At 55.7% G+C, this 128413-nt stretch overlaps 5 protein-coding genes across 9 annotated transcripts; 3 read left to right on the forward strand and 2 right to left on the reverse strand.

Moving 5' to 3' along the window:
• Positions 1 to 8878: 8878 nt before the first annotated feature.
• On the forward strand, positions 8879 to 33314 carry MYO1H (myosin IH). The gene is made up of 31 exons (XM_009932741.2): positions 8879 to 9031; positions 10093 to 10208; positions 11184 to 11382; positions 11908 to 11988; positions 12416 to 12595; positions 13678 to 13776; positions 14108 to 14221; positions 14534 to 14605; positions 15207 to 15326; positions 16417 to 16484; positions 16805 to 16910; positions 17285 to 17365; positions 18844 to 18935; positions 20351 to 20445; positions 20667 to 20713; positions 20945 to 21025; positions 21502 to 21607; positions 21882 to 21999; positions 22287 to 22400; positions 23381 to 23457; positions 23967 to 24035; positions 24700 to 24784; positions 25369 to 25528; positions 26237 to 26320; positions 26878 to 26971; positions 27730 to 27785; positions 28308 to 28443; positions 29537 to 29604; positions 29984 to 30081; positions 31076 to 31175; positions 32635 to 33314. Exons 1-31 carry the CDS (start codon positions 8906 to 8908, stop codon positions 32659 to 32661), a joined length of 3069 nt encoding a protein of 1022 aa, XP_009931043.2. The 5' UTR covers positions 8879 to 8905; the 3' UTR covers positions 32662 to 33314.
• A 429-nt stretch (positions 33315 to 33743) lies between these two features.
• Positions 33744 to 47890, reverse strand: KCTD10 (potassium channel tetramerization domain containing 10). Of its 2 annotated transcripts, none has more exons than XM_075434766.1 (7): positions 47811 to 47890; positions 46233 to 46446; positions 41057 to 41226; positions 40141 to 40227; positions 39396 to 39448; positions 38513 to 38708; positions 33744 to 37516 (listed from the first exon to the last, which is right to left on the reverse strand). In XM_075434766.1, exons 1-7 carry the CDS (start codon positions 47811 to 47813, stop codon positions 37298 to 37300), a joined length of 942 nt encoding a protein of 313 aa, XP_075290881.1. In that variant the 5' UTR covers positions 47814 to 47890; the 3' UTR covers positions 33744 to 37297. The 2 variants fall into 2 exon arrangements, with proteins under 2 accessions (XP_075290881.1, XP_075290880.1); XM_075434765.1 differs by having other exon boundaries at positions 40141 to 40230.
• A 219-nt stretch (positions 47891 to 48109) lies between these two features.
• On the forward strand, positions 48110 to 72210 carry UBE3B (ubiquitin protein ligase E3B). Of its 3 annotated transcripts, none has more exons than XM_075435016.1 (29): positions 48110 to 48210; positions 48497 to 48620; positions 48685 to 48788; positions 49326 to 49495; positions 49588 to 49708; positions 50975 to 51034; positions 51432 to 51536; positions 51639 to 51735; positions 52241 to 52326; positions 53022 to 53104; positions 54066 to 54171; positions 54862 to 54982; positions 55608 to 55785; positions 56166 to 56335; positions 57023 to 57190; positions 57999 to 58170; positions 58948 to 59066; positions 59732 to 59846; positions 60251 to 60350; positions 60935 to 61054; positions 61396 to 61572; positions 61665 to 61775; positions 62382 to 62519; positions 62929 to 62994; positions 65379 to 65437; positions 67290 to 67472; positions 67897 to 68008; positions 68352 to 68444; positions 68893 to 72210. In XM_075435016.1, exons 4-29 carry the CDS (start codon positions 49335 to 49337, stop codon positions 69082 to 69084), a joined length of 3213 nt encoding a protein of 1070 aa, XP_075291131.1. In that variant the 5' UTR covers positions 48110 to 48210; positions 48497 to 48620; positions 48685 to 48788; positions 49326 to 49334; the 3' UTR covers positions 69085 to 72210. The 3 variants fall into 3 exon arrangements, with proteins under 3 accessions (XP_075291131.1, XP_075291130.1, XP_075291132.1); XM_075435015.1 differs by having other exon boundaries at positions 48706 to 48788; XM_075435017.1 differs by lacking the exons at positions 65379 to 65437; positions 67290 to 67472; positions 67897 to 68008; positions 68352 to 68444; positions 68893 to 72210 and adding an exon at positions 64639 to 65371 and having other exon boundaries at positions 48706 to 48788.
• Positions 72211 to 77511: 5301 nt separating this feature from the next.
• Positions 77512 to 83546, reverse strand: MMAB (metabolism of cobalamin associated B). Its single transcript, XM_075435038.1, has 9 exons — positions 83374 to 83546; positions 83233 to 83294; positions 83058 to 83151; positions 82864 to 82921; positions 81763 to 81835; positions 80585 to 80682; positions 80224 to 80288; positions 79176 to 79235; positions 77512 to 78786 (listed from the first exon to the last, which is right to left on the reverse strand). Exons 1-9 carry the CDS (start codon positions 83460 to 83462, stop codon positions 78675 to 78677), a joined length of 711 nt encoding a protein of 236 aa, XP_075291153.1. The 5' UTR covers positions 83463 to 83546; the 3' UTR covers positions 77512 to 78674.
• A 152-nt stretch (positions 83547 to 83698) lies between these two features.
• On the forward strand, positions 83699 to 96118 carry MVK (mevalonate kinase). 2 transcript variants are annotated; one of them, XM_075435034.1, is made up of 10 exons: positions 83699 to 83830; positions 83908 to 84055; positions 85302 to 85449; positions 86708 to 86863; positions 89563 to 89666; positions 90612 to 90657; positions 91431 to 91521; positions 91949 to 92065; positions 94591 to 94744; positions 95408 to 96118. In XM_075435034.1, exons 1-10 carry the CDS (start codon positions 83753 to 83755, stop codon positions 95557 to 95559), a joined length of 1194 nt encoding a protein of 397 aa, XP_075291149.1. In that variant the 5' UTR covers positions 83699 to 83752; the 3' UTR covers positions 95560 to 96118. The 2 variants fall into 2 exon arrangements, with proteins under 2 accessions (XP_075291149.1, XP_009931045.2); XM_009932743.2 differs by lacking the exons at positions 83699 to 83830; positions 83908 to 84055 and adding an exon at positions 84593 to 85154.
• Positions 96119 to 128413: the final 32295 nt, after the last annotated feature.

Consider the following 128413-nt stretch of genomic DNA (forward strand, 5'->3'; position numbering starts at 1 on the left):
GCAGGGGGGCTTTGACCGTTAACCGCACAATTTAGCCTGCCCGTTGTGTCCGGCAGCCCCCACCGCCTTGGAGTTTCTCGGATGAGAAAAGGCGGCCTCAGCCCCTTATAAATGGGCCAACTCTTCTCCTTTGTGTGCAGACTGCCCAGTGTGAAATCTGCAGTGACGTTAAATGTTTTCTAATGAATAATTACTGAAAGGAAATGTAGGAATATATGTGTAATGGATTGTAGCGCATTAAAATGTTTTATTTTGGGCACAAAAATGTTGTCCTTCACCAGCCCCGCGATTGTTTCAGGAAGCCTTTTGTGGGGGTTTGATTCTCAATGGATTATCTGTGAGCGCTCGCATTTCGAATAGAAATCAAAAGGGTCCTTTGGCAAACGAATGTTTTTCAAAATGGCAGCCATGAAGCCCATTTAGTATTTAAAGTTGGAGTTTTAAAGAAATGTTTGAACTCTGGAGATTTTCTCACTTTTTTTCTTTCTTTTGATTTATGAAAGTGAAGTGGTTCACCTCGACCTCTCCTCTATTGAGACAGACAGACAGTCACCCTTTAACAAGTCTATAGCAGACTGTGCCCTGGAGACAGACAAGAGGCCTTAAGAACTGTTGGCATTTCCCTAGGCTGTTGATTAACCTTAAAACCCTCTTATTCTGTATTCTTTTGAAAAGAAATTAGGTTACAATGTGTAAATTTTTCTGCAGTATAATTGTATTTATGAATTCTGTTGCCTGGAAAAGTGCGTACAGGAGTACGCGATGGCCCCGGTTCCTCGTTGCAGACCCAAGGCGTTGCTTTTCCACGGTGCTGCCGCTGCATTTCCAAGCCCAGTCCATATCTAGCATTTCAGTTTCATTCTAAACGTGGAAGAGGTTTCCAGAGATATAGGGGCCAGTCTCACTGAAATGCCTAAAAATCATCTCATCTTTTTCTTGGCTTTGCTGTCATTGGATGGCAGATCTGGTCTGCTTTAATCTGATTTATGTGCCGCTCTACTTTACCTGAAAATTACCCTGAACAGATTAATTCTTACGAGCCATGCCGAAATTTCTGCAGCAGGAGGAGAGTATTTCCCTGTCGCCCTGGGCTTGCCGTTATTCTTGGGCCAGGACGTACCACTCCAAGTCCTGTTGCTGAGCATACAGCAATGCCAGCTGTCACCAACCCCGAGTTCTCTTTGGGGATGAAGGGATGGGATCCCAGCCCCTCCTGGAGCAGATACTGTGCAGGCAGCTGCCTGTAGCCCCTTCCAGCAGCCCTACAGCACGCTGTAATCTTCACCTTGAGGTTGCTGCCAGCGTTGAAGGACGAGACATGATTGCTGGGACCCGTCCTTGCTCTCTTGCTGACCTTGCCAAGCAGGCCCTTGCAGAACATCTTTCTTCACCGCTTTTTATGGTCAAGCACTGTCCTTTTGGCCAACTTCTCTTGAGAGCCTTAGGAGGAAGACGGTGGAGCAGAGCCCAAGGGGTTTCTTTGTTATAATCCTCACAGTGCTGCCGTTCGGTTTTCAGGACTCTTAATGAGCGAATTCCTGTTGCGCAGAAGGGGTGCAGGACTGGGTCACGGAGCGCTGCTTCTCGGGGTAAACAAGCATTTCCAAAACAGAGCTCTGGGGTTTCTAAAGGATTCTGCTTTAGCAGCGTTGCTCCAAGCTCATCTGTCCTGAGCAAACCTGAGAGTCTTGTGTCTATTTTAAATCGCATTTCTAATCTAAAGATGGCTCCAGAAATGTCTGCTCACTGCACCACATCCCTGTGGCATGAGTTTTATCTGCTTACATCTCAGGGGTGTAACAACAGGAGAAGAGGCAAAAAGGTTGTAAATGTTTGCTGTCACAGCAGATTTCCCAAGTGCCAGCTGGAGATGAAGACGAATGGACAGACGGAACTGTGCTTTAGGATCGCTGTGTCCTGCGTTAGAGAAGGTTCTGAGTTTGAGGGGGGTGTGGGGGCGGGAAGGTTTTTTGCAGAGATCATAGCAAAAGTGTGGGCTTGCTGGTAAGAATTGTCTTTCCGTTACCAAAAACTGATTCCGTGGGGAAATGGACAGTTCCAAATAGGGGAAATGGACAGTTCCAAATAAACTGTTTATTTGCTTCGCCTTCAAACTCGGACTTCACTCTTTCAGTGAGATGTTAAAATCTCATCAAACAAGTGTTTCTTTCCACTTCTCTACGGAAATATAGATTATTGAGGGTTTTTTGTTTTAACCTTCAATGTTCTTGTTCAGTATTTATTAGCTGAGAAGTCAGCAGTGCCTTTGCCCAGCTCAGCCTCCCAGATTGTACCGTTTGCCCGTTTTCCTTGATGGCTCTCAGCCAGGAGGTAAGATGTCCAACTTCTTCATGCTGCAGTGAGACCAGGCAAAGCTATTTGGTGGCACAGAGAGGGTCATTCCACTTCTGTAGACCCTGATCTCGCTGTGAGTCCCCTTTAGGAGGACACCTTCGTTGGTCTGTGAGGTTGGACTTGGGTGTGAAGCTTCTTCAACGTGGAGCTCTGCAGGGTTGAGAGCAGCATCTGGAGGATGTCTGAACAGAACCGAGAGGTCACTCGCTGCTGCTGGTGGATCACCAGCTACCCAGGCAGAGGGGGTTTAATCTGCTGACAGTTGTTTGTGCAGAGAAGCAATCAGGGGAAATAAGTGGTGGTGGTGTTGTCTTTGACAGTTGGGCGGAGGGGGGAGAAAGAGCTGGCATCATGTGGGAGTTGGTGGCAGTTGCAGTCCAACCCGAGAAGTCAGTTTTGGGGGGAGAAACTTGTCTGCTGTATATCAAAAAAAAAGGGATAATCCGTGTGAAGGCCAATCTAGAGATGAAAATGGGTTTTGCAGTGACCTCTAGTGGGACGCCAAGCCGGGGGCTGCGGGTGGGAGCGAGGAGCTGGTGCGGGGTGAGGTGTTTGGTGCCTGGGTTCGCTCCGGTTACGCATCGGAAGGGTTCGAGTCCGTCGCTTCGCCTTCGCACTCGGACTTCGCTCTTTCAGTGAGATGTTAAAATCTCACCAAGCAGCGCTGCCAGCATAAACCTCGTCGCGGCTTGGGTGCTGCCAGCGTGTTAGATAACTCATTAAAGGAGGAGGACGTGAGCATCCCTGCCCGAGGACACATGATACTTGGTGTCAGGGGGCCTTCACTCCAGCCCTGTTAACTCTTTATGGAAGAAGGGCAGGTTGGAGCAGGAGCCGACGGGAGATGGCACGCTGCGGCTGGGGGGGTGCAGGTAACGGAGGGGGCATGTGTGAAATAAAAACACTTGGGAATTTGGAGGGTGGTGGTGAGGACATCCAGCATCACTGGCAGCTGGGGAGGGTTTGGAGGGGGCATGAGGATCCCCGAGAAGACTTTTCTGGTTTTATGGTGGGGATGGGTGGCCTGATGGGTGGCCCCAGTAAACCTGGAGTCTGGTGGCTTGCATGGTGTTTTGCTGTGGATAAATAAGGGTGCTTGCCCGGCCGGGTGGGTGAGAGGCTGCTGGGGAGACACTGAGTGAGACGGTGCCCACCTGAGGGTTCTGCCTCTGCTCTCTGTTTGCCTGCGTTGGGCTGGGTTTTCCTGGTGCTTCCAGCACAGCAGTGGCCCCATCACTGGTCCTCCTCTTCCCCTATGCATTAATCTCTCCTGTTCTATGGGGTTAAACCAAAGAAACAGCAACAATTCACTTGGGAGCCTGTTGAAAAATGAAGTTCTGAGCCTCTGGCAAAGATAAATAGTAATTTTGCAAAGTTTCTCTTTTAAAAAAACTGGTACAAACTTCGTGAAAGAAACTAGCCTGTTGCTTCTGCCCTGACTTCAGCCCTTTTTGAAGAGCTGCACAACTGATGAATTTGTGTTGCGGTCCGACATAGTCCCTTGCAGTTTCACTGTTGATAGGCAAATCCCTGTGGGAGAAGAAAATGCCCTCATGTCGCGAGGGAGAGGTGTTCTGATAGAGCTAGCATCTCAGTAGGCAGGGAAGAAATCTCCTGGCTCTTACGTGATGAGGAAAGGAAAATAATCCTTTAAAAGAGCAGTGTCTGCTGGGGTAATGTGCACTGATGAGCCTGGGGCGAGGGGGGGGGGATCTCTTACTGATGGTGATACCAGGTGAGCACAGAACTTCTGGGAAACTTCCAGAAACAGGTTGGGGGACAGGGCGGTAAATAGTTCTGTGATAATAAAATTCCCTGACCTCAGCAGCGGCAAAATACTGAGGAAAATCTGAGCAGAAAGCAGCCCAGAAAAGAGTTTGGGATTTTTGTCTAGCGAGGAGCAGTGTCGCTTACCAATTAGCATAGGAGTGAGAGAACTGGGTTAAGGAAACCCGATCGGGTCGATGGCCACTCTGGCTTCAGGCTCATTCTTTCATCCTCTCTTCCTGGCTTGGAGAGAACGTAGAGGTCTCTTGCCTAGCTTGTCCCGAGTGCTGTCGCAGAGGACGAACCCACCTCGCGTTGCTAATAGCCCTTCTCTGGTAAATGACAAACTCTAAGCCTGCCAGGCAGCCACCGTGCTGTCGCCAGCGTGGAGTGGAAAAAGCGACTGTCAACTGTTTGGGGGAAAAACAAGGGGAAATAGTTCAGGCCGATATGACCCGAGTTCTGTACCGCCTCGGGTCAATCTCAATTGAAAGTTTTCAGTTTAAATTCTTTGTTCAGCCTGGTGCAGGGTCTCTGTAGAGGAAGGTGGATTTCAGGGCATTATGATTTCGATTTATACTATGTGTATATTTTGAAAGTGAAGCTGTTGGCATATTCTCTTTGCTGCTTGTAATTCTGCCAAAAACCTGCTTCAGCCTGGGAGAAAAATCAGGTGATTTCTTACTCCGACTGTCAGAAGTAACTTGAAATAACTGGCAGCTGAAAGAAAACAACAGTTGAGGAAGACTGGAGGCTTCAGATGCCATAAGCCCTAAAAGAGGGGGTACGGGCTAGTCCGGACGAGAGTGCTCCTCCTGTACGGCGCGTTAATGTGTGGCAGTCTGATGCCGTGGGCATATGCTTGCGATCTGCTAAAAATGCCTAGATGGGTCTAATTCAGGCTGTGAGAGCTCTGCTGTGTCGATATTGGTCTGGTACCAGAGGCTGCTGGCTCTGCGTGGTTGCCACGTGTGCTGGGGTGGGTACCATGGTGGCTGGCTAGAGCCGTGCGCAGAGCAGAGGGTGTTATCGGGAGGTCGTGCTCCTGCAGCCGGGCCGAAGCCTCTGCGTTAAAAGTGGATTTGCAATTAAATTCGAAGATGTGTCTTACCTGGTAAGGCATGCTCAAGTTTAGGAACTCACTCATTAGACAACCCTGCCTTCATAGTTTCACAGAATCACAGAATAGTAGGGGTTGGAAGGGACCTCTGTGGGTCGTCTAGTCCAACCCCCTGCCCAAGCAGGGTCACCCAGAGCAGGCTGCACAGGACCTTGTCCAGGCGGGTCTGGAATATCTCCAGAGAAGGAGACTCCACAACCTCCCTGGGCAGCCTGGGCCAGGGCTCCGTCACCCTCAGAGGGAAGAAGTTCTTCCTCATGTTCAGACGGAACTTGCTGTGCCTCAGTTTGTGCCCGTTGCCCCTTGTCTTGTCACTGGGCACCACTGAAAAGAGCTTGGCCCCATCCTCCTGACACCCACCCTGCAGATATTTGTAAGCATTTATAAGGTCCCCTCTCAGCCTTCTCTTCTTCAGGCTGAACAAGCCCAGCTCCCTCAGCCTCTCCTCGTAGGGGAGATGTTCCAGTCCCCTCATCATCCTCGTAGCCCTCCGCTGGACTCTCTCCAGTAGCTCCTCATCTTTCTTGAACTGGGGAGCCCAGTTTGATTGCTTTTAATTCTCTGTCACTGCACACTGATTTATCGCAGCCTGAACGTGCTTGATTTGAGAGACGCACACCTTTACCGGTCTGTGGCGACGGTAAAGTCCTGCTGTTCTTGACCCGGAGCTGCCAACCAGCTGCTCTGTTCAGCCTGATCAATGCTCACACAGCCTGGGCAGGTCCAAGGAGGGCTGTGTGCCCTCCCGGCCCGGGTACGTCAGCCCCGCTGCCCTTCTAGCAGGACCAAGAATGTCAGAATGGTTGAGACAGAAGTTTCCCTGCTAATTGGTGAAGAAAGTAGTAAGAGACAGTAAATATCTGTCTCTCAGCTCTGGCATTTTGTTTATGAAATGTATGCTTGCATTTGCTAGATAAGTTGCTGCGAGGTTGATATTTTTATCTGTGGAGCAGATGAAGTGTTTTTAGAGAAAAAACACCTATCTTCTGGCAACAAAAAATCAGTGGACTGCACTGCCAAATAGTGCTGAATGCGACTTGGATGGGAGAGACAGCAAAAATGCTGACTCTGGTGGTTTGCTCTGTAGCTGCCCGTTCATCTCATTTGCCATCCAGGGAAGTTACAAGATTGCTAAAAAAGCTTGCAGAATAGATTTTGATTTGGCTGTTACCGTGGCGACGATGCTCAGCACAAAACCCGGTGTGACGGAATGGTTTGTCATCTGTACTGGTCCAGAACAGAGAGATGGAAATTATTACTCTTATCCCATTTGATACAAGCCATTCTGTCCAGTCTGCCAGTGACTTTGCAGAGCGACAATGATCTTTCTGGGAGATGCCACAGTGCCGGGGCGAGCAGCGGTGTGGGAACACCAGCCCTCGCACCTACTGAACGGGCTGCTTGGCTTAGAGGCAAGAGTTGAGAACGGAAGTGGGAATGGCCATGACTGGTGGTTTGAATCTCTCTTAAGTTCCTGAAATCTGTAGAATCAAATTCAACACTTATTAGGATAATGAATGGGAGATTTTTTTTTTTTAAACTCCTTTCTTTTGCCCCCATGTTCCTCCCTATACAAGCAGTGGGGTTTGTACAGGTATCGGTTTGAGAAGCTGAGTCATCCTTTATATCATCTTCCAAACCAATGGAACCTGAGCTAAGGACCAGCACAACAAACGGATACGATATGGCCTGTGTAGAGGAGGGGAAAAAGAGCTGTTGCTGTTAAAAGGAAAAAATGTGGGAATCTTTCTGGCAGAAGGAGGAAGGGATCACAGCTGCATTACGCCACGGCTCAGGAGAGCTGAGGAACGCTACCTGCTCCAGCCTGGAGCCGGTGACACAGTCAGCCGGTGGCAGCAGATGTGAAAGGCAAAAAAGTAATCACTCGTATGTGAGGTTAGTGCAGGTACGAGTTATTTGAACTATGGTAGGATTTAAATAATATGCTTTCAGAAGATCTTTCTCTCTGGAGTATTGAGTACTGCTACTGCTGAATATAAATCTCAAAGCTCTGGTCGCTCTTTCAGAGCGATAAACGGCTGAGCGTGACGAACAGGCTGTACGAAAGATGAGACGAGTGTCAAAAGTCCTGCTGAAGAGCGGACTCTTCCGAGCGTCCCTCGGTCGTGAAGAATACTGTGTGGTTTGGTCCTTTGCTCTCCATTTTAGCGTCCGAGGTGCTGTCGTCTCCCACCAGTGCTCGGCAGGCTCGTCCCAGAAGCCTGCCTCTCGAGTCAGGCTTCGCCAAGCTTAGTAGCAACATTTCACATTGTGCTTCTCCACAATCTGCAAAGCTTCTGCTTTAAAAAAACAAAGGGGAAAAAAAAAACAAGTGATGTGGCACTGCATAAACAGGCCATCACTGTCCTCTGAACGCTTGTTCAAGATCTTACACACAATCACACAATCTTCTTGAGCGGTGGAGCAGCAAAATGTAAAAAGCCCGTGTCACGGAGGGCGGCGTGAGGAGAGCGAAGGTGCCAGGCTGACGCGCGCGTCCCTGAGCCCGCAGAGCTGCTCCGGCGTTCAGCTGACGGCTGCTCAGCCCGTGGCCCTTCCCTGGTTTGCAAAGCCCGGGAACCCTAAAGGTAAGCCGCTCAAAGTGCATGAAATTCAGCTCTGGCATGAGGGAAGGATTTTACGGGTTAGGGTAGGAATTTTTCTCTGAACTGTGTAATCCTGGTTCTTTAAAAAACAAAGAAGCCCTGAAAGCACCGCTATGGCACACCTCTTACTACAGAGTAAAGAATCTACTGGTTGTCTGTTTGCTAGCATGAAGTTACAGGCTTGATTTAATGAAAAAAAAAAAAAAGCATATAATTTATTCTTATAGCCTGGGAAACAAGAGCTTTTTCCTCAGCAGTGAGTATTTTCAGTATAAGGTCAACTTCCACAATAGAGTGGGAAGCCGAGTGTGCAGAAGAATGACATTTTGTCAGCGCCGTCCTTCTGGCACCTTTCAGCCTCCGGAGGAAGAGGTGGGGGGGTGCTAGGAAAGGCTTGTCCGTCTCTCCCCACGCTGTGTGAGCAGCTTTAGCAGCGCGGTGGCCTCACCGCTGCCTGTGGAGACCTCTGCTGCCGAGCCCCGCGAGCCACCTGCGCTCCGCTCACGGGAGGACGAAGAGTCTGGTGCAGGCTACCGCTGTGGGATTAACCTTTTTTTTCCCTAAAGGTCAAGCCCAGCGCAGCCTTTCCTGGAGATTCTCCATTTTCGTAGTTCTGTCTGTATAAAGTGGTTGCTGGCGGCGTAGAAACCACCGTTACCTTCCAGCTTTGTGCTTGCAACTGCTTTGTCTGGACTGAGTTATGTGTAGCGTAACTGCGGCATCTTCGGAGCTAAGTTTGTCTCGAGCAGCTATCACGTTAGCGAGGGCTGCCTGGAGACCGTGGCCGTCCTCTCTGAGCATCGCAGCGGGTCTCAGACCTCTTGCCTGTGAAGCAGCTGGAGTGCAAGCACGGTATGAAATTGCCGTCTCTGGGCAAGGTGGTAACAGCAGCTTGGGGAATAATCTCTTGGCATTACCCGTGCAGCGTCGCTTTGGCCCTGGGGTGTGGGGAAGGACTTGGCTGACCCTAAGGGTCCCTCCCTGCTCCCTCCTAATTCCATATCGTACAACTTCTGCGTTGTAGAAGGAAGAAGTGGAAGACAACACTGATGCAAACATGGAAGGGGCTCTGATAGCCCGGGACAGAGTCGGGGTGCAGGACTTTGTGCTGCTGGACTCCCACACCAGTGAGACCGCTTTCCTCAGCAACCTTCGCAAGCGGTACCAAGAGAACCTCATCTATGTAAGTGCTGGTCCGGGGGGCTCACGCAGCCTGCGGCGGGTGAAATGTCGCTAGGTGTGGCCTTGCTGGTCAGGTTGGGGAAGCAGAGCTGTGTATATGCGCCTCTGTATCCAGCAGCAAACCTTGCCAGAGGTTGGTAGCACCCAGCAGAGCGATCACCCAGTAGCAGTTCATCTGCTTTAGCTAATGAAAATGGTAGTCTGGGCTTGCTCTAAGCTGCCTTACAAAGTTTCAAACAATATGCAGTAAATAGTAAGGGAATGGGGCAGTGAAGCTCTATCTTTGAAGGCAAGGCAGCGCTGGGCACGGTATCTGACTTGGCTGAGAAGCGTCGAGTGCTGCACAGCGCAAACTAAGGCGGCTTGACAGCCACGTCCGTAGTTCAGGAACCCCAGGGTCAGACACTGGCTTACAGCAGCAGCTAAGCACGTCCTCTGTCAAGTGAGGACTGGTATTGGTGTAACACTCATGCAAAGAACTGAAAAGAAGGTAGAACAGGGCATTCTGAGGGGCTAAAAATGTATACAAAGATGGGGAAATGTGATGTGTCCTGAAATATGTTCTTTGTTCATCTTTCACAGTTAAGAAAGCATTTTCTCTGTGGAACGGCTGCCTGTGGAGTAAACATCCTACTTTGCTTTCCTTAGTGAAGCAGAGCTGGGATAGTAAATGCATTGTTACGTTAACTTTAATCTAAACAGGAAAAAAATCCCATAAGCGTCATGAGATATCAAGACCTTGTATATAAAACACAAGGCTCTAAGCTTGCTTTTATTGTTCGACTCTGCCCTCATCTAGGCAGATTTTGGAAGAAGTTTGGTGTTGGCTTTGAAATAGTGAAGCCTGGGGAGGGTCGGGGTTGTGGTTTTCAGGGTTTTTTTGTCTGTTTAGTTTTGGTGGTGTGGCTTTCTTTTTCCTTTTCCTTCTCTCATAACAAGTTCTGTGCCATCCTTTTCAGCTGATCTTGCATAACGTCCCGATGTACTCGGCTCCTCTTTTGGGAGCCACCATTCCAATGATGGAAGAGGTTTCTGACCTGTGTGCCTTCTTTCTCCCTGCAGACATATATTGGCACTCTTCTGGTGTCTGTCAACCCTTACAAAGAGCTGGATATCTACACTGTGACACAGATGCAGCTTTATCGAGGGGTAAACTTCTTTGAACTGCCACCACATCTGTAAGTAGAACCTTTGGGATTTCACTTTATATTGATAAAATATATATTATATTGGGGGTTCTCTGTAACGCTGAGAGCTAGCGACAAGGATGGGTATCCACAGTCGCTAGGTCTGGTGAACGCTGATGTTCTTATCTTCCCGTAGGTGAGGAGGTGTTTGTCTTCTAGCTGACTGAGAACAAAAGGGGAGCAAAAAGATCGCAGATGTGGTGTTGGGGAAACCGTAGGGGAAGAGTTATCTTGAGGATAACTGTCCAGACTGGTGCTCGGTGTGTCCTCCTTGTTACCCGTGGTCTGCAGTCAGGCCACTGCCTGACTGTGTCCGTGTGCATCTCAACACCTTTTCCTTCCGTTGTCCAAAGCACTCCGTCGTCTTGCCTCGCCCTTGGAGGCCCCGCACCAGTGCAGGCAGCCGCAGGACCAGCACAGGGCTCGTGCACAGCCTGCGCTTGGACTTCCCGGGAGGGGAAGGAACCTGGGCTTCCCAACTCTGAGCTGGAATTTTTTTCATGGTCGGAAGTTGAGTGGTTTGCTGAATAGGTTTTTCTTTTTTCCTTCCTTAAGTGGCATATTAGTGAAAGCTCCACCACTGGTTATCTCTGTATCTGCCTCTGTCAGCAGCACTTGAGATCTTCCCTTTACTGGAAGCAAGATTGGCTCCTCTGCTTTGGAAGAGGGAGTCTCTGCTGCGTGTGAACTGTGTTCACCAGGAATACATGCAGCCTGTAAAAGTCCTACAGGAACAGTGCGGGGGGGAAAGAACAAGCCCTGTCTGTCTCTCAAATGCAGACAGGGTTTTTAGCATGACACCTCAAGTCAGACTCGCGTTTGGAGCTCTGCTTTCCCATCACGCCCAATACTTGTAATGTTATAGACGAGGAGCAAGTACTTCTGAAAAACCTTTGGTGCTCTGCCTCCCATTGCCATTTCTAACGGGTTCTTCTCCTCTGAATTCTTCTTGTGATCCCTGCTCAGATATGCCATAGCCGACAACGCCTACCGGGTGATGTGCAGCGAGTACAACAACCATTTCATCCTCATCTCCGGGGAGAGCGGGGCTGGGAAGACGGAAGCGTCCAAGAAGATCTTGCAGTATTACGCAGTAACCTGTCCAACGACGGAGCAGCTGCAGATCGTCCGTGATCGTCTGCTGCTTTCCAACCCTGTTCTGGAGGTAAAAGCTAAAGCAAGGTACAAAATGCAGAAGTGCTGGCATCGATGGCCTCTCTGCACAAGGCTGTCCTGCAAGCCCACCCGCCTGCACCCAGGAATGGCCTCCTGTTCTACGTGTGTTTGCGCCGGTGTAGCCAACACAAATAATAATGCACGTTCAGCCTCTTGGCAGCACAAGCGCTGAAAGAATGCTTGAGATTTAATTATCACCTAATGTTTAGAAATTTAAACTTAGGTTTTATAGTGGAGGATAGCTGAAACCTGGGAGTACAGGGAAACTGTACACCACACAACCGTTCCTCATAGCTCCAGTTACGGGTCCTGTAAGAAAGAGCTATAATCTGTTTAGCTGAATTCCACATTAAAGCTAGGGAAATACGTTAGTTTGTATTTCTTTAATCCCACTAAATTCAGTAGGAGGACTCAGCTGACGCAGCAAATCTTTGTTACTGGAAGTTTTGACCCATTGTGGGTGTCGGGTTCTCAGTAAGATGAGAAGTGACTTCATCTGTCTGTTTATCCGTAGGCTTTTGGAAACGCAAAAACTCTGCGTAATGACAACTCGAGTAGATTTGGGAAATACATGGATATCCAATTTGATTTTAAGGTGAGAACAAACTTAATGGACCGCTATTGAAATAAGCCGTATCAGTGAATATCCTGGACACTTACCAGGCAGCACAGAATTTATTAAGTCTTACGCTGCAGATTTCTGAGCCTTTTTTTACAGGCGTTGCATTTTCCAAGTAAAGTAACTAGTTCTACATCCTGAAAGCTTCCTATATTGCTGGCAATGCTGCCAGCGCTCGGTAGGAAGCTAACGTAGATGGTTGTAAAGCACGAGTTACACTAGGAGGACAGCAAACTCCCTAGGTACCGCTTGTTGGATTCTAACTCTTCAACACAAGATGGCAGATAGGTACCAGCAGAAGCGTGCTTCTCCTGATGCTGCTCCTCGTTCCTCGGGGCGGAGGAGCAGCCGTCGCAAGGACGCGATTGGCATCTGTTGGTGCCGATCCGCTTTGTTCTGCCAGGGAGCTCCAGTGGGAGGGCACATCCTCAGCTACCTGATCGAGAAATCCCGAGTTGTCCACCAAAACCACGGAGAGAGGAATTTCCATATTTTCTACCAGTTACTAGAGGGCGGAGACAAGGATCTGCTTTGCTGGCTTGGGCTGGAGCGCAACCCCCAGAAGTACGCGTATCTCATCCAGGTTGGTGAGAGCTCGTCCCTCTCTCTGTATCCCATGTCTCAAATTGTAGGGATTGCAAATGCAGCTTTCCTCACATACCAAGGGTGCTGCTGAGAGAACCTGCCACGTGTCACGGTACCGGCAGGATGGGTGCAAACAAATTGGCACTGAGGCAGTCGCATGTCGCTCTTCCCTGGGTGCTTTTGTAGCAGGAGCAGCTCTAGCTGTGAGGGCCTAAGGATGCGTGAGATCAGTGGCTGACAAGGGATAATATCTCTCGTTGGGTCAGCTGAGAATAGTTGTGGGGCACAAACAAGGTTTTGGGCAATGTGACCCTGTGGCAGCAAAGCCATCAGAGCTTTAAAAAAGTCACCTACACCATTAGTAAGCATGCTGGTGAAGTCCCCACGTGTGGCGGGTGCAGAATGGCTCCCTGCTGCCGTCCATACTGCTGCTGCGAGAATGTAAACGCTGCAAAGCAAATGTCACCAAACCAGGCGATGACCCTGGTCCCCCTCGTATGGCCAAGACACTTCTTGATTCATTGAGGAGAGTGGTCTGAGCTACTCAACAGCAGAGTATTATCTGTCTGTAAGCTATACGTTGTATGAAGGCATCTCTTCTAAGGCTCCCGTGTCAGAACCTGGAATGAAATGAAGTTCTTGGGATTTCTGGACCTCGTATTACAGAGGGCCATAGGTATAGGTATGCAATACACAGCTCACTTCGTGGCAGTGCTCTCAGCTTCCCTTCTTCTTTGGTAGTTCAGAATAATTAGGCAGAAGATACTATTGCTATAAAAATGGAAGATGGCTGTAAGGGTAAGCTCTTCACACGCCTTAGCCATTTTATGGTAATCACTATCCAAGCTCAGTGCTTCAAGTTATCTGAAGTTTTAAGGACAAGCTGAAAAATCTGGTCGAATGAGCTACTTCCAAGATTAGGAGTGAAGTAAACTTGCTAGCTAGCTGCAGGCTACATCTATGCAGGCTGAAGAAACTGGAAGTGAAAGCACTATGCCCAGCAGTGTGCTGTGCTTGTTGCTGACAGTAAAACTGCTTTGCCAATGAATTGTACTAATTCATCTTTCTTTTACCGTATAGGGTCGATGTGCCAAAGTGTTTTCTATTAATGACAAGAATGACTGGAAAATAGTCCGCAAAGCTTTTTCTATCATTGACTTTACTGAAAAAGATATAGAGGTATGCAGGGTAGAAGGGACGGAGGCCACCTAAGGGGGCTTAAGCAAGGAGTGGGCTACTGCCTTTCCTTAAAGGTGATGGAAGCAGTGCTGCTTGGGAGAGGCGTGATGGATGGGCAGGGTGTCATCTGGGGGGCACTGAGGGAGCGGGTGGGTGAAGAGCTCTGTCGCTTGGTGCAGCACGATGGCTTCGTGTGTCTCTGCAGCAGGCTGGCGGGCTCGCCTCCTGCAGCCGAGCCAATGCTCTGTCTGTTGGCGTGCGGAGGGAAGATTCGTAGCATCCCGTGGAGCTGCGGGAACCTGCTTTCTAACGGGATATCTCTCGCTCTTAGCATCTCTTTGGAATTGTTGCTAGCGTCCTGCACCTCGGGAACATTCAGTTTGAAGAAGACAGCAATGGCCACGCCATCATTCGCGATGGCACGCAGATCAAATGGATTTCGAAGGTATCTTTTTTCTGAGATAGCATCAGTATTACAAGTGCTATGGGGAAAGCCTTAACCTTGCCGTGTTTTTCTCTGAAGGACAAAATGTTCCCAAAAGCAGGATGATTGCTGTATAAATACCCATTTCTTGATAGAAACTGTCTTGAATTTTCTTTTCTCTGTAGCACGTCTCTCTTCCTTACTTATTGTTGTTCGAAGACGAGCGTGACTGGGAGTGGGCTGGGGGTTTGTGCCCTACCGATCACACGATGCTGCGTGCTCAACCGTCTCCTGCAGGCCAGGCTCTGAGCGCGAGTGTTTCTTTCCCCGCAGCTACTGGGTGCCCACTTGTCCATTCTGCAGGAAGCTCTCACCCATCGGAAGATCGAAGCCAGATCTGAAGAGGTACCATTGGGGATGGATGAGGAGCTCTGCTCTTAGCAGTGTTACTGTAAAACCTGGCCACTCTGGCTGTCTCTCTCCTCCTCCGTATCGCCTTCCTCTTCCAGCCTGAGGCATTAAACTAAAAAGTATTCCCAGTATCAGAGTTTTACTGCTGAACAAGGTAGTAACTGCTAAGAAAGGCAGGAGCAGGGGCTTGCAGGCAGCCCTGCGTTTGAGCCAGGCAATTTTCTGTTGTTCAGTCCCTGGAGGGCTTCCTGGGACACCAGCTACACAAACAGAGGAAAGCACTGGTAAAAACTGTTCTTTGAGCATTTTGTGGCAAGCTTAATAAAATAAAACGAAAAGGAAGTCAGAATACTTTCCCCACTTGTCAAAATTGGTGCTCTGCATGACGTAGTATCACGATTCTGCTGGCTTGTGGCCGTACACCAGGCTGAAGCGACGCTGATGGTAAATAAAGCTGTGGGCAGCTGCAGCTCAGATAGGCTGAGCTGTGGTATAAGACAATATGGCTGGTTCTCCAAGCCACAAGCATGAACTGGCTTTGCAGGAGTTTGCTGGGATCATCTGTGGTGTTTATCATCTCTTCATTTATTTTTAGGTCCTGAGCCCACTGAACGTGGATCTGGCGTTCTACGCTCGGGATGCAGTAGCAAAGGCGATTTACGGACGGACTTTCACTTGGCTAGTCAACAAAATTAACGGCTCCCTAGCCAACAAGGTTGGTTTCTTGTCTAGTGTCCTCCTAGGCACTGAGTGCTCTTCACGCGCTGAGCAGGGTTTCTCCAGTGAGGCCCCACAGCACTCGTCACCACAGATCTTGGCTGCTTGATACTGGGTATGGGGGCATCCCACAGCACTGAGCTGGAGAACTGTTTAGCTGGGTGTGGAAGGTAGTGTGCTAACGTAGTTTTAGCAGTTCATTACCTGGGGAGGAACAACCTCATGCACCAGTACAGGCTTGGGACGGACCTGCTGGAGTGCAGCTCTGCGGAGAGAGGGACCTGGGTGTCCTGGTGGACGACAGGTTAACCATGAGCCAGCAGTGTGCCCTGGCTGCCAAGAAAGCCAATGGGATCCTGGGGTGCATCAAGAAGAGTGTGGCCAGCAGGACAAGGGAGGTTCTCCTTCCCCTCTACACTGCCCTGGTGAGGCCTCATCTGGAGTACTGTGTCCAGTTCTGGGCTCCCCAGTTCAAGAAAGATGAGGAGCTACTGGAGAGAGTCCAGCGGAGGGCTACAAGGATGAGGAGGGGACTGGAACATCTCCCCTACAAGGAGAGGCTGAGGGAGCTGGGCTTGTTCAGCCTGAAGAAAAGGCTGCGAGGGGACCTAATAAATGCTTATAAACATCTGAAGGGTGGGTGTCAGGAGGATGGGGCCAAGCTCTTTTCAGTGATGCCCAGTGACAGGACAAGGGGCAATGGGCACAAACTGAGGCACAGGAAATTCCGTCTGAACATGAGGAAGAACTTCTTCCCTCTGAGGGTGACGGAGCCCTGGCCCAGGCTGCCCAGGGAGGCTGTGGAGTCTCCTTCTCTGGAGATATTCAAGACCTGCCTGGACAAGGTCCTGTGCAGCCTGCTCTGGGTGTCCCTGCTTCAGCAGGAGGGTTGGACTAGATGACCCACAGAGGTCCCTTCCAACCTCTGTGATTCTGTGATTACCCACTTTAAAGTGGCTACTCCGTTGACATGTGATACAAAGCTCTCCAAGAGAAAGCTTAAACTTGGGTGAAGGAAGCAACGTGGAACACGCAGGGAAGAAGCATCAGCTGAAGCAGCGAGTACAGAGCAACCGTGTCTTTAACAGGATTCGACTCGGAAAACGGTTATCGGCCTGCTGGATATCTACGGGTTTGAAGTGCTGGACACAAACAGGTATCAGCCGTTCCCGAGGCATGGGGTAAAATGGGGGGCATGTGCTGCAGACCTGTGTGGCTCCATGAGCGTACTCTTGTCCTGCAAGGCAAGCCACAGGTGACTGCAAAATCAGAGTGCACCGGGTCAACTGAACCCTCTGGTGAAAGCTCGGACTGCTCGCCCAGAGCTGAGCCGTTGGCACAACAGTGGGGGAGGAATGGATGGGTTCGATCTGTAGCGAAGTGGGTTGTCTGGCTTCAAAACAGTAGGTAGTGGTGGGAGAAGTAAAACTGTCCACGAAATAAAGAAAAACTAATGCTCATTTAACCCCTCTGAAGCTTTGAGCAGTTCTGCATTAATTACTGTAATGAGAAGCTTCAGCAGCTGTTGATTGAGATGACCTTGAAAGCAGAGCAGGAGGAATATGAACTGGAAGGAATAGAGGTAATTTGTTATTTCCCCCCTCCCTTTTTTCTTTGAACTGCCATTACACTGAATGCTTTTGATCGTCAGTGAAGATGGCATCCTGCTTTTTTCTTTTTATAGTTTGCATTGTTCATGTGGGAAGTACAAGACAGCCGTGGGTCTCATTCTGTAACACTTCTTGCAGTGTAATTTAGCCTAGATTTAATTTGCATCACCTAAGAAAGGAGTAGGACGTGCCCCAAAGGTCGGGTCAGCGGTGACTCTTTCCCCAGCAGCTCAGTCAGTCCCAATTCACTACACTGATCTTTTTAGTGGAATGGGAGCCTGGCTTCAAAAATCTTAAAAATTGCAAGGAAAAGATCTTTTCTTCCTTTTTTTTCTCTTATTTCCAGTGGGAACCAATTCCATATTTTAATAATAAGATCATCTGTGACCTGGTTGAGCAGAAGCATAAAGGAATCATCTCCATTCTGGTAAGAACAGAATTCCTCCTGCTTAAATTAAAATGCCTGCCTGTGCCCTACTGTAATGGTCCATAATTGTATTTTTTCCTCTAATTGTGTGATCTGTCTGCATTATTCAGAATGTAAACAAATAGACCCTGTAAACAAAGACCCAGAAGATTAAGGTAGAGGATCTGCTTGCTAGAGAGCTCTGGGTTTTAAAGGCAGCGTGCTGCTTCCACAGCAACTCTGGGCGCTTGAGAAGGCAGACCTAGGCCATGCTCTCCACATCCTGCCTGGAAACACTGAGACATGGGAGGTACCTGCAGCAACCTGGCTGACTGTAGTCAGCAACAGGGATGGGACCCAGGCTGCTTCTGGGTCCTGGTAGAGAGACTGCAGAACCCCAGGCGTGCTTCTCCATAGCCACCTGGAGCCGGGTGTCCAGGCTCCTGTAAAGACGAAAGAGGACAACTCGTCCCATCCATCTGCTGACGTGACTTGCAAGCCTCGATGCCGGATGCTTCAGAAGGGCTCAGCTAGGAGAGGCACCTGGGAGCTGCCTCCTTCCTCCCCAGCTGCAGATCTTCCTCTTGCTCCCTTGCCCTGCAGTTGTTACTGCTCCTAGAAACACTGATCTGAAGAAGATCCTCTTTGTGCCTTCACAGGGATACTGGGAGCGATGGGAGAGGCTGAAGGCAGCTCTCCTCAGAGCCTTTACCCAGAAGCTTGTTCCCCAACGCTGAGTAACGCTTTGTGCTTTGATAAATGTGCAGCTCCACAGGGAGGAGTCTGAACACACAAGCTAACTACTGCAACGATATTTTCTTGAACGCGAGCCCTAATTAGTAAAAAATCAAGTAATCTTCTTGTGGAGACTTGTAGCCAGACTGGAAGCTGAGTTGTCCCTTGCCACCACCTCTGACATGTCCACAAAGCTGGGAATTTCTGTCACCTCGGTACAGGAGGCCAACGATTGGTACATCGTAATCCAGAAAAGGTGCTGCTGGAGCTCAGCGTTAGCTTCGCGGTGCAATGGATTGCTCTTTCAGGCATGGCTTTTCCACACAGAGTACAACTGGGCGAGCAGGGGGAGTTGTGTTTCTCAGGTTAGAAAAAAGTATTCTGTAACCTTGTCTTCCCCCTCCAACTCTGCGATTCATCCAGGCCAAGAGTCCTTCCGGTCCTTCTGGATGCTGGTGTCTAACAATGTCATCTTTCTCGCTGGCTTTGCTGAAATGAACTACAAATAACAAAGGAGGAGGCAGGGCATTGCCAAATTTGGAAGAAAAAGCTGGATTTGACTTGACGTAATTTATCTTGACAGTTCTACTGAAAACAGAAAAACAAAGCTCTAAATTTAACTAGGAAATTGCTCGTATTAAGTAGAATTCCTCTCAAATTGTAACCAAACTCGTTGACTTTGCATAACAAAGTTTGCACTAAGTAGTAGTGAGGAGGGAGTAGCCTGTTCAGAGCAGCGTTTGATCCGGTGCCTGCTGTTCCAGGATGAAGAATGCTTACGACCTGGCGAAGCCACAGATTTGAGCTTCTTGGAAAAGCTGGAAGAGAAAGTAGGAGATCATGCCCACTTCGTGACGTATGCATTTACGCTCTGTATCCTACCGCAGAGGAAACTCTTCCCATCTCTTATCCATAACAGAATATCAGGGAGGGAACAATTTTGGCTTTGTAACAAAGAAAATCAAGCAGCCCATCCGCTGTCTAACGTTGTAATGAGCTGTGCTGGTAGAGTACGACCTGGGGTTCTGGGGAGGTGGTGGTGGGGTTCCTGTCTCTTTAGCAGTGTGATACTGCTCTTTAGTTTCACACCATGCTCAAATTGGGGACTGATCCTGTAAAGACTAGATGGCTTTGGCCCATGAGGGTTAGATAACCTTGGCTGTAGATGGCTTTGTCCCCCACTGACTCCAGGGAAAGCTGAAGGTATGATGACGAGGAGCCTAGTGCCCCACGCTGTGTGGGGTACATAAGCATTTTTAAAGGGCCCATCTCAATATGTGTGAGCTTTGGGTATGAAGAGAGAGGAATCACAACCCTGCTCAGATCTCCCAGATGAGTGGCATTCTGGTTAATGTTCAGCTTGTAGCATTTTCAGCTGTGGTTTTGGTGGCAGATGAAGGCATCGGTGCTGGGCTGTTCCGGCAGCTCCCAGCAGAAGCCTGGTGAAGGGCTTTGACAAGTCATCAATTCAGAGTCACGCTGCTGAATTGTCACTGTTTCTACGTATCTGAAGTTCATCACAGCCAAGTAGAAAATTTGTAGCCAACTTCCTTGTCACCACAATGTGCCTTCATACTGTTCTGCCTGATTAAAAGCTTTAAATAGCAGCGCTAGAGCTGCTTAAATGGGATCTGTACTTGGCGATGCTCTTGGAAGGGAACTTTGATGTACTAATGTGCTGTTGTGACACACGACTCTGCTGTCAGTGACTGCTTGCAAAGCTGAAACTCAAACTGTTAAGTTGCTCCTTTTTTTCTTTCTTTTTTTTTTTTTTGTTCCCCAGGAGTCCTTGCCTTCTAAAATTTTCCTGCTATTCTTGAAAATTTTGATTCCTCCTTTGTATTTGGGTTCTTGTTTTAGGGCAGAATAACTCAGACAATACTTCCCTCCCCCTCCCCCCCAGCTTCACATTGAAATTGAGGAAGCTGGTGATCTTTTCTTCACATAGGCAATGAGCATGGATTTAAATGAATGTTACGGGAAGAAATCTTCATATTTCTGGGAAAGATGATCATTGACAAATGGCAATGGGTCATGTTCTGAGGAGCTTATGGTAGCTGACTCCCGTTCTCTGCTGCCAGCTGTTCAGAATGGACAGATAGATGATAATTTGATTATGGGCTGTAACTGTACAGTCAGAGCCACGTCAGTAGGAACAAACACTAGGCTCCCAGCTCTCCTACAGCTGCTTTTTGCGCAGGTGACTTGCTACAGGCTGAGGAAGCCTGTTTGCTGCTCTTCCTCTTGGTGTGTGTTTTGTTTTCCCTGCAGTCGCAAGCTTGCCGACCAGCGAACACGGAAATCCATTGACTGGGTGGATTTCCGCCTCCTTCACTACGCAGGAGAAGTCACCTACTGTGCTGTTGGTGAGTGTGAGCAAAGCACCAGCCTAGAAGTTACCTGAGCTCTTAAGCCAATGTAGTAGATGTTAACTTGATGGGACGATGAATTATAAAACATCTCCCTGCTGAAGGCACTGTCACCTGGAAGTCTTAAAAGTGAATGCAGGGAGAATTTTGAGGCTACAAATGTCCAGATTTTGTGATAAAGTGTGTAGCCTCAAAAAGAATGACTTTTTTTTTTTCAGGATTTCTGGAGAAGAATAATGATCTACTGTACAGAAACCTGAAAGAGGTAAGAACAAAAAAGGGTGCTGTTCTGTTACGTTACTTTGCTTGAAGCAGAAATGTGCTACAGAGATTAAAAAGATCTTCTGCAAAAAGCAACAACATCTATTCCTCCCTCGCGATGCTCGCCAGGCACCTGCAGGTGTGTCCTTGGAGCTGTGCTGCTCGAGCTCAGGAGCATCGCAGTGGGAAGAGCAGGGCTGCTGAGTCAGGCACCTTCCCCTTTCTCCTACTCCAGGTGCTGTGCAACTCGAAAAACAGCATCGTTAGAGACTGCTTTTTACTCTCGGAACTCGACAACAGGAGGAGACCAGAGACGGTGAGTTCCATCTGGAGTCTTAACTTTGAATATGAACTCAACTTCCAAGTCTTGATTAAACCACTGATCATCCTGTCCTTAGTCCTGAATTCAGGGGAGTGTTTTGCTGGTGTTACACCCCTGCTAGCTTCCTGGTGGTCGAACAGTGATGTTGCTGAGGCGGCAGCTAGCAAAGTGACTTACCTCGATGTCATTATTAATGCATCCTTCTGAAACGAGCCCAGGCCAAGCATCCAGCCATAGGCAGCTTCCAAAGGGCTGCCTTGCGTGTCCGGCTGCATCCAGGGGTTCAAATATTCCAGCTAAGCACTCTGTCCAGGTAACTTATGACTGACTACGCTTCAAAAGCTCTGCGGTACTAATGCCTACATCAGCCTTTCCCTTACAGTTTTAAGACGGTTGCGGGGAGTGAGTTGATTTCAATTACTGCAGCGACGAGTTGCAACGCTAAGAAAGTTCTTTCAATGTCGTCTTAGGTTGCAACCCAGTTCAAAAACAGTCTGACGAGTCTTATAGAAATCCTGATGTCCAAGGAGCCTTCTTACGTCCGATGCATTAAACCGAATGAGAACAAGGAGCCTGGTAAGACTTGGGCTGAAGACACAGTCGAGATAAAGGAATGAAGCCAGCGAGACTTTTGCTTGTAGCTAGGCACAGCCTATATATATGCTGTATATATGCTCTGTGTGTGTGCATACACATAAAAAAATATTAAAAAATCTTAGTTAAGCTAGAAGCAAAGTTATAACCTTGGATAACTGTCGATTTGCTACCTTCCTTTCTTGTCCCACTGCATGGACAAGTGAGTGAGCTTCCACAGACGGTGTTTACCGGCAAATGTGTGTTCTCGCTACAGGGAGGTTTGATGACCATCTGATCCGACACCAGGTGAAGTACCTGGGCCTGATGGAGCACTTGCGGGTGCGACGAGCCGGCTTTGCGTATCGGCGGAAGTATGAACTCTTCTTGCAAAGGTAAGTGGAGATGCCTTGTCCTCTAGCCAGGGAAACCTGCCCTCCCACGGGGGCTGCAGAGCAAGACTTATTCAGATGTCAAGTCCCAGTGACAGGAGCTGTGGAGGTGTCAGCAGACACCCTTCTGCATCAAAGATAACCCTTGTTTGTCTCTTGTCTGTATCCATTTTGATCTGCTTTGGCATCCTCTGCCTTGAACAGACCAGTAGGAGTTTGGTGGGGAGAGTTTCAGGAAGGGGTTCCTCAAACATCAAGCCATTCGTGTGGATGTCTTGCTGATCTTTCAGGTATAAATCCCTCTGTCCGGCTACCTGGCCACACTGGCATGGGCCAGCAGCTGAGGGTGTGGAGAGGCTCATCAAGCACATTGGTTACAAGCCGGAGGAATACAAATTAGGAAGGTAAATTCCCTTTCACGGGCTGTGGACTCTGCTGGTTGGCCGCATGGTGCTTGCCCTGTTTGATCCCCTGTCCTGTCTGACCACAAGCCACCACATGGGCCTTCCTGGAGAGCTGCAAGATGCGGTGGTGTGAACAGAGCCCTTTGGCTTGGGCTGTGCTTGACCGTGTGAACGGGGCGGACCTGCCTGGGTCTGCAAACCTGACAGCTTCTGATTAATGGCTTCTTTAGAACAGGCCAAAGTAACCTCTCTCTGAAGGTATGCAATGCACAGGAGCAAGGAGGCAGGTTAAAAGCCCAGATGCATTGGTTTCCTCTTCATTTTTACCCTCCTGTTTCCACAGAAGCTTGAATCCAGCCAAGTTTCTTCCATCTCTGGGTTAGGGGAAACGGGCTGCCTTGCTTCAGCTCCAGGTCTCCCTGCGTGCTTGGGCTGCCAGAGGCAATTTGCCTGTCTTAGGCTTGGGTTTTTCTCCTAAATGCCTTTTACAACCGCTCCTGCACCACAGCCTTGTCCTCCCTGCTAAGGACAAGGCTTGGGGCAAGGCAGGGCTCTCTAATGTCACCACCAACCTGTGGCTATCCAGATCCGTGAATTAGTGTCTAGGATAGCGGCTAAGGCAAGGAAAGCTGTTTTTTACTGCGTTTCAGCTGCTTATCCTGAGCTCCATAGCTTCTGTGAAGCTTGCAGGGATGCCAGCGTTGAGAATTACAAGTTGTATAAGGGCAGAGGTCTCCACAATGCACCTTCTGGGGCACCTGGGACCTTGCGCAGCGACTGATGTTTGCTTCCTTCCCTCTCCCTGCCGCCCTTCGCCGAGTCCTCTGCACCCTTTCGGGACGTGCTGGCTGGCTGAATGAAGAGTGGTCGTGGAAGGAGATGTAACTTGTCAGCGTGGCAGCTGTTGGAGGGCTCAGAGCCTGGTTAGGGCAGCTGAAACAGGGCCACTGCGAATAAGCTGTTCATGGTCTCTCTTTCAGAACCAAAATATTCATTCGTTTCCCAAAGACTCTGTTCGCTACTGAAGACGCGTTTGAATTCAGGAAGCACCTGCTAGGTATGGTGCCAGTTCCCTGCATCTATAGACAGGGGCTGGGTGAACCGTGTTGCTGGGCTCCCAGTTCACGAGGCAGATGCACCACGGTGAGAGCCAGGACCGCTGGTCTGCGTAGCTCTGGGGAGTCCAAGGAAAACTGAGTGGTCTTTTGCTTGGGTGGGGTGAAACCACTAGCTATAGTGCATGAGTTCTGGATACATATCTCCTCTAGAGCTCCTCGGTCCTACCAGTAACTGTTGGTCCATGTCTAGATGTGCTGAGTACCTTTCCCTGGGACTGGGATAGCACCCGTCTCATCCTAGTGCTGCCTGTTTGTACCCGCTCGAATCGCAGAAACGCGTGGGGCTGCCGACGAGCACGTCCACCTAAGTGGGGCTGCTTCTGGCCCCACTGGTGTGTTGGCACCCTTGTTCTGCGGTGCTCATGCAGACCCTCCCGTGCCTTGGCACGTGGTGTCTGACCACTGGTGATGCTGTCCGTACGAGCAATGTCTCTGCTTTTCCTGCCAGTTTCAAGACTACAGGCCAAATATAAAGGATGCCTTGGAAAGCGAGAGTACAAGAAGAAGAGAGCAGCAGGTACGGGCTCTGGTGTCGAGGATTCTCTGCTTAGGGCCGTGCTTGCCAGCAGGACGTGTAGCTTTGGGAGGTCACACATCCATGTTGCTGCAGATCGCGCTCGCAGCTTCCCTGCAGGCTGTGGGCGCTGGGGGCTGACGCAGGGGCCAGCTGTATGAGGAGCACTCGCAGAGGTTCCTCTAGTTCTGTTCAGCTCCTCAACCATCTGCTGCTCTTGGTGTCACCCAGGCATCAGCTGGGCGAGCGGCTCTGTGCAGCAGCGGCACCCTGTGCTGCTGCACCTGCGGGGATGTTCTGGGGTACCAAGGGGTTGCTCGTTAACTGCCGGGGAGAGGAACCCTCCCACCACAGCAGACAGACTGATAAATAATGCTTCAGGCTCAGAGGACAGCTTCGAGATGAGCTGCTTGCTGTGTGTAGGGGACAGCGGGAGGCTGAATGATGACAAGGTCTGGCACTGCCTTGGTGTTGAGCTCCACAGTGCAGGTGGTACCGGATCAGCCGGTTATGATGGAGAAGAAAATCTTCTAAACTTCTTACTGTGAAGTTCAGCTGATGGGAGGAGCTGCAAAAGAGCCAGTTATAGCTTCTGCTATGTGAGTTTAAAGGGTGGCATGGCACTGGACCTCTGATACTAACACAAGGACCTGACTCACCCTTGCAGCTATCAAGCTGGAGGCTTGTTGGCGAGGAGCACTGGCGCGGAAGGAGGCCAAGAAGAGGACGTGGGCGGTTCAGATAATCAGGAAGTAACTATCGCTGCATGGTGGTCATGGGGAGGGTTGTGGGTGGTGGGTCACAGCCTGGTGATGGTCTCTGGGCAAGGAGTCCAGAGCACTGACAGTGCAGGGAGTCTAAACCATCTCCTTCACACCCACTTCTAAGCTAACGTTGTAGGTAGGAGGATGGTTGTCAGAGGAGGGTTGGTCAGAAAACCTGTCACCTCTTCAGGAATTCTCCGACTTGCACCAGCTTTGGTTGCTCTGCTGGTTTGTATTGTACGAGGGATCTCCAAGCCAATCCTTTGTTTGCCTGTCCATTCTTTATATATGGTCCTCCATCTCATCTAACTTAAACCCAGCTCCTGAGTACTGTGTCAGGAGTAGTGCCGATCTTCATTTTTGACTCCAAAGCACTGTATTTTGGTCAACAAAACTTGGAAAAGAAATGTTAATATTTGGAATATTATAAAGCTTAAGGCTTCCAAGGTGACAGCGTTCCTGAGTCGGCGTCAATGATCTGTTAGCCTGTCATGTGCCTTCTGTGACTTGCCTTTCACTTCCGTTGATTGCTGGATGTAATGTGTAAGTTCTGGCTTGGACATGTTCTGTAGGTTCATAAACGGCTTCATCAATCGGAAGAAACCCCTTTGCCCAGAGAATGTCAGGTTTGTGCAGCTTGTGCAGTACAACTACTTGATGAAGCTCAGAGACCACGTTCCAAAAAACGTCTTGGACAAGAGCTGGCTTCAACCTCCTTCCATCCTGGAAGAGGTGAGGGTTGCCGCAGGCTTCGGGAGCGGGGAAGATGGCTCCTGTTCTCTGGTCAGAGGTGTGCACGCTTCATGTAGGAAGGGAGCAGTGGTCTTCTGCTGGCTTGTTCTCTGTCCAGGCATGGTGGTGGAGCCTCTGGAAGACCCTGAGATCCTCTGCGCTTGGGGGAGAATGGGAGTGGGAGGAATGGTGCCGCTGCTGAAGTTTCTGAGGGAAAGGAGGGAGCTTGGTGCGTTTGTTTTAAGCAATGGGAAGGAAGAGGCACTGGTGGAAAAGTGAACTTCTGAGCCCTTAAAGACACAATTAATCCCTCGATGTTTGAAGCTTGCGGCACAGATAGACCTGTGGCCTTTCATCTTGTTGGGGCTTGGGCAGGACAGGCAGCCTCAGTGCATGAACCGGACAAACTCTAATGGCTTCCAGCAGAACCCTTACTTGGAAACAGCTGCTGGCATCTGCTCTGGGCCCCCGGTCCTGCCTGCAGCCTGGCTCGGGCCCAGAGCAGATCACTCCCGCACCGGCTGTGGTCGGGGCTTGGTGGGCGAGGTGGGACTGGGAATTAGAAAGCTCGGAGGGAAGGTCAGGTGAAGAGCAGTGCTAGTGGCACGCTTGCTTGCACCGGGCAAGGGTTTGTTGGGACTGCAGCGGGAGCTGCTCCCACAGCTTCACTGTTTTTTTTTTCTTTTTCTTTTGCTTTTTTTAATGTAGACATCTGAGATGCTACAGAAAATCTGCGTGAGGAACCTAGTAAGGAAATACTGCCGAGGTGTTACTGCTGAGAGGAAAGCGCAGGTAACGACTACGCGGAATGCAAACACGCGAGTTAAAACCCGCTGTGCCTGGGTGATCCCTGCGAGCTGCCCGAGAGCAGACTGACGGACCCCGCTGACGGACCGCGGCTCCCCTCCCCGGGCAGACGGAGCCTGGTGTCAGCTGCTTGCTTCGGTGGCCCTTGCAACGTACGGCGCGGTCCTCCTACGGACGCATGGGTCTGAATCTACTGATAATAATCTTTATATTTAATTATAAATTATTATATTATTATTATTTATTATTTATTATAATTATGTATTATCTTCAATTATAATAATAATCTATTGAATCTGATAATTAGAACTGCACTTCATATAATGATGGTTCTTTGCTAAATAAGAAAAATCTAAAGGGGCTACTTAGTCCCTACTACCCCTTCATCCGGTGTAAGGCAGGAGTAACCTAGAGGTGTTGGAAGCAACGCAGCGTGACTCGGGTAGGTACTGCACGAGGGCAAGGATGATGCTGTGCGGTGACAGCTGCTGACGTGACTGACGGGAAGCTCTGAGAGTGACGGCTGTCCCTTCTCGAAACAGTTACAGCAAAAAGTGGTAGCGAGCGCCGTCTTCAGAGGGAAGAAGGAGGGCTACGTGCAGAGCATCAACCAGCCTTTCGCGGACACCCGACTGAGTGAGTACCCAACAAACCCCCGAAGGACTTGGCCACGTGCCCCTTGCTCGGGGAAAGTTCTCTTTGACAAAACAGATTCAGTTTCTAAGAGAAGCTCCTGTCTGACGGAGGTAGCATCGCCTGCTGCGGTGGGGTCCTACCTTTGGGATTCCCTTGCCCTGTCGTGCTTACTGCCACCAAACGCGGTGATCGATCCGCCAGACCTTGTTCTCAGGCTGGGGGTACCTGGGATCCTGCTTGGGACAGAGCCGTAAAGCCAAGCAAAATTCCCTGGGGGGCTGGGAGGGGTCGGGGAGGCTGAGCGGGGACCGGAGCTGCTGGGAAGGAGAGGCACGGATCTTGGGAATCCCTGTGGTCGGTGTGAAAGGCACGGGAAGAAAGCCCCAGCCATGCGTTGGGAGGGCGAGGGGTCTGGGAGGCTGGGCGGGGTGTGGGCGAGGGGCTGGGGCCGCGGTTGGAAGCTCCCGGAGAGCTCCGGCTGGAGCACTGTGCGGAAGGGGAAACGCGTGCGGCGCTTCTCGGCACGAGTCCTTCTGCGCCGGGGGCTGAGCCGTGAGCAGACCCCAGCACAGCCAGTAACACCCAGAGCGAATGACTTGGAGGGCAGGAAAAAAATCACTGAAATGGGTTTTGGAGTAGCTGGAGGTGGACAAGGGCTAATGGGACGAAGACAATTAATGCAGCTCTGGTGTTTTGCTGGTGGGAGTGCTGGCTGTCTGTCACCTACAGTCTGTCTGTCTTTCTGCTTTGCCCCTCAGAGGAGAATGATATCAACCCCAAAGTACTGCAGCTCATCCACGGCGAGAAGATCAAGGTAAGGGAGGGCCGGCTGGAGCTTGGCAGCCCTCGACCCGGCTGCGTGGGACCCCGGAGCCGGTCGGTCGCGCGGACGGCGATCTGCCATGCCCCAGGCTGCCCCGCAGCCGTGCCTTGGCGGCAAGGCAGGCTGCTGAATAGCGGGGCAGCGAGAGTTCCCTTGCTTTTACACTGCAGACAGGTCTCAAAACACACCTAGACAAAAATTATTCAAGATTGCTTTTAATAAAAGCTTAAAAAACCCCATCATTAACCCCGTTTGGGCTGTAACAGGCAGGGGTGTGCACTGCGCTTCCCGTGGCCATGGCATAGAGGGCACAGGTACGCCGTCTTTCCCAAAGCTCGGTTCCGCCATCTGAATTTCCCAGTATAAAAACCCCAGCTGACCAGTAGAGGTGGGCAGCAGCAGTCATGAGCTGGGGTCTGCAGCTCTGCCATGCGATGCTGCTCCTCGCTGAGCTGCTCCCAGCGCGGGGCCCTGCGCCAGTGAGAAACGCTGACACCCCCTCGTTGTTTTCAGTACGTGACCCCCGTGATAAAATATGACAGGAACGGGTTCAAAGCACGAGACCGGCTGCTTGTTCTGACCCAGTCCTCGGCGTATGTGGTGGAAATGGCCAAGATCAAGCAGAAAATAGACTACGCCACTCTGAAAGGTAATGCTGGAGGTCGGCGTGGGGCTTCCCTTTTCTGCCAGTGACTCTGGGGGTGGAAAGATGACCTTCAGGAGCTTGATCTTTCCAAGTTATTTGAAGCAATGATCTACCTGAGAACGCTTTTTCCTGGGGGATGGATAAAGGGTCTGTGTGTCAGCAGGCAGGTCCTTGAAGAACCTTATAAATGGAAGAACCTTATAAACGGGGACCTTAGAAATGCCTGTAAATATCTGCAGGGTGGGGGTCAGGAGGACGGGGCCAGACTCTTTCCAGTGGTGCCCAGTGACAGGACAAGGGGCAACGGGCACAAACTGAAGCAGAGGAAGCTCCAGCTGAACCCGAGGAAGAACTTCTTCCCTCTGAGGGTGCCGGAGCCCTGGCCCAGGCTGCCCAGGGAGGCTGTGGAGTCTCCTTCTCTGGAGATATTCCAGCCCCGCCTGGACGCGGTGCTGTGCAGCCTGCTCTGGGTGACCCTGCTTGGGCAGGGGGTTGGGCTGGGGGACCCACAGAGGGCCCTGCCAACCCCTGCCAGTCTGTGATTCTGTGAAGTATAAATTATGAGTAAAAGGACACAGTTCTTTGAAATGCTTAAGTGCAGGAGGACTGCTGAAATAGAGGGGAGAAAAAGAAAAGGAGGAAAAAAAAAAAACCCCGACCAAACCCAGACAACCTTCCTACCCCATTTTGTAGGTGTTTTTTAATCCTGCCATTGTCTGAGCTGCAGTCCAGGGGTAGAATATACGCTTTCTCCCTCCTCCCTTACCAAAACAAAGGTAGCACGGAGAGGTTTGGAGCAAACAACTAAGTGCTCTGTTTAAATAACCGCTGTTGGAAATTTGTTGTGGACAAGTGGATGATAAAGTGCCCTTCAGAAGGCATCCTGAAAACTTAGATAAATTCTGCAAAGGAGCAGCTTTGCTGCGTCTCGCTCTAAGCAAGCGATGAATGTCTTGGCCCCTGGGAAGGTCCAGACCGCCCTCAGGGACGTGGCAGTCGGGGCTGGGGTCGCTGCCCCCAGCGCTGGGACGGTGGTGACGGTGGCGTGGAACTCTCTTGGGTGGTTTTGCCTCTAATTGCTGGGTTTCTTTTGAAGGTATTTCCACCAGTAACCTGAGCGATGGGATCGTAGTCATTCACGTGCCCGAGGACAACAAACAGAAGGTAGAAAATTGTGAGGCAGCTACTGGGAACTTGTGGTTGGAAGCAAAGTCTTGTAGCTGGCAATCCTAGTATGTTCCTGTTAAATGCTGGGATTAACCAGTGACTGATGCTCACTGGTTCTGTAATCAGCAAAGCCTTTACGGTGTTGCTGTCTTGCCATGAAAGCCTTCACTTCTCTTCTTTTGAGAGCCAAAGTCCCTGTAATTCCTCAACAGCCCCTGGCGAGGATGTCCAACAAACCGAGCTCGTACGCGACCGCTGTGATTGCGGCGCGGTCACGGCTCCGGCATTCGGCCGGAGCTTCTCCGGGCGCAGAGCTGCTGCGTGGCTCGCGCCGGGGCCATGCCAGACGACTCGGTGCCTCTCTCTTTGCTTCCAGGGAGATGCGATACTGCAGTGCGAGCACATCTTTGAGACAGTCACCAAGCTCTGCATGCTGGCCAACAAGCAGAACCTCGTTAAAGTTGTGCAGGGAAGGTAAGGAAGAAGTTGAACGGGCAGTACTGTGCAGGCTGTATTTTCTGGAAGAACCTGCTTCCAAAACCTTTGGGCCTGGACTACTGGCATCAAAACTCTTCGTGCCACCCCAGCAGACAGGGCCCTAAGCTGGTCAGGTCTGTTGCAGTAGCACAGTTGTTTTTGTGGCTGCCTTTTGTGGGCACAGGGGAAACAAGAAGGGATGAACTGGAAGAAGAAAAATCTATTCAAAACCATTACAACCTATTTGCCGTGCTAACGAAGCTTGCTTCTGGGATGGTTGTGGTTGTGCCTTGCTGTAGGTGTGCTGCTCTGCTCCAAGAGCTGCCCATGGCCCATCCACCTCAAACCCAAGCTTGTTTATAGGTGACTGTACTTTAAAAACACCTTTTCCAGGCTCCTGCTGATGTGACCCGGGCGTGAGGTGGTGGGTTCAGTGGTTTCACAGCAGATCTCATTAGCACCCCTCCGAGGAAAGCCTGCTGGGCTGAGCCTGCGGGTCACTCCGGGACAAATCCTCCCCTCCCTAAATGACTGCGACGGCCCCGCACCGGGGTTGCCGAGCCCAGGCACCCCCTCGGTCACGCCACGGGGCTCACGGCCGGTGGATGCGGTCTGTCTCTCGGATCCCTGCGTAAATTGAACCTGGCGTATGGAACCGGTACTTCTGCTCCAGCTTCTCTCTCCGGCCTTTGCATTTCAATTGTAATTAGATTCTGTGTGTTCAGTGGTTTTCTCCAGGTCGGATCTGCTTATCTTCTCGTGCTTAATTGCACCAGGAAAATTCAAATGCCCAGACCAGCAGGCATGCTCCGTTCATCAAACCCTCCTGGGCCGTGTGCTATAATGCAATTGTTTAGGAAATTTACCTAAGCTGGAGGGCTCTGATCTCCTCATCTAACGAGATTTGCCAGGGGAACAGAAATAAAGGGGGCTTAGAGCAAAGCCTGTTGCGAGGGAAGCATCTCACGGGTAATTCTGTCTGTGTTCGCAGTCTCCAGTTTCGCATCGGCTCTGGGAAGGAAGGGACAATGGTGTTTACTGTTGGGCAGGAGCCTCAGGTCTTCAAAGCCAAAAATGGACAACTCACAGTGGTAAGGCCTCAGCCAGGCACCGGGAGCACGACTTCTGCTTTCTCCTTTGCTGCTCAGCCCCTGGGGAATCACAGAATCACAGAATAGTAGGGGTTGGAAGGGACCACTGTGGGTCATCTAGTCCAACCCTCCTGCCGAAGCAGGGTCACCTACAGCAGGCTGCACAGGACCTTGTCCAGGCGGGTCTTCAATATCTCCAGAGAAGGAGACTCCACAGCCTCCCTGGGCAGCCTGGGCCAGGGCTCCGTCACCCTCAGAGGGAAGAAGTTCTTCCTCATGTTCAGACGGAACTTCCTGTGCCTCAGTTTGTGCCCATTGCCCCTTGTCCTGTCACTGGGCACCACTGAAAAGAGCTTGGCCCCATCCTCCTGACACCCACCCTTCAGATATTTGTAGGCATTTATAAGGTCCCCTCGCAGCCTTCTCTTCTTCAGGCTGAACAAGCCCAGCTCCCTCAGCCTCTCCTTGTAGGGGAGATGTTCCAGTCCCCTCATCATCCTCGTAGCCCTCCGCTGGACTCTCTCCAGTAGCTCCTCATCTTTCTTGAACTGGGGAGCCCAGAACTGGACACAGTACTCTAGATGAGGCCTCACTAGGGCAGTGTAGAGGGGAAAGGAGAGCGCAGCTGAGTTCTAGCAGGGGCCCTTTGTACGAGATCGGGACAGCTTGGTTCCTCCTACAGAGCACGTGCGAGACGTAACGACCCCGTCAGTCGCTACCCACCTAAGATCACGCGCAACAGATGGTCATCGCTGCGGTGGGAGTTGCAGCTCCTCGCCTTGCACATAGATTGTCACTGCCATTTGCTCATGCAGGGGAGCGTGGGAGAGGGAGCAGGGCTCTCTCCTGGCTTGGTCATTTGGGAGCATTTAGCCTGAGCCCAAGTTCAACGTGCACCTGTAAACGGAGGACTCTGAAGTTTGCCATCACTTGTTGCCTCCCTTGGTCAAGTTCTTTCTGAAATCGGTTGGGGGACGGAGGGAAAGCGTTTCTTGTCACCCAGGCAGCTCATCTGAGAAGGCAGGATCTGCCCGACTCAGTGGTGGTCCTGCCGAGACTGCCACGGGGGGGGAGAATGAATTCTGGCTCCGTATGTGGCTACGGGGAACTGGGGAGCTTTGCTTCTGCCCTTGCTCATGGTCAGGGGTGGGTGTGCTCAGCCTGCTCCATCGGCTGCGAGGCAGCGAGTGCGGCTGGAGGAAAGCTGGGGGTCTGCGGCTTCACCAGTGAGCTCAGCGGGTTTGGTGGTGGAGCTGACACTCCGAGGAAGGACTGCACGCCGAAGTGCAACGCCCTGGGGGCCCTGGTTCGCTGTCCTTGCGGCCCAGGGATGAAGGGAGCAGTCTTTGGATGCCAGCTGTTGAACAGAAACACCACCCCCTCTTTTCCCACCGATGGGACGCCTCAAGGACAGGACGCTGGTCCTTCGTGCAGCGACTCCTTCCTTTTCTCGTTGCAGGTGTCAACCCAGGCAAAGTCTGGATGACCTCTCCCTGGTCCCTGTCTTGGCTAGGAACGGCAAGGAGCCTGCAGGACGAGCCCAGCACTCCCCCCTCCCCTGGAAGCATCGATGCCACAGGCCTGCTGTCAGTGGAGAGTTTGCTTGCATCTTTTAGGCTGCTCTTTATAGCTTAAAACTACTCAGCTATAGCTAAATAAATTCCATGATGTTGCTGTTAACATTCCAGTGAGCACAGATGCTCATTCCACAGACCCCAAGGACCTGTTTAAACCCAAAGCTGCAGGTCCACACGTAAAACGGCCCTCTCAGTAAGGGCCAAGAGCTCTGACCAGTCAGGTAGCATTAAGATAGAAGCAAAAAGGCTTCTCTAGCTGTACTTTGAGATCAATGAAGCTAACTCTGGTCTGAAAACACCTTTTCTCTTTAAAAGCCTTTCAAAGCAGCAGCTCGTCCTTCAGCAGGCGCAGAGACCGTTCAATGCGGCAGCAGGGCTGGCACGGAGCTCTGAGTCGGTGCAGCAGCCTCTGAAGCTGCTCACCTGGAAACCTCCCTGCGCTGCTTTCTTGCCTGCTCTGTCCTTCTAGAGCACTGCTGTCCTGGCTCTCCCGGCACAGAGACCGAGGCAGTAGAATCAAAACCATCAAAGATGACCAACAGGGTTGAGGGAGGTTGCTGGCTTGGTGCAGTCCAGTCTCCTGCTGCTGAGGAACGTCCATCGCTCTCTGTGGAGCTGGGCTCTGCGAGGGGCAGCGCTGCTGGGGCAGCTATGAGGAGAGGGGGGGGGGAGACAGGCCTGCCCTCTGCTCCCTCCTGACGCGGAAGCCAGAGCTGTTCTGCCCCTCGCTGCTGCCTCACGTTGGGGCAAACAGCTCTGGCTCCTGCTCCAGCTCGCTTCACCCGGGCTGGAACTGCAGCTGGCAGGTCCCTGAGTTGCTGCTGCAGAACCAGGGCGCTGGTGCCTCTGCCCTGCGCAGTGCCAGGACGTAAAACTCACAGCCGAGGGCTGTTTCTTCCTGCAAGTTCCTCCCAGCTCCATGGACCATGAGGGCAGCATGCTTCACACAAGTAATAAAGTGACTCACATGTAAATATGAAATATGTTCTAATTTATTGTGTTATATTTAAAAAAAAAAAAGTACATATTGCAAACATCAACCGTACACTGAAATCCAGCTGAAGCTTTTGTTGTGCATAAGTATGAAGGGGGAGGGAATGATTGTACAGAACACATGGATTTGCTGCTGTCATCCAAGAAACAAACAACTCTGCTAAGACTGAAACGTTCCATCCCCCTTTGCTCTCAGGTGAGCCTGGAGCCTTCCCCCAGGGCTCTACCCAGGCGCTGTCCTGCGGCAGGGGCAGCTCAGGGTGGGCACTCAGCCCCCGGAGCCTTCCCCCAGGGCTCTACCCAGGCGCTGTCCTGCGGCAGGGGCAGCTCAGGGTGGGCACCCAGTCCCCAGAGCCTTCCCCCAGGGCTCTACCCAGGCGCTGTCCTGCGGCAGGGGCAGCTCAGGGTGGGCGCCCAGCCCCTGGAGCCTTCCCCCCTGGCTGATTTTCAGCCAGCATTCTGCTGCCGGACAAGCTCACCACCACGAGCAAGCCCCGAGTCAGGCCTGCTCTGCTGCACCGTTGTGTCCGGCGTGGGGTGTGGAGCATCAGAGCCGAGCGGGCTGCGCTCCCCGCTGACCCGAGGCAGCACCGGGTCACCCGGAGAGCCACCTGCGAGCAGGACAGCTGTCCTGTCCCCATCTCCACCTGAAAGCTGCCAAGACAAAACCATTTACAGTAAAAAGGCTCAAGAGCTGAGAGCATTTGTGCAATGGCATTAATGGAGTCTCTCTGCAGCCCAAGGACGAGCAGCCAGCAGGTAAAGGACGCTCGAACGCGACGGCAGCACGCCTTTACCGCACAACTACCGCACACGGAGGGTTCAGTCAGGAGTGTGTTCAGGCAGAGTCTGCCCAGAAACGCAGTAACAAAACTGAAACTTACTCCAACTCTCCTGGCGTGACCCACTAAACCAATAGCTATATAAACCGCTGTACAAAGATTAAAAATAATCGTCCCCCGGTTTTTTTTAAGAACTTAGTTTGCAAAATCTGAAAAAGGAAATCCTGAAGCCAGTTAGGAATCTATTTACAGAGAAGTTAATCACATCGACGTGATCTGTCAGGTGCTTAGCACTGGTGTCAACGCCTGTCACCTCCTGGAGCTGAACCGGCTCTTGCACCCCAGGACACGACCGGGTTTTGGCCGAGCAGCCAGCGCCGGGCTGCTCCCGTCTCCCAGCACCGCACGGGGAAAGCGGGTAGCTCAGCACAGCCGGGGCCGAGACGAGCATTAACGAAGCGAGCAGGGGTTGCTGCCGGGCCGTCAGCGCGTTCCGCAGCGCTCGCCTGGCGTTTCTGTCGGCGTGTTCCACAGCAACCGCCCGGCGCTGCCTCTTCGCCCGCCGACGGCCGCAGGAGCACAGCGGGACTGCTGGGATGTGGCAGTCAGGCTGCACGGCGTTGCACCGTGCTCGACACGTTGGAGATGTCAGAGATGCTCAGACCCATGAACAGCCCAGCGACACGCCAGCAAGTGCCAAAGCACACAGCGCTGCAGAAACAGAGCCTTTCAGAGGACTTTACTGCCACGCTCCCCAGCTTATCACCCAGGGAAGGTGAGCAGGGAGAGGCCCTGGCTCCTTCGCAACACCCCCCACCTGCGCTGTGGACTCCCACAAACCCAAAGCGCGCTGCAAACGCGTGTAAGTACAGCTGAAGATAGAAGCCTGTAACTGCCAGGACGTAGCTGAAGCTGCTGAGCTGGAGCATAACTCACCGACACAGCTGAGCTCTTGCTTAGAAACCAGTAGCTGAAGCAGAAAGAGTAAAGGAGACGGGTACCACCACCACATCTGCCAGAGACACCAGCTGTCTGCAGCTTAGAAAAGTCTTTGGTTACTAGAAAGATGACCTCAGCCTAACTTTGAAATCTCTTCAGCTTTACTTGGTGATCCAAAGCTGTACCACTGAGCAAAGTTAACGCTTTATTTCAGCCTCTACAGACAAGCGACACCTGGTTTGGGATGTAAGCGCTATCTGAAACCGAAGCATCGGAGCAACGCAGCTGGTGATGCTGACAACACCTTTGGTCTTTGAAATATTAACAGGCCATTAACAGCCCTGAGCCAGGAGCAGCAATCCTTGCAGCAGGCAGCTGGGCAGAAGCAAACAACCACCTCACCAAGGAACAGGAACGTGGAGCTGCTGCTCCCTAGGAGATGTCTGGCCACTGAGGCCAGCACCAGATACTCCGGAAGAAGGGTCAAAGAACTCTACAATAGGCCAAAGTAGTCTGGTGCCTGCCAAGGTGCCAGCATGACTGCAGATTTAAGACTTCCTACGTCGGGTTTCTCTGCCTCTCAGGATTTGTTACACTGACCATTACAGCTGTGGCTCTGCTCGCTCCCCTTTAGCACCCAGGCCTACTGAGTAACACACGATCTTCCTCTACAATCGTTACTTGACTCCACAACAGGCAACAAGAGGCGAGGAGGTAGATAACACACTCATTTATAATAGAAAAGTACTCTTACAAAACCAGACTACACAGCTCTTCTCCACACAGCCTTTCGGCTCTGCCCTTTCACACCCAGCTGCCATTTCTGAAAAGACTCGGAATACGCTCAGGACGGTCAAACAAGGAATAACCGCCTCCGGGCCGCTGCCCGCTCCTCTTCCCCACGGCGCTCGCGCTGCCCTCGCTCAAAGCAAGACGATGCTCCCCTGTCGGTTATGGAACTGGACTATGGCTGCTGGCCTCCTACCCACGTGAGGCTGGCACGGAGCGTCTGAACCCGCCATGACGACGGCTCTACCTGGAGTAAAGAAAGCACAGCTCACCGACCTGCGATCGGACGGAAATACGCTCCCCAGCTGAGACCCGGGCTCAGGCACAAGCTCTAAGTGCTAACTGGTAGCAACACCAGCCTACGGAAAAGCAATCAATCACGTACAGCTTGCTCCCGATCCTCCTTTGGGAGGAATTTTAACACCTTCCACCCTCGAACCACAGGGGTAAAGCAGGGTGGGTCTGAGAAGGCTCCTCGGCCCCCCGGCACGACCGCACCGGAGCCAGCACGTGTGCTTTGTCCTCCCGAGCTCGCAGGCCTGTCGCCAGCAGGCCTGGGAGAAAGGAGCTCTGCAGCAGCTCTGCTGCGCTCAGAGCACTGCACTTCTCCCACGCCTGGACGCCCAGGAGGAGACAGGGTCAAGCAGCGCCCGGAGGGACGGCACACGGCTGACTGACCTCTTTGTTTGTTTGTTTGTTTTGTTTCATTTTTAAAGTGCAGGATAATTACTCAAGCCAAAGGAAGCCAGCCCTCTTCCTCCTAGCCACGACACCACAAAGACAAGAGTGCTAAAAATCCAGGGCATTTCTCCAAATGCCCAACAGGTCCTCGCAGTATCTACCGTATGCCCAGTAACCTTATTTATTCTTGTCCTACAACTACCGCATTTAAATACCACCAATAATCTAGTTTGTTACAGAACGTAATTTACAGGCTTTGCTGAACAGAGGTTGACCCGCCCGCTCCTCTGCCGCAGGTGATCGGCCAGAGGAAGGGCAGCACCCTCCGGGCAGCGCCGCGCAGCCCGCGGTGTCCCTGGGCTCACTGATGCAGGTGGGCCCTGTCGTCCGGACGCTTGATATGAATTCTTCGCACGCGTTCAATGCGTTCTCGCTCCTCGTCTTCTTCTAAGTGATGGGAGCGGCCAGCAGCCCCTCCCGTGGCTTCCAAGAGCGCGTTGTCGGGTCCCCTCCCGTCCTGGGACTCGTACAGCAGGATGTTCAGTGTCTCCTCGTAAATGCGGGCTTCTGGGAACTCCACCTGCCCACCCAAGAGAAACAAGGTCACTCGCAACTGCTGCCAGTCACAGCAGGCACCAGGTTACCTCACTTTTAATTCCTGATACCTTTTGTTTTTAAAATTTCTTAACTGCACTCTAGCCACAGCAGTCCTTTCTAGCACAACCATTTCTGTTCTATTACTGGCTTTCAGCTTTCGAGACCCAGCAATCCAGGCTGGGGTTTGTTTTTCAGAACTGGCCCTGGCCTGCCCGCAGGGCAGACTCCGACAGATTTCTCCCGGGAAAGGCGAGAAGGCACGGGGAAGGCGCCAGGATCTGCCTTTACACAGGGACGCAAACCAAACGCGGTCAAGTGAGCGAGTTGTCTAAAGATAAAGCAGGAGACTGGACTCTGGAACACGGCAGACAAATGCCCTGTGTGGAGTGCCACGGGCAGGCAGCCTCCACCCTAACGAACCCCCAGGATGAGCTCCTGCTCTGAATGGCATTGATTATTCTGTAGGGAGGCTACACAACGACAGGAGTGTTCAAAGTGCAACAGACTGCAGGATGCCGGAAGCATTCAGGGGTTCACTCACAGAATCATAGAATGGGAGGGGTTGGAAGGGACCTCTGTGGGTCACCCAGCCCAACCCCCTGCCCAAGCAGGGTCACCCAGAGCAGGCTGCACAGCACCGCGGCCAGGCGGGGCTGGAATATCTCCAGAGGAGGAGACTCCACAGCCTCCCTGGGCAGCCTGGGCCAGGGCTCCGTCACCCTCAGAGGGAAGAAGTTCTTCCTCATCTTCAGCTGGAGCTTCCTCTGCTTCAGTTTGTGCCCATTGCCCCTTGTCCTGTCGCTGGGCACCACTGGAAAGAGTCTGGCCCCGTCCTCCTGACCCCCACCCTGCAGATATTTGTAGGTATTTCTAAGGTCCCCTCGCAGCCTTCTCTTCTTCAGGCTGAACAAGCCCAGCTCCCTCAGCCTCTCCTCGTAGGAGAGATGCTCCAGGCCCCTCACCATCCTCACAGCCCTACCTTTGTCTGCTTCTTCTCCGTAGCGTAAACAATGGAAGTGCAACAGACTTCGGCAATCTTCCGCCCCTGCCCGTAAAAAGACCAGCAGCAGATCTCATCTCCAATCACATCTTTTATGAAGAGCACTCTCCCATTAAACCTCAAGGACAGCTTATCGAACAGCTCGATGTTCTTCAGCATGTTGTCGTCGGAGTTGCTGTGAGAGACGAAGGCAGGCAGCAGTCACATTAGGGCAATGAAGACAGCACACAGAACAGAAGGGGGGTCGGGCAGTGAGCATTTACAGGCCCGTACACCCGCTTTCCTTCGACTTACTGTGTCTCTACCAAGCTGGCGTTTACAGTCGGTAGCCAGGACTGCAGGGGGTAACTCATCTGACCAGTACAAGCAGGAAAACCAGCACTGTGAGTAACACTGCCCGGGGCCATTTCATTTGTGCACAAGGCAACCGCTCCTCAGCTCAAGCTCAGCACCAGCCGGATGGAAACAGCGTTAGGTCGTGACACACACAGACATAAGGCAAGCGGAACGCGGCCCCAGAGCTGGCGATTTGTGCACTTACTGAGAACACCGCCCCGTGGAAGGCTCCCGCCCTCTGCTCACGCGGGGCAGCCCGTGGGGAAGGCAGGCCAGCAGCTGGCCAGGAGTCTCTGCCAGCTGTGCCCAAGTGCTAGAGGAACCCCTCTGCCATGGAAATAGCACACACAAGGCCTTCCGTTGACGACGGTAGGCTCCCTTCTGACTTAAGTTTGAAATTAATTGGGAAAAAAACGAGTGCACGCCAGCACCAATCTGTCATTAGTTCCGAGTGAAGCAAAAGCAAACGCTCATCATGGGTTTTAATCCACGAAAAACTTCAAAAAGTCCAGCTGAAGTAATTTACCTGGTGTAGGAATATTTGTTGTTGCTTCTGTTATAGAGCAGCTTCACTGCCGGCTGCAAGAAACAAAGCACAGATCAGTTACAGGCAGCGCAGTGGGAGCTGGGAACTGCTCAGGCCACGAGCCGACAGCAGAGAAGCTGCAGTACGACACGACGCCATCGGGCCCAAGCCCGGTGGGATTTTGTGGCTGCTGTTAATGTTGTTGCTGCAGCACTGCCATGCGCGGGCCGGCCATGGGCTGCAATCCCTCCCGTCCCCTTCTGTGACTGGATCAGCGTCACCTGTTCTCACCCGCCCTCGGCCCTTCTGCCAAGGATCATCTTTGTCACCAGCAGCCTCCCCTCCGCCCGCCACACGCGCAGGCTTCCAGAAACAAGAGTCAGGGATTCACTTTAGCTAAAGAAAGCGTCTGTCGTTAGTAACCAAAGAAATGGAAGATCTAATAGCCCTGAGCTCGATCAGCCTGCTGCTGCCTACGTCCTCTATTTTAACACCTTGCGTGGAGAAACACACGGCCAGGCCCAGCCTGAGCAACACCTGACTTTTTAAATCAGCAGAAACGTTTAGTCCGCTGTAGATTTTCAGTGCTTTGCAGCTCAACAGCTGAAGTGTGTGTATTTTAGAGTAAGCCCACTGCTGAACACCAAACACCACCCTCTGAAGCATACTCGGTCAAGGGCCCACGCAAGCCCAGGGCAGAAGGCCAGCCCCCTCCCAAGCCACGGCGCAGCCCGGCCTCTCTTACCTTGTTAGAGGTGGCTATCAGTTTTTGCTCTTCTTTGGAAGAGGTGATGACTGGCACCTTGCAGAACGGTTCATATGCATCCTTGTTCTGCTGAAACAAGAATCAAACGGCGCCTGAATGTAAACAGGCCTTAGGGCACACCCGCGCTAACCGGGAAGGTCCTGCACACTCTGTGCTGCAGAGTTCAGTGTGCAGCTCATCCCCACACCACGCTGAGTCCGTGCTCTGAACCAGGCTGGCACTCCAGCGACCTGGCAGCATTCCTCTGGGACCACCGAGATGTTCACCTCCGCTCTCTACCACTCTCCAAACACAGGGACTGCAAGTTACGCACCAGTTTAAATGGTGGGACTTGGAATACGGCTTCACTCAAACAGGACACCAGTAACAGGGGCTTCAAACCAAAGCTGAGCACCTCAGAGGAAAACAAAGGCCAAACAGGACCCCAAGCAGCCTGTGGCTACTGTGGATGCAAGAAGCCACTCTGGTCTGGCCAAGGGACCTACCCCATTCTGGTGGTACTAACTTTCGTCTCGGAGCTCGTGCTGATGATGGATCATTTCACCAGGAAAGACCTGAACAGCAGCAGAGAACGCTGCAGAGGAGCTGGGCTGCTGCTGCTTGCACGCTCCCAGGAGTCAGGAGAGGGAAACTGAGCCACTGTTTATCCCTCACCAGAACTGTGCAGCACTAAGTGCTGAGAAGAGCCCAGTACGTTTTTCTGGATGTGACCAGACTCCAGCAGATCAAGGACATGAAGTGCTTCCATCTCATCCCAGCCTCGAAAAGCCACCAAGGGCAGACGAGCAGAAAATCTTGCTCTGCCCAGACGCTGCTTCCTACCCGGAGCAGCCTCCTCTTCACGACCCCTCCCTGCAGCCAGAGTCACGCAGCTCCTGCCCGCTCTGGGACCTACCTGCAAGGCTGCCTGGCACTCGTCTGCCAGCCCCTGAACCAGGTAGTACTTGGCTTCAGCGAACAACTCCTCTATCTCCCTGCGGCTCTCGGGGAGCGGCACAGCCCCGTCGCGCAGGTAGTTCAGTATCGTCCCAAAATGTTTGCCGCAGCGGTCGATCAGGATCCAGCCTAGGGACAGAGGAAGACCACAGTACAGCAGAGGCAAAGGTGGCAAAAGGCCTTGACCCTGGTCTGGGACTCCTGTAGCAAGCAGGTTCCTGCCAGCAGGGACTAACTCTAGTTCCTCGCTTGGGCTGGCAAGCAGAGGAGCAGAAGGCACAGGGAATTTATGGTCTCCTTCCACCTTTCGAGGGCAGAGTATGTGGGAGTAAGGGAGGAAGCTCACTTCTCTCTCACAGTTCCCCAGTTATTGACAAATGATTAACCAAAACAGAGGAATGAATACTTCTCATTCTCAAACCACCCAGCTCTGTCCTCCCTCCACTCCCGAAGCCCTCACATTATTTTCCTGCCTCTGCCTCCAGGCCCTTCACGTACACGTGCGGCTGCTTCTTACAGACAGCTCACTGGAGCCACCCAGACGTGGCTGTCTGAAGGTTGCTGCACCTGAACACAACGTGGGGATCCACCGTGCTCCAGTCGATGTGCAAAAAGCTCGGCAAGAAAAAGGCAGCACAGACTTGGCAGTGTCACGGCAAACGCTGTTGCAGTCTCTGTGTTCCCAAAGTGCATTAATTTGGTAGAACAACAGCATCTTAAACTGCTGAAAGACAAGCTGCCACAGTATGCACAAGCAGAGTGTAAGCTACAGCCCCTGCCCTGGAGCTCACCCGCGCTGCTAAGTACTGACAATGGTGTGAAGGACAGAAAACAGAGCTACAGCCAAAACGCTCCCCAGCTGGCGAACCAAGGACCTGCGCTTCACCTCTCGCTGCCGGTCTGCTCCCTGCATCAGGCCGGACCCTGAGAATTGTCAGGCAACGTCGAGGCTCGAGTTTCCATAAATGAAGAGAAGGCCACTCTTACGGGCTGCAGCTCAGGAATGCAGTGAGGAAACGCTTGTGGGGAAGGAGTCATATTTTGGACAAATAAGGAAAGTAGGTTAAGCAGACCCTGTATGTTCTGCATGAATGGAATTACTAGCAAAGTCTGAACATTTGGTTCATTTTGGAAAGGGAACACAGCCCTTTCATGCTGTTCTGTAGAACACCGAGACACTCTCCAGCAGTTTACTACAGGCGTTCCACCTCCCTCGTTACCCTGCTGTCTACATAAAACACAATGTGTGCTTGCAACGGCGATTTTACAGACTGTGATCACAAACGAGAAAGCTGGTGGCAGGAGAGCAAGAGACAGAGAAACCAAAGAACAAAAGACTGATCCAGGCTCACGAATACAGAGCAGAAAACAGCCCGTTTGCCAGCGCAGAGGTACGTAAAGCAAGATCTCCCGTTTTACAGAGAAGAGGGAGCACAAGCCACAGTAACAAACAAGGACATCCATATTCCACAGTACGAGCTGACAGGGTTTGCTAGAGCACACCGACACGTAGGGAGGTAAGGGCAGGCTGAGAGCAGAACTGTGATCCCCCAAATCATTATCATCTCTGCTGTGATTCCCTCTGTAGGCTGTAAAAATCTGCTGCAGCTTTATGTTTACAGATGGCGAAACCAAAGCAGAATTGCTCACTTTCTTGTGGAGGAGGGGCTGAGAAAATATTTCGAGCAGTATTGCAAAATACAAGTGACTGCTAAAACAGCTTTCAAAAAACCTTCTGTTTTTAACCAAACAGCTAAGCGTACAGCCAAAACGAGATGACCCACAGAGAAACGACCCCGCTGCCACTCAGCCACGGCCACGCAGAGCCGAAGAAGTGGGTTTCAGCTGGAGTCTTTTAAAGCCATTTTTCAGCTGCAGCGTCCTGTGATCCATTTACTGGGGTAGGAACACAAAATCCACAAACTGTATAGACCCACATTAGACATTGAGGAAAATAATCTTTTGTTTTACAAGAAGTCTCCAAGGCAGCATCCAAACACTCAAACCAAAGCAGACCACACTTCCTGACCAAGCCTTGCCCGATGAAATAGCAGCCTGGTGCTCAACAGTCTTCCCAGCAGCAGAACAAAGCCTTGATCGACTGGTTAACAGCAGTGGGGAGCGAGGTGGGGGAAAAAAATATCACGCTGCAGAAAAGAAGATTGGGAACAGATGGATGCACCTGGAAACCTCACAACCTTCTATCTGCTCATTACCATAAAAATACAATTTTCAAAATACACCGATTTGCTACAGTTCATGAACAATTTCTAAGCCAAAAATACTCCTGTGCCACCCATGGCCAGGGAATCACAGAATCACAGAATCACAGAATCACAGAATAGTAGGGGTTGGAAGGGACCTCTGTGGGTCATCTAGTCCAACCCTCCTGCCGAAGCAGGGTCACCTACAGCAGGCTGCACAGGACCTTGTCCAGGTGGGTCTTCAATATCTCCAGAGAAGGAGACTCCACAGCCTCCCTGGGCAGCCTGTTCCAGTGCTCCGTCACCCTCAGAGGGAAGAAGTTCTTCCTCATGTTCAGACGGAACTTCCTGTGCTTCAGTTTGTGCCCATTGCCCCTTGTCCTGTCACTGGGCACCATTGAAAAGAGCTTGGCCCCATCCTCCTGACACCCACCCTTCAGATATTTGTAGGCATTTATAAGGTCCCCTCGCAGCCTTCTCTTCTTCAGGCTGAACAAGCCCAGTTCCCTCAACCTCTCCTGGTAGGGGAGATGCTCCAGTCCCCTCACCATCCTCGTAGCCCTCCGCTGGACTCTCTCCAGTAGCTCTTCATCTTTCTTGAACTAGGGAACTCCAGCCTTTTCTCCTACAGCCCAACCAGCAGTGTGTTGTGATCATTACACTGGGAGAAAGAGCTGGGGAGATGGTGCTGGGGTCAGAAGAACGCGTCTACACAAAGAGGAGGACCCCGTGCGACACATTCCACGGACCATGGAATAATTTTACTCCTCACAGTTTCCCCGCAAGCCTGGCTTCTTGTCCTAAGAAACACTTTGTTTTGTGCCAGATTTTGGGTGTGACCAATTAGCAGCATTTTGAAGAATTTCAGACAAAAAGAGTTTCCGTTACGCGCTCTAACGCCATTGTCCCAGTTTCCAGCATCACGCCAGGCAAGGGGAGATAAAGCCAGAACCACTGCGATGGGAGCCTCTCCGTTACAACACACAGGAAGTATCAAATTCCTACTAAAACACAAACTGCCCGAAGGCAACAATCCCACGCAGACACCGCGGGTTCGCAGCAAAACCAGCGGGCGACTTTACGTCTCGAGCACGGTATTTTAGCAGACTAAACTCCAGCTACCCCCACACGAGCAGTAATATTGTCAGCTGCTCTCCAGCACGAAGCACCTGCACGTACAGGGACTCGGAGCTGTGGGAAGGCGACGCGCCAGCCCTCCTGCAGGACCTGCCCAGGATGCCTGGAGGAAGCGCTGAGACCACGCCGGGGGGGGCTTCCAAAATTAATTTGGGATTTCTGATCCTTTTCCAAACTGAAGGACTGGAGAAGTCTCCAATTACCAAATTTTGCGAAACACAGAGCAGCTTTAAGGAGGGACAGGAGGATACTTTTGGAATTTCCTGAAGTTCAGCAGGAAGGATCCTCAGTGAGCTGGTTCACAGCCTTTCCACTAGAACGCCCCTCCAGTCTTCCCAGTAAGGGTGCCGACTCCCATTTGACAGGTTTTGTTCCAATTTGACCCACAGGCTGGCTTTTTTTCCAATCGGACCTGCACAGACCCACGAGAGGTAGCCCCGAGCCCCCCTGATCTGGAGCCCACAAACCACAGCGCCCGTGTTTCTGCTGCACAGCAGCGCAGACACGCAGAGGGCACGGTAAAACACCCCGAACAACGCAGCGCTCTTCCCCAGCTTAAGCATAAGGACTTCTAGCTAAAACAGGAATATTCAGATAAGTAGGCTGTATTTTTTACAATTTTCCCCTCCAAATCCACTTCCTCCTATCTCACGAAAGCTTATCACAGGAGCCCTACGAAATCCATCACTTGTTCCACGTGACCTCTAAACACGGCCTATTCGAAAGCGCTCAAAACTCAGTCCAAGCCATCCACCCACACACTGCACTGCCCATGCTTTCAGCAAGCTCAAACAAAAACTTCCAATAATGAACTAGTCAGAAGAAAGGTGTTTTGATCCTTCAGGCTCAGCGATGTGGTAGCTATTAAAGACAAGGTATCCAGCCCATAAACATAGTTATGGGCAAAACGTCAGCACATAAATAGAAAGCTGCGCTTTCAACTGAACCCTGGGACACCCCCACAAAATAAGAACGCTGATATAAAACGGTGATACCAGCTGCAGTCAACACGAACACATTTTAGCTACATTATTCATTTAAATGTAAATGTTTTAAAGACACTCAGCAGAAGGTAAGATCAACGTGTCTGGTAAGGGAGTGAAGCATCTGAGCGCTGCTCCCTTAGAGGGCTGTAGTTTGACATACTGCACGGCCCTTCTTTCCAGACACATTTAACGAGGAGAGGCCCACTTGCTGGCTCTCTCCTTTCACCGTCAGTAAAGCTATTGCAAATTTTCTAAAAATTTTGCAACGGGTTTTGTTTTAGTGAAGCCAACAATCCACACTCTCACAAGAAAAGTTTCGTTTCAAAAAAAATCAGCTTTTAGCTCACAACCGCGCCCTCCCCCATCTTCAGACCAAATTTCATACTTGTATTTGAGGTAAGGAAACAAGATGAGGGAACTGCCTTCTGAGCTTCAAAGTAAACGCGCAAGTCCTGACTCACAGTTTCTTAATCCCTACCCCCACCATTCTCCATGCACTTAAGAGCTTTATCATCAGTATTTCGAAAGAAAAAGACAGCCCGTGCTATCTGGGCCTGCCAGGAGCCTCAGGACTTCTTACTGTCCTTCGTTGTTTAGACAACTAATTCAAGTCTTACGTGTCTTTTGTTCCACGTCTTTCCTCAGTCGCGTCAGCTCCAAGTTTTAACATTAACAAAATGTAGAAATATCTGGGCCTGTGATTAGATGTTCCTCTCTGGTCCCTGACATTTTTCCCCAACTCTTTTGACCTATTATCGCTGCGGAGGAAGGAAGCGGGTGCGAGGGGCGCGGGGGAGCAGCCCCTTACCTTCGCTGTCCGTGAGGACTTCCATCCGGCCGCTGAACATGGCCTTCAGCATGGTGTCCTGCTTGGTCAGGGTCTGCATGGTGGTGTAGTAGAGGGCACCGCCAATGTTCAGCTTGACATACTTGGAGCTCGGACTCGTCCCTTTGAAGGAGGTCGTGCGAGTCGCGGCCGCCGGCACTGCTGAGCTCACCACGCTTTCTCCCGACATCTCTTCCTGCAAGCAAGGAGTTACCAGTCGGACTCGCGGTTCCACGATGCCCAGCTCCGTGTTACTGCCAGTTATCTCACACAGCAGCACTCAGAGCTGCGCTGGGCTCAGCTCCTCTCTGCCTCTCTGCAAAGTTCTCAAATGTTTCAGTCGTTTGTCTTCTTGCTGGCAGTGCCACAAACCAGCCGAAGAACACAAATCAGCTCAGCCAGTGAAGGACACTGTGAAAGCTGAGCAGCGTTTTACCCTGCGAAAGCCAGTACTTTCCCACAAAACCGTGTTCATTTCTTTCACAACTTCTGCAGCTTAAGCTCTTACATCACGACTAAACTGGTATTGAACTGGGCAATTCCTGACACACGGAGCCCGAGCAGACAATCCCTGTGTGTTAAAATGCAGGCTACCCACAGACTTTCTGGAGGCTTTTTTTCCCTTAAAGCACACGTGGCTCTAGGGAGAGCACACACCAGCTTCCCGCCCTCCTCCCTGCCCTCCCAAGCTTCTCAGCACACCAGAACCCGATGCCTGACCCCCACCGCCACCTCTGCCCGCAGTCCCCAGCCAAAGTGGACTCCAGCCAGCTAACGAGATCACACGCTGTAACAGGAACACATTAGCTTAATGCTCTGAGAGCTTAATCAAGCTGCGTCCCCCTGTTCTGCCTCACGATGTGACAGGACGGGACGATTAACGCCCGCCATCTCACACAGACCCAGTTCCTCCAACTTCCCGAGCACGCTGGCTGGCCGCTGTACCGAGCGACGCCTGCTCCGCTGCCGCGAAGAGCCGAGCTATCGGACGGCAAAGCTGAACGGAGCCGGACTTCCACGGCCAGGCCGCGTTCCCCCAGGCGACAGGCAGAGCCGGCACCACGGGCCCGGAGCCTGCCCGGGGCTCTCTGCAGGGCCGAGGCACCAGCTGCAGCCCCCCCGCCCCCCCGCCCAGGCCCCCTCCAGCAGCGAACAGCTCCGACCGCGCCCGGAGTGGGACCCAGGGCCCCGGGCCGCACCCCGGCACCCCGCGCCCCCCGGCCTGGCCTGCCAGCCCCCGGCTCCCCCCCATGGGAAAACCCGGCCGGGAGCACCCCGACCCCGGGGAGCCGGGCCCTCACCTGCTCCCCGCTCTCTGAGCGCCCCAACCTCGGGGGCTGGACCCCCCCTCCCGCACCACCCCCCCACCCCCGGGGACCGAAACCACCCCAACCCCGCATCCCCCCCCCCCCGCCGAGGGCCAGGTCCCCAGACCCCGCCGCACCCCACGCCCCACCGTGCCAGCGCTGCCCCCCGTCCCCAACGGGAAGGACACCCCCCCTCAGCCCCCCGTGCCCCCCCCAGCCCGGCCCGGGCCCCGGCCCCCCCTCCCCGCCTCACCATGAACGGCGCGGCGCAGCCCCACAGACCGAGCAAGCGGGAGCGCCGGGGCGGGGGGGACTTCCGCCCCCTGGCGTCACTTCCGCCACGGCCCGGGTGCGCCGCCTAAACCCCGCCGATGTCCCGCTCGGCTTCTGCGGGGCGGTGCCTCCGCGCCGCGCTCGCGGGCTCGGCTCGGTTCGGCTCGACCTACCCGGCAGCAGCGAGACCCAGCGCCGGCTGCGCTCTCTGCGCCGAGCCGGCGGGCGAGAGGGAGGGAGGGCGGAACGTTAGCGGCAGTGCGCGTTGCCGGCCGGACCCGGAGGACGAGGCGGGGGCTGCCGGGCAGCGGGGCTGAGGGCCTCGGAGCTGCCCCGGGGCCGCTGGGCCCGGCCCGGCCCGGCCTCCGTCGGCGGTGGGGGTGAGGGCCTGGGGGCTGCGGGGCTGGCTCCCGGGGCCCGGCGGGGCGGGGGGGCTGCGCGGCCTGGGCCTGGGCCTGGGAAATGGGGGATGGGGATGTCTCTGCTGGCTGCTCGGTTCGTGGCTTGGGCAAGGCCCGAGGTGTTGGAGCCCGCTTCTGGGGCTGTGGGGGTGGCTCAGGGGTCCTGCCCCCAGCTCTGGGGAAGGGGACGCGCTGGGGCTGGGGTCGCGGCTGCTGGGGTCTCGCCAGCCCCAGCGCTCCTGAGCCTGGCCTTCACTTTTCTCAGACACGGAGTTGATTCTTCCCCTCTCCGAAGCGTGAGGAGCTGCCTGTGCCGGTGATCACGGCTGAGCCGCGGTGCTGCTGCTCCTCTCCTGCAGCTTAACGTTTCCTTGAGGTTGTAACGAGAGGTAAGTCCGGTCAAAAGGACTTAGAGCTGCAAAGGTGAAGACTAAATCCCCAAATCATCCGCAGGCGATGTGCTTGTCTGTGCAGGAGCTGCCCGAAGCCAGAGGATGAGGATCATGTTTGTGTATAAGTGACTACCGTACGCTTCTTCTGAAGAAGTAAACGCTCAGGTGAGTTCGTTGTTAGGTGCTTACAAAGCTGTTGTTGATTCTGTGTGTTTTGTCTCGATGAGCCGCAATAGATTAGCTGCCAAGCGTCCCTTGTGCCCTTTCCCTGATATCCTTGCCTATAGAACTGTTCTTATGTGTTAGCAGTAAAGAGAAAAGTGAAAACAGCTAAGACTGGAAAGGAGAGTTGGAGTGCAGGGAGTGGAACGCAATGACAACACGCTGATTTGGGGGTTTTTTTGCTATTAAAATCTACTCGCCTGCATTAGGTTGCAGGCTTTGCTGGAATGATTCTGCTGTCGGTGTTTGGGTGTTCTTATGAGGGCCTCGCTGGCGAGTACCTCTGGCTCCATTTCGCCTGCACTTCTTTCTGTGCTGTTGGGTGCTCCCCTTCCCCTGCTTAGATGCTGGCTGCGGATAGTCAGGTCAGAAGTAATGTCAAGAATGACCCTTGCCCCGTGCTTTTTGTCCACTCTGCTCCTAGTTCCCCGGGGGTTTGCTGCGATGATCGTTTATTTCCTTAAATTTACGTTTTGGTAGGTTCTGAAAATGTTCAGTGCCAGCCAGTCCTCCAAAGCCCAGTTCCTCGACAAAGCGCGCCAGGCTCGGGAGGAGCGGAGGGAGCTGAAGGAGAGGGAGCGTGCCGCTGTGCTGATCCAGGCCTTGGTCAGGAGGTTCCTCTGTCGGTGCCACCTGCAGAGGGAGATCAGGTGTGAGGAATTCTACCGTCCACGCTTTGCTCTTGTCTGGGGAGGCGTGCTTGGTTTTTGACTGCCGGTGCTCGTTTTTCCTACTTTGCCAGGAGAGAAGTGGAGGATTTCTTCGGGGCAAATGAATCTGGCTCAAGTAAAAGAAGCGCTCTTTCCATCTTCAGAATGGCTAGGAACCTACTGTTTGTATTTAATCATAAGGAGGACAAAGAGGTAAGGTTGCTACTCCAATGTGCTTTTCTTCTTTCGAGGACATACTTTAACATGTTAAATATATTTACTTACTTATTTAGTGATCATGTAGGTTCCTGCAATGTATTTTAGCTTCAGAAATGTGATCTCTGTCTCCTTGGAAAGATCTGCCGGTAGGAATGAAATAGAAGAACCCTTGAATTTTTTAGTAGCGGTTCCGTATTCAGGGCATAGTTTAACGAATGTTTTCCCGGATGACCGTGCCAGCTGAAGTAGCTGGGCAGTGCCCGGTGACTTTGTCAGCTGCATCGGTTCCCCAGGCGGGTGCGGTGCGGCAGGCACACCACGGTGAGCTGTCCTGGCACAGCGTCGTCTGCGGGCTGTTTGTATCGCTGCTTTGCCCCAGGAAAATGTGAGGGCTAATTATAAGGAGAACAACTGGAAAATGAAAGGCTGTATTTAAATTACAGCAGCAGTGGGTGACTTTTTTTTTTTTAATCTCTGTTCCATCGAACTCCTCTTCTGCTGCTGATGGTGCAAGTACTGCAAAAGCGTTTTCTGTATTTACAGCATCAAAAAAATGTGAATATTGCAAGCAATTTTTTAAAGTGTCTGGCATCCATTTGAAGTTCTGCATTGCATTAATTGAGTGCATTGCTGAAATATCTCGGTTCTACTTCCTCTTCTCCTCCTCCTTCCAGCAGCAAGTCAGTCCCTTGCTGCGCCGAGGACTAGGCTGTGCTGGTTTCCAGTCTATGTCTGGGCACTGCTCTCAGTTAGGATAACCCCAGCAGCCAGTTCTGTCGCTCAGAATGGCTTTGTAACTTGGAGGCACATGGCAAACACAGCCGGGCTGAAATAATAACGGAGGAGCTGTGGATGTGATTGCCAGGTTCTGCCAAAGCCATGATGGTCGGGAGCTTGGAACACAGGGCTGCGCTCGTTAAGCCCTTCTAGCTGACCCCAACAGGATGATGCTTTTCCTAGCTTTGGCCTGTGCTGCTGAGGGAGGCAATTTAGCAGGGAAGGCTGAGAAATCCCTCCTGTTGATGGGCGCTGCGTTCGAGGAAGGAACTCTGCTGCGTAGCTGTCGCGTGGTGTGCAGACGCGCTCCTGGGGAAGGAGCCATCGGCACTGTCCGCAGGGAATGTGTTTGGAACATTTGTTGTTTTGTTAGGGAGGTATCTTGCTCCCTCTGCTGAGCTGTTCCTACTGCTTTTCCAGAATAGCCCTTCCTCTAGTTAGAATTAATACCAGCTTTTTTTTTTTTCTTTTTTCTTTTCCCAGAGATTTGAGAAACTGTGCCGTTGTATTCTGACTAGTATGGATGTTGAGAATGAGCCCAAGGTCAGCAGGATGGGTTTTTTTGTTTGGGGGTGGGAGGGTTGTTTGGTTTTTATAATTCTATGTGTGGGGATTTAGGTTGGTAATATTTGAATTTCTAGCTTTGAAAAGCCCCTGAACACTGCTGAGATTCTGTGGTGAAAGTTTGGACAAGTTCTTTAGCATTTCTGTGATATTTTTACTCTATATACAGCTATAGGAGTTAAAGGAAAATTTCTTGCTGTGGTGGGTGGTATGCTTTGACCATCGAATTCTGGGGCGAGAAATAACTTGGTTCTGCTGCTGGGCTGAGTGGGGCGCTGAGGAGGTCATTTTGTAACAGAGCTTCCTGGTAATGTGCTCTGCCAGTCAGTATCACAAACGCTGATCGCTGCTCCCGTTTGCATCCTGCCTTCCTCAGGTGTGGTACGTGTCTCTAGCACTCTCCAAGGATCTCACGCTCTTGTGGATCAAACAGATCAAAGACATCTTGTGGTTTTGCTGTGAATTTCTCAAGCAGCTTAAGGTAAGGCACGTTTTCTTTGTGTTTTGTCTCCCTGCACTTAACAGTTCTGTAGTTTGGCACAAAGCTAGTTTGATTTATTGACGTTGTTGTTTGTTATCGCAGCCTGACATCTTACAAGACTCCAGACTGGTCAATTTGCACCTCACGATGCTTGTCACCTTCACAGACACTTCGACGTGGAAAATCCTTCGGGGAAAAGGTCGGTGCATCCCATTCGATACTCTTAAGCCGCTGATCTGGGACTTGCTATTGAAGTCTACTGAATGCTGTTTCTGCACCTTGTCTTCTCCCCATGCTAGCCATGAAGATTCGTATGGTTCTGTGCTTGCACAAAGCATGGACTGGGCAGCAGGGATTCCCTTGAGGTTAGGCAGGCTGTTTCCCTTAGTAGGGAAGCAGTCATTACGTTTTTATAATGCTCCAAAATCCCCCACACAAGGAGCGTTTGGAGGGTAACGGAGTGTGCTTTTAGCTCTGGGTTTTTGTAGGAAGTACACATAGAAGAGGTAGACAAGCATGATGAGGAAATGAGACTCTCAGACAAGACTTGATGTGAAATGCTGCTGACGTGGTGGGTTTGCGTACAAGGGCAAGGACTTTGTGCAAGAAGGGCTTATGAATGGCAAAGTGTTTTGTAGTGTGTAAGGAAGTAAAGAGTGGGGCTGTGATGCTGTGTGAGTAACATGAGTGTTTTAACCCGGAAGGTGAAACCCTGAGGCCTGCCATGAACCACATCTGTGCAAACATCATGGGACATCTCAATCAGAAGGGGTTTTATTCTGTGCTGCAGGTCAGTCTCGGGCTGGTACTGTTATGTCTTCTTCAGATTCAAAACAAGCCCCAGTCCTGTGCTGTGGTCCATGTTCTGAGGAAGCTTTTAGGGTCTCTGTGGTGGTGTGTCAGGGGGAAGCTGGTTGCAGAATGCTGGTGATTTGTGTGTGTGGTCGTATTTTTCTTCAAAGCAGTAAAACAGAGTCTCCTCGCTTGAGACCATCTCCTTTTTGTCACTGCTGCTGAATCTAAATCCTGCTTAATCATCTCGTAGTGAGATGGACAGGAAGGAGTCTTGAGTATTTTTTCCAAACTTTGCTGCTGCCATATTGTATGGATTTGGTTTGTTTACTGTTCTGTTGAGGAATGGAACTGATGTAACTGTTCTTAATCTTTTAAATGAGAATTACATTACCAAGCAGCTATGACCCTTGCCTGTTAATTTTAAAAGGCCTGGGAACCCTCAGTAAAGGTCCTGGAGAAAGAAGAGCTGTAGAGTGTCCGATTTGGTCGCAGTTTCTCTGTTACACCATTATTAACCTGGAACCCTCCTAGTTCTGCCAAATCACTTGTAGTAACTGGTTTTTAGGTCTCTTTGGTGGTGTTCTTTTTCTCTGCTCTGAAAACAAACATTATGTGTTTCAGGAGTAGTCATAATCTCTTTTGGAGTACTGCAGGTGTTTCTGCATTGATTTTTTTTTTTTTCAATTCCAGATTTTGCTAACTAATGGCTTGGCAAGATCCAGACCTTCCTTGTCCAAAGGCTCTTTGACTGCCGTCTTCTCTCTTGCACTGCGGTAAGGCAGCCAGAGCTGCTTGGGGTTGTATGCAGCGAAAGTCGTCCTTATTGTGTTTTTGAAGACTTCTCATTCTGCCAGTCTCTTTGTGCCATTGAGAAGGTCATTCTGATGAAAGAAGCTGCTTTAGGCAAATAGCTCACTTTCCTGTTGTCCCTTTTCAGGGCAGAATGCTCTGAAGTCAGTAATTAGTGTTAGTAATGACCCTACGCTTTGGAGAGCAGTTCCAGTTTCGAGTACAGCAGCTGTATGTGTTTCTGTTGAGCTGTCAGAAGGGGTTGGAGTTCTCCAGATAAGTATGGTTGTGCCTCTTCATGATGAACTGCTGATGCAGACGTACCTGTTGCTCAGTTTGCAGCGGCAAAGTTTGTCCCTGAAACAAGAGCTGGTTGCACGTATTTCTAATGATGCAGTCTGTTTTCTTTAAAAAAAGAAAAGTATGCTGTTACCCTGACCTCGTGTCTCTTCACTTTGGAGATCTGCAGCCGGTAACGAGCACTCTTTTAAGGCTTCAGTGGCTGATTGTGTGCCCCTTCCCTGCTATAGCTGTCACTGCTGGGAGGGTGGGGTGGTGGTGTTCAGCTGAGTAGTAATGGGTGTCCTTGAATATGTTACTTAACATCTTCCTAAGGGAAACAACTATTTAATTACTGGCTTCATGGTAGCAGGGAGAAGCGGAACTCAGGAGATGAACCACATAACACTTAGAGTGCTCTGGGTGGTATGGATGTCCTGCGTGAAAATACATTATGCTGTGAACTGTTTGGCTTATATTCCTTTGGGTCATCAGCAATTTTGTGAACTTGCTATGATAACAGAAGTGCAAGTGAACGTTCTTTTTGCAGTGATGCTTCTTGACGATGGTAGAATCAGCAGCCAGTTCCGTATGGCTCGGTTAAAGACCGAGAACCTTACTTTGCTGGGTCGGGTTTCTTGCACTGAAGCATTCTTCTCTCTGCAGCCCCGTGGTTGCTGCGCAGTTTTCGGACAACCTGTTGAGGTCGTTTCTGATCCACATCATGTCTGTGCCTGCTATAATGACTCATCTTGCTACTCTAACACCTGAGGTAAGTGGGTGATGTAATGGGACCAAAAATCCACCGAATATCATACAAGGCCAGTTGTTATTCCATTTTAGCAACTCTTGGAACAGTGTTGGCATTTCTCTCTTTGCCAGTTTCAGCTCTCTGTTGATCCTTACACCCTCCAGGTGCTCTGGGTTTCTAATACCGCAGAAGTTATTAACACCAATGGCATGATGGGCTGAACTGCCCTAAAATAAATAAATAAATAAAATCAAAATAAAGGCACGTGTGACACACAGCTTGAATTTTTGCATGTCCTTATCCTTCCATTTCTGTAACCACAGACAGAGCCAGAGCAAGAATCAGTCTGTCGCATGGCGAAGGATCTGAGATGGCAACCGGTAGGCGGTCGACGGATCTGATTTAGTGTGACTGCTGCTCTGTGCAGCTTGGTGCAGACGGGCAGCTTTTGTGCCAAACAGGCATTCTGTGTTCTTGCAGACAGACAGTTGCAGAGGTCTGTCTGCAACTAGAACATGGCCTATTCGCCTGCGAGGTTTTTTATTTCCTAGACCAGCTTCCTGCCAAACACTTTCTCTCTTCGGTGCAACAGTCGCAACTTGCTGATTTATTTGGAAAGAAAAGACAATCCGAACTGCTGATGGCAGATTGGGTGTAGCTGTTCTGCGTGGTGCTTCTCGGCCTCACTGGCAGTTAAATCCTGTCTTTCAGCGCCTGGCAGTGATAGAATCTCATGAGCTTTTCCGCAAGTTCGTCCTATTTTTAAGCCGTGAAGCACAGTGCCGAGATGTCTGCGTGTGCCTAGAAGGAAGTCACACTCTTTGTTTGTTAGGTAAGCACCTGTAACACTTCTTTTTTTGCTGTGCTTGGGAGAGAGTCTTGAGTCAGATCTTCTTTCTCTGTGGGTCAGAGCTGCCTTCAACTCATCCTTTTTTTTTTAATCCTTGTTTAGATAGTTTCTAAATAATAACTGAGATACATTTTGAGATGCTGCAAACATGGTTTAAGGCCCTTGAGAATGGAGGAAGGGTCAGACTTACCCTTGTATACATGTCATCATGGCTAAACTGTGGAGTGTTATCTCTGCCAGCTTTTCACTTGGACTCTGAGGAAGTCTTGTAGCGTAGCAGACTTTCTGACACTCTCATTTCTGTAAAAGTAACAAGAGGAGCGCTTGGAGCTCGGGAATAGCCATGGATCATCTGTAGCTTATAGTAGTTTGTGGGAGGTGTTGCTGGGGTACGGATGAGAAGGCAGCCAAAGTGACATGCCACCTTAGTGGCTGATGTGTGCTGGGAATGGCTTGCTGCAGGGGAGCCTCCAATAGTCATTCTTCACAGAAGTCCTCTCCTGGACTTGAAAAGGGGTGTGAGTTCGTTTCGGCTATTATGTCTGTAACCGCTGTCCCACAGCATCTGTTCCTCTTTGAAGTCTCGTTGTGCTGGTCATTCCACCAGGTAATCTTGTATACTTGGGCTCCTTGAATGATAAAGTTCTCGAGGAGGAGACAGCTCATTTTGTGGGTGTGCTCATTCACATGCTTTCCTACTGCCAGAAGTACGTTTCACAAAAGAAATCCAACCTCACCCACTGGCATCCTGTTCTGGGCTGGTTTTCACAGACTGTGGATTATGGGTAAGTGAGGAACACCTTATGGGGATAGATGGTTAAGCCTCTCTATTTTTTTTTTTTTTATGCTGCAATGTGGTTTATGTTTTGAGGTGGACAGTGTGAGCCGGTTCAGAATAACTTCTCAGATATGTCAGGTTAAACTGCTGCATGCATATGAAGGCTATTACATGAGGAAATTAGTTTGGTATAGTTAGACTGGTAAACAGTGGCCATACTGGTGCACTCAGTACAGGACCTGTAAATCAGCTCTTTCTGTGAGGACCATCTGTAGGGTGGGTGTGGGTGCATACTCCATTTTGACTGAGCTAAACGTGTCAAAGTATCACTGTCTGGTGTTTTATTCCAGCCTGCCTTCTAACATGTCTCTCTGGCTTGTCTTTTAGATTGAATGAGTCCATGCCACTGCTGACAAAGCAACTGCAGCATCTCTGGGGAGTCCATATGATCCGCATCCTCTTCAGCGATGTGCTCAGCAAGAAATTGCTGGAGAATCAGGAAATAGCTCAGCTGCCAGCACAGCCAGTTTCCCCTCAGAACAGCCTTCCTATGAAGAGTCAGTTCTGGAGGGTTGCTTTTTTGTGTCTCTGTGTGTGTGTACACGTCTCTCTCTGCATACTCTCAGGGCTTTGACTGTTCCACTTATGCTAAAAGCTTTGAGTAATTACTTGCAGCAGCTGCTGCTGCGTAGGTGGGGGTATGGTCTCTCCTATTTGTAATTCCTGTGCAGAATGCCGCTGTGACCTGGGGCAAGTCTCTTACTTTATGCTGTGAAGTTATTTGCTTATTTTAGCAGGTTTTTTTGCATTGTTTCTCAAGTGGCTGAAGTGCTTACTGCATAAATTAGTACTTCCCAAGGCAAGATGGGAGGCCACCTTCCCAGGTGAAAATCGAGGTGCAGCTGGCTCGTGGACCTGCGATGTGTGGTGATTCTGCAGAAGAGCGTTTGGAAGAAGATAGCTGTGATCTAGCTATTTTCTAGCTGCTGCCCGTAGTACAGGCTCCTGTGGTCATTAGTTACTGTGGTTCCAGCATGGTTTTAAGCTCTAGACTAATGCCCCCACTGAAATATGCTTCTGCATTGCTAGCAGCTGTACAGTGTTCTGCCAGCAAAGCCCACCAAAACCTCCTCTCTGTACAGTGGCTTCGTCTGCTTAAAATCCTCTTTATCTCACGGCTGCCAGGTGGCTGAGAATAAGAACTGGGTTGGAATAGCCCTTCTCCTGTGCTTCTCTGTCACCAGATCTTTTCAAGAGAGCTTTCCAGAAGTCTGCGTCCGTCCGCAACATTCTCAAGCCAGTTGGGGGCAAGCGAGTGGACTCGGCAGAAGTGCAGAAGGTGTGCAGTATCTGTGTCCTGTACCAAACCACGCTCACAACGCTCACACAAATCCGCCTGCAGATACTCACAGGTCAGGGCACATCTCTGCTTTTCAGATCGCTTAAAATGTGGAGAAAAAATAGATTTTTCTTATTAAATTCTGTTGACTTGTTGGTAGTTTTATTACTGACAACAGTTTATTGACTGGCTGGGTGGAAAGCTTGTTCCATCCTGAATTGTACATCTGATCAATAACATTCATCACTTCTTTATCAAGCATTAACTCTCCAGAATACAAATTGAAGCAGGTTTTCCTATAATGAAACCTTGCTTACTCCATATCAAACTTCAGACGGAGTCAGTGTGTTCGAGAAGCCTAGCAATATTAATCTGTGTCTGGTGGAAACACTGAATGCTTTCATACATCTTAAGAACAAATTACCTGTCTTGGGAGTGGATGGAGGAGGAGATAAGCCCTGTTTTGGTCTAGTGGCTGGAGCAGAGGAATGAGTCCAGAGCCTTAGATGCTTTGTGGCTGTCGTGGCGACCCCAGGGACAACCCCATTCTTTGTCTTCTCATCTCTAAGATGGCTGTAATGGTGATTGGGTCACAGGAATGAATTCTTTTCAAAAGTTGCAAAATAATTAGCGAAAAAGGATTTGAGATATGCAAACAATTAGTATTTTGTTAAAAGGTTTTTTCTGCTTTCCTGGTGGTGGTACATCTGTTAGTGCAGACAGGCTTGGGAGCCCGGTGTGATGCTTATGTTCTCGTCAAGTAAAGTGTTGCTTTGCGAAAGGATCTCTCGGCTCCAAGTCGTGTTTGTCTCTTGGAGCCTGCATGAACAAGCAGGCAGAACGAGCTTTTCAGAGTGTGCTTTATGTTTTTCTGTTGCTAGGCCTCACTTACCTGGATGATCTGTTGCCCAAGTTATGGGCTTTTATCTGTGAACTGGGACCACAGGGTGGGTTAAAACTCTTCTTGGAGTGCTTGAATAACGATACAGAGGAATCCAAGAGGCTACTGGCCATGTTGATGCTCTTCTGTGACTGCTCCCGCCACCTTATCACGTAGGTAGCAAGCACAGGGTGCTCTCTGGATACGTAATGTGAAGCTGTTGTGTTCCTTAAGTTTCAAGAGGAATAGCTAAGGTAGTGCTGCCTTTGCATAAAGATAACTAGGCAGAGTAAAGCTGCAAGCTTTTCAGGTAGAATCCTGAGAAATAAGAGGCCTTCAAAAGGGGTTTCTCCCTCAGCCATGTGCTGCTTCAGAAATACACAGCTGGCTGAAGTGGTGACAAAATATTAGAGCACTGGCTAGGGAGGGGAAAGAAACATTGCTTCTGCTGCTTATGGGGAATGATTGTGTCAGTCCAGAGCAAACACATTGATGAGTCCACGTAAGCTTTGAGGAACAGTACTAAAGTACTGCTACAAGAAAGCTCCTCAGCTAACGTGCTTCTGTTTACAACTCCTTTGCTGCCTTGCTCATAGATTTACACAACACAAAGGGTGGGAGAGGGGGTGTAAAATTGCCCTTGCTGGCCAGTAGAGACAGTTTTCTAAGCCTGAATGATGAAAAAGTTTTCTTGAGGGGGAGCGCGTAGGTCCTTCTAACTATGAAGTACTGGTTTTGCTTGTATCTCAGACCTTTCATGGTGTCTTCTGTTAGGATCAGATACCAGTTAAAATCAATAAATAAGGTGTAGTTGTTTATGACTTCAGATCCTCGTGGGTGTCAGCTGTCATAGAAACAAGAGCTGCTGCTAAAGGATAATGTGCCTTTATGAAAACTTCAAAAGGGAATTACATTGACATTTGTGCATTTGCATTTTTTTGCTCTGATAGGATTCTTGATGACATAGAAGTCTATGAAGAGCAGATTTCGTTCAAACTGGAAGAGCTTGTTACCATCTCATCTTTTCTGAATTCCTTTGTGTTTAAGATGATCTGGGATGGAATTGTAGGTAAGTGCTTTTAGAAGTTTGAGTTGTTGTTGCTGTTAGAACAAAAAAAAATGACATTAATTTTGGAATTTGAAGCTTCTGCTAAGTCTTACTTTGAACAAAAAAACACACTACACTGTGTGGGATGAGAATATGCCCCAGTCTTTTGGTGTCCAGCTGCCACTGTCATGCTTGGCACCAGATGCAGTGTACTTTTTCTATTTCCAGTAAGAATTTGTGTAACAGACATGATGGGCCAGTTGGTTTTTGCCAGAGAAAACAAGTTTAGCATGGCTTGGCTACTTACTGGACAAGAATGTAACCTAGTGCTTTGACAAAGCAGAGCAGGCTTGCTGGGGTCTCTGTGGATACCTGGTGTTGATCAGTGTGCTGGGGTAATTTGGGTACAGCTCAGCTCTGGTAATTAGATGAGATAGTCCATTTCTGTTGTGGTGGCTCGGTTGGAGCTGGCTGAGATGGCTTTGATGTGACTAAGAGCTTTTTCACTTTGATCAGAAAGGAGACTGCCTGTCTTCTGGGACGCACAAAATCTCTCCCTTCCCTCTGAAGGTTAGGAGAAATACACCTGTCCTCTGTTAGCGTGGAGCAGATGATCAACATGTTGCCCTTGGACACTTCTGTCACCTAGGGTGCCTGGACATTGCTGCTTTGTTCCTTTTGTTCAGAGAACGCCAGAGGAGAGACCCTGGAGCTGTTTCATTCTGTCCATGGCTGGCTCATGGTTTTGTATGAAAGGGACTGCCGCAGGCGTTTTGCTCCCGAGGACCACTGGTTACGCAAGTAAGTGTCCAGCTCAAGGCGAGGACCGGGTGCGGCTGTGTGCTGGTCCCAGTGCCCCAGCTCCTCTGTCAGTGGGTGGTTTGGGATCCATTACTGTAAACCGAGTGCCTCTCGTTCTACCTGTGAGATCAAGGTCAGATCTGTTCCCTGTGCTGGCGTTTAAGGACGCCCCTCCTATTGTGCCGCTCTTCTGCGCTGTGAGGATTAGCTGCTGCTCATGGAGGGCGATGCTTTGAAAACTGACTCAGCACCTGACAGCTTGAGTGTCTCTGGCCTTCTTAGATGTGTACCCCTGAGCACTTAAGTCATCTTTGAAATCATTACAGGTTTCCTCTCCCTCCTAGCCCCAGCTATTTACCACACCTGGGCATTTCTCAGGGATCTCTGTGCCTTTCTTTGTAAAGGGACCTCAAACCCAGCGTGCTCTTCCAGGAGTTGGACAAGGACAAGAAACGAGCCCAGCTGCTCCTGCAGTACATCCCCCACGTCATTCCCCACAAGAATGTGAGTGGGACGGGCAGAGGATGGAGGCTGAAAAGCCGGTGACCTGGGTGGGCTGGGATGGAAGGGATGTGCATCTGGAGCATTTTGTGACATGGAGCTTGTGACTGAAGTGCCAGTTGAACTGAAGTCTTTTCCTTCTCCCCCTGTTCTCCCCAGTATATTTCCTCTAGACTGTCTTGATTTCTCTCATTGAAAGAGAGCTTATTTGTGTGGGCAGCTGCGTGGAGTCATCTAGCAGTGCATGACACAGCTTTGGAGAAAAAAAGAGTGTGTCTTCTTGCAGGTAGTGAATCTGCAGAGATGACAGATTTTTATGTGGCGATGGGGAAGGTGCTTTTCTTCTCAGTGTTGTCAGTGCCCTGTCCCTCCCAAAGCAGAGCTTCAAGGATTTCTCTGCCCCACTGGGGAATGAGGAGGCAGATCCCGCTGTTCCTAGTGAGCAGGTGACAGTGGCATCATTGCACCTAGCTGGGAGCAGGAGAACGAAGGGCTAGTTCTGGGCATGCGTCAGGAGCAGCTGAAAGCCCTGCTGCGCTGGAGGATAAAGATTCTTGTGGATGAAGACTTGTATTTTTCTTTTTCAGAGAGTGCTGCTTTTCCGAAACATGGTTACAAAGGAGAAGGAGAAGCTTGGGCTGGTTGAAACCAGCTCCGCGTCACCTCATGTTACACACATCACTATCCGCCGCTCACGTATGCTGGAGGTGAGTGCAGAAGCCAGCCCACAAGCCAGTAACTTGGCCTGACAAGAATATGGGGTATAAATATGTTTTTACCTGCTCTGTGAGTGCTGAGGGACCCAGGGCCAGTTCTGTCTGCGTCTGTGTGAAGTGATGTTACAGGCAAATGCTGGGCCTTAGTTCAGTTCAGACTAATACAAACCTGGAGTTTTGACCAGGGAAAATGCTGGCCTTTTTGAACACAAAATTCACTGACAAATGCAGATCTCTGTGGTGTGTCTGTCTCCTGCCTCCGCGGCATGTCTGCGTGGGTGCTTCACATGTCTCCTTGCATGATTGTCCTCTGGCTCTTGCGGTCTGTGTAGGATGGATATGAACAGCTACGGCAGCTTTCCCAGAATGCCATGAAGGGAGTGATCAGAGTGAAGTTTGTGAATGATCTGGGAGTCGATGAGGCTGGTATTGATCAAGACGGTGTCTTCAAGGAGTTTCTGGAAGAGATAATAAAAAAAGTGTTTGACCCCGCGCTCAACTTGTTCAAGGTATGCCGCAGGGCTGCAGGCGCTGACCGTGATGACCCACTGCAGACAGAAGCAGTCTGGCTCACTGTGCTGTTACCTCTGTTTGTGTGCAGACAACCAGTGGTGATGAGAGGCTGTATCCGTCCCCAACATCCTACATCCACGAGAACTACCTGCAGCTCTTTGAGTTTGTGGGGAAGATGCTTGGGAAGGCTGTGTACGAGGTGAGCCAAAAGTACCATAGTAGGAAGTTGTGGCTGTTGGTATAGAACTGTTCAGATGCAGTTCTGTGGTGGTGCCCCTTGCCTCTGAGAGCATCTGTCGTATGCTTGGGGAGGTGTTACCGAAGCGGTGAGTTTGAAAATATGACTTGGGTGAAGATACTGATGGTGGAGCGGTCTGGCGCTTCTTCAGGCATGTATTAAAAATAATTTTGGAGGTAAAACCTGGGACTTTCCTGGATTATTCTGCTTGGTGCTGGGGACGCTAGCTGGAATAGTCTGTTATTTTTGTGTTACGCTTTACAAGCATCCATTCGTTGGTCCCTTACTTAGAGACACATGGCTAAGAGGAGGATGGAATGAGAGAATGACCCTCTGCATGTCATCTAGTTCTTTTAAAGGAAACGTGGAGTTCCTCTATTGCCTTTCTGCACCTGCTCCACTAGTTAATGGATTTTAAGAGGATGTGGTTTTCTTAGCCAATTTCACTGTCTTGCATCTTTGCACTTCTCCACAACACGAGCTGCCTGCAGGCCTCATAGGTAACCAAAATGCTGCACGTAAGAAGTGTGCAATGGGACCTTACGTATGCATTCTTGTTGTCTGCAGGGAATAGTTGTGGACGTACCATTTGCTTCCTTCTTCTTGAGTCAGCTCCTTGGGCACCACCACAGTGTCTTCTACAGCTCCGTAGATGAACTTCCCTCCTTGGACTCAGAGTTCTATAAAAATCTCACTTCAATTAAGGTTTGAGTATTACTTTTCCTGTGGTTCAACTCCCTTATCACTGGCTGCTGCTAGAAATACTAGAATTGCAAATGCCTTTGGAGTACTGATCGTCTTTAAAAACACCCTGGAAGTTATTGGCAGTTCAGAGGCAGGCTGGCAAGTCGCTGTCCTGTCTTTTCACGGGGGCAAACAGGGAGAAGACAGGAGTCCGAAGGTGTAAACCTGGCACTGGCAATTGGGCAATCCCAGGTTTAACCTCAGCTCTTGTGCACCCTCCCCACAACCTAGACCAACTCGTGTGTTGGTTATGCTTTGGTGCCTCATGGATGCTGGGGATCACTTAGTGGGAGAGTAATACAGAACTGCAGAGCTGCTGTTCCTCCTGCCAAACACTGACCTTCTTTCCCTTCCTCTGTTGTTCCTGTAGCGTTATGACGGTGATATCAGTGACTTGGGCTTAACTCTGTCCTACGACGAAGATGTGATGGGTCAGGTAGGTTTTTGTTCAGTTACTGTGTTGGACCTTACCTCTGCTTTGTTCCAAACACCCTCTTTGTGCTAGGTGGGGATGAGCAGAATTCTGGGCACTGACAGAGTCCGCAGCCCTGGCTCAGGCAGTCCCTATTTCTCCTGGTTAGAACCTGGCTGCTCCTCATGGCAGTGTCTCCCTTGCTCGTCTGGCTGGTGCTACCAGGAGGAGCCTTTGAAGCACTGCGAGGGATCCTGAGGAGTGTTGCCCAGTGCTGTGGGAGAGCCCGTGATGCCAGAAGTGGCAGACTATGAATATAAGCAGTTGGCAGCAGAACTAGGTTTGACTCCTGGGCAGAGGTTTCCTAGCTTTTATTGGTGTCCTTAGAGCAGAGAAATACACCTGCAGTCTCACTTGCCGGGAGAAGACAGCCACTATTCTCTGTTGAGCTTTCTGAGAGCTGATCTCAAGCATCTAAAACGGGCAGTCTGTCCAAGCTCACGCAACACAGAGTGCTTTTCACTCTGGTGCTTGTGTTTCTGGATATGTCAGGTGGATGCTCTGTGTGGCCCATCAGAACAGGAATCCCAAGGGGGCTGACGAGTAAATGACCTTGTGTTTGATTGTGGCTAGGGCTTAGCTCTGCTCTCCTCTTACAAAGAAATGCCTGTGCTGAAAGGCTGGCTCAGCTTCAGAGGTTCTCTGAACTCAGCCGTAGGATTCTGTGGCTTCGTTCAATATTTGGCTGTGGGCAGAGAACAGCTTTTTCCACAAAAAGGTTGCCCTCTGACCCTTAATTTTTCTAGTGCCAAGATTTTTTCTTTTCTAGTTGAAAAACGTTGGGTTTTGCTTTCCCTGCATAACTGGTTTTCCCCTCTTTTACGAAGAATCTGTGAGAGTAGGGAGGAATTCCTGTTCTTTAAACATAGGCGTTTCCGTCAGAGAAACGTAAAGTGTGTCCGGAGGTCTCTTGGCCCCGAGAAGAAAAGGCTGTTTGTTGGAGTCCCTGATGAAGGCTTGAAGGTGCTTGGTTGCACTTGTGCCTCGGGTTCTGTGATGCTGTGTGTGCATAGCTGGAAACTATGGATAGAGAAGATAAAAATGCCTTCACTGCCTGTGTATGCTCTTCTTCCAAATTCTGTGGGGACACCCCAGCTAGTGCTAAGCCCGGGCTCTGTTAGGGGTGTTAGATCCAGTGGCACAGAGCTCGCACACCAGTAAGTCGCGGGGTGTTTATCTGGGACAGCTTGTCCTTGAGAGCTTTGCATGCTGCAGTTTCTAATTCCTAAGCTGGCTGGTTTGGACCTGGTTTGCGTAGGTCTGCTAGCAGCAGTGTAGCTGCACCTGCAAAGCTGTGAGGGTGCATACGGAGATGGCTAAGTACTGATACAGCCCTGCTGCGCACGGGTGAGAGGCTGTGTCCGCCGTGCAGCGGGCTCAACACCTTGCTGCTGCCTCAGGGTTACTGAGGTTTCAGCCCTGGGGTTTTTTCCCACCTTAAAAACGAAGGTAGAAAACAGCATGTGAGAGCCCAGCAGTGAGACGTGGAAGGCCGCACTGCTCAAAGCTTCAGAACAAGCCAGGGGACTCCTGTGTGCTTTGGCCACGCTGAAGCAGCCAGGTGGGGTAACCCCGTGGTACCTGAATGAACTTGTGCCTCCCTGCTAGGTACAGCTGAGCTCGTTGCCTGTGCTGGGCTCCGTTCTGACCGTGGAAGTCACCTGGAACTGAAGCAGAGAGGCCACTGTAACATGTGAATAATGACTTTCTGCCTCTTGGAGCTGGTGCAAAGATGAGTCATGGGTCTCTTGCTCTAGCAAGCACCCGGAAGGTCCCTGCCGCTGTCTCTGGGCAGCGCTGTCAGCTGAGCCCCAGGCCCTGGCCCGGCAGGACGGGGAGGAGATCCTTCCCAGATGCCTCACTCTTGAGTGCTCTCCGCTTCACGTCTGGAGTGCCCACCTCGAGGGACGGTGAACTCCGGGGAGCTCCGTCACTCCGGTGGCCCCCGATGAGACCTGCGCAGCAGACAGCTTCGGACTGCGCTGTTAGACTGCGCCATGCGAAGGCGCCGAGCTTCTTCGGCCTCTGGATTCTGGGATTGTGACAGTCCCCCAGGGCTCTTTGATTTGTGTGCGGTTCAGCAGTGATGGGTCGGGCTAGGGAGGAGGCTCCCTCGAAGAAGGGCTGGCTCCACTGGTGGGAGAGTCAGAGTTCCCTACTGTTCAGTCACTGTGTGAATAGTTAAGTGAAACCAGTTCAAGGCAGAAGCAGGATTATTACTTAAATTTTAAATCCTACTGGTTTATTGTAAAAATCAATGTTTTATGGGGAGGTAACAGCTTAGCATGGCATTTCTTTCCATTGTGGTTCCAGGCAGTAATTAGCAATACAATCATTTCTTCCCTCAGCTTGTTTGCCATGAACTCATTCCTGGAGGGAAGACCATTCCCGTTACCAACGAAAATAAGTAAGTACAGCAATTAGATTTTTAAGGTCACCACTGCAAAATACTTTATTCTAGTTCCTTGGGCTTGCATCTGGAATGAATTGAGATAGATTGGAGTAGAAGGAGCACATAAATATCTTAATAGAATTTACTGGTTACAGTTCATCGGCAGAAATTGTATTAAATTCGATTTGCAAAATAAAAATTGACAATTTACTTCTTGAAACAGCGCTTCTGAGGTCAAAGGCACACAGTCTGTGAGATTCTGCAGGATTTAATGACGGTGATAGATACAGACAGATGGATTCAAAGCAATTCAGGCACACAGTCGTGAACATAGAGGGCACAGATGCTCAAAGACACCTTGGAGCAGACAGATCTTCTCAGAATGATAACATGTGGCAGTTGTATAAAGCACTGTTCTTCAGAAGAGGCGGTGGTGAATTCAAATGTAGTCGACAGTTGTACTTTAGACACAGGAAATCAGAGGAGACACTGAGCCCTGTAGCTATTTTCACAGATAACCGGCTTTTAGATAGTTATCGTAAATGTCAACTCCGGAGCCTGAAAACCAAACTCACCTTTTTGTTCCCTGCATTTTTTTTTTTTCCTTCTCTATACCCTTCAGTGATCATAAAAGCAGGATAAAATACCTATTAAGCAGATGTGTGTTTGAACTGGTAATCTGGGGGTTGTTCTCTTTAACGGCAAGTGAAAGCTGGATCCTACCTGAGGATCTGACTTTGTTAGTCGTGCTTTGCAATCTGATGTTCCCAATTTCCCTTCTTGAGCTCTGACCAGGGAGTTTGCATTTGAAAGGATCTTTCTCTGGCTTGTCAGAGTCAGCTCGGGGAGAAGGTTGAAAGTCCTGTGTGTTACTCTACTCGCTTACGGCAGAAACTTTGAAGCTTTTGTGTAGATGTGCGCACAAATTGGTAGTTGGGAGGGACCAGGAGAAGCTTTAGAGGTGGAAGCAATCTAGAAGCAGTTCTGTGTGTTAATCACAGAATCACAGAATAGTACAGGTTGGAAGGGACCTCTGTGGGTCACCCAGTCCAACCCTCCTGCCCAAGCAGGGTCACCCACAGCAGGCTGCACAGGACCTTGTCCAGGCGGGTCTGGAATATCTCCAGAGAAGGAGACTCCACAGCCTCCCTGGGCAGCCTGGGCCAGGGCTCCGTCACCCTCAGAGGGAAGAAGTTCTTCCTCATGTTCAGCTGGAGCTTCCTGTGCCTCAGTTTGTGCCCATTGCCCATGGCGGAGTGAGGTCACCTAGCTGAAAGCCAGGCGACGTGACTGCCTAGGAGCTGATGAAGAAGAATCGGCAAGCGCGGTTGTTTTGACGTCTGGGGGTAAGAGGAAGCCTGGTGGTGCCTCCCTCCAACAAACAGTGCACCTCTTCCCTGCTCCTGGGACGAAGGGGGAAACCTCTGAAGTGTTTTTTGGTGTGCTGATTCTCCAGCCGTGGGGTGCGGTGCGGGCGGCATCGGAGCCCAGACGGTTGTTTTTCAAACCTAGATCCCCTGTGACTGGGGATCTGATCCTTGAAAGAAGAGTTGGACTCACACTCCCCTCTGTGAGCTGCTGTCCGGCCGAGGTTCATCGAGTGATTAGTCCCTGGGTTGGGAAGGAGCTCTAAGAAATGAGCAGACAGCCTCAGAGGTGGGGTGGGAGCTGGCAAAGTCTGGGCAGAACAGCTGTTTCTGCTTAAATAAAGAGCAGGGCTCTGGAGGGGAGGCTGCAGTGCATCTCCAGGGCAGTGCTCGTCCCTTTTGGGCTGGAGAGACAGGTCAGCCACCTTGTTCCTGCACTGGCGAGGCGGTTGTGCCGTGCTGCTGCAGGTCCCTCACTGCCCCGTCCCTGTCACGCACAGGATCAGCTACATCCACCTCATGGCTCACTTCCGGATGCACACGCAGATCAAGAGCCAGACAGCCGCGCTCATCGGCGGGTTCAGGTCGATCATTAAGCCCGAGTGGATTCGTATGTTTTCTGCACCGGAGTTGCAGCGGCTGATCTCCGGTGACAACGCTGAGATTGACCTCGAGGACTTAAAGTAAGTGAGCAACTTGGTCAGCTGGTCTTCTCGCTCGGCAAACCAAGCCGTTTTATTGCAGAGCTCCTTGGAGGTTTGCAGGAGGCTGGCTCTTCCACAGCTTTCTGCTCCTCCTAATTGAAATTTGAGGAGCAGGCAGAAATGAATGGAGCTGAAGAACATGTTCCTGAAAGCTAATTTGGACAAAGAACTAAGGAATGGGAAGGGTCCTTTTTTCCACTGGCTCTTGAGAGTAGAATCTCCCCTGTCCTTCCCTTTGCTCTGATCCAGTGCCCAGTAAGCTCTGGGGAGAGCTCAGTACTGGCAATGTCTGCTGAAGCAGTGAACCCCGACTCGTGGCAGGCATTGATCCTTCCGGCGCTGGGCAGCTGTGACCCTGCTGCCGCAGTGGGACACAAGCCTGTCGCAACCTTTCTCTCCCCAGAAAGCACACGGTGTACTACGGGGGCTTCCACGGGAGCCACCGGGTCATCATCTGGCTGTGGGACATCCTAGCCAACGACTTCAGCCCGGAGGAGAGGGCCATGTTTCTCAAGGTGAGCGCCGTCGTCTCAGCCCAGCCCGCCGTTCGGGGCGGGTGGGCCGGTGCTGTTCTCCTCCCGTTAGCTGGGTGCTCTCCGCGCCGACAGAAGGAGCAGCAGAACGCTCGACACCTTAAAATCAACATCCTGAGGGGCAGCCGTGGAAGCTGAGCTCCCATAAATGCTCTTGTGTCACCGTGAATTGTCCTGGTTCCAAAGGCTAGCAGAGCTGTGTGCCAAAGCTCAGCAGTGTTGTTCTGGGGGGTGCAGCTGTCTGCCGTGACCGCGCCAGCCGCGTGGCTGTCACAGCCAGGCCGCGCTCGCCGCTGCTGTCTCTCACTCTCCGTCCCTTTTTCAGTTTGTTACCAGCTGCTCCAGGCCTCCACTTCTGGGCTTTGCCTACCTCAAGCCTCCTTTCTCCATCCGCTGCGTGGAAGTCTCTGATGATCAGGTAGGCACCCTGCTTGCTCCCAGCTGGCTCCTTCCCTGCCCAGCTGCCTCGTCCCTGTCAGACCGGGGAGCTCTGAGGCGTGGAGAGATCTGCTCTGCAGGGCAAAGTACAACCAGCTTTAGGCAATAGGATGCACGTGGCTGCACCTACCTCCTGCCACGCAGAGCAGCATGTGGGCTCTTTCTGCCTGTCTCCAGCGCTGTTGTCGCCTCGGGGCCTCCCCGTGCCGCTGACCCTGTGTTGCTGCGCGCCCTGCCAAGGGGCCCTGCGGGTGTAATGGGAGTCACAATTACAAGAGAAGCCGCTTTGTAGCTGCTGTGGGGGACGGGGCTGCGAGGGCTGGCTCTCCCCGTTCCCAGCAGATGGGCTCCGTGTTAGCACCTCTGCCCTGGGTGGAGGCACCCTGCTTGGAAGGAGCGCGGGGGTGACGCTTTTCTGCCCTGTTCAGGACACCGGTGACACGCTGGGCAGCGTGCTGCGGGGCTTCTTCACAATCCGCAAGAAAGAGCCAGGCGGGCGCCTCCCAACCTCCTCTACGTGTTTCAACCTCCTCAAGCTGCCCAACTACAGCAAGAAGAGCATCCTGCGGGAGAAGCTGCGCTACGCCATCAGCATGAACACTGGCTTCGAGCTGTCCTAGTTGCCATGGCCCTGGGCTGTGCAGTTTGGGGCTCTCGGAGCTGCTGACTGCTGCTGGAGGTGGAGGCCTTCCTGCGCAGGGGTGGATGAGCTCCACGGGAGCTGGCTGCTCGCTCGAGGGCTGGAGAGATGCAGCTGGTGGTGGAGGTTTTACAGGGAAGAGCGTCTGGGCTAGACAGGGCTGGCTCTTCTTGGGCACTTCTCCAGGATGAAGGAGGTGATGGGCCTGGCCCAATGCACTTCGCTTGACACCCACGTAAATCGTCTTTAAAAGCAAACCCCGGGGGAGCATAAAAGGAACATTAAAAGTGCCAGTCAGATTAGTGACCGTAATACCCCCCCAGCAGGCTGTGCAGTCTGGGCAGCTGCTGCCGTGGGAGCGCTGCGTTTTCCTTTCCCAGGAGACGGTCCCGTTCCTTGCTGGGTGGAAGTCAGTCTGTGGGAAGCTGCACAAAGGCAGAAACGCGACAGAGCCCGCGAGGAGTCGAGCGCGAGGCCGCAGCGTCGGACGTGCCGCAGGCGGGCACTGCTCACTCAGGCCAGGTACTGCGTGGGGCCTTCCCAATGCCCATGCTCTGCACAAGGCCCTTACGGCTGTCTTGGAGAACGAACCCCTGGCCCGGGCTGGAGAAGCAGCGGGTTAAACGCGAGCAGATGGCCCCTGCCATTCTCAGGAAGGCTTCCGAGCGCTGTGGGTTAAGAGCTCACGCAGCAGGCGCGGGGGTCAGCGTGCTGAGCCAGCTGTGCCTCTGCCAAGCTCTTGCCAGAGCCTGCGCTTCGGGCGAAAGGGGCGGTTGTCTGCAGTTGCTCGGGAGCAGGGCAGGTTTAATTTTATTTAGTTTCCAGAGGACAGGAGCTGGCGTGCAGCTCGGGCAGCCCTCGCTCCCCAGCGTGGTGCTGAGGTGGGGCAGGTTCCCCCTGCGCTCTCCGGAAGGGGAACGTGTCGAGCTGCCGAGAGCCCTCTGGAAAGCTCCGCTGGCAAAATTCCTCTCACTTGGCCAGATGTTCCGCTTGGTTTTCGGGCTCTTTTGTTAGGGAGATGAGCTGTGTCGAACCAGGACGTGGCCGCTGTGTAACAGCCACATTTTGCTTTGTTGCCAAACTTATTTATTTCGGTCGCTTTGTCTCTTTCTGGCCTTATTTTTATAACGGTTGGTGTCTGCCTGTCGCGGGCCGCGTTTTGAGGTGGTTCTGAAAGGGAGGGTGTGAGCGGGGGTGTGCACGTGTGCGTGTTGGGAAGGCGTGGGCCCTTCCTGCCGTTTCCAGCGAGCCTGGTTTGTGAAGTGTCTCTGCAGCTTCCCAGCCTTGGTCCCTTGTGCCGCTGCCAGTCCTGCCTCGGCCCGGGCTGGGTGGGAGGAGAGACGGCCGTCTCCTGGGCTGCTCGTCCGAGCTGGGTTTCTGGCACGAGGGAAAGCCATGTACATTCTGTTTGGGACAGGATTAAAAACCAGCCACCTTCTCCCCTTCCCCTGTTGCTGCTCACTGACAAAGTGAGCTCCCTCGGAGGCTGCTAAGTATCTCCCCTGGCCTTCCTTTCCCCTCCTGACCTTCCTGGGGCACTGGTGGCCCTTGCCCGCTCTCCGGTGGCTCTGCACTGCGTGGGCAGACGGGCTCGGAGCCTTGCGCACGCCAGCTCCTACCTCACCCTCTGCCCTGCCTCGGGCCGGCTGGCGGGGATTCGCGTCCCCGGGCGCGCTCAGCCTGGCGCAGGTCTCTGCAGAGGAGGCTCTCTGGAAGGTCCTCTTCACCACGATGCGTTGCACATTTTCAATCAGACCAGAGAATACTTGGCACCATCCAGCCAAGAGTGTAGAGATGGCCTTTGCTTCGGCTTTCTCTTCCGTCTTGCTTCGGCTCGTTTGCAGAGAAGTGACCTTGTTTTTGGACCCAATGCCGGGAAATGCGTCTGGAAAGCAACGTCGGGATCCTCTCTCTATCAGCTCAGATAACCTGACAGCCTTGTCAGCTCGGTGACACTGAACAGGGCTGATCGGAGGGGACAAGGGCTACGAGGATGATGAGGGGACTGGAACATCTCCCCTACGAGGAGAGGCTGAGGGAGCTGGGCTTGTTCAGCCTGGAGAAGAGAAGGCTGCGAGGGGACCTTAGAAATGCCTCTAAATATCTGCAGGGTGGGTGTCAGGAGGACGGGGCCAGACTCTTTCCAGTGGTGCCCAGTGACAGGACAAGGGGCAACGGGCACAAACTGAGGCACAGGAAGCTCCAGCTGAACATGAGGAAGAACTTCTTCCTTCTGAGGGTGATGGAGCCCTGGAACAGGCTGCCCAGGGAGGCTGTGGAGTCTCCTTCTCTGGAGATATTCCAGCCCCGCCTGGCCGCGGTGCTGTGCAGCCTGCTCTGGGTGACCCTGCTTGGGCAGGAGGGTTGGACTGGGTGACCCACAGAGGTCCCTTCCAACTGCTACTATTCTGTGATTCTGTGATTCTGGGGTGTTAGCGAGTGCAGGAATGTCTGCATTCGGAGGAGTCAAGGTACTGGACTGCGAGTCCAGAGAAATGAAGGATGACAGTAAATTTCTTTTTTTTAATGCTTTTTATTTTTACATAGAGCATCTCAGTGTTAACCGGTTGGTGACCGGGTAGTTGAGAGGTTTGGGCACTGACTTGTACAAATCACAGTTGAAAATATCACACAAGATTTCTTCTTCTAGGGAAATGCAGTGTCTGAACAGAGCGCAGTGACTGTTCGGTGAAGCGAGTTCTTGAACACAGTGATGTAAAATCTTTGCTCCCCTTTCTCCCTCCGTTCCTCAGGAGTACAATTCCTGGAAAAGCTCTTAGCACAGACTTAGCTAGGTCCCTCCAACCCGGGGAACGCTGCACTGCGAGACACTACATCCCATTTTGTAGCTGGCGTGTAGAACGTGGTAACGGCCGCCGTGGCTGCGCGTCCTGAGCGGCTGCGTGGCCGGGGGGCTCCGACCCGCGTTGACCCGAGCGGAGGGCTGCGAGCTGCGTTCTGCGCCGGCGTCCGGGGAGGGCGGCGATGGTTTTGCCGTGGGAGATTAATGGCTGGGGTTTTTTTTGCTATCGAAGACTTGCTGCTCCGGAGACCTTGGTAACATCGCTTGTCTTGGAAATGCAGGGAAGAGAAAAATAAACCTGGTGGGAGTAAGATGGTTGGACGTCTCCTCTTCCTTTCCCTGCGTGTACTGCTCCGCTCCGAGCCCGCGGCAGAGGGGAACGCAGAGCTTTGGGGTACCAGTGCCTCTCCTGGGAGGCTGCGAGGCCGGGGATGGAGGCTGCTGGGCCCTGGGAAATCCCTTTTGCCGGGCTGGTTCCCAGTGCGTGTGCTGGGTGCTGCCGAGAGCTGGGCTCCTTGGGGCGTGGGTGGTGGGGTGGCCGGGGCGCCTCGGAGCCCAGAGGGGCCTGGCAGGGTTGTTTGAAGCGGGATTTGTTCTTGTGCCTGGGAACGTGCTTGGAGAAGTCCTACCTGGGTACGCGGGGTGCTGTGGCTTGGGTCACAGAATCACAGAATGGTGGGGGTTGGGAGGGCCCTCTGTGGGTCACCCAGCCCAACCCCCTGCCCAAGCAGGGTCACCCAGAGCAGGCTGCACAGCACCGTGGCCAGGCAGGGCTGGAATATCTCCAGAGAAGGAGACTCCACAGCCCCTCTGGGCAGCCTGGGCCAGGGCTCCGTCACCCTCAGAGGGAAGAAGTTCTTCCTCATGTTCAGAAGGTCTGTGGGACCTCCTTCAGAGTGTGGGTGCCCCTTGGATGTGGGGGGGGTGGGGCAGGGGCTGGGGTTAGCAGTGCTCCGTGCACGTCTCTGGTCAGCTGGGAGTGCTCTCCCAGGAGCTCTGCTGTGGGCAGGAGCTGGAGGGCTGGATTTGGGTGGCCGGCGTGGCCAGCTCCGGATCTTTGCACCGAGGAACCTGACGCTTCTTGGTTTGGGGAGGGAGCAGAGGCTTGGGGAGGTGGGGGTTTGTGGGGAAGGCTGCGCTTGGCGCGTTAGAAGCTGCCCCAGGGACCAGCCACTGGAGCCAACGTGGGATTTGTGTTGGTATTACAATAATGCAGGTGTTGTGTTGCTCCCCTCGCCTGGCTCTGGAAGCGTGTGGGCAGCAGGGCGAGGGAGGTTCTCCTTCCCCTCTGCTCTGCCCTGGGGAGGCCCCATCTGCAGTGCTGGGTCCACTTCTGGGCTCCCCGGTTCAAGAAAGATGAGGAGCTACTGGAGAGAGTCCAGCGGAGGGCTACGAGGATGAGGAGGGGCCTGGAGCATCTCTGCTACGAGGAGAGGCTGAGGGAGCTGGGCTTGTTCAGCCTGGAGAAGAGAAGGCTGAGAGGGGACCTTAGAAATGCCTCTAAATATCTGCAGGGTGGGGGTCAGGAGGACGGGGCCAGACTCTTTCCAGTGGTGCCCAGCGACAGGACAAGGGACAACGGGCACAAACTGAAGCAGAGGAAGCTCCAGCTGAACCCGAGGAAGAACTTCTTCCCTCTGAGGGTGACGGAGCCCTGGCCCAGGCTGCCCAGGGAGGCTGTGGAGTCTCCTCCTCTGGAGATATTCCAGCCCCGCCTGGCCGCGGTGCTGTGCAGCCTGCTCTGGGTGACCCTGCTTGGGCAGGGGGTTGGACTAGATGACCCACAGAGGTCCCTGCCAACCCCTGCCATGCTGGGATTCTGTGAATGGGGAGTGCAGGTTTGGTGCGTGGCACCGTCACCCTGCGCTGGCCGGCTCCCCTGGCGCTGGAGCCACGTGGCAGCCCTCCCTGCCCGGTGTCACCGTGCCGGTCGTGCACGCTCGCCCTGGGAGCGCAGCCAGCCCCGTGGGTGCTGGGGCTTCGCCGGGGAGAGGGAGCCAGCTCGGAGGGAGCGCAGGAGAGGGCTCCCAGTCAGTGTGCAAGCGCCATTGTTTTGACACGGCGGCATATGGCGCCGTCAGAAACAGCGAAAAGAAACCCCACAGCAGATGCTGCCGAGGCAGAAAGCTGGCAGCGAGCAGCCAGGCCCGCAAAATGCCCGCTTCGCCGTCGCCACGCGGCGCGGTCTTGCCGGGGACGACTCTGCGCACGCCGCTGCACCTCGGGGCTGACCGAAGGTGAAGTCTGATGGTGGCCGAGGCGCTTGGACCATGCATGTGCTGGGCGCTGCCGGGTGCGGAGCTGGCAGCGATGGCCGGAGGCTGCTGCTGCCCTTGGGGGCTGAGACGTCCCAACTGTGGCGGCTGCCGTATGAGCAGGGCCCGGCCGGGGACGTGGCATCACGGCCGTGGTGCAGGCAGAAGCGTGATTTGGGACCTGACGGCTCTCCTCGCCGCTCCTCCAGACCATCCCGCGCCCCCGACTCGCCAAAGCCTGGCAACCCCTCCGAGTGATGCCGCTGTTTGGCCCGTGCTCCGCGCTGGGGTGGCTGCAGCTTCGGGCGGAGAGGGAGGAGGATGCACCGAGCTCTGGTCTCCGCATCCCTGAGCACAAGGAGGTAAGGTATTCCTGCAGCTTCTTTTCGTGTTTGCTCGAATTTCCCAAGACCTGCAGCAGCTCCTACAGCGCGCTGGTGACCTGGCCGGGGGACAGAGTGCTCAGCCCGACGTGGTGCTGGCTGGGGACGTGGCACTGGCTTGGCACCGCCACCTCCGCGGCAAGTGCTCCTTGCACTGGCCGCTCAGAAACGTTCTTTTTGGGGCAGTTTCTCAGGTTGGGTTCTTTGACACCGACCCTGCGCAGCTTCCCCGTCGCCCTGGGGTGGCTGGGGCACCCGCTGTCTCTGCCTCTCCCCGCACGCCCTGTGGAGCCGCTGCAGTGGGGACGGGCATGGGGAGCACCTTCTGCCACTCTGAGGGACCAAGGCACCCCTTCCCTCAACGCCAACAGGCTCCATCTGCTTCTGTCCGACGCGGGGACGGTGGCTCCGACCCCGGGGTGCCTCAGCTGCGTGCCTGCCCTTTTCTAGCCAGGTCCTACCTTGCTGTAGCACGAGGTGTTGGGGTGGGGAGGCTTTTCCTTCGACCCCTCCCAGGCAAAATGGGTATTCCAGGGACCTGCGACTGCAGAGGAGTTGGTCCGATGGCAGCTGTGGTCCCTCCTGGTCCTCCAGCTTGAGAGGAGGAGGAGGAGGAGCGCAGGACTGCGGCTGGCTCCCCACGGCCGGGCACCCCAGAGTTCGCCCTTCGGCTGCAGCACCACGCCGAGCCCGGGCCGGGGGTCCAGCGCAGCCGGCCGAGGCGGGGGGCACGCACCCATCCTCCTCCTGTGCATTAGCAGGGGCAGCGCTGCCTCGTCTAAATTTACAGACGACTTGGCAAAATGCACGGTGGTGTCACTGCTGCAGGAGCAGCCGCCGGCTCTGCTGCTCACCCCTTGCGGCGCTGATGGAGGTGCTTGAGTTATAGCGAAACTTATTTCATTTTACAGCTCCTACAGCGCCAACAGATGTACGGGCGTCTGATCCAATCATGCAGCAAGAGATTTTGGGGCCAGTTCTTCTCGTTTTGACAGTGTGTAAGCTAGGAGCAGCCATACATTTTACAAACAAGAATAAACGACCCTTAGCAACATATGTCTGCGCTGGCAGCTCCGGCGTAATCATAAATAAGGAACCCTGCTAGGCAGGAATGGATCTGGGCTGTGCAAGCGGCCGGCGCGGACAAAGCATCTGCCTTCCTCCCGCGATATTGATGAGGTGCAGGCACTGGAATCCCTGTGCTGGGCGGCTGGGTGTGCTGGGTGGGGACAAAGGACTCGGAAAAACAAACGCAAACCCAGAGCCGCGGAGCTTTGTTTGGTTTCAAGCCCGCGTTTCGTTTTGGTGGCACTTCCCTCCTGCCTGCTCTCGCCAGGCTCTCGGGCATCGCCGCACGCCGCTCCGACATCGTTAGCAGGCGCCAGCTCGGCCACGCTACAGCTTGTTCGCTGAACTCGGCGCACGAGGTCCCTGCTTCAACCCCAGCGTCCCCCCGTCGCCAGCCTCCGCTCCCAGTCCAGCGCGCAGGGTGTACTGGGGAGGACCCAAGCTGCTGCTGGGTCATGGCCAGCGGCTCCCCGTGTGGCTTGGGGACAGCGTCCAGGATAGAAATGTCCCTTTTACACAGCTGAGTGCTGTAGGATGAGGTGGTGGAGCAGAGGACAAACACTACGGCCTGGGAACGCCCCGAGGGCCGAGCGTGGCCCCCACGGAGCTGAGCTCTGCGGAGCTGCAGCAGTCCCGAGCTGGGCTCACTCCTGAGCTCAAGCCCCAGCCCGCTGCGCTGCTGATCTGGGTCGAACGGGAGCGGAGGGGGGGCTGGAAGCTGCAGGCACCCCAATAAATTTAATCTCTACATCATGGTAAAGTGTAGTAGCAAAATTTATTTCTCCTTGCAATCAGAACAAGACCAGCTTTGGCCCCAAAACAGCAGTGAGATTTCTTGCCCTACCCGCTGGAAAAAAAAGAAAACATTATAAATCCATCCCGGAGCTGATTTATATAGCGTTCATGAAGAATTTATATTGCAAAGAATTTTATTCAATTAAACTTGAAAAGCCTGTAGATTCGTGAGGTTGCGAAGCGATCACGGAGCCAGAGCCATCATCGGCCGGGACGGCCTGTCTGGAGCAGGCACCGAGGAGACGTCTGACGTGACATTGCAGCTGACGGCACCGTCCGAAGCGGGAGCATTCGTCACTGGGATGTGTTACAGGCTGAGGCTTGGGAAATCACCCTGTGAAAAATGGGCATTAACAATAGCTGTGAAATATCTGTTTAAAAAAAAAAAGGGTGACTAATGAGACGGCGGTGTCTGTTAGCGTGGGGCACTTCTCACTGACCCCACGCTGATTAAAGAGTTAACACAAAAGCCAGATTCATTTGGGAAGCAAGTTTCAGGTTGTTTCTACGTAACATTGAACGGAGGAAGCTGCCCAGCTGAGTGAGGAGCTCCCACCACTGAAAGCCAATGGGATCCTGGGGTGCATCAAGAAGAGTGTGGGCAGCAGGGCGAGGGAGGTTCTCCTTCCCCTCTACACTGCCCTGGTGAGGCCCCATCTGGAGTACTCTGTCCAGTTCTGGGCTCCCCAGTTCAAGAAAGATGAGGAGCTACTGGAGAGAGTCCAGTGGAGGGCTACGAGGATGATGAGGGGACTGGAGCATCTCTGCTACGAGGAGAGGCTGAGGGAGCTGGGCTTGTTCAGCCTGGAGAAGAGAAGGCTGCGAGGGGACCTTAGAAATGCCTCTAAATATCTGCAGGGTGGGGGTCAGGAGGATGGGGCCAAGCTCTTTTCAGTGGTGCCCAGTGACAGGACAAGGGGCAAAGGGCACAAACTGGAGCAGAGGAAGCTCCAGCTGAACATGAGGAAGAACTTCTTCCCTCTGAGGGTGATGGAGCCCTGGCCCAGGCTGCCCAGAAGGGCTGTGGAGTCTCCTTCTCTGGAGATATTCCAGCCCCGCCTGGACACGGTGCTGTGCCCCCTGCTCTGGGTGACCCTGCTTGGGCAGGGGGTTGGGCTGGGTGACCCACAGAGGGCCCTGCCAACCCCTGCCATGCTGGGATTCTGTGAACCCCTGCAGGGGTGACCCTCCCTCTTCCAGCCCTGGCTGTCCGCTGAGGGGATGCCGGGCCCCTGCTCCTCACCACAACCCCTTCACCTGGCAGCTGGGTGAGCGGAGCGGTCCCCGGCAGGCAGCTGCCAACACCCATGAGGGCTCTGCTCCATCAGGGCTGCGCTCCGAGGGGCAGCTCCACGTGGATTTAACCCCCACGACTCAGAGCTTCGAGCCTTAGAATCACCTCGCCTGCACAAGACCTGCGGGACTCGGCTCTCCCTCTTTAATCCCTCCGTTCCGCGTCAGCCCCGCTCCTGGCAGAGGGTGCACCGGGCCGTCAGCACGGAGACGTCCTTCACATGCACAGAGGCAGCAGCCAGAGCCACAGAATTCTCCGTGCGTTCCTGTAAATCTACCCAGCACAGCTTCAGCCGGGGCTGATGGATTGAAAGCAGCTCAAAAAAGCAGAGCACGCTGGGCTCAGGATGGAAGCACGACAGTTAAGGGCCCTCCAGCACGAGTAAATCACGTTTATTATTTCAAAGCTTGCGGACGGAGTTCCTGAATCTCTGCACAGCTGCTGTTCCGCACGAGCGTTGCGGCTTACAAAGAGAAGCCGATCGTTTTCTCGGCTTCGTTCCTCAGCGTCCTGCCGCAGCCTTTCCACAGCACCTGCCACCGCGCAGGGCAACGAAGACATCTCTCGAAGTCAGCTGAGGTTCTCGGAAGTCTCCTGGCCCAGCTCCAACGCAGGGCAAACAGCAACGCCGAGGCCGTCGCCGCAGCGTGACGCCGGGGCTGTTTGGACAAGGCCCGGCGAACAGAACGGCTGTGTTCCTCACCCCATTTATCAACAAGGTCCTAGCTATTTAAACTGGAAGTTCTTGGCAGCTCACGTTTCGAGTCCAGGCTCGTCCTCTTTCCCCTCCTTGATGGGGCAAAGCCGTCTGGACAAGATCCTGTGCAGCCTACTGTAGGTGACCCTGCTTCGGCAGGGGGGTTGGACTAGATGACCCACAGAGGTCCCTTCCAACCCCTACTATTCTGTGATTCTGTGATTCTGCTGGATCTGGCTTCCTGCAATCAAGGAAACAAACATTCCAGCTCCCAGTTAGGGTTGAGGCCGTATGTGTATCTTCTCTTCCTGCCGTACGTATATCTTCTCTTCCTTCCCTTCCTTCATCGCAGCGTAGCGCGCCAGGACGAAGAGGTAGTCGCTCAGTCTGGAAAACCAAGGGAAGAGCAGTGAAACCGCCCCTCGCACCGGGGACGTCTGCGTCCCGCAGCGCCCGGGCACCCAGTGAAGCCCGCCCGGGGACAGCATGGCCACGCCACGTCAAGGCAGGCAGAGAGGGACCACAGGAGAAGCGCTTGGCGAAACGGCCCGCCGTAAGCGAGCCGACTGCTCCCTCGGCACTGCAGCAGGGTCTGCGAGCACGCAGGCCTCACAAGAGTCCTTTACAACAAGCTGCTGGTCGAAAACTCCAAAGATCTTACCCAGGGGAAGCTTCTCAAGAGGTAAAGCCCCGCAGTCCTAGCCCAAGGCTAAGAAAACAACCCCCGGCAGCTTCAGGAGCACAAAGTAAGGGTGGGGAGTTTTATTTTCTTTTACCTGTTCAAGTATTTGGCCACGTTTGGATCTGCTTCCCCTGCTTGTACTAAAGGAACCACGCTAGAACAAGAAAAGGAAATTTTTAGTGTATTTACCTTTCTAGATCCGAATGCACCAACGACTGCGACTTGCTGGAGCCCCCCCGTCCCCACCCCAGCCTCGCCAGGAGCCCCCATTCCCCGTCTGCTTCCCCAGGAGGAACCTGTGGCGGCTACGTAACGCGACTGCGTAATGCAACTAATACTTGTAACTACTATTTGTAAGGACCACCGCTCCACTCCTCGAACGGCTGCTGCTCCAGAGTGGTGTCACTGAACAACGGAGCAGTCTGCAGGTGATTAATGCCCTGAGGGATCGTTATCCTTTCCTGCAGGTCAGCAGGGACGCTGCTTTTCGCTGGTCCCTGCCTCCCAACGGGCGCACAGCTCTCTTTCCAGCTTGCTTTTGGCGAGAAACCACCGAGTGGGATGCTAGCTTCTCATCCCACCGAGTGGGATGCCTCGCAGCAGAGCATGCCCACCCAAGCGCCTTCCTGCCATCAGCAGAGCCCCCGGCCACCGGCGCTGATGGGCAGGTGCGGGCCGACACCAGAGGCGATTTACACAATGAGCAGATGAGTTTCTTCTGGGGGCCTCACCAGGGGAGCTTCCCTCTCCAGTGGAGGAGTGGGATGGGGTAGGGGTGGGCAGTAACAGCTGAAGCCGCTCAAAGCTTCCCCGGACCTCACAGCCGCCAGCGCCGCGGCTTCGCCGTGTGCCTACGAAATGCACTCAGCAAACCAGACGCGGGCTGGACGCGCAGCTGCGCCTCGCCGTAAACCTGTCTGCTCTTTCCAAAGTTCTCAGCTCGGATGTCCCAGGTCGGGGCAGGGAAGGGAGAGGTGCTTTTTGCCGACTGCGCTCCTGGGATTTGGCTAAGCCAACCACAGGACGCTTGATTCGGGCTCGAGCCGAGTGCTACGGTCGATTGCTCCGACCGCACCGATTCGCTGCAGCACTCCGATCACCTCTTATCAATTTTATTCTGTTACGCTACAGCCGACACTCACCACCTCTCAGCTCTGCGGCAGACAGCTCGGGAAAAATGGAGAGCGGCGCTGCTTTTACCTCCTGACTGAAACAACAAGGAAACAGCACGTCAGTGCCTGCCAACGGCAGATACGGCCGTCCGCAGCGCGGCTCATCGCGTCTCACGCACGCCGCCGAGCCCTGCGTGACGGCTAGGCAACGGGGGAGAGGCGTCAGTGCAGCGGGACGTGGGAGTTTAACTCAGCCGGGTCCTCCTCTCTGCTTTCCTTTCCGTATTTGTCCATGCAAATGACGGCCTCACAACCCGTTTTCCCGCAGCGAGCCAGATCCGCCCCAACAAAGCGAGACTTCTCCAGCCCCTAAGGCAGGAGCAGCACCTACGGGCAAGATGAAGGCTCTGAGCGGAGGAAGCTGCTCGGTGTAACTGTCAATCCACTGCTCCAGCTCCAGGATGGGCTTCTCGCTGAAGGATGTTCGTTCTGCAGAGGGAAAAAGAAGAACCGGCTAAAAGAAACGCATCAGCGATTCAGTCTACAGAGAGCTCTGCTTTCCTATTTCTTGGATCAGTAAGCACTAAGGAAGCAACCCAAAAAAATCCTCCCGGTTGATAGAGGGGATTGTAAGAAAGGTGAAACTATAACAAAAAAGCCTTAATATTTTCTAGTTTTTAGTAGTCTTTAGTACTGTAACTTGTATTCCTGCATGCACAGTGATCTAACGATGTAACTGTTACACTAATCCCTGCTTTCTCATTAAGGAATGTAGTGGAAGGACATGGGCACAAGCTATCACTTAGTCGTTAGACAAAATAATTAAGTGAAACAAAAGTGGTCTTGGTTCTCAGCAAATAATTGGGATAATTGTGGGATAAAAGAGACTCCTCAATAATTCTACTCCAGACAGCTCGGCTTTGGGAGGGCAAATGCACCAGGCTCCAGAGATCAGGAGGCACCCAGAGAGCAACAACACCAGAGCCAAACACCCTGAAGGACACGATGGACGTGATCCTAGAACTGAGTCTGCGCAGGAACAACTGTCAATCAGTGAACAGCGTGATGAAGAGGATGGGCCTTCATCTTGGGACCCCCGAAGACCACCCAAAGACGCTAACAGACATGCGTGAAAGATATTTACATATGATAATTAGTTCTTAGAAATATAATGAATATTTACATGTGTGATTGTATTTAACCTGAAGCAACAGGGTGTCTGGTGCACACGTTTGGAGGAGAAATCCCCCGTGTGCCCGGCGCCGCAGTAAAGAATCCCTGCTGCACAGTGTACGTTGTGCTGTCAGGTTTTCCTACCGGATCTTCGAATCACGGTAGAGCGGGGCTGGCTGCTGGCGGCGGGGCAGCGCCTCGGGCCAGCTGCCACCGCTCGAGTGGCACAGCAGCTTGCGGGACCCCGCGTGCCCTCATCCGGCACCGGCCACGCGCTGCGGAGCAGCCCCTGGGCAGCTCTCACCGCCGCATCCCCCAGCAGCCTCCCCAGCGCCGGGCCGGGAGGCCAGTGGCCATTCAGAACCGTCACCCGGGGCAAGGCCCCGCGGGGCTTACTTAAGTGAGCCTCCCTGGCCGAGGAGAGCGGCGTGGCGATGCTGGAGCCCACGTCCTGCAGCACACACTGGACCTAGGGGCAGCAATCGGGACAGAAATAAGAAGCACTTTCGTTAACCAGCCTTCGATGCTCCGGTGCAACTGCAGCAAAGCTCCGGGAGGCGACAGCTGGTTGTGCTGATTAAAGCAGATCCTACCCTTGCTGTTCATCATCCCCCAGCCTGCTGGCGGGGGGGATCAGATAAGTGCTCCCTAATTGCTTTATGAGAAGCCAGATTAGCGCATGTACTTGTTTTCACTGCCACATTAAACCACCCCGGCTGACTTTGCAGAAAGCAGAGCGGGGAGCGCTCACGCAACCCCTTTGCTGGTAGGACACCGAACCAGCAAGCTCTGCAAGGAAGGCAGCGCCGAGCAGCTGCAGACAGAGCTGGCCTGATGTCAGGTCCGCTTCCAAGAGGGGCATCTCTCCACAGCCCGGGATACCGGAGAGGCGGGCTGGTAAAGCTTTTTACAGTCTCTGGTTAGCTCCTGCTGCAGCCTCGTGCACAGCGCAGCTCGTTAGCGAACCTCGCAGGCTGCCACCGCGCCCACGTGGTTGCTTCGCCCCGATTTCAGATCCCAGGCTTCGTGACGACGAGATTTGTGCCCCGTGTACGGTCCATAGGTCTGAATAAATCCAGAGTTACTTTTGTCTGCCCAGCACTAACCACCTGATCTACTGGTTTCACAGAATCCCAGCATGGCAGGGCCCTCTGGGGTCACCCAGCCCAACCCCCTGCCCAAGCAGGGTCACCCAGAGCAGGCTGCACAGCACCGCGGCCAGGCGGGGCTGGAATATCTCCAGAGAAGGAGACTCCCCAGCCTCCCTGGGCAGCCTGGGCCAGGGCTCCGTCACCCTCAGAGTGAAAGCCTTCTCAGTTAAGGAAATTTGTTTCTCAGAGAGTAATCGAGGGTCAATCTTAATTGATTTAATAATAGATTTATTAAATTCCCACGTGTCCGTGGGAGTGCTGTGTCTAAAATTAAAGAGTTTCAGAGTATTTTTCAGTAGCGCGGACGCACCGACTGCGCTGGGCGAGGGCCATCGCCAATACTCACTTTGTGCAGCTGCTCGACGAACGTGTGGCCCTTTTCGCTGCTAAACTCACCGGCAAGCCTGGGTTAAAAAAGAAAAAACAGAATAAATGGAAGGGGGTTAGCTGGAAATTTGTTGTTGTTGCTCGAAACGCGCCGAATCCGGACGCTCGCGGGAGCTCGTCAGCACGGAGCGGCGTCCCGGGGCAGGGGGTTACCCGATGGCCGAGTTCAGCTCGTCCGTGGCTCCCAAGGCCGCGAAGAGCCGGTCACTCTTCGGCCGCCGCTCCCCGGTGAAGGTGCTGGAGAAGCCTCGGGACAAGGCCGCGGGGGGCCCTCAGAGCCGGGCCCTGCCCCACGACCGCCCGCCCCGGAGCCCCCCGCGGGCGCTACCTGCGTCTCCCGTCCTCGTGTAGATCCTGGGGACCCGGTCGCCGCGGGGGCCGCCATCGGGGCTGCGGGGGGAGAGGCCGTGAGTGGGGCCGGGCCCTGTCCCGCAGTCCCCCGGGGCCTTCCCCGCGCTCGCCTGCCTACCTGCCCGCCTCGCTCCGCTGCCGCCGCCCCGCCGCGCCCAGCGGCCTGCGCAGGAGGCCCCGGCCCGCCGCCGCCGCTCGCCGCAACATCCCTCCGTTCCTCGGTCCGTTCGTCCCTTGGTCGGTCGGTCCGTCTGTCCGCCTGACCCTCCGCGGCCGCCGTCCCGCAGTCCACCCGCCTGCCCTTGACCCTCTGCGGCCGCCGTCCCTCCCGCCACCCTCACCCCAGCCCCGCACCACTCCGCTCCTCCTCCTTCCGATTGGCTTACCCGACGCCCCGCCCTCACGAGGATCCCAGCTATTGGCTTGAGCGCCAGGAGGGCGGCTCCCATTGGCCAGCGGCGCCGCCCGTCCGCGGCGGACAGTTGAGGCGGGGGGCGATGTGGGCGCGGGGCCTGGTGCTGTCGGCGCCGGGGAAGGTGATCCTGCACGGGGAGCACGCCGTGGTGCACGGCAAGGTGAGGGCGCGATGGCGGCTCCCGGCGCTCCGGCCCGCCCCGCCGCCTCCCCTCACCGCGCTGCTCCCCGCCCGCAGGTGGCCCTGGCCGTGGCGCTGGACCTGAGGACCTTCCTCCGGCTGCGGCCCTGCGGCGAGGGCGGGCTGCGCGTCCGCCTGCCCGGCGTCGGCGTGGAGAGGAGCTGGGACGGCGCCGGCCTCCGGGCCCTGCGGGGGGGCTTCGCAGGCAAGCGCGGGGCGGGGGGAGCCGCTGCATCCTGCCGGGTCTGCGGCTCGCCCGGCCGGGGGCTCTTGGGGGGTCCCCTGCCTGGGGCTCTTGGCGGGTGAGGCCCTGCCTGGGGGTCTCTGCCTGGGGCTCTTGGGGGGGCCCCGCCTGGGGCTCTTGGGGCGGGGGGGCCTTGCCTAGGGGGACCCTGCTTGGAACTCTTGGGGGGGCTCTGCCTGGGACCCCGCCTGGGGCTCTTGGTGGGGGGGAGACCCTCCCTAGGGCTCTTGGGGGTGCCCCGCCTGGGGCTCTTGAGGGGGGCAGGCCCTGCCTGGGGGTCTCTACCTGTGGCTCTTGGGGTGAGGGGGCCCCGCTTGTGGCTCTTGGGGGTGAGGGGGCCCCGCCTGGGGCTCTTGGGGGTGGGGGGGGTCCTGCCTGGGGCTCTTGGGGGGGGCTTTGCCTGGGGCTTGCCTGGGGGTCCCTGCCTGGGGCTCTCAGGGGGCCCTGCCAGGGCTCTGGGACCCAGGAGCGGCTGCTGCAGCTGTGCCCCCACTTTCGGGGTCCTTGGGGGCTTGGGTGAGTGCCGTCGTCAGGAGCCAGCCAGGACCCGCGTCTGGGCGTGCTCCTGGGCCCGTCGCTGCGGGTCTGAGCTGAGGGCTCCTGGGGAAGGCAGAGGTACGGGGCCGGTTTCCCTGTCGCTCTGCCTTGGGCCGGTCCTCACGGATGTTTCTGCGGCATCTTGTACAGCCCGGCTGGCGGCTGCGCCGTTTCCCTTCGGAGGACCTGGCGCTGGCTCCTGTGACCCTCCTGAGCACTGGCTGCTTTTTGGAAAGCAGAGCAAAGTCTGCCCAGTCGGAGCGTTGGTAACCTCTCCCAGCACCAAGCAAAAGTTCTGTGGCACTGGTGCCTGCTCCTGGCCGTTCAGAGCCCAGACTCGTGCGGAGCATAGCGGAACATCCCCCTTCTTGAATAAAGAGTTTGTGTCTTGCCAAGTTCTACGTAGCGATGGATGGGCGTGCTGGCAAGCGTGGGCAAGGAGACAGTTCCCACAATGCCACGCAGGTGTGGAAACACTGGGTGTTCAGCCTGGCTGCTGGAGACTTTTATCACAAATCCTCAGGTAGAAAGTCTGTAGGTGAAATCTGAAGTTGGCTCAGTCTGTTTCTGCCTCCTATAACAAGAGATGTTGTTCCTGTAAATACTGCTTTCAAGTTTAACAATTCCCTGGTTCCTAAGTGTTTAAATTCTCCCCTGTTTGCTTCCGTAGCTGACTTTGATGAATCTAAGTCCCCCAGCATAGAACAGCTGGATGCACTGAGGGAGTTTGCTGGGATCGCTGCCGGAGCCTCAGGTCCCGAGAGCCTCGCTACTCTTGCCTTTCTTTATATGTGCCTGGCGATTTCGGCTAAATATGGGTAAGGCTGTCTTCCTGCCCCGGGTAAACCTGCTGTCTGGAGTGTTGTTCACCATTAATTGCTTCTGCAAGGTCACGGGAAGGAACTAAATCTTTGAGGCAAAATGAGAAATTACGAGGAATCTCTCTTTGTTTAGGTCCTGAGCACCTCGAGAGACGCTCTTGGGAGCGGAGCGGGTGGGTGGGTGGGATGGGCTGGGAAGCATCTGCTCTCATTTGGGCGTCTGGCTTTGAGGCGCTTGGGTCAGAGCGGTTCATCCCAGCCTTCCCACACAGTTGGCAGCAGTGGAGACAGACATCCTCCCTCCCTTCCTCCCTCCAGTGGGCAGCTCGTTGCGTCCTCGCTTAGGTTAGAACAACTGCTACTGAAACGAGCTGTGAATTCCTTGTCTGAGCTAAGTCTGATCCCTCCTGTGGGCTGAATCTCCCTAAAAATATGAGAACTTGGGGTAACCACAGCTCAGGGCTGTTCCAGTTCCTAAGCCTGACCCACACCGTGGATGGTATCGGTGTAAGGTACCGGAGAGGTGCTCAGGGCGGTCTCTGATACAGCCCTGCTTGCTGTCCTAAAGTCAGACCCTGACTTCAGTATTCATAGCAAAGGAATCAAAGGTTAAAGAATTCTGACGTGCAGTTGCACCGTGTTTTGCTTTGCAGTCTCCGAGTTGCTTGGTGATAGCACTGGGGCTGTCACCAGCCTGCTCTGAAACCACCAGTTCGTAGCTCACGTCACTCGCCAGGCAGAGCTCCTGGGCCGGGTGTCGGGGTCTGTAACACAACCCGGCTGCCGTCGGTGGAGGCGGGGGGCACGCGGGCACAGAGGCGAGCGTGGTTCGTCTTCCCCAGCAGGATGTAACCACGCAGCTACAGATCTGGCCGCCCTGCTCTAAATGGTGACAGATATTTAAGCTTTATTTAGAAATACGTTTAAAATCATGTTTACAACAGTCTTTGAAGGGTCTCTTTGTGGTGCTACTCAAGTGTTTAGTTACTAAGTGCCCCTGCTAGCAGCCTGACAAGCCGTGCTAATCATAGATCCAATTCAGCAAGGCTTTGTTCTAGCACAATGGCTTCGCAAGGCTACTCAGCTGTGCTGAGCGCTCCTGAAGCCCGCGCGTCTCGGGCGTGCGTGCTGACGTTGCCGGTTTTCAACCAGCTTGTCCTGCCGTTGGTCCAAGCTGGCACCTTTTGCCTTGGAAACAATGTCTCAAGATGGAACCTGAGGTCCTTGTGCAACATCCTGCATGTTTGTCTTTCAGAGACGTTCCGAGCGTGGACATAGTGGTGTGGTCTGAGCTGCCCACGGGAGCTGGGCTGGGTTCAAGTGCGGCCTACGCTGTCTGCTTGGCCGCGGCCCTGCTGACGGCGTGCGGGGCCGTCTCGTGCCCTCTGAAGGACGGAGAGTCCACAGCCAGGTAACGCAGCCGGGAAGCCTCCCCGCTCTGGAGACGCAGCCCGCGGCAGCTCCGCTCTCGGTGCCGCTCTCTTTCTGTTTACCCACAGGGATTCTGGTGCTCCACCTCTCTCGGTCTCCCGGGCTGTTGCTGCGGCCGCAGCGGCAGCACCCTGAGCCCAGCTCCTCGCCCTTCCTCTCCTGTCGCTGCCCTGTCCCGGGGCTCTGACCTGTGAATCGCGTGTTCACAATTTGCTTCTCCTGATAAAATCACCTGGATGCAGGGATTTGGTAAAACGCACGCTGTTTCCCTTATCTGGTGTAAGATATACGTACTTGGGGGCAAAAAAAAGTCTTTATTTCACCAAGCAAGTAAAATACGCTTCAGTGTGGTGATGTTTTTTTTTTTTAAGCTTTATTTCCTCTCTGTCCCTGAGCATCTTCCAGGTTTTGCTTTGAGTCCTCATGGAGTCAAGGATCCTTTCTGTTTTTTCTGCGCTTTCACATGATTTTTTTTCTGCGTGTGGTACATTTCCTCCTGGTCTCCCGCCTCAGTTTCCCCTTTGTCAGTGGCTGGTGAAAGGGAGTTTCTTTCCTTCTGCCCTTGGCTTGCTTTCCCTTGGAGTTCAGCCTTGACAAACTGGTCGGCTGTGCCGTGTGTCTGAGGAGGCTCTGTTCGGGGACGCGCATCGCAGCTGGAGCGGCAGAACCCTCTGTGGTGTGCTCAGCGCCAGCTGCACCCTTTTGTGGTCGGCTCCCGCGGGTTTTGTGCGGGGCGGGAAGTGAGGCGGCGCGAGGGGCTGGCTGTGTCCCGCTCCGAAACCAGAGTCTGCAGCCTGACCCAGAAACACGTCCCCAGAGCGGAGCGGTTTGTACGCCGTGCTCGGGCACATCTCCCCAGCAGTCGCACGGCGTGAGACAGGAGAGGCTGGTTCCAGCCCGAGCAGCGAGGATGTCTTCATTCCCTGCTCACACGTCTTAGCTTCAGCTTGAATACAGCATGATATTTTTTTTTTTTCCTTCCAGCTGGCATGCAGAAGGGTAAGTGAGAGATGGGGGTGTCAGACTTCAGAAGGTTTTTTGCTTAACATCGCAAGAAAAGAACAGCGTGATATAATGACTCCTGTGTAGAGAAGAATCGCAGCCTCTCAAAGAGGATTAAAAACAAGTGGTTTACAGCAAACCGCGCTTCTATTTTGAGTAGCGGTGGTGTGAGCTGTTTTCCTGAATGCTTCACAGATTAAATATTAGCAAGTGAAATGAAAGGTGTGTGGAGATGAAGACGTTCAGCTGAGGCCCGGGAAGGTGGGGAGTTAAAGGAAGCAGCTTCCAGCTCGCGGGCGGCTCTCGGAGTTTCAGCCCTGCCCGAGCAGCAGTCAGTGACCGTTCTTGTACAAGACTCGTGTTTTTCCAAAATCCACTTTTGTGCCTCTGCTCTCTCGTGTGATGCCTGTTCTGGGCCCGGTGTTCCAAAAACCTGCTGAAGGCGCGTTCTGGCTGCACCGAACTCCGGCTCTGGTCTCTGCAGAGCGTCTCTGATGCCGGGGTCTCTGATCCCGCGGGCCGTGTGGACGCTGGCTTGGGCTGTGCGCTGCGTGTCGGCAGCGCAGGCGGCAGGGAGGGTTGGGGACGGGTGTTTGTGTGCCTGCCCGAGCCTCGGGGTGCTACGGCAGGGTGCAGGGGTGTCAGGCTTCCCTCGGGGTGCCTGGGTTTGGGACGGTCCTTCGGGGCGGAGCGAGCGAGCGCCTTTGGAATAACCCCCTCCGGAGCTCGCCGGTCCGTGTGGGTGCCCGCCCTGCAGAGGCAGGCCCGGAGCGGTGGGGTTTGGAGAGGCACCGGGGGAGAAATCGCGGTGGTGGAATTGCGGTGAAGCCGCAGCCGGCGGCTGCGTTGTGACTGGCAGCTCTGTGTTTGCTCTTGGTGTTGCTACCGCCCGTTAATTAGCGTGTTCGGTCAGGGGCCTCGGCCCTTGCTGAGTCTGACCCAGCACCCTCTGTGCCGGCGTTTAAACTCTCGACGCGCTCACCGATTTGTGCGACTGCTTTGAAGACAACAGAAAGACTCGGTTTTGTGTTTTTTAGCGTCGCACCTTCTGGACCTGCATTTGGTTCCCTTCTGCGCTCGAAGTGCCAGCAGCCGGCGCAGCTGGAAGTGTGAGGAGTTAATCCCTAAAAATCAAAGCCTTGCTGGAGACAGTAAATCAGTTCAAACGACACCTTTCTGACCCACTTTGCGAGGCTTCTGCAGCTGAGCAGCTGGCAATTAGAGGCTGAAGTTGCATGTGCGAAGTGCAGCTTTTACTGTGCTCTTCTCACGTCTGTAAACTCCCCGTCCTGCCTGTTGGTGGGAAGGATCTCGGGCCAAGACCGGGGTAACGCGCCGCGTCAGGGAGCTGGGGATAGCTCTGGGCTTGCGTTCAGTTAATTTTGATCATCACCAGGCCAGGGCTAGGATCTTCCCCCTGATCCTGCTCCCTCCCTCGCCGCTGGCCGTGCCGAAGGGTCCCGAGTGCCGCTGGGCGCTGTGAAGGGCGATGCCAGCTCCCTGCTGAAAGGACGCGGTGCGTGGAGGGGACTCGCGGTGCTGGGGCTTCCTGCAGCAACCGGGTGCCTGGTACGGGCCCCGCTGCTTTTGTGTCGCCCACGGCCTCTGTCCCACCTCTCCGTCACTTGGCGTCTGCTGGTTTCGGCTGTGTGTTGGAGTCATTTTCTTGCCTTTCAGGTGGACGGAAGAGGAGCTGGCTTTGATTAACAGCTGGGCCCTCCAAGGGGAGCGGGTGATCCACGGCAACCCCTCGGGTGTGGATAACGCTGTTGGCACCTGGGGTAGGTGTGGGTGTTTGCGGAGAGGCGGACGGGGTGGCAGGGCAGCAGCCACGTCGCCGTTCTCCGCTGCTGTGGAGGGGTGGTGAGTGGATGCCACAAGTTGGGTTTCTGCAAACAATAAGGCTTGGCTGGAGCTGCTGCAGGGACACGGAAACTCCCAAACAGGTCCCTGTTTCAACTTGGGTAGAGGGAATCCTTTTGTGCCTTGGTTTGCCCCGCTGTGAGCTGGGACCGCTGGCAGAAACGCTGCAGTGACCCCAGAGATCTGCGTCCCCCCGGCAGGTGCTGTGGGGCAGAGACCCTGCTGCAAGTAACTGGGATTTAAAGATTCTGGCGTGAACAAAGAAACCTAATCCTGCCCCAAGCATAAGGCGGTAGAAAATGCGGTTGGACAGCTGTCATTTAGTTTCAATTAGCAGAGACTTCCAAGTGTTTTGGAAGTGTCCTTGGAGACTTTTAATAATCTTTCTAATGAGACCTAATCGCAGTGCCTCCGCAAAAGCGGGAGCCAAGTGAGACGTTCCTTCTGGACAGCGAAATTCCGTGCTGAAGGGCGGCCGCTGACATGAGCGCACACGTTCAGTCCGGTTTGAAACCTGCACGCTTGGCTCTGCCCCAGGGACTCACTGCTTAGTTCTTTATTTTTGCAGTAAAGATTTAGTGCTGGCCGAACTCTTTGCCTGTTAAAGAACATTTAATGTGAGTCCAGAGTAGAGGAGAGCAAGGCACTGGGTTAACTACGTCCGGCCAGACCCTCTCCTGAAGTCAGCAGGGTTAGGCAGGTTGGTGCTGCCTGAGAACGTGGTTCACTGAGCTGGTGTTTCTTGCAATCCCTGTCATGTGCTGTGGGTGAGGTTCGAAAGATGAAAGGCCTTCTGTCTCTGACAGCACGGCGTTATCTCTCGGCTCGCTGTGTGCGGAGACAATGCATGTGTTTTACTTTAGGTGGAGCCCTGAGATACCAGTCAGGAAAAATCACACCGTTGAAGAGGTAATATTTAAAAATAACACTTACACTCGGTGGGTGGAATATGTCAGAGCAGCGTTGGGTGGATCTCGCAGGGTAGGAGATTGATGGGGACCGCTAACGGCGTGGCGGGAGGGCTTAGTAGCCAGGTTTTGCCGTGGGTGTGGGTAGCCCGAGTGTCGTCTCGGTTTGGGGTGGACAGGAGCAATGAAATGTTTGGTCATTATCTGACGTTGGATGAACACAGCACAAAGGATCAATATTAATTTCATGGCATTGTGGGCAGCAGGAACGGATCCGCTCCTGGCAGCGAATGACATTGCGGGGAGGGGGAACTTCTGGCTTACCTGGTGGTGGGACTGGGGGAAAACCAAGCTGCGGAGACAAACCCGGGTCCCGCGTGTTCCTTCTGCCTCCCGCCAGTGAAGGATAATCTGACTCCATTAAAATCTTTCGCAGTGCATGAAATTGCCCCATTAGCAGTTAATGGCTACTGCTGGCCGGCCTCGCAGATAGAATTTCGAAGGGAAAATTTTGCTTGAATAACATGGATTTCAGTAAATACGTTACAGTCCTATTTATAGCACTGGTACGGTGGTTGGATCTAAGAGGAATAAGCCTGAACCCAGCCAGCACTTAAGCACCTGCTTAACATTTTTTTTTAAACTAACAGCGCTCCTTATCTTGGGTGCCTGGCTCGAATGGGCCTTTGGAGGCAGGAGGAGCTGCGTCTGGGCCTTGGGAGCTGCAGGGGGCTGCTGAAGGAGGGAGGTGAGGACGTGTCTCGTTGCTTCCAGGGTGCCAACGCTGAGGATCTTGCTGACCAACACAAAAGTCCCTCGAAGCACCAAGGTCCTGGTGGCTGGTGTCAAAGAGAAGATCCTGAAGGTGCGGCACGGAGATGTGCGCTGGGGCAGGGTGGGGGAATAACCCTCACAAGCGCAGGTCTCCTCAGGGGGGACGGCACGTCTCGTGGGGGTCTCTTGGGAGATCTCTGCTGTGGTCACCGCGTTCCGGCCCGCTGCTGGCGAGCACCCGGCCGCCCTGGGAGCGGGGGTTCAGCTCGCCTTCTCCCTCTCTCCAGCACTGACAGTGCTTGCCACAAAAATCACCAGTTCCTCCCTCTGGCCTGTTTTCTTCTTTTCTTCCAGTTTCTGCGGGTGGGAGCAACTTCCCGTTGCCCTGCTCTGCAGGGTCAGTGGATGAGTAGCCCCATGTGTGGTGAGGAATTGTCCAGCTCTGAGAGACTGGGGCTGGTTTTACCAGAAGCCTAGCGAGCAGTCTCCTCACATCTCGCCTTCCCCCCTCTTCTCAGTTCCCGGCCATAATGAACCCGGTGCTGGACTCCATCGATGCAATTTCTCAGGAGTGCCAAAGTGTTCTGGAAGCGATGCCTGCAAATCCATCACCGGAGTATTACCCTGTGCTGGAGGTAAGGGGCTTGTTCGCCAGTAGTTTTAGACACTGGTACTGTTGAACATCAAAATGTCGTTTAAAGAACATTAGGCCTAAGAAAAAATTTGATAGCAGGAAATGTTCAGTTCCGAGTGAAACCGTGGTCTCTCTGCGCTGCTTTTAATGCCCTCCCTGGAGCCAAGTGACAGCAAATGCTGCTGGCGTCTCCCCACAGCGGTGCAGAGGGAGGGAGGGAGCGGACCTGGTGCTTTGTGGACCTGTAGCTCTGGAGGTTTCGCTTCCTTTGCTAAGAAACGTGAAGTGAGTTCAGGCCGAGGCGCTGCCCGCGCCGCGGGCCGGCCGCGCTCGCTCCAGCAGTCGCTGCCTGCGAAGCAGCTGCTTTGTCATTGCCAAGGCTGGAGTGAAGAGCAGAGAACCCAGCAGCCCCTGGGTTGCGATGGACTGGGTACGAGCCAGCTCCCATCGCTCTGTGCTCATCCTGGCTCCAGAGAACGACGAACAGAGTGGTGCCCAGAGCCGACCTGACATTGATGCATGAGGTGCACGCAAAGCTCGGTGTTTGTCTTGGCTTTGTTCGGAGGAGGAGAGGCTGCGGCGGTGGGGGGAATCGCGCTTCCAAGCGGAAGAAGTTTCTGCAGCGCTGAGCGCGCTGTAGCACCGGTTCGTGGGGGTAAGGAGGTGTGACAGTGTCCCAGCTGAGGCAGACCTGGCCTGGCCCTGGGTGCCACGCGACTCGCACGGCCACGAACCGTTTGGTACCAGCGGTGCGGTTCCTTGTCGGCAGCTGGATCCCTCCCCTGGCTGTCCCGTGAGGAGCTCTGCTTGTCCTTGCCCTTGCTGGCAGGTTGGTCCCTCCGCAGCCATCAGCGGGCTCCGGAGGTGCCGGAGCGGGCTCTGGGGTGGGACGGAGCTGCTGTCCCGGCTCGGCCCGCTCCCTGAGCAGATGGGTGGTCCGGCCTTGTCTCTGCGTCGCGCCTCGCTGCGCGTGGGTGAGCTGCTGCTGGGACTGCCGCAAGCACGGGAGGGTCTCCCACGGGATTGGCAGCAAAGTCCTTCTGCTCCCTTCGCACCGAGAGGGTGGTGGGTTTCTGTACCCGTCGGGGTGGGCTGAGCTGGGTCGGCCGGGGGAGACCCGGAGTCTGTTCGCAGCACAGCTTCAGACACCTCCTCCCCACCTTCACGCCGCGCTGCTCAGGCTGTCGGGAGTGTTGGGGGACGGGGAAGAGGAGGGCTAATTTGAAGTGTGCTTTGAGATCCTCGCGTGAAAGATGCCAAGGCAGCCTCGTATGCGGTGCCTGGGAAGCAGCGCTGCGGTGAGCAGGCTTCTGTCTGCAGCCTCGTGGTTTGTCCTGTGCTTGAGGAGCCCGCAGAGGCACGGCTGATTATATGCAGCGTAGATATTTGGCTGTTTCTGAAATGTGCAGTTCTGGACAGCGCTGTGTTTGAACCGTCGAGCTAGTCTACTGTGTCATAAGCTGTCATCCGATTCCTGGCAGATTTTTGGTTCAGGAGATGACAGGTGTCTGGGATCATCATAGACAGCGCTGTGCCCTCACTCAGGCATAGAAAGAGGCCTCTGGACGGACGTCTGTCCAGCCTGGCACACAACTGGTGATATATGTGACTGGCTAATTCGTGTCCTTGCATTTCTTCAAACGTGGCACAGAAATGCTCTGGGGCGGGAGCGGGGAGAGGGATTATTTCTGCACCGTCCCCTCGGCGTGGTGCTGGCAGGAGACGCGTGCGGAGCTGAGCGCGGGCGATGTGACTGCCGCCTGCCGTGCTGCGGCCCGGCTCCCGCTGCTCCCCCTGCGCAGCGTCGCTCCCGGCTCACCCCGAGCCGCAGGCGGGGAAGCGGCCGGTGGCCCCGGCTGGAGGGAGAGCACAGGGTTCCTCTTTGGGAGCATCACTGGGACGGGTCCCGTCTCGGCTGGCTCCCTGCTCGTGACACCCACGGGGACAGCGATGGGAGCAGCCACCACGCGCCGGGGAGATGATGTCGGAGCAGCGTCCTCCGCTGACCGTGCTGATGGGCTGGAGGGCACTGCGGTGCGGGGGGTCAGTGCCTGGCCAAGCCCTTCCCTCCTCAGTTCCTCACCTCTGCTACCGGGAGGAGAGAAGCTCCAACTCCCACCTCGGTGGGGTGTTGTCCACCTCTTGGCCTGTTGGGACTCTGCAGCCGCGGCAGCTTTCTCCAGGAGGTTTGTGGCTGGCTGGGGCGGCGCGGCAGAGATGCCCCTGCAGCTCGCCAGAGCTGGGCAGCCCTGCTTGGAGGGTTGCCTTGCCCGGAGACTGGCTTGCACCGCTCCCCTCTGAAGGGAGGACCCTCTGGACCCCGCTTGTGCCGGGTGCCAGCTGTGCCACTGGTGAGAGGCCCCTTGGCTGGCGGCCCGGCGAGGAGGGAGCAGCGCTGCACAGCGCAAGCAAGGGGAGGTAGCTCCGCGTCGCCGCTCCCCTGCGCCTCGTCGGGGAGGGAGCCATGGCTGTACAGAGCCCCTCTCTCACCACATGCTCATCTCACCTGTGTGCGCTTGCTTTTAGGAACTCTTTGATATAAACCAACACCACCTAAACGTGATGGGAGTCGGCCATCCCTCCCTGGACAGGCTGTGCCAGGTGACGGCGTCCCACGGCCTGCGTAGCAAGCTGACCGGGGCTGGCGGGGGCGGCTGCGGCATCACCCTGCTGAGACCAGGTCAGTAGCCCTCTGCTCGCCCGGGGCACCCTGCCCCCGGTCCGCGTGGGCCTGCCGGCGGGGTCGGCTCTGGGAGCGGAGGGACGCGGTGCTAGCCCTCGTATGGCCGCGGTGGGATGCGAAGCCGTGGCACGAGCGCGGGGTGGTGCCACCCGGCCACGTGGTTTGCCACGCTGCATACGAGGGTGGTTCAGCACGGTCGTTTACAGAATCACAGAACGTTTGGGGTTGGCAGGGACCTCTGTGGGTCACCCAGCCCAACCCCCTGCCCAAGCAGGGTCACCCAGAGCAGGCTGCACAGGACCTTGTCCTGGCGGGTCTTGAATATCTCCAGAGAAGGAGACTCCACAACCCCTCTGGGCAGCCTGGGCCAGGGCTCCGTCACCCTCAGAGTGAAGAAGTTCTTCCTCATCTTCAGCTGGAGCTTCCTCTGCTTCAGTTTGTGCCCGTTGCCCCTTGTCCTGTCGCTGGGCACCACTGAAAAAACTTTGGCCCCATCCTCCTGACCCCCACCGTGCAGATATTTGTAAGCATACGTGTGTCACATCTTCAGGGCATCGGTCCTGTTCCACGGGGCCCACGTTTGAACGTGTGCTGGCCCGTTGCGGTCTCCCTGCGGCGGCCTAGCTGGCTAACTGGCTGCTCTTCCCTTCCTCTTGGCAGACACCTCCGTGCTGGCCGTGGAAGCAGCCAAGCGAGACTTACGTGCCTGTGGATTTGAATGCTGGGAGACCAATATCGGGGCCCCCGGAGTGACCCTGCACTCCCCCTCGTCTTTAAACGCCCAAGTGCTGCGTGCGCTCTCTGAGAGTTAAGCTGCTGCCTCTGGCAAGACCCAGCTCTTGGCACCCTGTCCTCAGAGCGAGAGCTGTGCGTGCCCGGATGCCTTGAAGCTGCTCTCCTGCGTGGCTGTGGGCCTCTAGGCACGGGTGCGGAGCCGGTTTCGGGGCTGGCATCGCTGGGAGCGGGGACTACGATGAGGACCCGGGAGCGACCGCTTGCACTCGGCCTTGGTGCGAGTGTGACCCGGGCTCTGGAAATCCTGTTTGGAATTTATTGTGCTAATCCCGAGGGGCGGGGGGAGAGGCTGTCGGCTGGGATCCAGCGCGGGTAAGGACGCTTTGCTTGGCGCTGCCGCTTCGGGTGGGTGCGGTGAGGTCTCCTCCCTGCTCCCGCGGGCTCCTGCGCGGGCGGGCGGCGAGGCTGGCGAGCTGGACGTGTTGGGGCGAGAAGCGTCGTGGCAGCTCGGGGCTTGGCGCTCGGGTCCCCGCTTCTCCTGGACTGCAATTCGCGGTGAAGAGGAAACCTTTAAATACGGCTCTTACCTGCTGCTAATGAAGAGTTGGGTAATTAAAATGAAAGAAACAGCCCATTCCTGATGGAGTTATCCCTGTTTGTGGTCTTTGCCATAATCTCGGCCTGGGCTGATCAGCGGGGTCCCGCGGCCGGGCTCTGGTTGCCGATCGCGTGCTGGAGATCAGGCTCAGGCAGCGACTGTCACTGCTGGGAGGGTGGCTGACGGGGGCAGAGCCTGAAGGCTCCTCTGTGGTGGCTGTTCTGGCGTCTCTCGCGCTTCAGCCCGACACGAGCGTGTCCTTGACCCTGGGTGTGCGAACCCTGCCAAGGCAGGGACGGGGGGTGGAGGGAGACGCTTGAAGTCATTGTTTTTAGGTAGGACACAAAAACCCCAAAAAACCAAACCACTCGCCTCCTCGCAAGCTGACCATAACTTGCAGTTGGCAAACTACGAAACCTAAATGTGTTTAAACTTGTTAGACAAACGTAAATGCCGTTTTTACAGTTGAGATTTTAATGAGTCGTACCCCAGGACTGAAGGGAGGGGGCAGGTGAGTGCCTGAAGCCGACGTCTCTTGGAGTGAGAGGCTGACTCGGAGTGGCCGTGGTCTCTGCTGTCCCTGCCAAAGAGATTTTATCGTGGTTTTGCTTCTCTGGGGTTTTTGGAGGGGGTCTTTTCAGGCATCGCTCCGCTCGGGAGGTTCTTCCTTCAAAGCCGAGCAGTAAATTGGCAGCGGGGGGGGGAGCTTGCTGCCCGCTTCAGTGCAGAGTGACAAACGTCATGCAGGAGGAGTTGGGACACACCAGCTCTGGAACCCAGGCGGCGTGGTGGCCAGCTGTAGCTCGCTGTTCGGGTGTAAAACTGTCTCTGGTTTTAATAAACTGACGGGTTTTTATGTGCAAAGCGTTCTTTGATAATTACGCTGGGTACAAAAGGGAAAAAAGCACCTTACGCCGCTTCAGCGAGAGCAGGTTTCAGATGCGGGGTTTCTACATGTCTGATTACAATTCCACTTTGCATCCCAGAACGGCTTTACGCTCATCGCGAGGCAGAAAGCCTGATAAATAATTTACCGTTCTCTAACACAGTGTAACCAGTGCGAGTCTCTGGGAGCGCGTTGCCGCTGGAGCCGCCGGAATCTGGCTGTAGCCTCTCCCCGTAGCGCAGAGAAAAGCCGAATCCAGCGCGGAGAGACCGCTTCAAAACGGTGTGTCTGGGGCTGATCCTCGTGAGCCGCGTTCCTCGGAAGGCGGCCTCGTGAGTGCTGGGGGAGCAGCGAGGAGAATGGAATGAAAATTCTGGTTTAAAGCGGAATTAAAACCGGTGGTTTAAACAGAGGGGTGGCTGCGGGGGCCTGGGAGCTGCCCGCGTCCCCCTGCGCTGCCCGCGTCCCCCTGCCTGGGCCACGCTCCCGGGCTGAGCGAGGGTCTGTGGCCCCAGCCTTGGCGTGGGTGGGCAGAGGGGGGCCCCGGGCTGGGTTCTGCGAGGGTTCTCTGCTTCGCCGGAGCCTGGCTCTGCCTGCCCCATGCCATGGGGAGCGGGACTGCCGGAGCCAGCGGCTGGAGCCGGTCCCGAGTTGTTAGAAGCGAGCACAGATTTCGCGTCCGTCTGTGAGCACCCGCTCCCTCCTTCACAGAATCCCAGAATCCCAGCATGGTGGGGGTTGGCAGGGACCTCTGGGGTCACCCAGCCCAACCCCCTGCCCAAGCAGGGTCACCCAGAGCAGGCTGCACAGCACCGCGTCCAGGCGGGGCTGGAATATCTCCAGAGAAGGAGACTCCACAGCCTCCCTGGGCAGCCTGGGCCAGGGCTCCGGCACCCTCAGAGGGAAGAAGTTCTTCCTCGGGTTCAGCTGGAGCTTCCTCTGCTTCAGTTTGTGCCCGTTGCCCCTTGTCCTGTCGCTGGGCACCACTGAAAAGAGTCTGGCCCCGTCCTCCTGACACCCACCCTGCAGATATTTAGAGGCATTTCTAAGGTCCCCTCTCAGCCTTCTCTTCTCCAGGCTGAACAAGCCCAGCTCCCTCAGCCTCTCCTCGTAGGGGAGATGTTCCAGTCCCCTCACCATCCTCGTAGCCCTCCGCTGGACTCTCTCCAGCAGCTCCTCATCTTTCTTGAAGTCTTCTCCCTCCCCGACTCCATCGGGAGCTTCGCAGGGGCCTCGCTGCGAGCGCCGGGATAACCTGGGGGGGCACTGGGCATGTACCCCAACCCAGCTTCCGCACGGGGATCCCTTCTTTGGGTGCATCACCGCCTTCCAACCACCTCGTGCAGTTCCTTGAGCTTCACCCGCCAGCGCTGCGGGGGGACGCAGGGGACCCCATCCCCGCGCCTCGGGCACCCGTTGGGACACAGCAGGCGCAGAGGGGGACACAGCCTTCGCTCTCCCCGCACTTTGCCGCTTCGGGAGCAGAACTGCGGCGCAAAGGAAGCCCGGCCAGCGCCTTCTCCCCGCCGACCCGTGCCCTCCTCTCCCCCGGCCCCACCGCCAACACGCCGGTGCTCTCCCGTCTCGTTTTTACGGATGTGCAGCGGAGCGGTGATTACCGCTGAAGGATTAGCCTGCTAATTTGGCTAATTTTTCTTGGGCTTCATTTTTCACGTGACGAGCTTTGCAGAAAGACGAACGATGGTGGGTTTGCCTCCGAGAGCCGGCGCGGGAGAGGGGAAGCCGAGCTCCGTCCTTTCGCAAAAAACGAAGCTGGAGCCGGGCGTTGGGGAAGGTTTTGGCTGGCGTGGGCGAGCGGGGGGCTCTGGGGACATGGGGGGGTTCTCCTCGGCTGTGGGACCCCACGGTACCTGGGGGACACCGGCATTTCTTGCCAGAAAAAAGGAAAGCACTTTGTATAAAGGAAAAAAAAAATAATAATCTTTCAAAATCTTCATTTTGCAGGTGCGTGGGGCAGCATCGCCGCCGCGGTGTCCCCGGCGAGCGGGCAGGGCCGGGGGTCTCGCTGCCCCAGGAAGGCTCCTGTCCCCCACCCCAGGGGTCCCACCCACCCTGGGAACCCCGCTCGCTGCCCGTGGGTGCCAGCTGGGTGCTGCGTGCCAGGCACAGATGGTAATATTTTCTTTTTTGAAATCCCTGTCAGCGGTGGTTTCTTTCTGCTCCGGTGAATGGGCGCTGAAGAGGCAGTGACATTATTTGAGATAAGGGAAAGAGCAGAAAAAGGGTCAGAGAGAGAGGGAGGAAATGTCAGCGCGCAGCCGGGGCGGGGTGGGGGGCTGCTCGGGACCCTCGGGGCTCCCTGCCACTCCCGGGGTCCCTCCTGGGGCCGGGGAGGGGAGCGGGGCCAGGGGACCCCCCCCGGCACAGCTGGCAGGGCTCAGCGCTGCGCGTTGCGTGCTCGGCTCTGCACAGGGGGCTCGGGGCATCCGGGGGTCCCCCCAGGGCGGGGGGTGCCCCAGCTGGGTGCTGCCCAAGCACCCAGAGGCTGCGGGGCGAGGCAGGACCCCCCCCCCAGTGCCATTCCGAGGGCTCCCCGTCCCCTCTGCCACCCGGCGCTGGGGGTTTTGGGGGTCCCCCCTTCCCGGGGTCTGCCCGGGGCTCGGCACCCAGCTGCGCCCCGGCGTGGGGAGCCCGTCCCCCCCCGTCTCTGCCTCTCCCCTCCCGGCACGCTGAAGGTTTTGAAAGTTAAGTATTGCCGTCTGCTTTGTTGTTGCCTAACTACGACAGACAAATTGAGAACTAGTTGTCAAAATGTCAGTGCACAACAAATCAACATTCAAAATGAGTCTCAGCGCTGTGTGGTGTATAATTAAAAAAAAATCCTTTTTAGAAATTTCAGCAAGCGTTGGCTCCGCTTTATATTTGTCTGTGTGATTAATAAAGGCAGCTAATTTTCAGACTTTAAAAACAGCTAGAAAATAGCTCCTAATTACATATTAGGTTCCAAGCGGCCCCCGCTGAGCGAGGCTGGTATTGGTGGGCCAGAGAATTTGGCAGGGGCTTAATTACATTCTGAGCATCATCTAATTTTAGTTAAATGTAATGTAATCAGCAGCAGATGTCTGAAATAAAATATGAATTATGAATATGATGAAATTTCATTCTTGAATAAAAAAGTAATTTGCTATTTAGTTCATTAAAGTCGCAGAGGTGTATTAGGGAGCAGGTATACGGTGTGGCTGGGTTGTATTAAAGTGGTATTTCAGAGAGAGAGAAGGGAATTGCGTTAAAGGGGCTAAAATATTCCGCCGGGCCCGTGCGCCAGTCGGGAATTAACGGTTACAAAAATCCCGGAGCCCCTGGGCTGCTGCCAGCCCCTGGCACCGGCCGTTGGCTCCGGAGCTCCTCGTCTGCGCACGGTGACGTCCCGGGGCTCTCCGTGCCACTGAGCGCGGCCCTTTCCCCCTTTACTTGGGGAGGGGGCTGCGGTGGGGATGAGACCCCCACCGGGCGGGCAGACCCCGCCGTCCCAGTGCTGGCTTGGGCGCCGGGCCGGGCTCACAGAATCACAGAATCACAGAATAGTAGGGGTTGGAAGGGACCTCTGGGGTCACCCAGCCCAACCCCCTGCCCAAGCAGGGTCACCCAGAGCAGGCTGCACAGCACCATGTCCAGGCAGGGCTGGAATATCTCCAGAGAAGGAGACTCCACAGCCTCCCTGGGCAGCCTGGGCCAGGGCTCCGTCACCCTCAGAGGGAAGAAGTTCTTCCTCGGGTTCAGCTGGAACTTCCTGTGCCTCAGTTTGTGCCCATTGCCCCTTGTCCTGTCGCTGGGCACCACTGAAAAGAGCTTGGCCCCATCCTCCTGACCCCCACCCTTCAGATATTTGTAGGCATTTCTAAGGTCCCCTCTCAGCCTTCTCTTCTTCAGGCTGAACAAGCCCAGCTCCCTCAGCCTCTCCTCGTAGGGGAGATGTTCCAGTCCCCTCATCATCCTTGTAGCCCTCCGCTGGACTCTCTCCAGTAGCTCTTTATCTTTCTTGAACTGGGGAGCCCAGCACTGGACACAGTACTCCAGATGAGGCCTCACCAGGGCAGTGTAGAGGAGAAGGAGAACCTCCCTCGTCCTGCTGGCCACGCTCTTCTTGATGCTCCGGATGCCGCTTTTTTGGCCAGGAGAGCGAAGCGTCCGTTCGCCGGCTGGATCCCAGTGGGATGCCGTCCCCTGGACGTCTCTCCCCGCAGCATCCTCTGCGGTTTCAGCTCTGGAGTTGAAATTGCTTTTCTGTGTCCCTCCGTGGCCCGGACTGATGGAGAAGCATCTCCTGGAGAGGGAGAAAAATGGCACGTTCGTGGTTTCCTTGGATCGCAGGCGCCGTCGTTCGAATCCCTCCTGGCTGCCGGGAGGAAGGCTGCGCCTGGGCACCGGCGGAGACCCCTGCCCGCTTCCCTGGCGCGGTCTCTGGAGAAAACCCCGCGGCCGATTCCCCCTGCACGCAGCAGGCGAGCGCGGAGGAAGGCTCTGCCCGCCGCGGCGCGTCCCAACGGCTCCGGCGTGCCCGGCGCGGGCGATGCTCAGCGAGCAGCGGTGCCGCCGGGCTGCCGCGCTCGCCGGCGTGGGTTAGCAATCCTCCCTCTTCTATTCATCAAGGGCGTGACAGCTAAAATTCATCTGAAGATGAAGAAAGTGCCGGCTAATCCTTTCTGCGAGACAGTGATAGACTAGCGGCTCGGGAAGGATTGCACAGCAGTAATGAAATTAGGCTAAAACTGCTGGCGGATAGCAGATAATTGCCCTTGTCTGTCACGAGGAATAACATCTCCCGCACCCAACGCAATGATTGTTAAAGTTGCAGGAATTTATTTTCTTTTATTTATTTTACGGGTTTAACTTCGGCGAAACCTTAACAAAGGCAAATGCAGGGTCCTGCACCTGGGGAGGAACAACCTCATGCACCAGTACAGGCTTGGGGTGGACCTGCTGGAGAGCAGCTCTGCGGAGAGGAACCTGGGTGTCCTGGTGGACGACAGGTTAACCATGAGCCAGCAGTGTGCCCTGGCTGCCAAGAAAGCCAATGGGATCCTGGGGTGCATCAAGAGGAGTGTGGCCAGCAGGGCGAGGGAGGTTCTCCTTCCCCTCTACACTGCCCTGGTGAGGCCCCATCTGCAGTGCTGTGTCCAGTTCTGGGCTCCCCAGTTCAAGAAAGATGAGGAGCTACTGGAGAGAGTCCAGCGCAGGGCTGCGAGGATGAGGAGGGGACTGGAGCATCTGTCCTATGAGGAGAGGCTGAGGGAGCTGGGCTTGTTCAGCCTGGAGAAGAGAAGGCTGAGAGGGGACCTTAGAAATGCTTATAAATATCTGAAGGGTGGGGGTCAGGAGGATGGGGCCAGACTCTTTTCAGTGGTGCCCAGCGACAGGACAAGGGGCAATGGGCACAAACTGAAGCAGAGGAAGCTCCAGCTGAACCCGAGGAAGAACTTCTTCCCTCTGAGGGTGCCGGAGCCCTGGCCCAGGCTGCCCAGGGAGGTTGTGGAGTCTCCTTCTCTGGAGATATTCCAGCCCCGCCTGGCCGCGGTGCTGTGCAGCCTGCTCTGGGTGACCCTGCTTGGGCAGGGGGTTGGACTGGGTGACCCACAGAGGTCCCTTCCAACCCCTACTATTCTGTGATTCTGTGCCAAAGGCCTTTCCCGGGTTAAAAAAAAAATAAAATGAGCAGGAGCCGCGTGCTCTCCTCCTGCCTTCCCCGGGCGCTTCCGCCGCCGCAGCTCGTTTGCCGCCCGCGCCACGACGCCGAGGACGCCCCGCCGCGGGACCCTGCCGGGGGGCTGCTCCCGGGGTGACGAGCGGCCCGGCACGCTGTGCCGCCGGCTTGGCGGGTGCTGGGTGCCAGGGTGGGCGTGCGAGTCCCAGCGCCACGTCCGGGCTGACCACCGGCCATTTATTTTGTAATTTATGGCGGGCGGCGGGCGGCACAGCGCGGGTGAGTGAGTGCGCTGGCCGGCAACTGCGATGTTTTATACACGAGGGCTGGCACGGGTAATTTACTGCGGCCGGCAATAACATATTTCACTTTCCGTCTCCCAGATGAAGATTACTTGTGTTTGAAAGTGCCTGAACACACACTCAATTCTGCTTAAACACTCGCAGCCAGCCGAGCGCAGATCGTCCCGGCTGGCTCAGCCCCGTGCCGGGGTGACACGGGGATGCGGGTTGGGACGGGGATGGGGACGGGGACTGGGAGACTGGGACAGGCTGGGCCGTAGCCCGCAGCGCTGGGGAAAGCCACCCGCAGGCACCCGGCGCGGCGGCTGGAAATATTCCATGCGCCTTCCCTGACATTTAATCCGGCCGGGTGAGGAGCTCCGTGGCATTTCCGAGAGGGGCTTGGGAAAGGTCAGGGGGTGGGAAAGGTTGGCAGGGTGGGTGCTCCCGCCTCGCCCCGCGGCTCCTGCTGACCCCCCGACAGCTGCCGCAGCGGCACCGCGTCGGCCCGGTATCGGCTGCCGATGGTGCTGGTGCGCTGGGAAGCACCGCGTGCTGTCCCAGGGGTGCCCGAGCCCCCCCAGAAATGGGTCAGCACACAGAGGGGGGGGTCGTGTCTGCACCCCCGGGGTGCGGGAGGGCAGGCGGTGGGCGAGCGGCCGTGGCACCGAGCCGGGTGGGCACAGGTGCCAGGTGGGTGCCGCGGGGTCCCGGGCTGAGAGGAGGTGGGAGCGGGGAGCAGGAGCCGGGTGGCAGCTTGGCGAATGCCCCGAGGAGGTGTGATGCTCTTTCTCCATCTTTTTAATTAGCAGGATTAACATCCAGCTGTGCACGGAGGGCGAGGGGCTGGGGGTGGTGGTGGGGACCCGCGGTGGGGCCGTGCAGACCCCGGCTGCCCCCAGCCCACCGCTGCGGCTCGGCGTTGCCCGCTGGCAGCCTGGTTTGGGCACAGCGCTGCTGGGACGGGACCGTGGGCATCCCCCCCACGGGGGACCCCCCAACCAACGCTCCCTTCGTGGGCGTTTTAAAACGCCGCTTCTCTCTCCGCTCCCGAGGACGGCTCCATTCGTCGTCCCTGTCGCTCGTGGGGTTCCCATCTGCGGGAAAACCGCGGGATTTCCGCAGCTGGCCGGGCGGGGAGAGGTGTGCAGTGCCCCGAAATAACGAGGAGGTGACGCTCGCTTCGGCCTCCGAGAGCCCAGCTTAGCAGCCGAGGCGTGAGCGGAGGGGACCGGGAGCGCGCGCGGGGCTGGACCCCCTCCAGCTCCTGCTGCCTTTGCCAACAGCCCCGCGCGGGGCTCCGGCTGCCGGCAGAGCCGAGGCGTTGGTGCTGGGAGCCCCAAGGCTGCGCCGGCCCCACAGAGCCCCCCGGGACCCCACGGAGGGGGTCCCTGGCGTGGGAGCCGCTGCTGCTGGTGCCAGCTCCGGCGCCTGTCTCCGGCGCTCCCCGGCGCGATGCTCCCGTTAATGGATGCTGCGGTGTCACCCGGCCCATTCGTCTTCATTTGGTGCCAGCCGGTGGCATGCGGGGACGCGGCCAGGGCCGGGCTCGCAGCCCACCCGCCCGCACCGCTCCCGGCACAGCTCAGCCCAGCCCAGCACCGACACTGGGATGCTGGTACCGGTGCGGCCGGCGCGACCGAAACCGGCCAACGACGCCCAGCCCGTTCCCACGCGCGCGTCCCAAGGAGCATCCCCAGTCGCTTTGCAGGCGGGGGGCTGCCGGCCGGAGACCCCGGCAGGGCTGGGGGGACCTCGGGTGAGCCCCCGGTCTCTGTGCCACGGTGCCTGCTGCTCCGGCGTCCCCATGCCGGCACCGATGGGATTTTGGTCCGGGTCTCGGCTGAGGAGCGGGGCACAACGAGCCCTTGGCTCTGGGCTCATCGGATTAAACGGGAGCTGAGCACGGCTTTGGGGCACAGCGAGGCTGGGATGGGACGGGCTGACCCCAAGGCTCCCGTCGTCACCCGTGGTCACCCACGGCCACCCGTCATCCTCCCGCGGTGGCTGTGCGTGAGGGGGACGGTGCTGCTGCCGCCGCATCCCGCCGGGCTCCAGGATGGAGCCTCTCCACTGGAGCTGCTGGTGGGAAATTTCTGATTAAGGATTACTGTACCATCGGCTTCGGTTTGATTGCAGATGTTTTTAATTATATCGTATAAGATCGTATTATGTAATTGCATTTATCTGATTGAAGCCTTAATTGTAGGATTTCATAATGGTATGACTGGGTAAATATACCATTGCGTCTGTTGTCCCCCAATGAAAATTAGGTGCTTCATGTCTTTATTGCATTATCCTGGAGAGGAGTTTAAATTGGGAAGAAAGAAATTAGGAGAGAGAGAAGAAAGGAAAGGCGAGTTTGTCCCCACAGGTCCCGGCGAGCACGGTCCCCTTCCCGGCGCGGGGACATGCGGGACGTGCTGCGGTACCCGGGCTCTGCGCCCGGCTGCCCGAGCATCGCCTCCGGACGGGCATCGCCTCCGGCCGGGCATCCCTGCCCGGGGCAGCCGGTGCGGGGCAGGGGCAGGGTCCTGAGCTGCCCTTCACCTCCACGCTGCCATCCTGCTGCCCACGTTTCCTCTGGTGGGTTTATTTTTTTTGCAATTATCATTTGGTTAATGGCGGCTGGTGCAATACGCTAAGGGCGATTATAATTAGAGAGCGGGGGGCCAGGGCGGCGCTGGGCTGTCGCCTGGCAGGGTGGGAGCTGCCATTACAGAATCCCACAATCCCAGCATGGCAGGGGTTGGCAGGGACCTCTGGGGTCACGCAGCCCAACCCCCTGCCCAAGCAGGGTCACCCAGAGCAGGCTGCACAGCACCGCGGCCAGGCGGGGCTGGAATATCTCCAGAGAAGGAGACTCCACAGCCTCCCTGGGCAGCCTGGGCCAGGGCTCCGGCACCCTCAGAGGGAAGAAGTTCTTCCTCGGGTTCAGCTGGAGCTTCCTCTGCTTCAGTTTGTGCCCTTTGCCCCTTGTCCTGTCGCTGGGCACCACTGAAAAGAGTCTGGCCCCGTCCTCCTGACCCCCACCCTGCAGATATTTGTAGGCATTTCTAAGGTCCCCTCTCAGCCTTCTCTTCTCCAGGCTGAACAAGCCCAGCTCCCTCAGCCTCTCCTCGTAGCAGAGATGCTCCAGGCCCCTCCTCATCCTCGTAGCCCTCCGCTGGACTCTCTCCAGTAGCTCTTCATCTTTCTTGAACTGGGGAGCCCAGCACTGGACACAGCACTGCAGATGGGGCCTCCCCAGGGCAGAGCAGAGGGGCAGGAGAACCTCCCTGACCTGCTGCCCACAGTCCTCTGAATGAATCCCGGGATCCCATTGGCCTTCTTGGCACCCAGGGCACGCTGCTGGCTCATGGTCACCCTGTCGTCCACCAGGACACCCAGGTCCCTCTCCGCAGAGCTGCTCTCCGCAGGCTGCTGCTGGGGACCCAGCCAAGCCCTCCCGACACGCTCCCCGGTAGCGGGAGCATCCTCGGCGCACGGCCGGCTCCAGGCTCCGCCAGCCCTCGGTGCGGACGTGAGGGAGGGTGCTGGGGCCAGAGGGCAGCGGGTGCCGCTGGAAGCGGGAGCACCGTCACGGTCCCCATGCAGCCGCCCGCTGCAGCCCCGCGCTGCCTTCCAGCTTTTTAGGGGCGGAAAGACGCACTTACGCAAAATTGAGATTTCTATTAATAACGGCACGCGGGAAGGTAATTGGAAAGCCCTGCGCCATAATTGCGGGCGGCGCGACTCCCCCGGAAAGCACTGACGAAGCGCTGGCCAGGGGCTCGTTAGTGCGGCGAGGGGGCAGGTGGAGGGCTCCCGCTGCCGGGGGGTCCCGTGTCTTTGCGCAGGAGCCAAGGGAGGTTGGGGTTTTTGTCGGAGCCTTTATTCCGGCCGTAATCCGCAACACGTGGCTCGCACGGAGCCTCCGGGCTAATGGGTTTAGGGTGACGGGGACAGGCACAAATCCAGCGTCTCGCTGTCGCTCCACTCGGCGCGGTGAGGTGATTCCAGCAGGATCTGGGTTTAGAGAAAAGTCTCTCCCTCTCTCTCTCTCTCTCCTTAATATGATTTTTATTCAATTACATCAGCAAGTCATGAGACTTCAAAGAGGTTCCGTCAGCGCAGCCCAAACGCCGCCGGATCGCGCGCTCGGAAGAGGAGGGGGAGAAAGAAAACAGAAGCTGCTGCTTTAATGGAATTACCGAAAGGGGCTTTTTAATTAAAAACAAAGGTTGGGGATGAGGTCTATCCATAATTTAGCGCTGCTGGCTGTAATATCTGCTGGAGGTTTGATTTTAATAAATGTGTGTACTATTAACGGTGCGATCTGGAGCAGGGCCCAGCTGTCGGTACGGTGGTCGGCATCGTGCTGTGGGGCTCGGTGGCAGCGGGACAGGGGACGGGGATGCTCCCAGAGACCCCCCGGTGCCGTACCGGGAGCCATCGCCCTCCTAACGAGTTAATTACCGGCTCACGCTGTTGTGGATTATTTAGCGCAACTCTCCTTGATGATTTCCTCTTAATTAGCCTTTATTAATGAGACGTGACCTCGTCCGGCGCGCCGGGTCCTCGCCACCATCTGCCAGGTGGGTGCCCGTCCCGCCCCGGCGTGGGACGGGGGGTCCCCAAGGCCCGGGGCAGCGGGGCGGTGGCCGGGGACGCGGTGGCACGCACCGGTCCGGCTCGCTGCCCGGAGGCTGCCGGCACGGGGACGGTGACGGGGGGGTCCCCATCCCTGCGCTGCTCTGGTGGGGGAGCCCCCGGACCCCTCCCCACCCCCTCTACCAGCCGCCGCCTGCTAATAAAAACAAATTAACTTGTACAAGCATTAATTTTCCGGCATCCATCCATCGCGGCCTCATTACAGCGGCGGTCCCAGGAGCCGGGGGTTCGGGCGTGTGGTGACGAGGCGCACGCGGTAGTAAAAGTCCTGCTAATAGGATTTATTTACCATAATTGTGATTCGAGGCACAGTGCCATCGCCCGGCCAGCCGGCGGGGCCGGGGAGGAAGGGGCATCGCCAGCGCTCCGCGACCTGGCTGGAAAATTGGGGGGGAAGGCTCGTAGGGGGGTCCTGGGGGTCCCACCGACCCGGGGCAGGGGGCAGGGGCTGTCCCTGCAGAGCCCCCTGCGCCGCGGCTCCCCTGTGCTGTCGTTACAAGAGAGGTGAAAGGGGAGAAATACAATTCCAAGGAGATAATTAAAAACTCCGATTAGCGATGACAGGCGGCGCGGCCCGCTGCCCTGTGTGCCCTGGGTGCCAAGAAGGCCAATGGGATCCTGGGGTGCATCAAGAGGAGTGTGGGCAGCAGGGCGAGGGAGGTTCTCCTCCCCCTCTGCTCTGCCCCAGTGAGGCCCCATCTGCAGTGCTGGGTCCAGTGCTGGGCTCCCCAGTTCCAGAAAGATGAGGAGCTACTGGAGAGAGTCCAGCGCAGGGCTGCGAGGATGAGGAGGGGACTGGAGCATCTCCCCTACGAGGAGAGGCTGAGGGAGCTGGGCTTGTTCAGCCTGGAGAAGAGAAGGCTGAGAGGGGACCTTAGAAATGCCTCTAAATATCTGCAGGGTGGGGGTCAGGAGGATGGGGCCAGACTCTTTCCAGTGGTGCCCAGCGACAGGACAAGGGGCAACGGGCACAAACTGGAGCAGAGGAAGCTCCAGCTGAACCCGAGGAAGAACTTCTTCCCTCTGAGGGTGACGGAGCCCTGGCCCAGGCTGCCCAGAGGGGCTGTGGAGTCTCCTTCTCTGGAGATATTCCAGCCCCGCCTGGACGCGGTGCTGTGCAGCCTGCTCTGGGTGACCCTGCTTGGGCAGGGGGTTGGGCTGGGTGACCCCAGAGGTCCCTGCCAACCCCTGCCATGCTGGGATTGTGGGATTCTGTCCCACCGCCATCCCGGCTGGGAGCCATGCCGGTACCCACAGCCGCTTGTCCCGGTGCCGGTGGGATGCTCCAGCGCCTGCCCCTTCCCCGAGCATCCCGCCGGGAGCATTTTGGGGTTTCCCACCGGAGCCAGGCTGCTGGAGCTGTTTTTAGGGCACAGGGCTCCTCCCCAGCCCCGGCCCCGGCACGTCTCCGGCAGAGGGGCAGCTCCGGGGCCGTGGGGATGCTCAGGCAGAGCCGGGACCATCGCTCGGGCGCGTGGTTTGGCTGCCCGGCACACGCGGCACCGGGGAGCAAAGCCCAGAGCCCTCCAGGGCTCAACCCGGGCACCCGCACCGCACCGCAGCTACCGGGGGGACCCGAACCCGCTCGGGGGTCCCGGAGGAGGCAGCGGAGCCGGGAGAGCTTTTCTCTCCCTCACACTTCATTATTGTTGCTAAGGAAACCTCTTCCCAGGATCTCTCCTGGAACATGTCTGCCTCGGCGGGGCCGCGCATCCATCTCGCCGAAAGTGCCCTGGGAGCCGGAGCCGGCGCAGACAAAAGCTGGGAGGGAGGCGGGGGGCTGCGTGGGGGCCCCGGCCATGGCGGCAGCACCGTGGCCCTGCTTTGAACCGCGGCGCCGGAGGGGTCCCAGCCGCCCCGGCCGGCCGCGCGGGGATGCACCGCGTGGAAAAGTTGAGAGGGATGAGTGTGGAAGAAAAATAAATTAAATAAAAAATGAAGGATCCCGGTGCCACCCGCAGCTGCGGTCACAACAGGACGAGGGGTTTGCAGCGGTGGCCTCCGGCGCGTGGCTCCGAGGGCTGGCACCGCGGCGGGGGTGACGGTGACCATCGCGCCGGCCGGGGCGGCTCGTCCCGCTCCCGCTTCACCCCGTCGTTAATTCTGGCCCCTGGCTTACAGGGAGCGGGGGGCTGATGCTCACGGCCGCGGGGGGCACGGCCCCAGCCCCGCGTCCCCCCCGCGCCCGGCCGACGCTTCCCGCCGGAGCGAGACGAGTTCCCATCGCTGGGAGCGGGAGACTCGTGCGGTGATTTGTAGCTTCCTTTTGATGCGGCGAGGATTTATTCGCCGGGAAAGCGCTTTCTGTAGCCACCCAGGGCTTATTGATGGCGCTGAACTCCCCGCTGCCCTCGGAACCGCGACCGGCCCCCGGCACGCTGCCCACGGGACGGTGCCGGGGAGCCAGGGCACCCCGCTTTCCGCACAGCGGTGAAGCCGTGTGTCCCAGCTCCATGTCCTCGCTTCATGTCCCAGCCCCATGTCCCAGCTCCATGTCCCTGCCCCGTGTCCTGCCTTCATGTCCTTGACCAGATATCGGCTGCTGGGGTTTGGGCAAAGCACCCTGGCGGTGCCGGGTCCCGGCGGGGTCTCCTCGCCCCTCCTGCCCTGGGTTTGGACTGGGTTTCCCCGCGGATCGGGGCCGTGGCACCGCGTCCTCCAAAGCCCCGCGCCGCGGAGGGCCCTTTTGTCTCGCCCTTGCCAAGCCGCTATCTCCTCTGCTCCTCCTCTCCGTTTTTTCCCCCCGCATTCCTCATTAAAGAAGACTACAGATTTCCCAGCCTGTCTCCTGGTTTTATATTGAAAAGGCTAAATGATATGCTGACACCTTAATTATACCCCATTGTCACAATGTGGCATGGAAGTGGCGTGAGTGATATGAGAAGAAAGGGCTGCAGCGTGCGTGGCAGCTCCTTTGATTCGCGGTGGCAGGTTGGGAACGATGCAAACGGGGGCTCGCGCCAGCGTCACCCCCGTGGGCGGCATCGGCAGCCCAGCCGTCCTGCCGACCACCGGCACGCCGAGGCCCGCCGCCGGCTCTCCGGCATCGCGCGTGCCGGGGTACGGGTGGATCGGGGGGACAGGGAGGGTGAGCGGTGGTGACGCCGGCGTGGGGAGACTTCTGAGGTTAAGTGATGTGACCAAGGCCAGGTGACATCGGTGGTCCCAGCCATCCCAGTCACCCTGCCCGTCCCCGTGTGTCCCCGCTCCGTCCCCCATCCCGGGCCGCTCTGCCAGCCAAAAGCACGCGAGCTTTTGGGCCGCAGCTGCCGGGAGCAGCCAGGCTCCCACGTTGGCAGAGACCCCAGCCAGGCAGAAATGTGCCAATTAAGCGATCGCTCCTGATTAGCAGGGCCTGGGGGAATTCGTTGTGCCGGGAGAGCGTCGCCCTCCACTGCACGCCGTGGTTTGAAGATCGGCGGCGGCGTGGCCGTGGCGGTGGTGGCCGTGGTGGTGGTGACCGTGGCGGTGGCGGTGGTGGCACACCATGCCTGGCTAAAAGTAACCCCCGCGCTCACCCCCCCTCCTGCCAGTTTGGAGATGTTCAGATACCTCCAGCGCCCGTCGTCACCCGTCACAGGGTCGGTGGCTCGCCTTCCACGCAGCCCTGGGGGTACTGGGGTCCCCAAGGCTGGGTCAGGGTGCAGACAGGGTCTGGCCATGCCTTGGGGGGGGGCCAACCTGTGCGGGACCCCCCAGCTCTGTGGGACCCCAGAGGAGCAGCCGGGTGCCCCAGCCATACCCCGGGGGCTCGTGCATCCCTGGTGGGAGGGTGCAGGTGACACCCCCATCCCCAGGACAGCCCCGTGTCGCCCTGAGAGCACCCGGGAACAGCCGCACCAGTGGCACGTGGCTGCCGGCAGCCGCTCGCCCGATCCCCGGTCCCATCCTGCGTCGCCGAGGCTGAGGAAGAGGAGAGGGAAAAGCCACGGAAGGCTTTCCGTGAGCAAAACGTTGCCTTTTGAAGCGAGGCGGTGTGGGAACGAGCGTTTGGTTTTGAAAATGACTTCCTGGGGGAGCGCGGGCGCGGAGCGGGGAGCGTGTTCAAACAGTTGGAACTGCCCTTGTACGACGAAGAGCGGGGCCGGCGTCGCACGGCCGCTCGTGCTCGACCAGGGGAGCGTTGTGGAGCCGAGCTGTGACCCACAGCAGCGGCAACCGACCCCGGGCACCGAGGGCTGGCGGCCTCCCCGGCTGCCCCAGCGAGCCACGTGTCCCTGCCCCGGGTCCTCGCTTCATGTCCCTGCCCCGTGTCCCAGCTCCATGTCCCTGCCCCGTGTCCTGCCTTCATGTCCTTGACCAGTGTCCCAGCTCCCTGTCCTGGCTCTGTGTCCCAGCTCCGTGTCCCAGCTCCGTGTCCCGGTTTCGTGTCTCTGCCCCATGTCCCAGCTCCGTGTCCCAGCTCCATGTCCCTGCCCCATGTCCTGGCTTCATGTCCTTGCCCTGTGTCCCAGCTCCCTGTCCCAGCTCCATGTCTCAGCTCCGTGTCCCGGCTTCGTGTCTCTGCCCCATGTCCTGGCTTCATGTCCCTGCCCTGTGTCCCAGCTCCCTGTCCCGGCTCCATGTCCCTGCTTCATGTCCCTGCTTCATGTCCCTGCCCCGTGTTCCAGCTCCCTGTCCCAGCTCTGTGTCCCTGCCCTGTGTCCCAGCTCTGTGTCCCAGCTCCATGTCCCTGCGCCATGTCCTGGCTTCATGTTCTTTCCCTGTGTCCCAGCTCCCTGTCCCTGCCCTGTGTCCTGGCTCGGTGTCCCAGCTTTGTGTCCCTGCTCCATGTCCCAGCTCCATGTCCCTGCCCTGTGTCCTGGCTCGGTGTCCCTGCTCCATGTCCCTGCTCCATGTCCCATCTCCGTGTCCCATCCCTGCAGATGTCTGTGGCTCAAGCCAGTCACAGCAGAGCAAGGCAGGGATACGGGTCCCAGCTCGGTGTGCCATGCCGTGCCATGCCATACTGTGCCATGCCAGACCATGCCATGCCGTGCCATGCCGTGCCATGCCGTGCCATGCAGTGCCGTGCCGTTCCAGGGGCACCCAGGCATTGCAGGGCATTGGGTGCAGACCGAGGGAGCTTCAGGTGGGGACAGACAGAACCGGCTGCTCTGAAGGAGCCAATTTACATGCAAATGTCCTTATTAATCAAGGACAAGAGGAGGAATGAGCTGAAAACACCAAATGCGAGGGCAGAGGCTTTTCTACACCGGATGCTTTTCAAAGTTGCTAATGAGGCGTCAGCAGCTCTTTTCATATCCCCATTATTTGCTGTCTGGGTTCTCCAGCGTCCGTCTCCACCCGGACTCCGCTCCCCAGCATCTCCCAGTCCAGCCCCAGCCCCAGCACGATGGCTTCATCATCTCCCGCTGGCAGGAGGGCCCAGAAACCCTCCAGGAACGGCTTAGCCACTCAACGAGACGCTGTCTTCGTCCTCCATCCGTTTATCCCTGTGTCCCCATGCTGCCCGGCACGGGATGGGGACCCTGCGGGGGGACGTGGGGCCGAGCCACCGCCGCTCCCACAGCCGCCCCGTTCCCGGGGCTCTTCCCGCTTCCCGGCAGCCCCGACCAGCTCTTGCCGTGTTTATTCCTGCTCAGGGCTTTGTCTGCCACCCTTAATCTGATTTCATGCAGCTCAGGGCAGGAACGCTGCCCTGCAAAGGGGAGCCCTGGGAGAGCAGGAGGAGAGCAAGCCGGGGGGGTTCTGGGGGGTCTCAGAGGCTTCAAACAGGACCCCCGGGGCCATTCTCCCAATTTCACTGAGTTTCTTGGTTTCCATCCTGTGATGGAGGGGCTGGGAACCTGGGAAGCAAACCAGGGTTACGGGGTGCTCACGCGGCCCCGACCGCCCCTGCAGTCCTCACAGCACCCCCATGTCTGTGAGGGACCCCAACCAGCACGTCCCCCGCGGGTGACCGTGTCCCTGACCCTGCTTCCAGCCCCAGAGCAGGATCTGCCGCCTGTGAAGGCAAGAGTGATCCTGGCACCCAGCACAGGGGCTGAAACGAGTCCCTTGGTCTCCCTGCCCCAGGGTGCTCCTGTGGGACTGGGGGCACTTAGGGCGGTGGGGTGCTTGGGGATGCCCCGGGCAGTGGGGTGCTTGGGGACATCGAGGGCAGTGGGGTGCTCGGAGATGCCCAGGGCAGTGGGATGCTTGGGGACATCGAGGGCAGTGGGGTGCTTGGGGACATCGAGGACAGTGGGATGCCCAGGGATGTGCAGGGCAGTGGGATACGTGGGGACACTGAGGGCAGTGGGATGCTCGGGGACATTGAGGGTAGTGGGGTACTCGGGGATGCCCAGGGCAGCGGGATGCTTGGGGACATTGAGGGTAGTGGGGTGCTCAGGGATGCCCAGGGCAGTGGGATGCTCGGGGACATCGAGGGCCGTGGGATGCTCAGGGCGGCGGGATGCTTGGGGACATCAAGGGCCGTGGGATGCCTGGGGACATCGAGAGCCGTGGGATGCTCAGGGATGCTCAGGGACATCGAGGGCCGTGGGATGCCCAGGGATGCTTGGGGACATCGAGGGCCGTGGGATGCTCAGGGCAGCGGGATGCTTGGGGACATCGAGGGCAGTGGGATGCCCGGGGATGCCCAGGACAGTGGGATGCTCGGGGACATCGAGGGCTGTGGGATGCCTGGGGATGCCCAGGGCAGTGGGATGCTCGGGGACATCGAGGGCAGTGGAATGCCCAGGGATGCTCGGGGACATCGAGGGCCGTGGGATGCCCAGGGATGCCCAAGGCCCCCGAGGCCGGAGCACTCGCCTGGCGATGGCGGGACAGGAGGGGTGGCACCGCACGCGGAGGCCGGTGCAGGGGTGGGCATCGTGCCGCAGGCTCTGCCCGCACCGACGGCCCCGTCCCCGCCACGCTGGGCCGGTCCCATCCATGGGTGCCACAGCAGACCCGGGAGCCAGGATTTCACAGCTAACGAGCTGGACCCGCTTCACGCCCGTCAGCGGCTGCTTTCCCTGCCCAGCCCCGCTGACACGCTGCAAGGCAGAGACGGAATTAAAAAATACGAAGAAAACACAAAAGTAGTCAAAATAAAATAGGCTCGTTACAATGAAACCAACCTGAACAAACAAACCCTGCCATGATTCAATTAATGAAGCAGTTAAGCATAGAAAATTGTTAAGCAAAGCAAAACAGCCTTTTGATGTGTTCATCCTGCTTCTGCCTGGCAAAAATCACCGAAAGCAGAGAAATCCAGGCCCCCCCGCTTTGCGGGGTTGGCGGCGGCGCGGGGACGGCAGCCGGCGGGCGTGGGGAGGGGGTCAGGGTCCCCGGGACCGCGGCGTGGCCCCACGGCCGGTGGTGGGGTGGGGATGGAGCAGGGCAGGACGGGGCCAGCGGGGACCCCCGTGCCGCTGCCGCTCGCCTTTGCGCGTCGAACGCGTCGCTGATTTTAGCTCAATTTCGTGAAACCGCAGTGATTTCAGCCCTGGGTCTGTGCTGGCAGCCGCCATTTCTCTTGAATTTTGTACTCAATGTTCTCCCAGTGGGGAAGAACCAGCGCCGGAGATCTCGGGTGAAACCTTCCCCTGGTTTCAGCCAGGAAAAGAAAATAAAATGGGAGGCGTGCGGAGCCGGCTGAAGCATCACGGGGACACCACGTCAGCTGCCGCGGGTCCTTCGGGGCATTCCCGCCTCTTCCTGCTCGATCCCGTCGGGAATGTCAGCCCTGAGAGCCCTGAGAGCGAGGAGCAGGCTGGTGGGACGGAGGGGCTGCGTGGAGCACGGGGACTGTCCCTCTCCCCAGGGGCGGCTGCCGTGGGCTCAGCCTCGTAGCAGCCACCGGAGAAGCCACTGCCTGGTCTCCCAGCGCAGAGGGCTGATCCGCCTTATTTAGCTCCCCCAGAAATGTGACTTATTCACCCTCCCCAGTGGGATCTTGACCACAGCACCCCATGAGAAGAGCTGGCAGCACCCACGGTCCCCGCAGCACCCAAGGGGACAGCGCCAGTGCCCCCCGGACCCGACCCCGGGGACGAACGGTGCCCGGCGGGGTCCCCGGGCCGGTGACATCCCCCGCGGCACAGCATGGCCGCCAGCCCCCGGCTCGCACCGCGGCCCGCCGCAGATAGTGCCATAAATCACGGTGACACCTCCTCGGGGCAGGACGGGGACGATGACAGGGACCATCCATCTGCGTGTCACCCGCGCCGGGCTGCCGGGGCGGGAGGGGGGCCGGGGGCGGCAGCCATGGCAGCCCCTTTGCCAGCGGCACCGCGGGGTCAGGGCTCTTGGGATGACGGAGGTGGGAGCTGGGTTTTCGCCCTGGAAGCGGTGGGGAAGCTCTGGAGGTGGCAGCGCGCCCAGCAACGCCCAGCGCTGGGACCAGATCCCAGCCCGGGAGGGACGGGGCCCCGGGCAGCGCTCGCTCCCGCTCTCCGAGCAGCAAAACGAGAGGGGTGCCGGGTGCTGGGCTGGAGAAACGGCCACCAGAGTGAACAGAAAGTTTATTCAACTTATTAGGGCTGCGAGGATGAGGAGGGGCCTGGAGCATCTCTCCTACGAGGAGAGGCTGAGGGAGCTGGGCTTGTTCAGCCTGGAGAAGAGAAGGCTGAGAGGGGACCTTAGAAATGCCTCTAAATATCTGCAGGGTGGGGGTCAGGAGGACGGGGCCAGACTCTTTCCAGTGGTGCCCAGCGACAGGACAAGGGGCAACGGGCACAAACTGAAGCTGAGGAAGCTCCAGCTGAAGCCGAGGAAGAACTTCTTCCCTCTGAGGGTGCCGGAGCCCTGGCCCAGGCTGCCCAGGGAGGCTGTGGAGTCTCCTTCTCTGGAGATATTCCAGTCCCACCTGGACGCGGTGCTGTGCAGCCTGCTCTGGGTGACCCTGCTTGGGCAGGGGGTTGGACTGGGTGACCCACAGAGGTCCCTGCCAACCCCGACCATGCTGGGATTGTGGGATTCTGCAATTCAGATCATTCCCACCGCAAATTGTCTCTGGAAAACGCCTTGAAAGCGGGTCAGGAGCAATCCACAGCGGGTCAGGAGCAATCCACTGGTTTACAGAAGCCAAAAGCACGGGCGAAGGGGGCTCAGACGGATCCCACGGGAACGGTGAATCCCTCCGAGGGGGCCGGCTGGGTGCTGCTCAGCCGTCACGACGCCTTCCCTTCACCCTCCCAGCGGCAGAAATTGAATAATTGATGTAATTTGAATAACGCTGGGACTTGTAACGATATTGAAATGTAAAGATAAAACGGAATGTAATCAAAAGCTGATGGCAAACAGTTGTTAGCAGGCACGCGGGGCGGGCGCGCGGCGAGGAGCGTGCCGGTGACGGGCACCCCGAGAGCGGCGTTAATGAGCGGGGAGGGGAGGCAGGAGTGAGAGGCGACATTTCCACCCGACTCAGCAGAGCCAGCACCCAGAGTGGGGAATTATTTAAATGCAAAATCGTTATCGGCCCAGATCGTGGCCGGAGGAATGGATTGCTTTGCTGGGGCGCTCGGCGGGGCGGGGGAGAGGGGCTCGACACCCGTCCTGTTCCCTGCCCGCTGCCCCGGCCCCGCCATGGCCGCACTTCTCCTGCCGCAGGGCTGCTCGGCAGAGCCGCGCTGGCCGAGGGTCCCCGTCCCCACGGGAGGTGGGAGAAGGGTCCCTCGGTCCCCAGCTGCCTGCTCCAGCCCTGGCATGGGGCTCCGCCGTGCCCCATGGCCACCGTCCCGCAGCCCGCAGCCGTGCTGCTGGCAGTGCCTCCGGCAGGAGGGCTGCTCCTCCGCGGGGCTGGCTGGTTTTGCAGGGTTGGGGAGTTTGGGGTGACTTTGGTTCATTTTTTGGGGTTGTGGGGCTTTTTTTATAAAACCCAGCAGTGCGTCTCACTGACATGAGGAGGGGAACTCACCACAGCACCCACCACACCGCCACGGCACCCACCACATCGCCACAGAATCACACAATCATAGGTTGGAAAAGACCTCTAAGATCATCAGGTCCAACCATCACCACAACACCCCCCTGCCTGCTAAACCATGTCCCCAAGTGCCACATCCACGCGGTGTTTGAACCCCTCCAGGGATGGGGACTCAACCACCTCCCTGGGCAGCCTGGTCCAGTGCCTGACCATGGCACCCACCATGCTGCCATGGCACCCATCATGCTGCCATGGCACCCACCACACTGCCATGGCACCCATCACACCACCACAACACCCACCACACCGCCATGGCACCCACAGCACCGCCACGGCACCCACCACCTCGCCACAGAATCACAGAGTCATTAAGGTTGGAAAAGACCTCTGAGATCCTCAAGTCCAACTGTCACCCAAACACCCCCCTGCCTGCTAAACCATGTCCCCAAGTGCCACATCCACACGGTGTTTGAACCCCTCCAGGAATGGGGACTCAACCACCTCCCTGGGCAGCCTGGTCCAGTGCCTGACCATGGCACCCACCACATCACCATGGCACCCACCACGCTCAGCCGCGGCGATGGCAGTGCCGCTCCTGCTTACGGCTCCGTTGAATCCCCCCACGATAAAGAACACCACAAAAGACTTTCTGAAGTTCTCAAAGCCGCGTTCGCCGAGCAGCCTCCGGGCGCTGTTTGTGAAGAGAGGTTATTAAATTGATTTTTTTTTTTTGTTTCCCCTTTACATGCTCAATGAACATTAAAATTAAAGTTCTGCTTAGTCTCCCTGGGGGCGAGGAGAGGCTGTGGTGCAGCCGACGTGTGCCCGCCTGCCGGAGCGGCTCTGCCGTGCTGGATGCCCGATCTCGGCATCGCCACGGTGGGTGGGATGGAGGTCGGCGTGGCCGGAGAGGGGGGACCCTGGCCCCGCGTCCCGGGGGGGTCCCAGGACCAGCGAGCACCCAGGAGAGGGACCGGGAGCACCACGAGATGGGTGGGAGGCGATGGATGCTGGGAGGGGGGACAGGTCCCAGTCCGGGATCAAACACCCAGTGCCAGGCTGTGTGTGTGTCCCCCCCCAGCACATCTGGCGCCGGGGCACATCTGGGCGCTGCTCAGGGCGGGTTTCGCAGCACCACGACCGGGTGGCGGGGAGGGGTGGCTGCGGGGAGGCGGCAGCCCCTTGTCCCACCGGGGACAGGGTGCTGGGCCGCGGGCTCAGGGGGGTCAGGAGGACGCTCCCCTCGGCCCCCCCCTCCTCCTCCTCCTCAGCCCCATCACTTCTCCTCCTGCTCCAGCCCCAAGGACTCGAATCATCGCCTAATTTAGAAAAATGACGGGGAGACGGTTTTCCACTGACACAGTCGCTACTGAAAATTTACTTCAAGGTTCATTGTTGGCAATGTCAAAAGTGATGAAAACCAATAAAAAGAACCAGCACAGCATGAATGTCTGGGTGACAGCGCGCGGGGGGGGCCGCCCCAGCCCCCTCGCCGCAGCCTGAGCCTGTACAGATAAAAGGTAATTGAAATGTTAGTTCCATTAATATTTCAGCGTGCCCCATATCTGACAGCCGCGCTCCTCACGCTCTCCCAGCCCTGTCTCTTTAGCTCCCCGGGTGCTGGGGGAGGGGGTTTCCCACAGCCCCAGCCCCACCTGGGTGTCAGGCAGGGCTGGGTGGCACGGGGCGGGGTCCCTGAGCGGCATCGGAGCGGGGTCGCTGGCACCGGCACGCGGTGCTCGTCACCTCCCGCGGTGCAGCTGGGCTCAGTCCTGGTCCTGCAAGGGCTTGGGGTCACCCCAGCATCGGCCACGGCGGCGGGGTGGGAGATGGGCAGCGTCGCCCACCTCGTGCCACACGCTGTGCAGTGGCACACGGCGCAGCGGCACGTGCTGTGCACCGATACATTGCACGCTGGCACGTCACACGCCGTGCACCGGCACATCGCACGCCGGCCACGTCACACGCCGTGCACCGGCACATCGCACGCCGGCCACGTCACACGCTATGCACCGGCACATCGCACGCCGGCCACGTCACACGCCGTGTGCCGATACATCGCACGCTGGCCACGTCACACGCCATGCACCGGCACATCGCACGCCGGCCACGTCACTCGCCATGCACCGGCACATCGCACGCCGGCCACGTCACACGCCATGCACCGGCACATCGCACGCCGGCCACGTCACACGCCATGCACCGGCACATCGCATGCCGGCCACGTCACACGCCGTGTGCCGACACATCGCACGCCGGCCACGTCACACGCCATGCACCGGCACATCGCACGCCGGCATGTCACACGCCATGCGCCGGCACGCCGCACACGGTGCAGACACCCCCCACATCTGACAGAGTTTTTCATCTCTCTCTGCGCCCGCCTCGCCGCGTCCTCATCTATATCAAAGCGCCGGGCAAATTAAATTGTTTGCAAAGCACCGTCTGCGCGTCTGCTTTATTCCTGCTTTGGGAAAACACGACGCAGCCCAGCCGCCGCGGCTGTGCCATTTTGTCGAGTTCTCCCCGTAACGCGCGTTCAAAGCGCCGCGTGCCACCGCACCGCAGCCTGCCGCCAGCCGCCAACGCAGCGCCCGGGCCCCGCGCCCGCCCCGGCGTGACCGGGACAGGGGACGCGGGGAGGGCCTGGCTCGGGGATCGGGGCAGGGGGGGATTCTCGCCCGGTTCCCCTCCGGCTCGAAGCCCGGCGATGGGGAGGGAGCAGGGAGCGTGCGAGCGAGGCGTCCGCTCCGGGAGACAGCGTGGAGGGTCCCTGCCCGGTCCCAGGGGAGGGGGATGCTGACTTGGGACCCGCGGGGAGTTGGGCAGCCCTGGTTTGGGCACCCATAGGTGACAGCGGCTCGTGTCACCCCGGCTGAGCCGGAGCGATTCGGAGATCCCAGAAGGGTCCCCTCCGTCCCTCCCCGCAGCCGGCTGCCACCACGGCCCCGGGTCCCACACCCGGCCGCCAAAGCAAACAAACAAAATAAACCCTCGCCACCAAACTGCTTCCCGTAAATCCTCCGCTCCCCGCCGCGCTCTGGAAAAAGCCCTTTTTCTTCTCCATTGACTGGTGGTGGCTGGAAAACTGCCGTGACCCAGAGCCCCGGCGTGGAGCTGCCGGCCTCGGCGGGGACGTTTGTCACCGTCCCGTGGAGCTGGGGTGGCAGCAGCGGGCAAAGGGCGGATGGCAAGTCACCTCTTTCTGAATTCGAGCTCTTCCTCGCTGTTCTCCTCCTATTTTTTCTCACTTTTATGGCGAAGAATTGGATTTAACTTGATTTTTTTTTCACCTGGTGGTGAAGCCAGCCTGCCCGCAGCGCTGCCAGCCTGACCTGGTGGCACCCAGGCTGTCCCCAGGGTGATGGGTGATGCCCGGCTCCAGCTCTCCCCATGGACACTTCCCCGCTGGGGGCTGGGGAGATTATTTGTGTTTGCAAAAAAGCAGATTAAAAGCCGAGAGAGCCGTTCGTGGCTGCTGAATTGCTACCGCGCTGCGTGCAGCGGGAGCTGCTGCGGTTGTCTTGGTCCTGAGCCACGGTAATTGTACTCTATGAAATATTTATTCATTTTCATTTCAATTTCATTTCCAACATGTATTTCCTATAAAATGATGTGGGGGGAAAGGAAAAAAAAAATCACCCTGGATGCATTTATCATCATCACGGGTTCCTTGCCGAAGCTCCCCCGATGTGGCACCGCCAGGCAGGACCACCCAGGCCGCCGGATCAGGGCTTTTGCGAAAAACTTTAGCTGCCATTTCTCGTTCTGCCGGGAGCCCACGGGGACCCGGGGTGCAGGACCTGCTGAGCCCCCCTCCCCGGCCCCCCGGGATCGCACGGCACCGAGCGAGGTGCCCCGCTGTTCAGTAAGGTGCACCTACACGGAGTAAAATATCCCCATGCAGAGTAAAATATCCCCATGCAGAGTAAAATACCCCTACGCAGAGTAAAATACCCATGTGCACAATAAAACGCCACTATGCAGAGTTAAATATCTGTATGTACAGTGAAATACCCCTACACAGAGTAAAATATCCCTATACAGAGTAAAATACCCCTACACAGAGTAAAATATCACCATGCAGAGTAAAATACCCCTACGCAGAGTAAAATACCCCCATGCAGAGTAAAATATCCCTACACAGAGTAAAATACCCCTACACAGAGTAAAATACCCCTACACAGAGTAAAATATCCCTACGCAGAGTAAAATACCCCTACACAGAGTAAAATACCCCCATGCAGAGTAAAATATCCCTATGCAGAGTATAATACCCATATGCACAGTAAAAGACCTCTATGCGGAGGTAAATATCTGTATGTACAGTGAAATACCCCTACGCAGAGTAAAATATCCCTACGCAGAGTAAAATACCCCTACACAGAGTAAAATACCCCCATGCAGAGTAAAATATCCCTATGCAGAGTATAATACCCATCTGCACAGTAAAAGACCTCTAATGGGAGGTAAATATCTGTATGTACAGTGAAATACCCCTACGCAGAGTAAAATATCCCTATGCGGAGTAAAAATACCCCTCTGCACACTAAGGCACCCCCAAACCCCCGGGGCTCGCTGCCAGAGCCAGCGGCCATCCGAGGAGGAGGGCACCCGCCGGGCACCGCACGCGTCACCTGCGCACCCTCGGGATGGTGAATTTAGGGTGACGACCGTATCATCTCCGTCTCAATCCGTGTAAAACTCTCGCCCCGGTTATTATTTCCAGGCTGAGCGCATACGCCATCTGATAAACAGTTGATGACTTCTCCTCCCAGCCCCGTGCCCAATTTGCATACAATAAATATCACCCTCGGAAGCATGCACGGGAGAGCCGAACCTCGACTCATGCTTTATTTATGAGAAATAAACACGAGATCAAGTTTGCATAATCAACAGATATTTAATTTGTGAGCGTTTCCACTCGGGTCTCTGGCTGTAATCAGGCTCCGTGTGCGTGTCTGACAATCAGCCCGAGAAGATCTTCATTAAGTGCCTGTCAGGTTTCGGAGCCGGCGTTTGGTCGCCGCTGGCGAAGCGTGCGGTGCCCAGGCGGGCTGCGGGCGCCGAAATGCCGCAGCGGGACGGGGCACGGCCGGGGAGCGGGACCCCCCCCTTCTCACCAGCTCCACGCACGGCTCCCGAGAAGTTCCCTTTACTGCCGCTAAGACGGATTTTTACTTTACTATAATTTGTCGAGCTTAGCTTCCTTGTGCATGATAATGTATGCAAAAAAACACTGGGGCTCCTATTAAAATGCCATGAAAATCTAATGAAATTAATGTTGGCAACAAATATTACCTAATGGAAGAGCCTCCGGGAAAAAAAAAAAAAAAAAAGAGTACAAATATATATTTGCACATATTTAAAGGACTCTGTCAAGTAGTTTAGCTTCACAGTTTAGATTTTATTAAAAAGGAGGGGGAGGAAGCACAGAGCGTTTACCAAGCCCAACACGAGCAGAAGGGCTTTCATGAATTATGTTTTTAATTTCAATGAGAACGGGTGCTAATATAATTGAGACCCTCTCAGCTGTGCTGGGTGCTCAGTCAGAGGAGCCCGGGGCGGAGGTGGGAGCCGAGCCGTGGAGATGAGGTGAGCAGGGCACGTCGCATCGCGTCCGGCCAGCGTCGTGTCCACCAAGCGTCGCACCTGGCGAGCATCGAGCTCGGTGAACGTCCCGTCCGGCGAGCAGCGTGTCCAGCGAACAGCCCGTCCGGGGAGCATCCCATCCGGGGAGCATCCCAACCAGCGAGCATCCAGGGAGCATCTCATCCAGGGAGCATCCTACCCAGTGAGCATCCCGTCCGGGGAGCATCCCGTCCGGGGAGCGTCCAGGGAGCATCTCATCCGGGGAGCATCCTACCCAGTGAGCATCCCATCTGGGGAGCATCCCATCCAGGGAGCATCCCACCCAGTGAGCATCCCGTCTGGGGAGCATCCCGCCCGGGGAGCAACCCGCCCGGGGAGCATCCCATTTGGAGAGCATCCCATTTGGAGAGCATTCCCATCCCATCCACCACACATTGCATCTGGGGACCGTCGCATCCAGTGAGCATCCTGCCCAGTGAGCATCCCATCTAGGGACCATCCCATCCGGGGAACATCCCACCCAGTGAGCATCCCACTGAGGAGCATCCCATCCGCCACGCATTGCATCCACGGAGCATCCTGCCCAGCACACATCCCGCCCAGTGGGCATCCCACCCACCACACATTGCATCTGGGGAGCATCACATCCAGCGAGCATCCTGGCTGGAGAGCAGCACATCCAGCAGGTCTCATGTCCAGAGAACATCCCATCCACCAGCCTCCCGTCCAGTGAGCACCGCATCTGGCGAGCATCCCGCCCTTCAGGCCCTGCATCTGGGCAGCGTCGCATCCAGCAGGCATCACATCCAGGCACCAGGGCATCCAGGGAGCATCCTGCCCGGAGAGCAGCGTGTCCAACGAACAGCCCATCTGGGGAGCATTGCATCCAGTGAGCATCCTGCCCAGTGAGCGTCCCATCCGGGGAGCATCCCATCCGGGGAGCATCCCATCCGGGGAGCATCCCATCCACCACGCATTGCATCCAGCACACATCCCGCCCAGTGCGCATCCCACCCACCACACATTGCATCTGGGGAGCATCGCATCCAGCGAGCATCCTGGCTGGAGAGCAGCACATCCAGCAGGTCTCATGTCCAGAGAACATCCCATCCACCAGCCTCCCGTCCAGTGAGCACCGCATCTGGCGAGCATCCCGCCCGTCAGGCCCTGCATCTGGGCAGCGTCGCATCCAGCAGCCATCACATCCAGGCACCACCACATCCAGGGAGCATCCCACCCGGAGAGCATCCCATCCAGCAAGCAGCACGTCCAGCGAGCACCGCATCCGGTGAGCACCAGACCCAGCGAGCACCCTGTGCTGGGGGTGCTGGACGGGGCAGCAGCCGGGGCAGAGCTGGGAGCGCCTGCCGACCCATCGCCGCAGCCGTGTGCCGCTGGCCGGGGATTTCTGCTTCGGCTTGGCCCTGCGGCACAGCCGACGCGCTCCTCAGCCTCCCATCCAGCCCAGGGCCACGGTGAGCAGCCAAAACCCAGCCGACGCGAGCCGGCCGCTGCCCACCGCCGCGCCGGCCAGCACGCACCGCTTTCAAACACCATCAATAATTCATTGCCATTTCTAACCTTCACGGCAGCACAGCCCGGCACGGCAGCCGCCTTTCTGCCCAGTTTGGTGGCAGAGCAGGGAAATTGGGCTCGTCTGCCTTTTAGCAGCCAAGCCGTGCGTTAATTAACAGGCTTGGCTGGGTGCAGGGTGCAGGGTGCGGGGTGCTGGGTGCCCCTCTGCTCGCCCAGCCGCCGGCTGCTGCCAGCCACCCCAACACGGCTGCGCTGCCGCTCACCGCAGCGGCCTCCCTGGGGAGGGGACACCCAATTATACATGTTTATTAACTTACGTGTTAATACTCTAAAGCCAGCCGGCAATGACAGCTTATTATAAGCTTATCTCTCACAGAAGGCTACTCCTTGTCAGCAATTACAACAGCTGCTTTTAATCCCTCTTTAAAGGAGCCCTGGCTGCTAATATCTGCCCCTAAATTTAAGATTTGCAAAAAAAACCCCAAGACCTTAGTGCGAATATTCCCATTAATTATTTTAGATTTGGGGGTTTTTTTCTTTTCAATTTGCGGCGGGCACAGCGCGTTTCCCCTGCAGGCTCGCCGGCAGCTTGCGGATTTCTGTGAAAGTCTCCGTAAAGACGTGTCCTTGCCAAAATCACAGAATCACAGAATCACAGAATAGTAGGGGTTGGAAGGGACCTCTGTGGGTCATCTACTCCAACCCTCCTGCCGAAGCAGGGTCACCCACAGCAGGCTGTAGAGGACCTTGTCCAGGCGGGGCTGGAATATCTCCAGAGAAGGAGACTCCACAACCTCCCTGGGCAGCCTGGGCCAGGGCTCCGTCACCCTCAGAGGGAAGAAGTTCTTCCTCGGGTTCAGCTGGAGCTTCCTCTGCTCCAGTTTGTGCCCGTTGCCCCTTGTCCTGTCGCTGGGCACCACTGGAAAGAGTCTGGCCCCGTCCTCCTGACCCCCACCCTGCAGATATTTAGAGGCATTTCTAAGGTCCCCTCTCAGCCTTCTCTTCTCCAGGCTGAACAAGCCCAGCTCCCTCAACCTCTCCTCGTAGGGGAGATGCTCCAGTCCCCTCAGTCTCCGAGGTGAGCCCCATCCTGTCCCCTCCAGCACCCAGCAGGGCCCCGGGCAGCGGGGATGGGGACCTGTCGCTGGGGGCTGGAAAACACCGGCTTGGCTGGTGGATGGGAATTTGGGGGGGCTGGGTGATGCCCCCTCCTTGTCCCCATCACCGCAGTCCCACCTGTGGGGCTCCGGGCATCGCCCTGGCAGGACGGGGCGACCGTCTGACCGTCGGCATGCCCAGAAAAAAAAAGTGGTGGAATTTCACCTGGGAAGCATCTGGATGAAAAGCTTTGAGCCCCCAGGAGCCACCCACCCGCAGATCCCAGCCCGGAGCCCCTCTCCCTCCCCGGGGAGGGGGGTTTCGCTCTTCATCCTAAAACCAGCACCCCTCCCTTGGCCCATCCCTCTTCCCAGGTCCGGACTAGCTCCGGCGGTACCCGCTCGGCTCTTCCGGAAAGGATGGCTCAGTATTTCTCTGCGAGCTGTGGGATGTCTGATGTTAGTGAGCGCATTAAACAGGGGTATAAATTCGTAATGAGAGCCCTGAAATGAATGGTGCTTATCATTTATGGATGGAATAATTAAAGATACCGCACTTGGAGGTTTTACATGGTACCGTAAATTGTCGTCCGTGGAAAGAGGGGAATAAGTAGGATTGAAAGAGCGTCAGTTTGGGTGATGGAGGCAGCTCCTCGGCGTGCCCAGGGCCGTGGGAGCCTGGGGGATGCCACCGCCGGCGGTGGCTGCGGGGACATCCCCGCTCCCGCCCGTGGTCCCCCTTCCTGGCTCCCGGAGCCAGCAAGCCCGGGCTGTCAGGAATTTGGAGATTGATGCTTTTTTGGTGACTTTCCTGCCCTTGGAAATCGCCCGCTGGCAGAGCCGGCCTCTGGGCTGCTGCTCAGCCGCGGCGCGGGGCTGTGGTGGCCGGGTATGGCACAGCACGGCACAGGGTGCCACGGGAGGGTGGGTGGGTGGGTGATGCTCTGCTCCGGGCACCCTGGAGATGTGGGGGGTTCCCTGCCGGTGCCCCCTGGGGCCCGTGCCCATCCTGGGGCTGCAGGGGGTCTAGCCATGGGGCACCCCATGCCGTGGGGCGGCAGGGCACCCAGCCCACCCAAGCACCCCAGGGACCCCCATGACACCCCAGTGCGCCCCGGGGGGCAGAGCCGCCTCTCTCAGCACCGCGTCCTCCGTCCTATTTTAACTCCGATCATCTAAAATACTGTAACTATGGCAACCGCTGCAGGTGAGACTCATTACAGTTAATCCTCTAATTACTAACTACCTCTTCAATCAGTTGTAATTACTTTGGGGACACAGTTAACCTCTCATTAGAAACGCGTGGCCACGTTTTACCAAAAGCACAAACAGTGACATGCCTGGTAATTTAGCACCACGGCACTCAAGGCCACTCTCCGGCTTTTATGCCGGCACAATCTCATCCCTGTCATTAACCAGGAATGGTTGTCATGACAATTAATCATTCAATCCCTCATCAGCAACTTTTGCCAAATGTCACCCTGCTCTTGATCAAATGAGAAGGGAAAATTGAAGGAGTCGAGTCGGCACCCTGGCATTTCTGCTGAGTTTTTGGGTGGGGGGGTTTGCTGGGTGAGTCGGAGGTCGGCTCGCAGCCGGGCTGGCACGCTCTGCCCATGCGCTGGGGGCCTGGGGTGCCCGTCCCGGGTCCAGGGGGCACTCGGTGCCCTCCAAGGAGCACCCCCCACCAAGGGCTGGGGGTCCCACTGCACCCCTCGGGGCTCCCTGACCTGGTGGTCCAGCCCTTGGGGCGTCGGCAGCCCCAGGCCACCGCCAGCTCCTGCTGCAGCCACCCAGCTGGGCCATCCCCAGATGTGCTGTCCCCAGATGTGCGGCGGTGGCGGCTATACCGGCTGGTTTAAGGGCTGACGACCTCCGGAGCGGGGCAGAACACCCGCTCCTCCGCCGTGCCCCAATTTTGCCAACAATCCTCTCTCCGATCATTTCCCTTTTAAACCTGTAATTAGCTGGAGTAATTTGCTGCATGCAAATCCCAGCCTTTAATTGCTGGCGCTAACCTTGAGCAGCTCCCAGCACCGTAGCCCCAGCCCCATGGCTGTGCTGGACCCTGCTGCAGCCCCCAGCCCAGGCCTGGGGCTCGCGGGGGGTTGGGGGGGCTGCTGGGGGGGGGGGGGGTGGTGGTCTTGTTCCCACCCCAGAAGTGTCGGGGTCCCAGCGCCGTCAGCTGGTGACGGGCTCTGCACCATCCTGCTGGACCTTGTGGGAGGTCGTGGAGCCTCATGGAGGGGCTTGAGCCCCCCAAATATCCTGCCCCACATGGCACAGCTCCTCTCGGGGCTTCATCTGGCATTCCTGGGGGCTGATCCAGGCCACCCCCACCCAGGTAAGGCAGGGGTGGGCTTGCTCGGCCGCACGGACCCCAGGGAGATGGAGTTGGGTGCTGCGTGTCGGGGCAGCTGCACGTCGGCACGGCGGTGTTTCAGGGCAGGTGGGCACCGGGGCGGGGGGCTGTGAGCTGGCAGAGGGTGGGTGCTGGCACCCCAGGGCACCCCGAGGCCACGGCTCGTCCCAGAGGGGTGGGGAGCACTGTGGGGAGCACGGCGTGGTCTCCAGGGGGGAGAGGCTGCGGCCGGGCGGGCAGGGATGACCCCGTCCCCCCGGCTGCCGGGGAAGGGGGAAGCTTCGCCGCGACTCAGTTCCAGGAGATTGTAAAATCGCATTAGGAAAGTTGGCATTTAAAGCTCGATGCGTTTGGACAGCGTGTCTCTCCCCGGCTCGGGGAAATCGATTATCCGTCAGAGGGCCGGGC

This window comes from Opisthocomus hoazin, chromosome 13 (genome assembly GCF_030867145.1).
Source record: "Opisthocomus hoazin isolate bOpiHoa1 chromosome 13, bOpiHoa1.hap1, whole genome shotgun sequence".
Classification (NCBI taxonomy): Eukaryota; Metazoa; Chordata; class Aves; order Opisthocomiformes; family Opisthocomidae; genus Opisthocomus; species Opisthocomus hoazin.

What these genes read in the sequence shown, in the direction of transcription:
- KCTD10 (XM_075434765.1), bottom strand. An exon ending in AGTCCTCACGGACAGCGAAG is followed by an intron (nt 41,227 to 46,232) that starts GTAAGGGGCTGC and finishes CTCTGTCCCTAG; the next exon opens with GCTGGATCCTGATCGACCGC. An exon ending in CGGAGAAGAAGCAGACAAAG is followed by an intron (nt 37,517 to 38,512) that starts GTAGGGCTGTGA and finishes TTGGGTGGGCAG; the next exon opens with GTGGAGTTCCCAGAAGCCCG.
- MYO1H (XM_009932741.2), top strand. Translation starts at nt 8,906, where the DNA reads ATGGAAGGGGCTCTGATAGCCCGGGACAGAGTCGGGGTGCAGGACTTT. An exon ending in AGATCAAATGGATTTCGAAG is followed by an intron (nt 14,222 to 14,533) that starts GTATCTTTTTTC and finishes CTTTCCCCGCAG; the next exon opens with CTACTGGGTGCCCACTTGTC. An exon ending in AAGGAATCATCTCCATTCTG is followed by an intron (nt 17,366 to 18,843) that starts GTAAGAACAGAA and finishes CTGCTGTTCCAG; the next exon opens with GATGAAGAATGCTTACGACC.
- MVK (XM_075435034.1), top strand. Translation starts at nt 83,753, where the DNA reads ATGTGGGCGCGGGGCCTGGTGCTGTCGGCGCCGGGGAAGGTGATCCTG. An exon ending in CCTGCGGGGGGGCTTCGCAG is followed by an intron (nt 84,056 to 85,301) that starts GCAAGCGCGGGG and finishes TTGCTTCCGTAG; the next exon opens with CTGACTTTGATGAATCTAAG. An exon ending in AGTATTACCCTGTGCTGGAG is followed by an intron (nt 92,066 to 94,590) that starts GTAAGGGGCTTG and finishes GCTTGCTTTTAG; the next exon opens with GAACTCTTTGATATAAACCA.
- UBE3B (XM_075435016.1), top strand. Translation starts at nt 49,335, where the DNA reads ATGTTCAGTGCCAGCCAGTCCTCCAAAGCCCAGTTCCTCGACAAAGCG. An exon ending in ATGTTGAGAATGAGCCCAAG is followed by an intron (nt 51,035 to 51,431) that starts GTCAGCAGGATG and finishes TGCCTTCCTCAG; the next exon opens with GTGTGGTACGTGTCTCTAGC. An exon ending in AGAGGGCCATGTTTCTCAAG is followed by an intron (nt 68,009 to 68,351) that starts GTGAGCGCCGTC and finishes TCCCTTTTTCAG; the next exon opens with TTTGTTACCAGCTGCTCCAG.
- MMAB (XM_075435038.1), bottom strand. Translation starts at nt 83,462, where the DNA reads ATGTTGCGGCGAGCGGCGGCGGCGGGCCGGGGCCTCCTGCGCAGGCCG. An exon ending in CAGCGGAGCGAGGCGGGCAG is followed by an intron (nt 83,295 to 83,373) that starts GTAGGCAGGCGA and finishes CTCCCCCCGCAG; the next exon opens with CCCCGATGGCGGCCCCCGCG. An exon ending in TCAGAGCCTTCATCTTGCCC is followed by an intron (nt 80,289 to 80,584) that starts GTAGGTGCTGCT and finishes TTGTTGTTTCAG; the next exon opens with TCAGGAGGTAAAAGCAGCGC.